The sequence below is a fragment of the Moschus berezovskii genome, chromosome 18 (assembly GCF_049115385.1).
Source record: "Moschus berezovskii isolate FMDL1 chromosome 18, NW_MosBer_1.0, whole genome shotgun sequence".
Classification (NCBI taxonomy): Eukaryota; Metazoa; Chordata; class Mammalia; order Artiodactyla; family Moschidae; genus Moschus; species Moschus berezovskii.
In genome coordinates, this window is record NC_142477.1 from 43,388,731 (window position 1) to 43,512,894 (window position 124,164).

Below are 124,164 nucleotides of genomic sequence, written 5' to 3' on the forward strand. Positions count from 1 at the left end.
ACACACTCAGCAACAGAATGGCGAACAGCAGCAAAAGCAGAACAGTCATATTACATCACACATATTGGGAGGAAACCCAGTAGGCTGTGGCTCCTGTAGAAGCAAGCTGAGACCTGAAAGAGTTAGGAGCTAAGGAAAAAAGCAAGTGAGCAATTAACTAATCTTGGAATGCATTCTAGGGCACCTTTTAAAGGTAAGGTTGCGGAGGCAGTGATGATCATGAAAACTCCTTTAAGGTCAGATTAAAGTTGCTAAATTCTTAATAAAATGGAAGCTACAAGTTGGGACAGCACACCTTGGCCACATTGCTATTTTATGCTAGTTACTCCAACACTTGTGCTGTTTAATTAATGTTCTGTTCTCTCACCAGTCCAACAAAGTTGGGATTGTCTTCACTTCAAGAAACTGTCTGGCAGAAACACCAGAAAGCAAGGCAGAAGACTTCAGAGCCCTGAAAAGTCAATGATCACCTAGGTGGGGATTAGAAACATTCTACTACCCTACAAGTGAGTTTACACTTGGCCTTCCTTTACAGTCTACTCAATCCCCTGCACTTGCACTTGGCCCTACAAACGTTCTTGTTGACTCAGACCTAGCTGTTCACTTAGCTGAGCACCTTAAAAAGCACACACAGCCTATGAGCTGGGCACCAAGAGTTAATATCACCTGAGAATCTGAAAAAGAAAAATGTATAGCTGAATCACTTTGCTGTAAAAAACTAACGCAACATTGTAAATCAAAAAACAAAAAACCACCTTTCCAAAATAGAATTCATTCAACTCGTGTCCTTTATGTTCTCACCAGTAATCCAAAGCCTATCATACAGGACGAACCACTCCACAAAGACCGTAGAGGTTAACATTGTTCTTATAGTAGCACAGATGGTACTTCTCAATGTCGTCTGCTTGAAGGAATCTTAGAATTCTGCTCGTAAAGGTCCGGTCCTATTAAGCAGTATCCCAACCCAGTTTAAAAGTGTTCCAAACCAGCCACTTCACAACAAGTAAACCTGACTTTCAGTTATCACATTCGCAAACCTATGTAAATCACTGATACAAGCCTATTAAAAATACCTTGGCACACCAGATATTTTTAAAAGCCAGAACATTTATTGTGTGACTAATCGTTGAAATCCTTAAGATGAACTGGATGCTGCAGCAGTCGCTCGCTTGGGTTTAGGTGTTGTTCCTTCACGGAATCCATGCCTGCATTGTGTTAAAAACAAGAATGGTTACTTCAGCAATGTCAACGTATACATTTCAATCTTTGTTAAAATATATTTTTATAGCTTATCTCAGTTAAATGATGAAATCAATATTGAATTCATAAGTTCAGACATTTATTTTTAGACCATCACTGATAAGCTGTGGTATTTTATTTACTTCCCTTTATTTTATTTACTTCCCTTTATTTACAACATATTTGGTTGTAGTGATCAGTATTTCCCCACCACTTATGATTCCTAAGGTTTCGGGAAAATGGGTTCTTAAATTATGGGTCAGATTTAGCTAAGGAAAAACGTGATCAATGATAGACATTTTCTCAACTGCTTAACTACAGTTTATGTCTTAACTCACTTAACATCTACTTGAAATGTATCTTGAGGAACACACAGGTTAAAACTGGCTTCAATTCATGCTCTTAACTCAGACTAGCAGACCACTGAACCCTAAGTCCATACTACTATATATTGGCCTTTAAGTGCAAAGGTCACTCCAACACACAAATACATCTAAGTGTGTTGTGTTTACACCCCCAAACTGTCTTGTGGTCTTTTAAACTGTGAAGATCTTGAATTAACAGGTCACAAATTCTGCTAAATATCCTACACAGCACAGGACAACCCCAGTCCCCAACACAGAAATCACCTCAATTGAGGTCTTACACCCCTCAACTGCTACCACTAAAATGCAGTTTCTCTGTAACACTACGTTGGGGCTGAAATTAAAACTCTAAAGCCTCTCTTTAAGTACAACAGTGTTCTACAGCAAGCAGACTTGCCCAAAGCCACAAAACTGAAGGCCTCAATTACATACTATCATCTTGACAAACTTTGGCAGGAAAACGAAATGTAGGTATGCAAATAAATGACATCATTTTCTGGAGTCTACCTCACAGTCCAGCCTATTCAGTGCGTACTTACTGTTCACAGATTCCTAAGTTCCAGACTGATCTGAAGGTTACGGTGGCAAAAGAAAAAGGATCCTAGCAACACCTCATCCCACAAACCAGGGTAGTTGAGGACCGTTATATAAGCTCATAGGCCCACCTATAACTGAAACGTAAAAACTGTACCTGAATCTGCGGTATACAATTTTTAGGTGCCTCATTCGACCAGTCCCGGTGGTATTTCGTCTTTTAGCTTTAGCACTCCAATTATCTTTAAAAAAAAAAAAAAAAAAAATTCAGGTTAAGATTCAAATTGTTGTCCCTACACACCCAGTACTCATTGTCTGTCAATATAATTAAAAATGCCTGCCTTGGCTTTAAACTCACTTTATGGATACACAGTCCATGGAATTCTCCAGGCCAGAATACTGGAATGGGTAGCCTTTCTTTTCTCCAGGGAATCTTCCCAACCCAAGGATCGAACCCAGGTCTGCACTGCAAGCTCAGCATACCAGCTGAGCCACAAGGTAAGCCCATACATGGAAGAGGAAATGGCAGCCCACTACAGTATTCTTGCCTGGGACAGCCATTGGATAGAGAAGCCTACTAAGCTAAAGATTATAGGGTTGGAAGAGTGAGACACAACTCAGCAACTAATCAACACAGTGGTATACAGATGTACAATTTTGCTAGGAACCAAATAACGTTCCAAGTCATGCCCCACGGAGGTACACAGGAAACAAGAGACTATTCTCAATCTCAAACAACGTTTATAAACATTAACTTACACTTTCTCTTTCGCTTGGCAGGGTAGCCACACTTGCCACAGGTCGACTTCTGAAGGTGGTAGGCCTTAGAGCCACAGCGGCGGCACAGCGTGTGCGTCTTATTCCGACGCTTTCCAAACGATGACGTTCCCTTCGTCTGCAAATTAAGGGGATAAATGTTTAAGTCTAGTCATTTCTATACACATGCTCAACATTTCCAGTTAAAGGAACTACTGATATAAATTAATGACAATCGCAAGAGCTGACTGCTAAATCGGTGACCACTATTAGAATTTCACATCATCTAAAGCCCCTGCAGGAGCTGCCCTGTTTTGAAACCTGCTACATTATTAAAAAGGAAAAAGAAAAATATAAAAGGCAAAAGAGGTAACACGGTTTTCCTACCTACTCTTACTACAAAATCTAAGAGCTTCTGCCCAGGGACCGTCGCCAACTATTCTTTTGTTTACAGAGTCAAATACCCCGAAACCATGCCCCTTCCATCAGTTCCCACTGGCCGGCAGGGCTGTGTGGGCTCCCCAAAAGTCAGACAGAAGAAAGGGGCCTGGAGCAGCTGCAGCTCCACGACGGCAGGCTCAGCATCCCCACATCAAAGTTATGAGCCATTCTCGCGCCTCTCGAAAGCTGCCTTCCCTGCCCACCGGCTCCTCTTATCCGAAAGCTTCCAGGGCCCCCACGGATTGCATGGGGCACAGTTCAGGGAGTGAGGATGAAAGCCGATGACGAGAGCCCCAAGAAACCACTCACCATCTTCCTTCTGCCGCCGATACCAAAGAGGCCGGAAGAGCAAGCACTTCCGCTATATTGCGCTCAGAAGCTTCCGCCCAGGGAAGCACTTCCGGCGGGGCGCGGTGCACTGCTCTCAAGTGTCCGTCACCGCAGTGTGGGTGGGTTCGAGAGGAGGATCGCGGAGCCAGTTAGGGCCAATAGAGAGTTCAGCAGAGCGGAACTCACAACTTTCTGGGGAAGCGATTGGGCGTATACCCTCCGGACCCGCCTTTCCCTGCAGCAAACTTTTAGACCGGAACTCGACTACCTACCCTCCTGTTGTTTCCCTTCGGTCTTTACGAGTCTTCTATCAGTGCTAAGGCTACATCGCGGATTCCGGTTTCCTGCTGCTGCTGCTAAGTCGCTTCAGTCGTGTCCGACTCTGTGCGACCCCAGAGATCGTCTCTGGGGTCGCACAGAGTCGGACACGGTGGGAAATGTGGGTAGAGAGGCTCCCCTGCTTGGGGTGCAGGCGCTAGCTCAGCCCTCCGGCGTCTGTGTAGGGTTGGGGGTTGGGCTGGTGTGCTTCTCCAGGTTCGTCTGTACTCCGGCCTGAAGCTTTTGACTGACTGAGCCTCACAGGCTCCGCGGTAAAGGAGACCCGGGTTCCGTCCCTGGGTGGTGAAATTCTCCTGGAGGATGAAGTGGCAACCCGCTCCCAGACCGAAGGACGGAGGAGCCTGGTGGGCTAGTCCATTGGATCGCAAAGAGTCTGTTGCGACTAAGCTATTGAGCACAATCCTCATTTGCTAGGAGGACATAGCTGGGCTCAGAATATGAAGAGAAAGGCAGAAAATGCTTTTTTAAACTGTAATAATAAGCATATGGTTTGATCTCCCATTTTACTAAGCCAAGGAATCAGACGTGGAACTTGTTAACAAGTTCCCTAAACTCTAACGTGAGGAAATACGCTTTGACAGCTTTGGGTAGGGCCTGGAGCATGTGTAGTCCAAAACACTTTAAAGTGTTAATATTGGTGCTTCCCAGACCTTTTTGATCCAAACGCTTAGTTCAATTGCAACCTTCTTCCGAGGAAAGCCCCCACCCTTGCAAAAGGGTAAAATACCCAATCATTTACGAGTTAGCAGGAAAAAACAATCCTAAACGCGTGCTGCCTAAGGGAAGCAATTAGTGACCTAACACTTGTGAAATATTGGCAAAAGTAATTAACTTCTAGGCTTCACTGATAGCTCAACTAGTAAACAATCCACCTGCAATGCAGGAGACCCTGGTTGGATCCCTGGGTTGGGAGGATCGCTGGAGAAGGGATAGACTACCCATTCAAGTATTCTTGGGCTTCCCTGGTGGCTCCGAGGGCAAAGAATCTGCCCCCCCCCCGCCCCCGCCCAATGCGGGAGACCTGGGTTCTTTCCCTGAGTTGGAAAGACCCGCTGGAGGAGGGACTCCAGTGTTCTTGCCTGGAGAATTCCCACGGACGGAGGAAGAAGCCTGGCGGGCTACAGTCTATGGAGTCGCAAAAAGTGGGACACGACTGAGCGTTTTTCACACAATTAAAAGAACAAAATGAGGTCTAGGAGTTAGGAGGTTAAATTTTGGACAGGTTAACAGTTGATACGTTCCTAGTAAGCACTAGACTTCTAGGAACTGGGAAGAGCAAGAGGACAGAGTTGCTATTCTTATGGAAATGGTAGATGGGGAATGGGGCGTTCAGGGGTTGATCCCTCCAGCAGAGAGAGAATGAGAAGACCAACATTTGAGTGTTTGAAACAAACTGCAGTTCAGGTTAGACTTAACTGGATTAGGTACTGTATTAGTTCCCCGTTGCCATTCTAACAATTTACCACAAACTTAATGGCTTAAGACAAAACATTTAACCAGCTAGTATAAAGTTTCAGTTATGCAACATGCAAGAGATCAGTACAATATTATATCTACAGTTGAAAATACTGTATTTACTTAAGGACAACAATCAAACCACGAATTAGTCTTTAACCTACAGCCAATCAAGTCATTTCCTTTCTTTGCTTCCACACTTTATAAATTCCCCTGGCTCCTAGAATGCTACTAACCACTTCCAGTTTGGTGCTGCCCTTCTTGGGTAGATTTTTGCTTAAACTTAAGTTTTGGATGCCTGTTTATCTTTTAATAATCGCTTGTGAGTGCTTTGGCTCCACCCAGATCATTCTCATCTCAAGGTCAGCTGATTAGCAACATTAGTTGTCCTTTGGTGTAAACTAGTATTTTCACAGGTTGTGGAGATTAGAACATAGTCATCTTTCGGGGAGAGCATTATTTTGCTTAGCACAGGTATTAAATGAGATCAGCGGAGACACACCATTGAGCCCAGGTTAGTGTGCCTGAGGCATAGTGAGGCCAAAGAAACTGAAACTGGAGTTTAGAGTAGACAAAGGTTTTGCAAACACCAACCAAGGAGGTCTGCATAGCTCCTGCTCAGAAAAGTGAACTGTCTGATGGTTTTCAGGGGAGAGGTTTTGTTATGTTTTAGTTTTTAATTAATTTTTTGGCTGTTCGATGGAGCTTGCAGGATCTTAGTTTTTGGACCAGGGATTGAATTGAACCTGGGCCTTCAGCAGTGCAAGGACAGAGTACCAGCCACTGGACCCTCAAGGAATTCCCTTAGGGAAGTCTTTAAAGACCAGGTAAGGGCTGCGGGGGCATGTGACTTCCTTCTAGTTGGTTGACGGTGAGGTAAGAGGGTGATGTTCCAAGAAACTTGTGCACAGCCATCCTCCACCTGAGTGGAGGTGGGAGTTGGGGGTGACAGGGAGGGAGCTTAGTTGCTATCAGTTCAGTACAATTCAGTCGCTCAGTCGTGTCCAACTCATTGCAACCCCATGAATTGCAGCATGCCAGGCCTCCCTGTCCATCACCAACTCCCAGAGTTGACCCAAACTCATGTGCATCGAGTCGGTGATGCCATCCAGCCATCTCATTCTCTGTCGTCCCCTTCTCCTCCTGCCCCCAATCCCTCCCAGCATAAGGGTCTTTTCCAAAGTCAACTCTTCGCATGAGGTGGCCAAAGTATTGGAGTTTCAGCCTCAGCATCAGTCCTTCCAATGAACACCCAGGACTGATCTCCTTTAGGATGGACTAGTTGGATCTCCTTGCAGTCCAAGGGACTCTCAAGAGTCTTCTCCAACAACACAGTTCAAAAGCATCAATTCTTCGGCGCTCAGCTTTTTTCACAGTCCAACTCTCACATCCATACATGACCACTGGAAAAACCATAGCCTTGACTAAACGGACCTTTGTTGGCAAAGTAATGTTTCTGCTCTTTAATATGCTATCTAGGTTGATCTAACTTTCCTTCCAAGGAGTAAGTGTCTTTTAATTTCATGGCTGCAGTCAGCATCTGCAGTGATTTTGAAGCCCAAGAAAATAAAGTCTGACACTGTTTCCACTGTTTCCCCATCGATTTCCCAGGAAGTGATGGGACCAGATGCCATGATCTTAGTTTTCTGAATGTTGGGTTTTAAGCCAACTTTTTCACTCCTCTTTCACTTTCATCAAGAAATTTTTTAGTTCCTCTTCACTTTCTGCCATAAGGGTGGTGTCATCTGCATATCTAAGGTGATTGATATTTCTCCCGGCAATCTTGATTCCAGCTTGTGGAATTGCAGCACAGTGTTTCTCATGATGTACTCTGCATATAAGTTAAATAAGCAGGGTGACAAGATACAGCCTTGACGTACTCCTTTTCCTATTTGGAACTAGTCTGTTGTTCCGTGTCCAGTTCTAACTGTTGCTTCCTGACCTGCATACAGGTTTCTGAAGAGGCGGGTCAGGTGGTCTGGTATTCCCATCTCTTTCAGAATGTTCCACAGTTTCTTGTGATCCACACAGTCAAAGGCTTTGGCATAGTGAATGAAGCAGAAATAGATGTTTTTCTGGAACTCTCTTGCTTTTTTGATAGCAGAACTCAAAGATTTGTATCGGATTATTATGTATACCCATTGGGGAGTAACTGGGGCTCTCCTTTATTGCTGTACTGTTGTTTCTTAACTGCTTTTCTTTTAAAATAATTTTTTAAAATTATTTTTGGCTATGCTGGGTCTTCGTTCCTGTGTGGGCTTTTCTCCAGTTTTGGCTCGCAGAGACTACTCACTTGCTGTGTTCAGTCTTCTTATTGCAGTGGCTTCTCTTGTTGCAGAGCATGGCACACAGACTTCAGTAGTTGCGGCTGCTGGGCTCTAGAGAACAGGCTCAATATTTGTGGAGCATGTGCTTAGTTGCCCCTTGGCATGTGGGATCTTCCAGGACCAGGGGAGATCTGTGTCTTCTGCACTGGCAGGCGGATTCTTTACCACTGAGCCACCAGGGAAGTCCCTTTACTACCTTTCTTTTGTTTATGCAGTCCCTCACTTCCTTAACAAGTAACTGAACAGTTAACTGTTTCAACTGTCTGCCCTTTGGAACACAAGAAAGATCTTGAAGGCTGAAACCTTTTTCTTAAAAACAAGAGAGATGTGGAAAGGCTTGTGTACCCAGGAGGCTCCTACAGGGTCCTACTCAGTTTCGGAAAGAATAGGACAGGTGACAACCACTGAGGAGTCGAACTGTGAAGCAGGCACTGGGTGACAGTCTCTTTTACCCCAAATGGTCAGGGTGAAAAATTTCCGCTTTCCCTTCTTGGTGTGCTTGAAACCACACCATTCTAACCCTGGTCAGGCAGGCCCTTGGCTCTGTAGAGGTCTATCAAGCCAGTTTAGTACCCCCGGATTTTTATCCAGATGCCAAGTTTAGGTCAGGAGTAGACTGACTTCTGAAACAGATGACCTCTGCTGTTACCTGGGTATTTGCCCTATGGCATTTTGCCTTTTGGTAGACAGTGATGGAGACAGCAGAAGTCTTGCATCTGTTGTTCTGATCCAATTCAGTTCTTTTAATTTGACCTGTCTTTTCCCTCTACAATAGGTGAAATTACTGTTGACTTTTATCTTTAAGAGTTCCTTGGTGGCTCAGAAGGTAAAGAATCTGCCTGCAAAGCAGGAGACCTAGGTTGGATCCCTGGATTGGGAAGATCCCCTGGAGAAGGAAATTGCAACCCACTCTAGTATTCTTGCCTGGAGAATTCCATGGACAGAGGAACCAGGTGGGCTACAGTCCACAGGGTTGCAAAGAGGCGGACACCACTGAGCGACTAACTAACTTCATCTTCAAAAAATCACATAACTTAAACTCCTAGCTGCAAACAAAAATTTTACTCCTGTTTCATTGTATTTAATTTGAGGGATGTATTTTCAAATACATCAAATACATACCCTTCCCCCACCTCACTTCTATTTGCATTCTGAGCTTGTGCAATGCACATTTCCTGTTACCAAGGAACTGAATTTAAACTGCCTTCGTTAAATTTAAATTTTACTGTGAAATATCCAACTTCAAAGAAAAACTTTTTTCCCCATCATCTTTGAAAGCTGGAGCAGGTTATTGTGGGAGAGGACGGTATTTGGGGGACCAGTGGAGAGGACATCCAGTTTGAGAAACTGGTTATTAGAATACCTTACCAACCAACTTGAATATATAAGAAAAGTTAGCAAATTTACTAAAATGGACAATCAGATTGTTAATATTAAGTAGGGTACATCTCTTGAAACCCATACCTTTGTGACACATTGTAAAACTCTTAACCTAAAGTTAATTTTTAATGTCATATAAGGCTTTTCTTATTCTTTTTCAACCTTCAGTTAAATTCAGTTCAGTTCAGTCACTCAGTCGTGTCTGACTCTCTGCGACCCCATGAGTCACAGCACGCCAGGCATCCTTGTCCATCACCAACTCCCAGAGTTTACCCAAACTCATGTCCATCAAGCCAGTGTTGCCATCCAGCCATCTCATCCTCTCTCGTCCCCTTCTCCTCCTGCTCCCAATCCCTCCCAGCATCAGGGTCTTTTCTAATGAGTCAACTCTTCACATGAGGTGGCCAAAGTATTAGAGTTTCAGCTTCAGCATCAGTCCTTTCAACCTTAGGGTCCCTAAAATGTAATGAATCATAATCCTTGGTTTCTAATACTTTAACCAAGTGGAGCCCTGTGGGACTTCCAAGCATGGGGTCTTTCTATCCCCCATTTCTTGTAGGCAAGACTCCAGCCATTATTTTCCCTGAGTTCCAAAGGGCATATTTGAACAATTCTAATCAAGAGTGTCTCTGGTGTCTCAGTTGGTAAAGAATCTGCCTACAATGCAGGAGACCTGGGTTCAATCCCTGGGTTGGAAAGATCCCCTGGAGAATGAAGTGGCAACCCATTCCCACTTGCTTGTCTGGAAGATCAGAAGGACAGAGGAGCCTGGCGGGCTACAGTCCATGGGTTCAAAAAGAGTGGGACACAGCTTAGCTACTAAACCTCCACAATCAAGGGAGAGGCAGCCAGGAAACCACCGGAAGCAAGACTAAAGGGACCGGAGAAGCTCATCAGGATTAGGAAACTGACCACCTGAGATGAAATTAAGGTGGTGCAAACTCTGCTTACACCCTACTCTTGTCAGAGACCCCACCTTTGAAACCCCCTCTTATAAAAAACCCCTCATCAAGTTCTCTTGGGTAGAGACACTCAGTTTTTTGATGCAGAAGTCCTCCTTTGCCTGGCAAAGTAATTCACCCAAAACTTTGTCTTTGGGATTTGAGGGATTTGATTTGGCACTGGTGTCCAGAGAGGTGGCACTTTCAATAAAACTACATGCTCAGCATTAGTCCAAGTGTTTGGAAGGAAGAGCCAGTTCTGACTCCATGATAGATCTGTTTCTTTGATTTTAACCTTTGTTTTTTAGTTGCTTTTGTTACTATTGTTCAGTCACTCAGTTGTGTCCATTCTTTGTGACCCCATGGACTACAGCACACCAGGCTTTCCTGTCCAACCATCTCATCCTCTGTCATCCCCTTCTCCTTGTGCCTTCAATCTTTCCCAGCATCAGGATCTTTTCCAATGAGTCAGCTCTTTGCATTAGGTGACCAAATTATTGGAGCTTCAGCTTCAGCATCAGTTCTTACAATAAATATTCAGGGTTGATTTCCTTTTGGATTGACTGACTTGTTATTATAATTATATATAATGGTCTGCCTCAGGGAACCCTGCCCCTTGTTCAGCTAACAGGGAGATAATCTGACCCTGCTCACCTGTGAATGGCTGCGAGAATGAAGAGATGAACAGATCCCCTCCCTGAGGTTGACCATTCAAGAGTATTTCAAGATAAAGGATTTTTTACTTCCTCAACTCCTAACCCTTCTATAAGAGAACCTGGCATCCAGACTCCAACAAGATTTTTATTTTGAGATATTATTCTGCCATCTTCTCTGTCAGCTGGCTTTCCAAATAAAGTTGTATTCCTTGCCTCAATACTTCGTCTCTCAGAGTCATTGGCCTGTCATATGGTGAGCAGAGCAGGCTTGGATTCAGTAACACAAATATGGTATACTTTCAGTTATATGTTTAACTGTTTACCTTTAATAATATAATAAACACCTATAAACTCATCCCCAGATGATACCATATGTCTAACTCCATAATTTCCCTGTCCCCCAATCCCATCCCATCCCCAGCCTCCCCCAACTAAGGTAGCCATCCTTCTGAATTTCATTTCCTTCTCATTTCTTGTAATTATATCAATTCCATTTCAGTTCGGTTGCTCAGTCATGTCCAACTCTTTGTGACCCCATGGACTGCAGCATCCCAGGCTTCCCTGTCCATCACCAACTCCCAGAACTTACTCAAACTCATGTCCATTGAGTTGGTGATGTCATCCAGCCATCTTATCTTCTGTCATTCCCTTCTCCTCATGCCTTCAATCTTGCCCAACATCAGGGTCTTTTCCAATGAGTCAGTTCTTTGCATAAGGTGGCCAAAGCATTGGAGTTTCAGCTTTAGCATCAGTCCTTCGAATGAATATTCAAGACTGATTTTCTTTAGGATTGACTGGTTTGATCTCCTTGCAGTCCAAGGGACTCTCAAGAGTCTTTTCCAACACCATGTTTTCAAAAGCATCAATACTTTGATGCTCCGCCTTCTTTATGGTCCAACTCTCACATCCACACATGACTACTGGAAAAACCATAGCTTTGCCTAGACGGACCTTTGTTGGCAGAATGATGTCTCTGCTTTTTAATATGCTGTCTAGGTTTGTCATAGTTTTTATTCCAAGGAGCTGTTCAGTTCAGTCGCTGAGTCGTGTCTGACTCTGCAACCCCTTGGACTGCAGCACGCCAGGCTTCCCTGTCCATCACCAATTCCTGGAGCTTACTCAAACTCACATCCATTGAGTCGGTGATGCCATCCAACCATCTCATCCTCTGTCGTCCCCTTCTCCTCCCATCTTCAATCTTTCCCAGCATCAGGGTCTTCTCAAATGAGTCAGTTCTTTGCATCAGATGGCCAAAGTATAGGAGTTTCAACTTCAGCATCAGTCCTTCTAATGAATATTCAGGACTGATTTCCTTTAGGATGGACTGGTTGGATCTCCTTGCAGTCCAAGGGACTCTCAAGAGTCTTCTCCAATACCACAGTTCAAAAGCATCAATTCTTCTGCGCTCAGCTTTCTTTATAGTCCAACTCTCACATCCATACATGACTACTGGAGAAACCATAGCTTTCACTAGACAGATTGTTGGCAAACTAATGACTCTGCTTTTTAGTATGCTGCCTAGGTTGTTCAGAGCTTTTCTTCCAAGGAACAAGTGTCTTAATTTCATGGCTGCAGTCACCATCTGCAGTGATTTTGGAGACCCCCAAAATAAAGTCTGTCACTGTTTCCCCATCTATTTGCCGTGAAGTGATGGGACCGAATGCCATGATCTTAGTTTTCTGAATGTTGAGTTTTAAGCCAACTTTTTCACTCTCCTCTCACTTTCATCAAGAGGCTTTTTAGTTCTTCATTTTCTGCCATAAGGGTGGTGTCATCTGCATATCTGAGGTTATTGATATTTCTCCCACTGATCTTGATCTCCAAGGAGCAAGTGTCTTTTAATTTCAAGGCTGCAATCAACATCTGCAGTGATTTTGTAGCCCAAGAAAATAAAGTCTCTCACTGTTTCCATTGATTCCATGTGTATTCCTAAAATCTCTATGTGTCTGTATTTCCATTATTTTGAGCCTTTTAGGAGGGTGCTATGCTGCATATAATATTTGGGAACTTAAAATCTCCCCTTAATGCTATTATGATTTATCTATACTGTGGGTCACTGAAATTCATTCTTTTTGAATGCTGTCTTTCACATTACATGAAATACTACAGTTTGCTCATCCAGTATTCTGTTGATATTTATATTGTTTTCAGGTTCTTGTGAACTATAACTGAAAATAAAAACCAATCAGATAACTTTTTAGAAAATTAAATTCTGTTGATAACAAAAAAGTATTAAATAGAAATGTTTAAAGTAGAAAGTTTGAATACTGCTGTTATTATATCACCGTGAGGCAGGAGACAGATAGGCCCCAGGCTAGGCATTTACAACTGGCCTCCTGTTTACATATCTCTGGTCAGGAAAAAAGAGGGCTTCAGACCAGACACTTGCAACTAGCCTCCTGTTTGCATTTCCTGAAACAGGACAGGTGGGTTCCAGGTTAGTTACTTAGCCATCCTCCTGTGTGCCCTCCAGAAATGGAAGTAACAACAGATGCAAGGTGAGCAGTCAGGCTTTGTCTCCAGGGACAGAGAAGGGTTAAACCTTGCTTAAGCAAAGAATCAGGAAGTCATATATTTCCCATCCTTGGGGGAAGGGAGACATTTCATGTGGGCAGAAAGGCTCCTTGGGGGTCAAAAAGGAGGGGATGCCACCGCAAAATATGTGATGTCTGATGCACATTCCTGGGAAATAGATGGAAAAACAGTGGAAACAGTGTCAGACTTTATTTTTTTGGGCTCCAAAATCACTGCGGATGCTGATTGCAGCCATGAAATTAAAAGACGCTTACTCCTTGGAAGGAAAGTTATGACCAACCTTGATAGTATATTAAAAAGCAGAGACATTACTTTCTCAACAAAGGTCCATCTAGTCAAGGCTATGGTTTTTCCCGTGGTCATGTATGGATGTGAGAGTTGGACTGTGAAGAAAGCTGATCGCCGAAGAATTGATGCTTTGAACTGTGGTGTTAGAGAAGACTCTTGAGAGTCCCTTGGACTGCAAGGAGATCCAACCAGTCCATTCTAAAGGAGATCAATCCTGGGTGTTCATTGGAAGGACTGATGCTGAAGCTGAAACTGCAATACTTTGGCCACCTCATGCGACGAGTTGACTCACTGGGAAAGACTCTGATGCTGGGAAAGGTTGGGGGCGGGAGGAGAAGGGGACGACCGAGAATGAGATGGCTGGATGGCATCACCGACTCTGTGGACATGAGTTTGAGTGAGCTCCGGGAGTTGGTGATGGACAGGGAGGCCTGGCGTGCTGTGGTTCATGGGGTCGCGGAGAGTCAGACACGACTGAGCGACTGAACTGAACTGAACTGGTGCACATTCCTGAGTTGTTTTACAGATACTGTAACTGCTACCAGTGGGGAAAAGCCAACTGCATGATGAACAGACTGTAGCCATAACATAAACTGTTCCATCTTGAGCAATACTGAATCTATGGCCAGTGCAATTCCAAGAACTGGCCTTAAGAGAATGGGGTTAACTCTGTGGCTCATAATGAGGTAGAAATTGTTAGGCAGTCAGTGTAGAGTCAGAGCCTTGGTTCTTTTTTAAATTTCTATTTTAATTCTCTCACATAAGCATTTTGCTGTTAGCCCAAAGCTATATTTACTGCTCCAGTTTCTAGGCATTCGGAGGAATGCCTCCCTCGTCTGGAGGGTCACAAAACATTCTGACCCAGGACAAGACAATCGTTAACTGCTGTCCAGTTTATCAAGGAGAAAAACTGCAGGTGGACCATTAGCTCCTAAACATACATTTGGTATCTAAGTAATGGCCTGGGGTCTTGAAAAAGGGTCAAGGGATGGTGTCACAATGTCTAGAGAAACTGAGGAACTGGAAACCAAAAAAAAAGCCATAAAAATGGCAAATTGGACATTGCCACATTTAATCTGATTGGTCAGAAATGACATGCTTCTGGCCCAGAGCCTACCAAAAACGAACAGATCAATTCTAATAAAGATGTAAAAACTGCTGTTATACCTGTCTTTGGGGTCTCTTCACCCCTTCTCGCTGTCTATGCTGAGGGCTTTGTATCTCTGTCCTTTAAACTTTGCCTGCATGAGTGTTTGCCAGTTTGTGAATTCCATTCTTTGGCTCTGTGAACAGAATTCGATTCCCTGTTTCAATAATAATCTATATCTTGGTGGACATCAAATAATTGCAGGATGAAGTAAATCTACACATATTGACAAGTAGTGATATCCATGATATATTATTATGGAAAACAGCAAGTTACAGATCCCAATTTTGTTTAAAATGTTAATATGTATAGTGTATGTATATAATTTGTATATGTAGATATACATTATATATAAAAGAAAAATAATTGTAGCTTGTTCTGTCTGCATATGTAAGTTTGAAACTAAAACTGTAGGCAAAGAGATGCTGCAAACCCATCTGACATCTTCCACTCTGAGAATACAGCACCCTCTGTCAGTATGAAGAAGTTACAAAAGACAGCCTTTGGCCCATAATCCCATAGAAATAGAATTGATAGGGACAGAGTTAATCCCACTAGAGGACTGTATGTAAAGAAAAAAGTATGGGAGACCCCCATAAGTTAATGATCACTTAAGAAAACTGGTCAGTTTAACCACAAACCCAAGTGGATTGCTTAGCAACAAAATCATGCAGCAGAAGCATGGGTCATGCCCTAAAACAATAAAACAACGCTGTTCTGCCCAGTGACGGCATGTTCTCTACATACATGAAGAACAATAATTTATGAAAATGTGACACTTCAAAGTAAAGACCCTCATTGTACTGAGACCCAAAATAATATTTCCATAGTGTCATGACAGTTCTGGTTTGACCATGTAGGGGACAAGAAAACTACCCAACCTGGAGGAGTTGATGATGGAAGCATGATGTTTACTCAAAAATGAGGAGGAAATTGGTCTGTTCCTCCTCCCCATTTTTCCTTTGATTATAAAACTATAGGACTTCCCTGGTGGAATAGTGGATAAGAATCCACCTACCAATGAAGGGGACATGGGTTCAATCCCTTGTCTGGAAAGATTCCACATTCCGTGGAGCAACTAAGCCCATATACCACAGCTGCTGAGTCCCTACTCCAGAGCCTGTGAACCGCAACTACTGAATCTGTGTGCTTAGAGCCTGTGCTCTGCAACAAGGGAAGCCACCACAATGAGAAGCCCATGCACAACAACTAGGGAGTTGCCCCTGTTTCCCACAACTAGAGAAAACCTGAATGCAGCGACAGAGACCCAAAAGTAAATAAATAAAACTATAGCACACTAAGTTCTCAGAGCGTGCCACCGCTTTCCTTTCCACTTGTAAGCCTCATAGGCATCCTTACCTAATAAATCACTGGTTACCTATCACTTTGGTTCTCTCTGAATTCTTTCTCTGCTGGGACACAAAGGACTCCAGTACTAGAGCTCGTTGGAGCCTTCCAAAATGGTACCAAACAGTTTCAGAATGATGTTCTGACAAGTGGAGATTTGTAAGCACCTTTTGGCAGGGAAAGGAACCTTTTCAGGAAAGAGCTCTCTGCAAGAGACCCCTTTTGCCTTGTCATTAGCCTTAAACCTGGCACCCCATGCTCTACATGTCTCTGGCCCTAGCATGCCTTTCAAATCTTGATCACTCCGTACCTTGCCTAATCTATCGGTTCTTTCCATACATCAAAGATGTTGAAATGAAGAATAAGTAATTAACAGATGACCAGATCTCTTCCCTAGCTTCCTCTTTAGTATAATCTTGCCAATACACTGTGTGAACAAAAAAGCATCTAAAGAAAAATCTAAGAAGTTGACTGGTCTGCCCATGAGTCTGCACATAGAGGGATATGGCAACAACTCTGACCCCCATTTGAATGGTTAACTGAGATTACTTCCGCTTTTCCTTGTAAAAATTTTGTGGCCAACCAGAATCCTCCGAGCTGTTTTTGGGAGGACACTCAGTCCACCATCTCCCCAGATTGCTGGCATTCTGATTAAAAACAACTTTCCTTTCTATCAATATTTGTCTCTCCAATGCTCCCCTGGTGGCTCACCTGGTAAAGAATCCTCCTTCAATGCTGGAGACCTGGGTTCAATCCCTGGGTTGAGAAGATAGCCTAGAGAAGGGAACAGCTACCCACTCCAGTGTTCTGGCCTGGAAAATTCCTTGGACTGTATAGTCCGTGGAGTCACAAAGAGTCGGACATGACTGAGCGACTTTCACTTACTGGTTTTTGAGTGATGAGCAGCCAGACCTTACTTGGTAACACCATTGCTGATGTATCAACATCTGTTCCATAAATCCCAATTTGTGGAATTTTGAGTTACTTTCATTTTTATACTATTATAAAAATGTGAAAGTGCAGATTCTTGCACATCCATCTTTGGTCATTTGTCTCATTATTTTTTAAGATAATTTCCTAGAAGTGGAATTGCTGCATTGAATAGTTTAATTTTTATTTTTATCTGTCACATTTATTTATTTATTGCTGCATATTGGCAGATTTCTCTCCAAAAGGGTTAATCAATTCATGATCTTGTTATCGCAGATAGAGTTCAGAGCAAGGAATCTGAAGTTCAAGAGGCGCTTCTCAGAGAAAGAGTTCTTGGAGGCTAACCCATATGAAACTGAGACAAGTCATCAAAAAAAAAAAAAAAGAAATAAAAGGTAAATAATCTATAGGGATCCAGGATCTGTGGGGGCTCATGGCTGGATTCCCCCCCACTGTTTGGCTTGTTTCTATCTGCTCTCTCCAACACTAAGGGTCACTGACATGGTTAATCTTGTCAAAAAGCATTACTCTGCCTTTAAAAAAAAAAAAAAAAAGCAAAACCGAACTTGTGTTTCTGCTTTGAAACAGTTTCATAGTTCATTTCCTGGTCTGCAGAAAACATGAACAATGGCGACAGGGAGTGTTCCCTCCCAGATCATAGAAAAAGAAAGAAAAAAGTTACTAGAAATACTACAGCATGATCTTGATTGTATCTTAGATACCTTAACCTCTCGGAAGCTGATTTCTGAGGAAGAGTATGAGATTCTGGAGAATATTACAGATCCACTGAAGAAAAGCCGGAAGCTGTTGATTTTGGTACAGAAAAAGGGAGAAGTGAGCTGTCAGCTTTTTCTTAACTGTTTATTTAATACTTTTTCCCAGTCAGCTACCATTTGCAACTTAAATTACGGTAGGTTAAATTTCTGCACTTTTTGGGCTGAGAGGGAGGAGGTGGTTTTCCTGAAAAAAAGAAAGTGACTACCCTTTATTTTCATTTGTCATTCTCCTGGAGATAATTTTCAGTGAAATAGGATAAAAGGGAAAAGTGTCCAAGATTTAAAAAGCAGGGAATGATGTATGTTATTGTTCTGGAGGATTTATAACTTTTTTGTTCAAACACAATCCAAAACCAGCAGTTGTTTTCTTGCTGGTATAAATGTCTTACTGTTCTGACTGTGACATCCCGAAATACTCATAGTTGGAAAGAGACTACTGTTAGTGATACATTGGGATTTCTTTATCAAGTAAGTGAATTCATAGGTATTAACAACCTCAAGACCAAAAGCTGCATCTTTCATTTAGTATGGCCATTTTGAAAATAGAGGGAAAATAATATTTGACACACATATGTGGTGGATTAGCAATTTCATTTTCTCTGTAAGAAGAATCCCAGCTGAATCCTCATTTTCTGGAGCAAATCAAATGCTAAGTTTTCAATGTTCAATGATAATTAGTGGCAAATAGGAAGCACTTAGGGCATCCCTGGTAACTCTGCTGGTAAAGAATCCACCTGCAATGCAGGAGACCCCAGTTGATTCCTGGGTTGGAAAGACCCCCTGGAGAAGGGATAGGCTACCCACTACAGTATTCTTGGGTTTCCCTGGTGACTCAGATGGTAAAGAATCTGCTTGCAAAGCAGGAGACCTGGGTTCTATCCCTGGGTTTAAAAGACCCCCTGGAGGAGGGCATGGCAACCCACTCCAGTATTCTTGCCTGGAGAACCTCCATGGACAGAGGAGCCTGGTGGGGTACAGTCCATGGGGTTGCAAAGAGTCAGACACAACTGAGCAATGAAGCACAGCACAGAGAGGCAGAGGCTAAGATAAAATATTAATGCTAATGGTGTCTCATGTAGTACAGGACCCATATGCTTAGAGATATAGGCCTTAGTATTTACAGGATTTATTCTAAATAAGAGCTATTCACTTCTTCATTAGAAATTATTAGGATTCAACTTCATTAGTAATGACCCTGGGAAGTCTGAGCTGCTGTTGAAAGTGTTAGTCACTCAGTGGTTTCTGACTTTGCAACCAAATAGACTGCAGCACGCCAGGCTCCTCTGTCCATGGGACTTTCCAGGCAAGAATACTGGAGTGGGTTGCTGTTTCCTTCTCTAAAGGAACCTGCTAAACCGGGGCTCGAGCTCAAATCTCCTGCATTGCAGGCAGATTCTTTACCATTTGAGCTACGAGGGAAGCCCAGTTTTGGGTTACAGTAAATCCACAAGTAAACAAAGGATTCAAGTTTTCTATTTCACCCACTTACCCTTTGAGTTTGCTGTGAAAGACTCAAACTTTTGAGCTGGGCAGGAGTGTGATCTGATATTTTTCAGTGGGAGAAAGAAAGCGCTGAGCTGACTTATTGCCATTTATGTAGGTATTCCTATCATCTAGTGAAACAGAGAGATGATGCTTTGAGGTCATGGAAACTCCCTAACATAACATCTGTTAATTTCGAGAGAGAAAATAAAAATCTCTCAAACTTTCTTTTTCTTTCCAGAAGTTTTGAAACATGAGTATATAGAGGCACCTCTACCGATAGGTGCAAGCAAGAAAGATGTTTTCCTTCCTGGAGAGAAACAGCCTGTGAACCCTGAGATCACCACGTCCTCAAAAGAGAAAGAATGCTTGGATTTAGAAACCTCTGAGCCTTTCACAGACAAGAAAACTAGTTATCAGGAAACTGCTTGGTCCTTAAAGGAAAATGAGAAGGAAGATAGCACATCAAAATTCACATTGCCACAATCAGTTGAGATCACTGAGTATGAATTTCCAGCAACTATTGAGTATTTACAGGATGGACAGAGATACGAGGAGCCAGATGATTCTTTATACTTAGGACAAGAGGACTATCTAGAATCTGTGGGGTACTCTGAAGATGCAAACATCACCTTGGAAGAAGAGGCTTACAGTGACCAAGAGGGCAGTATCTGTGATGGCAGAGAGGACTCTGTGTACCTTGAAACCACGGAGTTCTCTGATGAAGAACAGAATTATGAGGATCCAGAAACTGGCATGTCATTGGAGGAGGAAGAGGAGAAGAGTATGGAAGGTATGGGAATGATGTGTGTAGAGTTACTTAGGCAAAATCTTAAATCTTGATTGCGTATCATAACAGGGAGGGGACTGAGGAAGGGCCCCAGATGGAAGCAGAAAAGCAGCTCCTCAGAAATTCCTTGAACTTCTCTAACTTGGAGTTTCCTCAGAGGTGGGTGTTGACAGGGAGGAAAACCCAGGCCATAGTGGACAGTATTTGCATGTGTGTGAAGTTCCTTCAATCGTGTCCAACTCTTTGCGACCCTATGGACTGTAGCCCGCCAGGCTCCTCTGTCCATGGGGATTCTCCAGGTAAGAATACTGGAGTGGGTTGCCATGCCCTTCTCTAAGTGGACAGTATAAGACAAAATAAGTATTGACTATGAACTTTTAGGCTTCTGCAGTCACCTCTATCATACATATAACAAGTTCAGTTCAGTTCAGTTCAGTCGCTCAGTCGTGTCCGACTCTCCACGACCCCATGAATCATAGCACGCCAGGCCTCCCTGTCCATCACCAACTCCGGGAGTTCATTCAAACTCATGTCCACAGAGTCGGTGATGCCATCCAGCCATCTCATTCTCGGTCGTCCCCTTCTCCTCCCGCCCCCAACCCTTCCCATCATCAGAGTCTTTTCCAGTGAGTCAATTCGTCGCATGAGGTGGCCAAAGTTGCTAACCACTAATTTTAGCTGTTGCTGTCTATACCTCAGATTAAGTCTGTTAAATCATTTTAGAACCTTTGTGACCAATAGAATATGGGAATTATAGACTTAACTATTGAAGCAGAAACAGCAGAGGAATTTGTGGTAAATGGATAAGGTCCCAAAATAATGCTTGGCTTGAGCTATCCAAATATTGCCATTTCAATGAGGAAGATTATACTAGTGCCTTGAATTTGAATATTTCGTAATGAAAATTCAAAATATGAGAAATGCTTAGTTTGGAGAGGTATTGTCTGGGAAAATAAACACCACCAAGTTCTGAATATAGAAGGGGAAGGTAACTACCAACTCACATTCAGCCCAAATCCATAATCCAATTATGGGTCAGAAAAGAGTAATTTCCTCCTCTGCACACCTTGACCTGGTTACTAGTATGCTGTGACAGAGTGGTACCACAAACTTGGTAGCTTAAACAATCAGTTCAGTTCAGTCATTCAGTCATGTCTGACTCTTTGCAACCCCATGGACTGATTCCCATCAGGCTTCCCTGTCCATCACCAACTCCCAGACCTTGCTCAAACTCATGTCCATCAAGTCAGTGATGCCATCCAACCATCTCATCCTCTGGTGTCCCTTTCTCCTCCTGCCTTTAATCTTTCCCAGCATCAGAGTCTTTTCCAGTGAGTCAGTTCTTCGCTTCAGGTGGCCAAAGTATTGGAGCTTCAGCTTCAGCATCAGTCCTTCCAATGAATATTCAGGACTGATTTCCTTTTGGATTGAGGTTGGATTTCCTTGCAGTCCAAGCAACTCTCAAGAGTCTTCTCCAACACCACAATTCAAAAGCGTCAGTTCTTCAGCTCTCAGCTTTCTTTATGGTCCAACTCTCACATCCATCCATGACCATGGGAAAAACCATAGCCTTGACTAGACGGACCTTTGTTGGCAAAGTAATGTCTCTGCTTTTTAATATGCTGTCTAGGTTGGTCATAACTTGTCTTACAAGGAGCAAGCATCTTTTAATTTCATGGCTGCAAGACAACAAACAATAGAAATATGTTGTCTCACAGTTTTCAGGCTGGAAGTCTGGAGGTGTATATAGGGTTGGCTCCTTCCGAAGGTTGTAGAAAGAATCTGTCCCCAGCTTCTGGTAGTTTGCTGGAAATCTTTAGAATTCTTTGGCTTGTGGAAGCACTCTGCCCCCCATCCCCTACAATCTGCCTTTATCTTCACATGGTTGTCTTCCTGGGTTCTTGTCTCTATGTTCACATTTCCCCTTTATCTTTTGTTTTTTGGACGCACCATGCAGTTTGCAGGATCTTATTAATAGTTCCCCTGTGCTGCAGTCCATGGAGTCACAAAGAGTTGGACATGACTGAGTGACTGAACTGAACTGAACTGACCAGGGATGGAACCCAAGCGCCCTGCAGGAGAAACTCAGAATCCCAACCGCTGGAACACCAAGGAATTCCCCAATTTTCTTTTTTTATAAGGATAACAGTCATAGGACCAGGGCTCACTGTAATGACCTCATCTTAACTAATTATACATCTACAATGACTCCATTTCTAAATACCATTACATTCTGAGATACTAGGTCTTAGAATTTCAATCTATGGATTTGAGGGGTACATAATTCAGCCTGTAACACAACTCTTGCCCCACCCCCATACCTTCCCAATTCATAGTTGCTTTTAGACCTCATTATTAATTTTTTTAATATATTACAGTGGTTGTATAGGGTTGAATTACTTTTTCATTGCATACCATCAGCATTATTCTGCACCCCCCCCCCTTTTTTAAATCTATTTGACTTTTTTTATTCACCTTCTTCCATAGGTAACATTCTAATATTATGTGTTTCTTGCATGATACTGTTTTGTTTTTTGTTTTGCATGTTTTTTTCTGTATTATTTGCCATAATAAATATAATAGGCACCTCAAAATTAGGGTCACTTTTAACAGTAAGAGTGTATAATTGTTTATGTGTCTATAGTTGGCAGGCATTCTTCTGGTCTTCTCTGGATTTACTTCTGTATCGGTGGTCAGCTAGCTATTGGCTCATTTCTCATCTTCTAGCAAGCTGTGCATGCATGGTCAGTTGATTCAGTTGACTCTCTGCAACCCCGTGGACTGTAGACCACCAGGCTTCTCTACCCATGGGATTCTCCAAGCAAGAATATTGGAGTGGATTGCCATGCCCTCTAACAAGCTAGTCTGGGCTAACTCTCAGACTATGTCAGGCATATTCCTAAAGTGAGAGCAGAAGAGTCAGAGAGACAGAGTCCTGAAGGCATTTTGAGGCTTAGACTCAGAACTATCACGCCATCTGCATATCGGTTTCCTAGGGCCACCACAGTGAGATACTACAAAAAGGTGGCTGAGAACAATGGGAAACATATTACTTTACAGATATGGAGGTGGAGACTGAAACCAAGGTGTGGGCAGGGTTATACTCTTTCTGAAGACATTAGGGAAGGACCTGGTCCAGTTCTCTCTCCCAGCTTCCAGTAGCCTCTGGAATTCTTTGCCTTGAAGACCATCTTCTCTCTTGTGTCTTCAAGTCATTTCCTTTGGTGCATGTGTCTGTTTTCAAATTTCTTCTTTTAATTAGGACACTGATCAAATCACATCAGTTCAGTCACTCAGTCATGTCCGACTCTCTGCGACCCCATGAATCCCAGCACGCCAGGCCTCCCTGTCCATCACCAATTCCTGGAGTTCACTCAAACTCATGTCCATCGAGTTGGTGATGCCATCTGGCCATCTCATCGCATTAGGGCCCACCCTAATAACCTCATTTTAAGTTGATGACCTCTGTAATGACCCTATTCACAAATAAAGCCACATTCTGAAGTACTGGGAGGATTAGCATCTTTTTGTAGGGGATACAATTCAATCCATAACACTATATGACTTCTGACACATTCTGTTGGCAAAAGCAAGTCACAAAGCTTTAAGGGTTGGGGAAGAATAGGCTGCATCTCTTGCAAAGTAATATTACAAAAGGTGTGGATACCAGAAAGACATTGTGTGTTAGTCGCTAAGTTGTGTCCAACTCTTTGCAATCCCATGGACTGTGTCCTGCCAGGCTCCTCCATCCGTAGAATTCTCCAGGCAAGAATACTGGACTGGATTACCAGGCCCTCCTCCAGGGGGTATTCCCTACCCAGGGATCAAATCTGGTTCTCCTGCTTTGCAGGCGGATTCTTTACTATCTGAGCCACCAGGGAAACCCAGGAAAACCATTACTTGGGGCTAGTTTTGCAACCGATCTAACACTTGTTGACTAAAAAAAGATGCACAATGTGAGAGTGAAGTGAAGTTTTATTTGAGTCAAAATGAGGACTGCAGCCAGGGAGACAGCACTTCAGATAGCTCTGAGAAACTGCTCCAAAGGAGTAGTGGGGGAAGGTCAATATATGTGATTTTCCATGAAGGAGGAGTTCACACAGTCAAGCATTTATTTTACAAAAGCTTTTCTGCTAGCCACCAGGAGCTGATGTCATCATGAAGGCACTGAGTGTTTTTCTGGATATGAGAAAGTGTAAGGATTGGGATCATGAAATCAGTTCCTGAAAATATCTAACCATTTAAAGGCCCGTTTCACCAGTTTTCCTGCGGCAACAAAGTGCCTCGTTCTCCACCCTGAACCGCCTTCAGGGCATGTTGCAGGTCAATAGCTGCAGCAGCACAGGACTCAATCTCCGAAGAGGCAGATGGAAAATGCCCTTGGCAAGTGCCAATTTGTATTTGACACAGCCTTAAGAAACAGTCAAGAAAAGTTTCAATAATAATGCAGTTATGACTGTATATAATTCTAATGGTTTCCAATCCACTCTAGTTGACTGGAGGATAAAAAACTTTTTTTACATAAAAATGTATAGTAATGCTCTGTCTCTTTCCTCTGTAATATTTGTCTATGCAGCTGAGAACTGGGGGTGGGGGTGGGGGGCGAGAATCAAATACATCTGATTCAAAGGAGAAGGATCGTAATGCTTTTTGTCAGGTTAAATTTTAGGCCACTTTCTTCCCGCCCCTCCCCCACCCCATCACTGCAACTCAAATTGAAGTCTCAGGAAGACTTAAGGCATTGCCTGTCTGCTCTGCAATGTATAGAGTCAATTCGTATACAGGTTATGTAATCAACTCTCTTTCTGGTAGGCTACAGGCCATAGGGTTGCAGAATCGGACACAACTGAGTGACTGCACTTTCACTTTCCCTTCTAGTTTATACTATTTGGGATCAGTCAGTGATCAAACTTGGGTCTCTTATGTCTCCTGCATTGGCAGGTAGGTGCTTTACCACTAGTGCCACCAGGGCAAGTCTATAAATTTATGGAATCCACCAGGAACTCATAAACTTATCATTTTCTCTGTTCTTTCTTCTTCCTGAAGATTCAAGTTTTTATTTGATGTTATTCCCTGTTGGCCTGAAGAATTTTATTTATTTTTTGTTTATTGAAACATGTTTTCATTTTGCCTTCAATCCAGAAGAATATTTTTCCAGTGAGGAATTTTAGACTGGTGCCTTTTTGCCTTCAGAAATGATAGATATCATTTCTGTCATTCGGCTTTCATTCTTTCTGATGCTCAGTTCCATTCAGTTCAGTCGCTCAGTCATGTGCGACTCTTTGTGACTCCATGAATCACAGCATGCCAGGCCTTCCTGTCCATCACCAACTCCCGGAGTTCACTCAAACTCATGTCCATCGAGTCGGTGATGCCATCCAGCCATCTCATCCGCTTTTGTCCCCTTCTCCTCCTGCCCTCAATCTTTCCCAGCATCAGGGTCTTTTCAAATGAGTCAGCTCTCCATATTAGGTGGCCAAAGTATTGGAGTTTCAGCTTCAACATCAGTCCTTCCAATGAACACCCAGGACTGATCTCCTTTAGGATGGACTGGTTGGATCTCTTTGCAGTCCAACGGACTCTCAAGAGTCTTCTCCAGCACCACAGTTCAAAAGCATCAATTCTTTGGCGCTCAGCTTTCTTCACAGTCCAACTCTCACATCCATCCATGCCCACTGGAAAAACCATAGCCTTGACTAGACGGACCTTTGTTGGCAAAGTAATGTCTCTGCTTTTTAATATCCTGTCTAGGTTGGTCATCTTTCCTTCCAAGGAGCAAGCGTCTTTTAATTTCATGGCTACAATCACCATCGGCAGTGATTTTGGAGCCCAGAAAAATAAAGTCAGCAGTTTCTACTGTTTACCCATCTATTTCCCATGAAGTGATGGGACCAGATGCCATGATCTTAGTTTTCTGAATGTTGAGCTTTAAGTCAACTTTTTCACTCTCTTCTTTCCCTTTCATCAAGAAGCTCTTTAGTTCTTCTTCACTTTCTGCCATAAGGGTGGTGTCATCTGCATATCTGAGGTGATTGATATTTCTCCCGGCAATCTTGATTCCAGCTTGTGCTTCTTCCAGCCCAGCGTTCCTCATGATGTACTCTGCATAGAAGTTAAATAAGCAGGGTGACAATATACTACAGCCTTGACGTACTCCTTTTCCTATTTGGAACCAGTCTGTTGTTCCATGTCCAGTTCTAGCTGTTGCTTCCTGACCTGCATACAGGTTTCTCAAGAGGTGGGTCAGGTGGTCTGGTATTCCCATCTCTTTCAGAATTTTCCACAGTTTCTTGTGATCCTCACAGTCAAAGTCTTTGGAATAGTCAATGAAGCAGAAATAGATATTTTTCTGGAACTCTCTTGCTTTTTCCATGATCCAGCAGATGTTGGCAATTTGATCTCTGCTTCCTCTGCCTTTTCTAAAACCAGCTTGAACATTTGGACGTTCACAGTTCATATATTGCTGAAGCCTGGCTTGGAGAATTTTGAGCATGACTTTACTAGTGTGTGAGATGAGTGCAATTCTTGTCATTTTATCATTGTTCCCTCTTGTGTTGTGCTAGTTTTCTTCTGGTTGATTTCAAGATGTTTTCCTTAAAATGTTTTCTGTGATTAACTCTGATGTGTCTAGGTGTGATTCTCTTTGTTTTCATCTCATGTTAGGTTTATGAATCTCTAAATTTGGAATTCCGCCCCCCCAAATTTGGAAAATTTTCAGCTATTATTTATCCAAATATTTTTTGTCCCACTTGCTCCCCTTTCTCTTTTTGGGACTCCAAGTACATGTATGTTAGTGTTTCTGGCATTTTTCCCAAGGTCCCTCAGGCTCTGTTCATTTTTTAAAAAGCATTTTTTATCCTTATTCTTTAGATTGGATCATTTCTATTACTATATCTCTAAGTACACTGAATTTGTCTTCTGTCATTTCCAGTCTTTTTTAAAGTCCATCTACTAATTTTTGAAAAAATTCAGATATTATGCTTTTTAGTTCAAGAATTTAAATTTTTAAATGCTTTCTTCTTTCTTCCTGATAATTTCTATTAACTTATTCATTATGGGTTTATATTATTGTACATTCTTGAAAATAGTTAAGACAGCTACTTTAAAATTCTTATTTTCAGTGTCCAACATCTGGGTCATCTTGGAGTGGGTCTCCATTGATCAACTGTGGGACTCAAATGAAAAAGTCTGTCTCCTTTCAGTGGGTGGCAGTTAAAATCTCCAATCATTGCTTTTTGCCTTACCTGGGCTATTTTCATGAATTTTTAACTTACAAAAATGGTACTGGGTTCTAGAAATTGTTGCTTCTTAATTTTTCATTCATCTCTGTGCTTGTTAGATATATCACTGTACTATTCCACAGTAGCCTGATATTACCTTGTCAACATTTGGCATCTGGCTTGAGCTGTGTGGGTACCAATTTCTGTGCTGAAGAAACAGAAGATGGTTGTCCTAAGGAAAAGCCGGGGGTAGGCAGGGGAGATGCAAGAGCAGAACTTATATGTTTCCTTCAATCCATCTTCTCACTTCCACACTTCTCACTTCCTCCTCTGGGGATCCTTCATGCTGGCCTCAACTCCTCCCTCACCTTCTTACCCATCAGATACACCAGTTCAAGCCACTTTCAGACTGTCGAAGGATTTCTTAGAATTCCTTCTGTTAATTCTTGAAACCTACACTTTCTCTTGTGTCTACTGTTTCTTTCTAGACTGTTTTTACAAGGGATCCTAGAAGCTTATGCTATGTTACTATCCATCGGGAGCAAAATATGCTCTCTGATTTTCTTTCTCTACTTAGCACTATCTCTGTCTTCTCAGTAAGTGGCTAGACAATAAATTAGAAAATGACGTCAAGAGAAATTATATACAACATGTAAATTCTGAGAAGACAACATCTTCCATTTCTCCAAACTTTAGCAAGAGTTAGCATTTAATAAATAAATCAGTATCTACCTAGAGAGTTCCTTATACATTTGTATAAAGAAGCATTAACAGCCTTTTTCATTACTGCGTATGAGTATAGCCAAAAAATTTGAAAACCTGAATGATCATCAGTAGACAATGGTTAAATAAATAGTGGTTCTTCCAAACCATTAAGGACAATGGATTAATAAAGTGAATTAAGTAGTTCTCTGTATATACTTACTTGGAAGAATTTGCAAGGAATACCACTGAGTGAAAAGAAGTTGAGAAATCATTTGGTATAATATCATTTATAGAATAAAATAGCATCCATTATACCAAACTGTGTACTTCTACATATGTATTGAAAAAGGAAGAGAAGGAAACGTACCATACCACACTGACATATCTCTTAGAAGGAAAGTAGACTTGGCAGAGTGATGAAACAGCACTTTCACTTTACTTGTTTCATCTTTTTAAAACTTTTTTTTTTAAGGTGGAGGATAATTGCTTTACCATTTTGTGTTGGTTTCTACCATCCATCTACATGAATGAGCCATACGTGTACATATGTCCCCTCCCTTTTGAACCACCCTCCCATCTCACACACCATTCCATCCCTCCTCCATCAACAGATTAATGAATAAAGAAGTTGCGGAACATATATACAATGGAATGTTACCCAACCACAAAAAGAACAGACAGATGGTGGATCATCTTTTCTTAAAGTCAGTGAAGGAAGCTTAGATGCTGAGCATGACATTTACTGACTATATCTTTTTTTCCTACAGAAAGAAAAAATGTGTTTAAAGATGTCCTGTCCTGTTTGAACCTGGACACAAGCAGAAAACTTCTGCCAGACTTCGTGAAACAATTCTCCTTAGACCGAGGGTGTACATGGGTGCCTGAGACTCCAAGTGACTTGGCTTGGAACTTCCTGATGAAAGTTCAAGCACTGGATGTGACAGCCAGAGATTCAGTCCTCAGACCCAAGGTTCTGGGTGAAGAGAGCAAAGGGGACTTGCTGACTGGAGTAGAGAACTTGGAAATTAGCGAAACAGAAACCATTAATCCCTTGGATGTCCTTTGTGCCTCTCTGCTGGCTTCAGACAGCTCTTTGCAACGTGAAGTCATGTCAAGCATGTATCATTGCCAGTTTGCTCTTCCTCTGCTACTGCCAGATGCAGAAAACAACAGAAGCATTTTAATGCTAGGGGCCATGAAGGACATTGTGAAGGAGCAGTCAACACAGTCTTCAGGAGGGCCTACAGAGGATACAGAAAAGTTTCTGACTCTCATGAAGATGCCTGTCATCTCTTTTGTGCGTCTAGGATACTGTAGCTTTTCCAAGTCCAGAATCCTCAATGCCCTGCTCAGCCCTGCCGATCTGAAATCACACAAAATCTTTCTTCATCAGGACTTGCCTGTTCAGGTGCTTCCCCGGCAGATCTCTGATGGCCTGGTTGAGATAACATGGTGTTTTCCTGATAGCAGCGGTTTAAGTGAAAACCCCAGTTTCCCCCAGAAGCCTGTTGCTGTGGCCAACCTTCGTGGAGATCTAGAAAGTTTTTGGACACAGTTTGGTTTCTTGATGGAGGTTTCCTCAGCTATGTTTTTCTTCACTGACTGCCTAGGTGAGAAGGAATGGGACTTGCTAATGTTTTTAGGAGAAGCTGCCATTGAAAGATGCTACTTTGTCCTCAGTCCCCAGGCCAGGGAGAGTGAAGAGGCTCAGGTTTTCCAGAGGGTCCTGAAATTGAAGCCGTCACAGCTACTGTTTTGGGAGGAGGAGGAAGTGGGGCAGAGAGGAAGGAACATGGAGGGTCTTCAAGCTGCCCTCCAAGAAGTGATGTCCTCTTCACTCAGATGTGTGTCTGTGGAAGACATGGCCCCCCTGGCCAGAGAGTTGGGGATACAGGTAGACCAAGACTTCAAGAACATTCAGGGGATTCAAGTTTCCCCTAGTGACAACATGACTGCAACAGCTGGAGATGAGCGATCACAAAGACACAGTCAGCCAAAAAACTCATCTGAAAGCCCCGCTGAGATGTCTGAGACTAGTTGTCAGACCAGCCAAAACCGTCAGAATTTCCATCTCACCCCAGTATTCATGCCTCCTCAGAGAAACTTCCGTCCTTTACCAGCCAGAATTGGAGGTAACTTTAACCATGTTTCATTGAAAGCCCCTTGGGCTGTGGGCTCCCGCTTTTGGTTACAGCAGAGGCCTAAGAGGTTCCATCCTTTGCCCTTTCAGAACACAAGGGCACATAGTCCAGGCAAACGTTTTGGAATTCAATATTTCCAGCCCCAGAGATTTTATTCAGGTGAAACGTTTGTGAGATTTTCAGGAACTCCTTGGAGACATCACATGGGTAGAACTTTGGGGAGACCACCAAGACCCATTTCTCAACATATACCGGCCTGGCCTCAGAGACCACAGACAATGGGAACCCTTGAAAGGTCTGGGAAAGAGGACTCCCAGGGAGGTCACTTCCATTCCCTGGGTGCACAGTCAGCAGGAGCAGCTGGGAAGCCTGGGCAAGTCAGTGCCTGGGGAACAAGGCCAATAGAGACAGTTGGAACATTCATGAGAACGAAACCCCACACTGAAAATCCTCACCATCAAGCCTTTCAAGCAGGAGCCACACAAAAACCAAGAAGGACTGCCTCTCAGCAAGAAGCTAAGCTGAAGACACAAGGTGGGTCTTCAAATCCATCTTTCCAATCAGGATTCCATCCTATGTCCTACAGTGTGTATTTGCCCAGCATGTATTTGCCCAGCTCTCAATTCAAATCTAATCAGCGCAAGTCACCCCAGGTCAAGCAGTCCCAGCACAAACCCTCCCAACCTGTGCCTTTTCAACCCAAACCCACTCAAACCAAACCCACTCAGCACCAGGCCCCCCGAGCTGAAAGTTCTCCATCCAAACCCACTCAGCCCAAGCCATGCCAGCCCCAGTCCTCCCGATCTAAACCTTCTCAGCCCAGACCCACTCAACCTAAATCATCTCATACTGGTCCTTCACAGGCTAAGGCATCTTACCCAAGAGCAGGGCCCAAGAAGGGAGGGAAGCATTAACATCTTTACTCTAGGAACCTATGAAATGTATCCTTTGCCCAGACCTTTCCTATCATGTATAGGGTAACCTGAGGAGTGGCAGTGATGGTAAAAATGTACTATCATTAGCATGACACAGGAAACAAGACATACACAGCATAGCTGGATATTATAAAAATATCTATGAGAATTATGTCCCTAAAGAAAAGTGAAAAATATGAAAATAATGTAAAATAGAATCAAGCAGTAAATAAATTGAATACAACCTTGAATATTTGGTAATACATAACTTGAACCCCTGGTAGCTTAGCTGGTAAAGAATTTAGACCCTGGTTCAATTTCTGGGTTGGGAAGAGCCCCTGTAGAAGGGCTAGGCTACCTACTCCAGTATTCTTGGGCTTCCCTGGTGGCTCAGATAGTAAAGGATCTGCCTGCAGTGCAGGAGACCTCTGTTCAATCTCTGGGTGGGAAGACCCCCTGGAGGACAGCATGTCAACCCACTCCAGTATTCCTGCCTGGAGACTCGGCATGGACAGAGGAGCCTGGCAGACTACAGTCCATGGGATTGCAAAGAGTCAGATATGACTAAGAGATTAAGCACGCACAGCTTGAACATAGGGGATAGAGGCTATAAAACTATTTCACTTGAAGAAAAGTAAGGATGAAACCTTTAATCTCAAGGTGACCATAAAATAGGACACAAATAGTCTCAGTGTTGCAAGAAAAACTGTCCTAGATGTTGGCTGCTCTAGGGATGTTTTGGTCAAAAATTTTATGTTTGATATCAGTCACTAAGCAGATAAGCCTGTTTGTTTGGAATTTTTAAATCAACTTGCTTGCAATAATAGCCCCAAATTCCTTGGATGATAAAGCTTATTTGCCCCTTACATATAGAAATAATGAACTAACAACCAATAAAGTTAATTATTTTGCCTAAACTTTTGGAGTGATTGTGTATGTTTCATATTTTAAATATTTAATATTTGTCATAGTTAAGATAGTTGACTAATTAGAGGATCTGATATATTAGCCTCATGACTCCAACTTAAAATGTAAAACTGAATGTTTAATTTTAGAGTTGTGATTTCATTAAAGTGAAAAGCTTAAGATAGGTTTACAAAGTTTGTAAAAAGCGCTGAAATGTATAAGAGAACTTAAGAGTTGCAGAATTTTCAATTTTAATTTATTAGATTCATCATTGTCTAAACATTAGGTTAAGTTCTACCAGTTAGAAGCATTAAGTAGAAGGAATATTAAATTTAAAATATTTAATTGCAGTGCCATGGATTGATCTAGAGATTGTCATACCGAGTGAAGTAAGTGAGGCATAAGAAGACCGATATATGATTCCTGTTATATGTGAAACCTAAAAAAAGAGGGCAAATGAACTTAGTGACAAAACAGTAAGAGTCAGAGATGTGGAAAACAAAGTTACAGTTATCAGGGGGTGAGGGGGGAATAAATTGGGAAATTGGGATTGACATATACATAATACTATGCATAAAATAAATAACTAACAAGAACCTGTTGTATAGTTCAAGGAACTCTCCTCAACACTCTGTAATAGCCTATATGGGAAAATAATCTAAAAAAAGAGTGAATAAATGTATATGTGTAACTGATTCACTTTGCTGCATGCCTGAAACTAACACAGCACTGTGGATTAACTATATCCTATATCCTAATTAAAAATAAAATCTAAGTGAAGTTTAATTAAGTTTATGAGTGACACTAAATATTAATAAAAAGCCACTTTAAAGGAAAATCTTAAAATTCAGTAGATTAATTTTAAATCTACTTAAATTTAAATTGAGTATTTTTAAATCTACTAATTAAACTTAGAAACAAAATAATGAGTTTTATAAGTTGAACTAAGAGCCCTGATTTTTGAATTTGTAACTTTTATAAAATTAATTTTAGTTGTAAGTATTAAAATAGCCTCTCATTGTCTTTTCTGGGGAAACCCCCCCCCCAAATTGTCTTCAAAGAAACCCTCCTAACAAACAGATGAGAAATGATCTTTTAGAAGAAATAATCTCTGAGAACATTGTCGTACTGCAATAGGTATCCTTCATTTGTTTGTGCATGTATTAAATAATCAACATGGAGTATTTAGAGTGTGTTCAACCTCTCTCAAGATTTCTGCAAAGGTGCAGAAAGAAATAGGGGACAGTGCATATGAATTTTTGTCTTTTGGCAGGCAAAAAAGCGTAACTAGTTCATAACTACAAAATATTTGGTGTAAAAGTGAAGTTTCTCACTGAAAATAAATTTTTTGTTGTTTAAACATCTAAAATGAGCAGTAAAGTACTGTTTTTAAAAATTTTCTCCATATCCTTCTTCAAGATTAGTTTCTGTAGGATAGAACTTATTGGGTAATTGTCACCAACAGACTGTGTATCTATTTGGGGTTAATGATACATATAGGGTACATTCAAACTGGACAATCTGAGGAGAGTTTAATAAAGGGACTATTTATAAAGGGTTAGGCCAGATGTAAAAACAGCACAAAGGACTGGATCTAGTAAAAGCAAGATACATCATTATTCCAAGGTCTGAAGGGAAATGGGAGGGTGTGCTTTCCCCAGCAGAAGAGCTGTGTGGGAAGGGTCTTGGGTCTGGGTGGTTGCAGTGATTCATGGGGAGGTATCTCAGGGGATGAATATCTATTCCTACTTCTGATGAGCCAGTGTTCTCCCCCTTGACCAGCCTAATCAGAAGACAGAACAAGGAGCTCACCTAGGCTATTCATATAGGTCAGTCTTTTAGGGTTCAGCGCAGGGTGGAGGATGGGTACAGAGGGGCAAATAGAAGGTACTCAAAAGGTACCTTTTCCCATTCCATTCTCCCTTTTTCCCTCTTGTTTACATTCTTCTCTTATATTTATTTATTATCTGTGAGTCATTGGACTCAGATCTGAGAAGACATGAAAACAGAATGAGAATTCTACTATAGTTGGGAAATCCTATAAATCTGTGTTTCCTCCCCATTGTGAAACTGTAAGCTCATTATACATGATTTTGAAACTTCAAAAACAGACAAAGAAGAAAGGAACATAAAAGTAGCCTGTAACCTCATGACTCAGAATTACTAGTAGAATTGTCCTCTAACTCACTAATAATATTTTCATGTACTTTTCCTATGTCTGTGTATTTATATGCAGCATTCTGTTTCATTTTTGTGTCTGCACCAGGGTTGAGGTGGCAAAGTCAAACACAGTGTTGGGGGCAGGCAGTATAAACAGCATGAAATACTGGTTTTCCAGATGTCTAAAGAAAGTTTACATTCAGGACATATAGTTGAAGGATATTATTGTATAATGCACAAGTCTGATTGTTTTCAGTCGAATGCGAAAATTCAGAACCATTTGTTAATATGTGTAAAGTCAAGGGCCGGCAGCCTTGTGTGGGGACCCGCTGTAGTGGTCCAGAAACCCCACTCTGGGCAGGCTGCTTGGAGCCAGGGACTCAGCGTGGTCAGGGTTCAGAGCTGGGCCAGCCCTTCCCAGGGGTGGGAGCCTCTGCCGGGCACTTGGCCTGGCTGAGACTTTCTCCCAGTTGCACTCTTGTCTGATGCTCTTCCTCCTCAGTCCCCCTTCTTTCTCTCTTTCATCTTTGCATCTGCTTCAGGAGGACCTGAACTGACACAAAAAAATATTTCCTTTTTTTTTTCAATGTTCAAGCTCTCCTGGACACCCCTGCTTCCCCCCTCTCCTTTTGTGACAGAGCAGACCCAGGGAAACTTCTCTACAGTGCTTGAGAGTCTGCTTCAAAAGGGAAAAATGTTTTGACTCTTTTATCTCCTTTAGGACTTTAGTGGACATTAATTTTGGATATGGAGAGATTTTTAAATTTTTTTTTTTGAGGGATATTTTAAAACAAGAACTTTGCATGCATATATGTTTCATCTGTTGCTAGCACTCTTCCTAGTTTGATGACAAAACAGAATGGTTCATAATTTACTATTCTCCTTTGTAATGAACAAGAAAGAAGAAAAAATATCATTAAAGATATGTTGCATGCTGAAATATTGCTTTAGTTTCCCAAGACCTCTTGCAGCATCGGTCAAAGATCAGTAAGGTAAGACCCGAGACGTTGCCCCTTGCATCATGTGTTTATTGTCAGTACAGCTTTAGGGAGAAAAAGACACAGAAACCAGGCTGGGGAGGGTCAGATGTGAATAGAAAGTGAGGAAGTGGACTCTTCAAGAAATCTGATTGAAAAGGAACGTGCTGTATCTACTAGGTCAAGAAAATGTTTCCTTCCTGTATTCTTCCTCCCCTCCGCCCTTTCTTCTCTTCTTCCTTCTTTTCCCTTCTCCTCCTCATTCTTCTTCTAATTCACTTTTTTTAAGTCCAAGGTAATATAATATTTGGGCCTCCCTGATGGCTCAGTGTTAAACCTGTCTGCCAATGCAGGAGACGTGGGTTTGATCCCTGGGTCAGGAAGATTCCCTGGAGAAGGAAGTGGCAGCCCACCCTAGTCTTCTTGCCTGAACAGAAGGAGCCTGGCAGGCTATACAGTCCATGGGGTTGCAAACGACTTAGTGACTAAACAACAGCAACGATGTAACTGCATCCAGTTGTTTATTCAACATTTCTATAACATGCCTGATAGAAATCTCAGACTTAGAGCTCTCCGAAATTTGCAGCCCCCACAGTCCCATCCCCCAGTTATAATAATGCCCAAACCTAGAACTTGTGGTACTTCATCTTCCCTCCACCCCAAATCACCCCTCCCCTCCCAAATCGTCACCATAGTATTCTGAGCCCATCCAGTTTTCTAAGATCTCCACTCCCACCAGGCCCGTCTGAGCCACCGTCACCTCTGTGTGGACTGCTGCAGTATCATGCATTCTTCCCACCCTCTCTGCTGCTTCTGCGGTTGCCCTGCAACCCAGTGTCTGCATTTCATCCAGAGTGAGGTGTGTGTGTATATACATGACAGTTTAAAATACACGCACAAATAGAATGGCATCACCCATCCCCTTAATCTTATAGCAGCTCCAAGAATTATCAATAACTTGTCAATTTTGCTTTCTCTATCTCTCTACCTCGGTTTTTCTTTTTTAAATGAAGCATTTAAAAGCAAACTTAAGATGCCACATTGTTTCAGGCATGCGTACTTCGGTAGATTTCTCTAACAAAGGAGGATTTTTAAAACTAAAACCAGGATGCTCATGATATTCTCAGGGCTGCACACATTTATACCTTTTATTTTATTTAATCTTCATAATAGTCTTGCAGGGAGGGCATTACTCATGATTTCATGTAGATTTAGAGTATACTGGCCCAAAGGGCTGAAATTTGAAGCAAGAGTCTTCAAATTCCCTGTCCATCCACCACGACTTCTCTTTCCTAAGTGTGACGGCTCCTCTACTGATTCCTTATTGCCTTACATCTCATGATCTTGCACCATTTTAAGAAAAAAGAAAAAAAAAAGTGAACAATCTGCAGTTTCAGATTTTACCCGCTTAAGTTTTTCTCTGGAATTTAAGAAAAACGTTATACTGCCATCTTCTGGATCTTTTGAATTCTAACACATCTATGACAATACAGATACTTAAAACCAGGTCTGTCCAACTCTGTATTCTAGGGCTGACGTATTAAACTTTGTATAATTAAAATTATTTCTTTAGCTAATTGGAAACTTTTTAAAACAACTTAATACATAGTAAATATAGAAGCTAAAAAGTAGTTGTAGTAGAGGTAAGTTATTTTTGCTTGTAGAGGATGGAGGCAAATGTACATAATTAAAATTTACAAGTTACTCAATGTCCACCTTTGGGCATTAATTTCAACCAATAACAGTTTTTAAAATTAACGTTAACAGAGGTATTGGATAGAAAAGCAATTCCGTTGCTGGTGACAGTATAAATTATTATAGTCTTTCAGGAAGGCAATTTGATTGCATATGTAAAAATGTCCATAACTTTAAAAATATTTATTCATTTACTTTGACTTTGATTTTATTTATTTTTTAATTGAAGGATAATTGCTTTACAGAATTTTGTCATTTTATGCCAAATATCAACATTAAATTTATTTAGTTTTAATTGAAAGATAATTGCTTTACAATATTGGTTGAGTTTCTACCAAACATCAACATCAATCAACCATAGGTTTACCCATGTCCCCTCCCACTTGAACATCTCTCCCACCGCCCTCTATCTGTAACTTTTGAACCAGTAAATTTACTTTGGGAATTCATCCTACGCATATTCTTGTTAATATATGCAAAGATGTATACATCAGATGTAGAAAATCTTGTTTATAAAGTACAAAAAAAAACTTATAGTCTTTAAATGATTCTACTACACCTAGGCAATGTGGTTCTATGAAAATGTTTAACAATAATGGGGTAGCAGGACTTTCCTGGTAGTTCAGTGATTAAGACTCCTCGTTTCCAATGCAGGGGATGGGAGTTTGATCCCTGATCAGGGAACTAAGTTCCCATGTGCTGAGTGGTGTGGCCAAAAAGTAAAAACTAAAGAATAAACAATGGTGTAGTTCTAAATACACCAGTTATAATAACTGATATTATAAGAGGTTTGTATAAAATATTTTGGCCTAGAACTGGAAGATTCAATGCAAATTAAGTACTCTTTTATATATTTTTTTAACTAACAGATGTTTATGTAACAAACCAAACCAAAAATTGCGTTTGGATTTCTGACCCTAGAAGAGTGATACACTCACCTTTTAAAAAATGGAACATGAAGCAATAAAGTCCTCAATATTAGTTTCATAATCTAGGGTACGATGAATAAGATAAAGATAATTTGAATGTAAGTTATATTTTGTGGTTTCTACTCAAAAATTTAAAGCAACAGAAAGGAAAACTTAGTGCTCTCTGAAATCCATACCGTGAAGCTAAGTTTAGAGGGAAATGTCTTTTTACTTATCTTTATTATTTAATAATAAAATATTGACTAAGCATAGTACTCATGACTGGGATTTATCAAGTCTTTTCTATGTGCTAAATGTCCTAAATGTTATCATGTGAGAAGTCAGGTTATTTTCTTCATGACTCTGGAAAGACAGTATACAGATAATATTTCTATTTAATGAAATCCAGAGTGAAGAAAGTTAAGTGAGTTGAGTTAAGCACTTGGCCAAATCAGAAATTGAGTCCAAATATTCTCAGTTGGGCTGCAGTGGGCTCTGGGAAACCTGATGAGTGTATGAAGAAGAGTGAAGTGGCTACAGCTGTTTCACCAGGGACCACTTTGCTAGCAAAATGCCTCTGGTACCGTGTGTACTTGTGTTCCTGCTAAGAAAATGCCTGCTTGCAGTTATCCTTTAGCAAGGTGAAGGGCTCAAGCATGGAAATATCTGTTGACACTTGTCATGCTCTCCTTGCAGAAGGAACGTATCTCCTGCTCTTTGAGAAGACAGAATATCCAATCCTCTCTGTCTTTGTACAAGGAATCAGCAGTAATCTGTCAGCTCATGTGTTGTAGCTTCATTTACTTGGTTGAACCACACTGCAGTCTTGAAGATCAGTGGTGATGCTGCAGTCAAGAAAGTCCTGGTTTGTTTGTTTTAAAATATTTATTCATTTATTTGGCTGTACCAGGTCTTAGTTAACGGCATGTGGGATCTTAGATCTTCGTTAGGGCATGTAGGATCTTTATTTTGGGAATGTGAGGTCTAGTTCCTTGACTAGGGATCCAACCTAGGCCCCCTGCATTGGGAGCATGGAGTCTTAATCTTTTTTTTTTTGGCCACACCACACATCATGCATGATCTTATTTCCCCAACCAGGGATTGAACCCACACCCCTGCAGTGGAAGCTTGAAGTCTTAACCACTGGACTGCCAGGGAAGTTCCAATTTTTAACCTTTTTTATTCTGACATAACTGATATAAGTTACTGTATAAATTTGAGGTGTAAAGCATAATTGTTTGACTTATACCCATTATGAAATGATTATCACAAAAAATATAGTGAACACTCATCATCTCCTACAGATACAAAAGAAAAAGAAAAAACGTTTTCTTCTTGTAACCAAAACTCTTAAAATTTACTCTTTTAACAGCCTTCATGTATAATATACAGCTGTGTTAATTATATTAGTCACATTGTATATCACATCTCTGACACGTATTTATCTTATAACTGGAAGTTTGTACCTTTTCACAGCCTTCATCCAATTCCTCCTCCCCCCACCCGCTAACTCTGGTAACTACAAATTTGATCTCTTTTTCTATGAGTTCTCTCGTTGTTTGTTCTTGAAGTATAGTTTACCTTTGTTAGTTCCTAGTGTACAGAGCATGATTTGATATTCTATACATTTCAAAATCAGTACCATGACAGGTTTCATTCCCATCTGTCCAACTGTCACTATATGAAGATAGTGACCTGTTTAATCATGGCATCAGGGTGGGATGGAGGAGGAGGTAAGGCCATAGTGAGACCCAGGATTGTTGGTATCACTGGCTCAATCCTGGCACAAACTGAAAGGCTAACATGCTGCTTCATTTCTTTTTCTTTCCCTTCTTTTCTCTTGCCTTTCACATAGTCAGTATTCTTTTCAAGTAGGACTTTTAAATTGCCCAGATTAGGGGTGGATGGTTTGAAGCAAAGAATAGATTGTTAAAGCCATAATTTCAGGTGTCATGAGAGATGAATATTGGGGTTAAGGGTATATGGAAAATATGCCTGAAAATTGACATAGGGGAATTTTTTTGGTTGAAAGAGAAGTGAAAAACAAAAAGGCAGATGACGTAAGCTGGGGCACATGGAAAAGTCTAGGCAGTGACCTGGTGTTGCCACTAATTCATGAAAAACACTGCTTTAATGCATTGAATCTATCTTTGAAGAATCAGGCTTAATAGCTCCTTTCAATACCTAGGAGCTTGCATCATCAGTAGCATTTTTTCCCGTATATTTTTGAAAGATGCTCTCATATGGAATATAAAATGGTTTAGAAATTCAGTTTTATTTATGGGCAGCGTTGTATTGTCTATACTCTTTCTGAAGAAACTTAGGGTAGATGGAGAGTCGAGTTCATCATCTTTTTTTTTTTTAACCAAAAGTGCACATCACTCAGCAGAGTGCTTAGTAGTTACGAGAGTGAAAAAACGTTCCTCCAGCGTGAGGTGTGGGGAACTTATCAGATTAGAAAGGATAATAAGCTTTCTTCTTGAAATAGGCCTTATCAGTCTACTTTATTGTACTTTATTGGGGTCATTCATCAATAATGAATCAAACACTAGGCAAATCTTTTCCTGAGTTAGAAACTCTCTGGTTGGAGCTAAACCCTGGGATCTGGGGTTGTGTCTATGAATGCTGTTTATTCTGCAGAATACTTTGAGCACCTTCCATGGGCCCAAATACAAAGCATTGCTGGGTCCTGAAAATGTCCCTGTTTGGGACCCATGTAAATATCTCTGCTGGAACAAGGGCCGCATAATCACTCCACTATGCAGCTTTATTGTAGAGGGAGTGGGGATGCACTCTCACAAAGTGCAGGATTGTTTCTAATCAGAGTTTTTAAGAATAATGAAGGCTGGCTCCAGGTTCTATCTGCGAGTGAACAAGTTGGAGTTTGGTTGACAGTTGGTGGAGTTGGCTCGGTTAGAAGCTTGCAGAGCTCACCTGTGATAACAAAGGGTAACAAGACTATTTGGGCATGGATGCTAGTGATTGCATGGATGCACAGTGGGAGTCTGCAGAAGTCCTTTTAAATGGATTGTTTTCAATGAAATAAGGAGGCCATCGATTAAGAATAAATGTGAGACAGTAGATGTTGAAAGCATGAGGGGGAAAGTAAGGATAAAATAGTTCTCCATAAGTCTTTCAGTGGAAGAATTCTTGGATTCTTTCAGTCTAAGTTATACTTATCAGTTTTCCCCTATCGTACCTCGTACCTGTCTTTAGCATCCCAATGATCAATATTCAATAGAAACCAGGAAAGAAAGAGTCAAGACAAGATGAACAAGAGACAAATGTCATAGGGGATAGATATGCAAAACAAACCCTGGTTAAGCTCAGTAATGATTCTCCTGAGCTCTATAATGCTAAGAGAGAGCTCTGTTTCTGTCACCTAAAATCTTGTTAGCATCAACTCACCAGTCTTTACATCCATCCCAGTGCCCCTAGTTTCAGGGCTGAGGGTTGAGATAGAGGCTCTGTTCTTGTCTAGAATGTCTGCCTGAGAGTATTCTGAACTAATTTACTGTGATAGGCATCCAGGGATTCTGGAGATCAAAAAGACTCAGTATGGGTCCAACATTATTTTCTTTCTCTTCAGGGCTTCTCGTAGAGAAATGTGAGGTAGAATTTCTAGGTACTGAATTAGAAGTGTAAAGAAGAAATATAGTAAAACCAGAGAGAAAGCAGAGCACTTTGGTTCAGTGAGGGTATGTGGAAGTTTCTCTTGTGGCTCAGTTGTCTCAGTGAGGTAGAGAAGAAAGTTATTACCAGACACTAAGTTTGTGAAAAAAAGTTTAGAAAAAGAAGTGTGAAATAGGGTGAATAGGACTAGGTAAAGTAGTGTGATTACCATTTAGCCCTGGAGGTTCATGGTCATCAATTTAAAGTAAGACCAATCAAGAGGGTACAGGAGGAAAATAAGCAGAGTGAATTTAACAAGGGTTGTGATTTTGACATATATTTTAGGGATAATTGATGGGGTGGAATGGAGGAGAATTGGCAAGGGTAGTTTTGATTGTAGGAATCCAAGAATTCTTACAGTGAAAGACGTGTGGATAACTGTTCCTTCCGTCCAATCATAAGAACATGTATTTATATTTCTTATATTTGCATAAAAGAAACATTGAAAGGACCGCCCAAGCAAATAGAAATTGTTCCATATACAAATGCTTACTAATAGGAGGGTAAGGAGACAGAGATGGAGTCTTTCCAATCCTTCACAAACTTTTCCCAAAAATAGAAGAGGAGGGAACATGTTCCTCTCTCTAGGAGGCCAATATTACTCTGATATGAAAAGCAGAGAAAGATATAACAAGAAAAGAAAGCTACAGAGCTGTGTCCCTTATTAGTATAGACACAAGTTTCCTCAAGAAAATACTAGTATACTGAATCTACCAAATATAAAAAGGATTATATACCATGGTCAAATGAGGGTTTATTCAGGAATGCAAGGTTAGTTCAACATATGAATATCAATCAAGGTAATAGATCATATTAAATGAATAAAGGATAGATAACCCACAATCTTCTCAATAGATGCAGAAAAAGCTTTTGAGGATGTAGAGAAATTAAAACTTTCATACATTGTTGGTGGGAATGTAAAATGATGCAGCTGTTTTTAAAAACAGTTTGGTAGTTCTTCAAAATGTTAAGCAGAGAGTTACCATATGACCCAGCAATTCTATACTTAGGAGTAGTCTCAAAGGACTTAGAGACATGTGTCCATATAAAAACTGCTATAAGAGTGTTCACAGCAGCATTATTTATAATAGCCTGAAAGTAAAACAACTCAAATGTCCATCAACTGATGAATGGATAAACAAAATACATCACAGCCATAGAATATTATTCATCCATAAAAAGGAATAAAGTCCTGATACATACCATAACATGGGTGAATATTAAAAACTTTATGCTAAGCGAAAAAGTGAGACACAAAAGCCACATATTGCATGATTATATTTATATCAAATATCAGAAAAGCAAATGCAGGGATGCAGAAAATATATAGTGATTTCCAGGAGCTAGAGGTTGTGGAAAATGGGAAGTGAATGCTAATGGTTACAAGACTGCTAAAACAGTGGTGATGGTTTCACACGCAAATTAATATTTTTTAAACTACTGAATTATACACTTTGAAAGGGTGAGTTGTAGTTCAGATGGTGAAGAATCTGCCTGCAATGCGGAGACTTGAGTTTGATCCTTGGGTCGGGAAGATCCCCTGGAGTAGGGAATGGCTATCCACTCCAGTATTTTTGCTTGGAGAATCCTATGTACAGAGGAGTCTGGAGGGCTACAGTCCATGGGGTCACAAAGAGTCAGACATGACTGAGTGATTAACGCTTTCAAGTAAGAATACCAGACAAGAATATGGAGTAAGAGAAATGGAGGGCTTAGCTATACATTAACAGTAGAAAAGAATGAAGGAATGTATAACTCAGAAGTACATTCTATAGAACTTGTTGACTAATTGGATGTGGGAGACAGTGAGAAAGAAGAAAAAGTCTAGAATGATTCAGGGGTGCCTTATCACCGTGCATTGCACTGATATACTTATGTCTTTCTCAAACCACTCTGGCACCCATTAAAATATGTGTTTCTCAAAATACTCTGGCCAAAAACACAAGGCCTATTCTGGGGAAGGAGAAGTAAGGGACACACTTTAGATAAAAATCAACTGTATGCCCATTTTCATGAGTCTGTTTTATACAGTTGAAGAGTGTTGCACAATTTCCCCAGTGAACTGATAGGTTACTTCCTGTGTTGGCACAGTGTTGAAAGACTACTTCTCAATTTGAGGTTTACCCACTTTAGTCTTTGGGCTTCCCTGGTGGCTCAGATGGTAAAGAATCTGCCTGAAATGCAGGAGACCTGGGTTTGATCCATGGGTTGGGAAGATCCTCTGGAGGAGGGAATGGCTACCCACTCCAGCATTCTTACCTGGAGAATCCCTTGTACAAAGGAGCAGGCTACAGTCCATGGGGTTGCAAAGAGTCAGACACGACTGAGTAACTAACACACACACACACACACACTTTATAGGCTTGATGGGAGAAGCCACTAAACTTTACTGACTTTATGTTAAGTGCTAAACGTTCTGCGGAGTTCTTCTTGATGTTTTCACAAATGAGGTGCCATCTTCATTTCAACCTGCATTGAGCCACAAGTTTTGAATATTCTTTTGGACAATAAAAGCACTTACTAAAGCACTTACGAACATAATTGGTTTCACTTTTTGCCTCATCAAAGTTATAATAATGCAACTGTCAACTGGACTTTCTCATTGGGTGAGCTGTACCATCGCTATCACAATGCTTGTTGCTTTAATTTCAATCTAAAGGAAAGGATCTCCATACTTGGTTAAGCCAGTACATTCTTATTTTAAATCATATCAACTTAGACATGTAAAATAGCACTAGGTTCCCCAATGACTGTTTTCACAGACCCATAAGAATCTAATGTCATCCTGGGAAATAACTATTTCCCAGATATCCTGAAAAATGATATTATGGGTGTGATTTCAGATTAGACGCTGTGACCTAATGTAGAACTTAATGCTCCTGTAATGCATTTTTGCTTCTGTACTTTGCTTGCTGCTCGTAAAACCAAAGTTACTCCATTTTAAGATAAGGTTGTTTTTAAGTAAAGAGTCCTAAAATTGTTTTTGAAAAAATAAAAAAAATTAAAAAAAAATTCATCTAAAAAAAAAAAAAAGAATCTAATGTCAGATAGCTGGTAATCTCCCTGGAAATTTTTAATCAGGTTCCTCTTGAACTGAGTGTTTCTAAGTTGATTTGATTGTTCTCAGGAAGTTTGGCACCCAAACTTGATATTATTGGAGAAATATCTTTGTGTCAACTGTTTTGCTAAAATTTATTTGTCTCACATCTGCTTATTCATATATTTAAGAAAAGAAAGTGTTAGTCCTGCAGTTGTGTCCAACTCTTTGTGACCCCATCAACTGCAGTCCACCAGGCTCCTCTGTCCATGGAATTCTCCAGGCAAGAATTCTGGAGTAGGTTGCCATTTCCTTCTCCACGGGATCTTCCCTACCTAGGGCTCAAACCCAGGCCTCCTGCACTGCAGGCAGATTCGTTCCTATCTGAGCCACAAGGGAAGCCCCGCATATATTTTAAAAAACTAACTTATTGCCCATTGCCTATGTATATTCAAGATGCTGCAGTGTGTATTTTATACGTCCTGAATTTTATCGACCCTGTAAAGAAGTTTTCACCCTGCTTTAAGTAAGAAAATTGAGGCTTAACAGAATAACACAGATAGCAAAGATAAAGCCTACATTTGAGACAAAATTTGTCTGATACTCTTTCTGGCAGGCCACATTTTCTCCCAAGAAGCAAGCCCATACCAGTAGAAACTGAAAAACGAGCATGAAGAGAGTGCAACTGATTTCTATGAATATGAGTTCAGTTCAGTTCAGTTGCTCAGTCGTGTCTGACTCTCTGTGACCCCATGAACCACAGCACGCCAGACCTCCCTGTCCATCACCAACTCCCGGAGTTCACTCAAACTCATGTCCATTGAGTCGGTGATGCCATCCAGCCATCTCATTCTCTGTCGTCCCCTTCTCCTCCCGCCCCCAATCCCTCCCAGCATCAGAGTCTTTTCAAGTGAGTCAACTCTTCACATGAGGTGGCCAAAGTATTGGAGCTTCAGTTTTAGCATCAGTCCTTCCAATGAACACCCAGGACTGATCTCCTTTAGAATGGACTGGTTGGATCTCCTTGCAGTCCAAGGGACTCTCAAGAGTCTTCTCCAACACCACAGTTCAAAAACATCAATTCTTTGGTGATCAGCCTTCTTCACAGTCCAACTCTAACTTATTATATATATATGTGTGTGTGTGTGTGTGTGTGGGTGTGGGTGTGTAAGTGTATTTGTTTATTTGGCTGTGTTGGGTTTTAGTTGTGACCTGCAAACTCTTGGTTGTGCCTCTAGTTCTCAGAGCAAGGGTTGAATCTGGGACCCCTGCATTGCGAGCTCAGAGTCTTAGCCATTGACTCACCAGGAGAGTCCCTATATGTATATTTAAATACACACAATCATTGCCCTTCATGCATGCACTCCCTGTTAAAGAGAATACACTGGAAACATGGTCACGTAAATATCAAGGAAATATACCAGCAGTACACTAAAGTGAAGATCTAGAAATCACTAGATCTGCCTTGGATCCAGATCATCCTTTTGGCCCTGGTGCCCGTGAACCATTTCAGTAAGATTCCTGTTTCTATCATGGCTGTGTGTATCCCTACCACATACCCCAGTTCCTTCAGCCAAATGAATGAACCAACAAGCGTGGCACTGGTGGTAAAGAACTTGCCTACCAATGCAGGAGACTTAAGAAACACGGCTTCAGTCCCTGGGTCAGAAAGATCCCCTGAATGAGGGCATGGCAACCCACTTCAGTATTCTTGCCTGAAGAATCCCATGGACAAAGGAACTGGTGGGCTACAGTCCACGGGGTTGCAAAGAGTTGGACACAACTGAAGTGACTTAGCATGCACGCATGAATGAAAAAGTAATAGAAGCTAACAAAATAAAATTAAATAATTTAAAATTTCTTTTGTGAATAGGTAATGCATTCATCAACATATTAAAAATATATACTAATGTAAGGTATAAAGCCTTAGTCCCATCTCTTTTTCGGTCTAACCCGTTTCCATCTTTTCACTTTGTGGATGAAAAATATTGCCTGCCATATCAGTAAAACAGGATTCTGCAGCTAGAAGCCAGCAGCCCCTGCAGTCACCCCCAGCTGTGCATCCTGAGGGATTCAGGATGGAGAAAAGCAAGATACTGGCTCTAGATAGCTAGGTATATATCAAAGGAATGATTTTAATGAGCCCAGACTCTTGAATCTTCCCATACACAGAACAGTGCTAAATTCAATAACTTGAGATGTCTGGTTTTCTTTAACAGTAATCTTTTGATGTTCTAGCTACTGGTTTGTGTTGCAGAACTCCTGTATATCCTCCCTTACCTTGTTGGAATGGTTCCTCAGAGCCATCTGAGAGGCTGCCTTCCAGGCTTAAGTCCTTAGAAAATCCTGAATAGAACATAATTCTCAAATTTTAGGTTTTGTACTTTTTTTTCAGTCAGCAACTCAGCCCCTGTTTCTATGCATCCCTGGTCAGATCATAATTTTTATTAGTTTCTTGTGTATCCTTTCAGAGTTTCTTCATGCAAATACAAACATGTATGTAAATAGTTTTTTTTAAGAAAATATATTCTTTTAAAATTAATTAGTTGTTTAGAATGTCTTTATTCTTCTGTTTTATTAAGATATAATTGATATAAAGCACTCTATAAATTTAAGGCTTCCTGTGTGGTAAAGATTGCTCAGTGGTGAAGAATCCACCAGCCAATGTAAGAAGACACAGGTTCCATCTCTGGGTGGAGAAGATCCCCAGGAGGAGGAAATGGAAATCCACTCCAGTATTCTTGCCTGGAGAACGCCATGGACAGAGGAGCCTGGTGGGCTACAGTCCGTAGGGTTGCAAAGAGTTGGACATGACTAAAGCAACTGAGCACACACACACTGTACAGGTTTAAGGACTATAGCACATGATTTGATTTACATACATCATGAAATGATTATCACAATAAATTTAGTGAACATCCCTCATCTCATACAGATAAAAAGTAAAGAAGCAGAAAATATATTTTTTTCCTAGTGATGAGAAATCTTAGGATTTACTCTCTTAACAACTTTCATATATATATAGCAAGCATCAGTGTTGATGATCGGAGAGGGTAACCACCCAAGGTGGATGAAAATCATCTGGGTACACAGACTAAACTGAAGCACAGTCCACTTCCACAGTGGTGCAGAGCTCTGCTCCTGACTCTCCCTGGGCATTCAGCCTCCCACGCCCAGAGAACAGCATTGTCCTGGGCATGTGCAGAGACCCCCCTTCCAATATATTCTTATTCTCCTTCCTCCTTTTAACCCCAAAGTAACTTATTGTTCTGTATTTTTCTTTTTCTTCTTGTGCGTTTTGTAGATTTTTCCGTATCATTGCATAGGAAACTTCTTTAATAGCTGCAAAATATTTCGTTTAATATGTATGCTATGAGTTATTTAACAAATCCACTGCCGATGAATATTTGGCTTGTTTCTAATCTTTTGTATACTAGCTTACGTTTATTTGGACTCAGTTTACTATATTCCAGATGCAATGCTGATTGCTTTACTTGGATTCATTTAATTTAGCAACACTTTGAGTTAGGTAATATTATTTCCACTTTATGGATGAGGAAGCAAGAGGATCAAGGAGGCTAAACAACTTGCTCAAGATTTGAACACAGACTGTCAGCCTTTAGAGCACATACTTGAACTTGTGAAACACAAATCAGTACCTTTTACTGCTTTCAGGAAAATTCCAACCTTTTGAGTCTCTAGTTATATGTTTATAACTGTTTTCCATTGGCTTCTAAGATTTTATTACAAACATTTGAAAAATTTGTACAATTCAGGATTTTATTCTTTTTCATCACTCATCCTTTTATTCTTTCTCAACCTGTGGAGTATGTAATGATGACTCTGATATAAAATTATATCTTTTTAAAGACTGTTTAAAGACCGTTTAAAGGACTTCCCTGATGGTCCAGTGGTTAAAGACTCCATGATCCTGATGTTTGATCCCTGGTCAGGGAACTAGATCCCGCATCCAGCAGGCCACAACTAAGACTCATTCTATCCAGATAAATGAATAAATATTAAGAAAATAAAGACAGTTTAAGGAAGTAATGTTTAAAATCATGGGATAGACTGACATTTTCTGAAAGTGATTGACTTTCACTTTAGGGCATATGAACTCGGTCTGGAAAAAAAAAATCACTTTTTTTACTTGGGCACCACAAGTTTAAACTGAAGATCAAAAAATGACCTTCCCTTTGATATTCACCCTTCCTCTGCAGGATTTTACACAGTAGAACCACAGAAATCTTTTTCTTTTCTTTAAAAAAAAATTGTTTGAAATTACTTTTATTATTAAATGAAACGCATGTACAGAAAATCAACATATGATATAATACATTTTATATCATAAATAGTTGTTACCCTATAACCTCCATCCGGGCAAAAAAACTCAGTCATCCAGTAGCCACTCCATGTGTCCATCTCAGTCATACCTGCCTCATCCACCAATGCAACCTCTAACTGATTCCATAACAATCTCACCTGCATTTCTCTGTAGATTTATCACTTAAAGGGCATCCCTGGACATTATGATTTAGCCTCATTCTTCCTGCATTGTACAATTCACAATCTATTAAAGGTCCTGGGTGTTTTTTTTTAATTAATTTATTTTTTACTGAAGGATAATTGCTTTACAGAATTTTGCTGTTTTTTGTCAAACCTCAACATGATTGAAACTCCCTCCTATCTCACTTCTCTAGGTTGATACGGTTGCTGTATGGCTCAGGAAACTCAAACAGTCTCTGGGTCCTGGGTGTTTGACTTGTAGTTTCTCCTAGTCTGCGTGTTGCTGTTTGCATACTGTGGTGCTGTTTTGCCTGGTTCTCTGTCCTCAGAGCTTTCTGCAAACTCATTGAGAGGCTTGATCAGATTCAGGTTTGGTCTCTCCAGCAGGAACATGGATGGTGGTGGTATATTCCTTCATTAGGAGTCATCGGTGGCTCAGATGGTAAAGTGTCTGCCTGCAGTGCAGGAGACCCGGGTTTGATCCCTGGGTTGGGAAGATCTCCTGGAGAAGGGAATGGCAACCCACTGTAGTACCCTTGCCTGGAGAATCCCGTGGACGGAGGAGCCTGGTGGACCACAGTCCATGGGGTCGCAAAGAGTCGGACACGACTGAGCAACTTCACTTTCATGCCTAATTTGTCTTTTGTTATATTAGCAGCTGTTGATAAGCTGTTGATCACAGAGATCTTTGCATTTCATATCATCTTTCTTAGTGCTGCTTGATTTAATTCAAATTTAAACAGAATGAAATGTTTTTTAGACTTACAGGCTTCTGCCACGTACTTCAGAGAACTGAAAACCCCAGATGACTTACTAGAAGCCAGAGAAATATAGGTCCTCTTCTAAATTCAGCAAGCACTGAAAACCATCATGACAAAATGTCTTATCACCTCCTGACTGTTAATGTTGATCCCGGCCATTTGCAGTCACTGGGACCACCGGGGCAAAGATGTGTCCAGTGTTGTAGGGTCAGAACCTGTCTTCCAAAAGGGAGGTGTGAAGCCCTGTTCAAACTCTTAATCTACTTAAACCTGAACATCCTTATGAAGGACTTGATCCCAACAGAGGATATTATCTAGTGACCTCACTTTTATGAACAAATCACAGTATTTAGGTGTAATAATAAAGCATTTAACAGGAAATATTTTGCTGAAATCCTCCTCTAGCTAGGGCATTGACTAGCAATCATTTTCCATTCTCAAAGTATTCACATAGTGAAACTGTAATGGAAAAAGAGATTTTATTAGGCTTTATTAGATTTTATTAGGCTCCTATTAGGAGTACTTACTAGGCTTCACAAGCCTTTGATTTAGAGCCTAAGAAGATTCAGTTTCTCATTCCCTGTGAATGGTTTAACTCCAGAGCCTAATGTTATTGTTCAACTCCAGAGGCTGGAGCATGCTTGCCACTAGGGGGTGCTGTTGCTTCTTTATACCCACCTCCGGCAGTTTCCTTTCTGACCTCATCAGGCTTAACGGAAAAAAAGGCTTTATTCTTCCCCAGTGAGTTTGTTCCCCAGAGTAAGTGGAATCTGTTGGAACAATTCAGAACAAAACAAAATGGCTAGTAAATGAAACACGCTTGTTAAAATGTTTTCCGGTATCTCTCTGAGATGGAGCTGAACCGCTTCTTGATATCATCAGTGGTCTAATATTAATAGTTTCATGAGGGTTTGGGGATAGTAACAGATTTTAAAGTGCCACCTCAGAAACTGGGGGCTAGTGGGGAACAGAACACAAGCTAACTCTTGTGTCTAGCAGGAAAAGGGGAGAGAAGTCTGCAAGTGTGACTTGCAGTCTCTTCCACAGACTGGCAAAAATCTGCTTTCCCTTTTATCAATTCAGTGTTGGCTCAGACACAATTTTGCCAAAGCCTGTCACATTTACCAACTTCGAGTGTTGTTAGGAATACATGTTCTGTGGTCACATGAATTTGGGAAATTCTAGTTTGAAAACGTTTTACTTGGTGTCAGACTTTCAGAACACTTACTTGACATTGCCCTGTGCATGGTACTTTGTGAATCTAGGGCTGAGCATTCGCTAGGGGTAGACACTAACAGTGGTTCTCAGTGGAGGGTCGTGGTTTTGCCTCCTGGGGACATCTGACATTGTCTGGAGACATTTTTGATTGTCATGACTGGGGAAGGGTGTTATGGCCATTGAGTGGGAAAAGACCAGGTTAGCTGTTGTCTTCCAATGCACACGACAGATCCGTCATCTCTCTCTACCAACAAAGAAATGATCAAGCTCCAAAGGTCAGCATTTCAGAGATTGATACGCTGTGCTCTATAATAGACACATGAGTGACAAGTTGCTTTAATCGTCTGACTCTGCGTGACTCTATGGATTGCAGACTGCCAGGCTCCCCTGTCCATGGAATTCTCCAAGCAAGAATACCGGAGTGGGTTGCCATTCCCTACTCCAGGGGATCTTCCCCACCCAGGGATGGAACCCACGTCTCTTACATCTAACCTGCATTGGCTGGTGGTTTCTTTACCACTAGTGCCACCTGGGAAGCCCATGATATACACAGCTTGTTACATTCAGTTGCAAAATTATTTTTTCTGAATGTCTTTTGTAGCACTAGAGTGGAAAATGTGTGGGGAAACTCTGCCTTCAGTTTATCCACAATGTTTACATTATGTTTTAATTGCTGAGCTCTGTGGTCTTCTCTTAATATTCCTTCACTTTGACCTCCATATGGCACTTGTCTTCATTGGGTGGCCTGGCCTTGAAATCGCCCTCAGCTGGCTTGACAATGAATTGTTTGGTTGTCCTTCTGTAAATTCTCTCCCTCCGTTTTTGGCTTTTCTCCTTCCTGCTCCAGAATAGGGGCATTTCTTGTCGTTTCAGTCTTCATTGTGATGAGTTTTCTATGACTTTATTTATATACCCTCTGCCAAGATGTTTTTTTCCCAAAGACATCTACTTTTCCAGTTCTGTGTTGGATACTTTCTCCAAAATAAAAAATGTCCCTTTTCTAAAACCACTTTTTTCTCTTCAATTTCCTATTTCCCTCCTTTATTAATTTGTTCTTAAATTCTTCCAATTTTCTCAGTCAATCGGACACGAGATTCCTTTCAATCACTAAGCCCTCTGAAACCTCTGGTCTTTTGTCTTTCTCTTCTCAAAAGAGGCCTCGATTGCCCCTTGTCTGGATTACTGAAATAAATTCCAAATCACACTTTCTGCTTCCTCTCCTTATCCTTTCCGTGTAGCCTGCACACTACCAGTGTTTAAATCATCCTAAAACATCACTTTGATTCTTTCCTTAAAACTTCCAAAGGGTGAGTTCCCATTATCCTTTGAATAAACTCCACACAACTTTTGCTAGTAATCAAATTTCCCACAGTTTGGCTTCCACCTATACTTGAAACTTTTGTTCCAATGGCTCTCTATTGAAATTCTAGAAAGAAAAAACACTGTTCATATGACAGCAAAGCTGTGGAAATGGGTGAGTGCAAAGTCCTTGGTGAAAGGAAGTTTTTGTTAAGTTTTTAGATTTAATTTCTGCAATACGGTTTCTGGAAGCTGAACAATGCAAATTCTAAATTATTGCAGTTGCATTTGTATTTATGACTCATCCTCTGTACTAAGGATACTCTATGAAGATAAAGACGGAGAAGGCAATGGCAAGCCACTCCAGTACTATTGCCTAGAAAATCCCATGAATGGAGGAGCCTGGTAGGCTGCAGTCCGTGGGGTCGCTAAGGGTCAGACACGGCTGAGCGACTTCACTTTCACTTTTCACTTTCACACATTGGAGAAGGAAATGGCAACCCACTCCAGTGTTCTTGCCTGGAGAATCCCAGGGACGGGGGAGCCTGGTGGGCTGCCGTCTGTGGGGTCACACAGAGTCGGACACGACTGAAGTGACTTAGCAGCAGCAGCAGCATGAAGATAAAGAAGGATGTTACTCAAGTCTTCCATCTGTCGAAGCCCCTAGCCCATCATATTATGCACCCTTTGTAAATATTTGTTGAATTTAGAATAAACAAATGAATGAATACATGCACGAAGGAATGGAAAAACTACTTTAGCAGGTGCTGTTCATATTCTGCAAATACCTGAAAATACTGAAAATACCTGAAACTTTCTACTGGAAGTCTTTTTTTTTTTTTCCTGGCTATAGATGTATGTTCAACCTACACTTAGTTCAAACTGGAAGTGTCAGAGATTCAGTGAGTCCAGGAGCCACCCTTAAACATTGATGAACACAGTGTTGGTATATAAAGCCTAACCCCTTCGTTGGAATAACTGAAATGTGCTCTTCAGTGTTTCCTAGATTTCTTCACTGGGACTGAGCTATAATTGTCTCAGGATCTTGCATGCTGGGCTTCCCAGGTGGCACTAGTGATAAAAAAAACCCGCCTGCCAATGCAGGAGACAGAAGAGATGTGGATCCAATCCCTGGGTCGGGAAGATCCCCTGCATGGCAACCTACTCCAGTACACTTGCCTAGAGAATCCCATGGACAGAGGAATTTGGTGGCTTTAGTTCATAGGGTCACACAGAGTTGGACATGACTGAAGCAACTTAGCACACACATGCATCTTGCATGCTAAAATACCTTTTATTGACTTCCTTTTCTTCTCAGTTTCACTTTCTCATCTTTCCGCAGTGCTTTGTAGGATTGCTTAATTTCATAAAACAAAACAACCCCCCCAAACACAACAAAACCCCCAAAGCAGATAAACCCCCAAGCCCCTTGCAATTGAATTCTTGTCTCAGAATCTGATTCTGGGGAAACTCAAGCTAAGACAATCACTGAACTTGGAAATGCACATTGCGTGCTTAAGGAGAGTCCACAACATTTGGAATTCATGCACTTGGAGCTGAATTAAAAAAAGATCTTTCAGGAATCAGAATCTTGTTCTCTGTGGCAAAAATTTGTTTCCACACAAATCACTAATGGCTTGAACAAAAGATGGGAAAGTTTTGTCTCTGGAAGACCACCATTAATTTATGAAGGGAGAGTGTGTGTGGGGGGGCGTTCTTTAGACATTTTGGATATAAAAAGAAAAAAATATTAAAACTGGAAAATAGTCGCTAATGGAATGTTTAATTATAAAAATCACTGTAAATTCAAATTTCCTTTCCCACTTCATGCTTATGTCTCTCCTCCCCATAATGTCCTAACAGCAAGTATAGGAATATTTGGCCAAATCACGCAAATAAAACTGTAGCTCAACTTCAATAGAAAATCTGAAATCTCGCAAAAAATGCGGCTTTTCGTGAAATCTGTGAAAATGATGTTGGAGAACTGCTAGAATCAATGCAAAGCCATGGAAAGTGAGGATCTGGTACAATAAGACCACTGAAGAAGACAAAGTAGATATGAATGATGAAGAACTTCACATGACTGTGAAGAACTTTCCAAAGGAGTGATCTGAATACCACAGGGTTAAGGGAAATTCTTGGGAGTAATTCAGTTCAGTTCAGTTCAGTCGTTCACTCGTGTCCGACTCTTTGCGACCCCATGAATCACAGCACGCCGGCCCTGTGAAGAAAGCTGAGCACTGAAGAATTGATGCTTTTGAACTGTGGTGCTGGAGAAAGACTCTTGAGAGTCCCTTGGACTGCAAGGAAATCCAACCAGTCCATTCTAAAGGAGATCAGTCCTGGGTGTTCATTGGAAGGACTGACGCTAAAGCTGAAACTCCAATACTTTGGCCACCTCATGCGACGAGTTGACTCGGAGTAATTAGTGATGCCTTTCAATATGTTTGCAAAACACAATGCTCTTTTTGATCATTCTTCACATGAAGAAATGTATATTATATTGTGTTGGGCCACACACACACACACACGATTCCATTCCAGAATTTCCATTTCCATTTTGAGCGACAGAATGGCGTTTAAGTTTTTTCTTCCACAGTGTCTAATCTCAAAGTCTGTTGTATAACCCCCTTTTAAAGAATCATGAAAACATCTGCTTTGTGTGATAAATTAAAACAGGAAGGACGCTTATTCCTCGCCTTACACAGAGTCTCCTTTGGTTGAAAACCACTTAAACATTGAAGTGAATATTTTCTGCTTTTGTTGATTTACAGATGTTTCCTCAGAACTACGCTTCCAAACAGTCCCAACTGACTGTAGCTAAGGCCTGTGCAAATTGATAAGATGCATCTGGTTTCAAGACACAGACTAAGTACAGGGTAGGTTCTCAGTGTCCCCAGCCCGATTGGGGTCGGAGCAAAGTCTCGGAACTGCTTGCTCTATATATGGATGCCAAGTGAATCCCCAGTAGGGAGAGACAGGCGGGGAGTACGCTGCTGGCCTCTTCCCACTGTTGAAAATTCACTGGGCACTTAAGGAGGACATTTTCCTTCTCTCTGCTGCCCTGAATGTTTTCCCAAACATGAAGGTAAGATAATAACTTCATTACTTTTGTGAACAGAGCTAACTCTAAAGGGAGTAAGGTTTCACTTAAGTAACAAATAAATTAAAAGAAAAGACATGGGAAAATAGAAAAGAGAAAGTTCTGAGGGTGACTTTTAAGAAATCCTTAAATAAATATATTTAACAATTCAGCTGAAGTGAATTTCTTTTTCTTTTCTTGTAGTTTATTTTATTGGTTTAGAGGTCTGGGAATCAGAGATTGGAAGCTGTGTTTATGAAAGTCCCAAGAAAACCATTAAGAAATACAATAACACAACTGTTATTTCTTAGGGAAAAATTACCTCCAATGTATTTTGTTTGTTTGATTTGGAGTCATGCAATGAATCCCTGTGATTTGACTTATCTAACAGCTTTATAGAAGAGTGAATTTGGAAACTTGGAACTTTAGAATTTGGAATCTGGATGAAAGGATCAGGATTGTAAGAGCATAAGATACAGATAAATGGGATGAAGCTAAAGAGTTACCAAAAACACATATTGGCCTAATGCAAAAAGGCCGAATGTTAAGAAAAAAAATTTAGGACCAAAGATAGATGTAACTATCATAAACTGTATTTCTGGGATGTAAACATAAGTTGAACCTGCTACTGCAATTTTATTATTGCTAAGTTTTATATTTAAACTTTTAAAATTTACATTAGAATGCTGGAGCAGTAATTTCTCAGCCCTGTCAGCTGCTAGATTGCTTTTGCTGTCACTATGCTAGCTAACTACAATACTGAATCTGTGCTCACTTTCCAGGGGGATGGAGGAGGACTGAAACATGAGTCTTGAGTATTTTATGTGTGAAATTGCATTTAATTAAGTCATTGAAAATGAAACACAAATCACAAAGTTAATTTGTCTAATGTTATAATGCTAGAATGCCAAGTAACCATACAAAGTTAGAATTATGATATAATCTAATCTCCGTCTGTTTTGTTTTTTTATTTAAAATTTAGAACATTTGGTAACTTAGAATAGGATGCCTTTCCTAGAGTCATCAAGCTAGTATACTTTCTCCTAATATTTGTATTAACTATCAATCAATTTCCTTATTTATTTTATGATGAGACATCTTAATAATTGTTTTGTATTTAAAGATGGGTTCATAGTCATTGATTATTATGATTTTTTCTACCAGGGTAATATATTTATTTTTATCTTTCAGTTGGTTGATAAAATATCAACAAATTAATGATTTTTTTGTGGGCTGCATTAAGAGTTCTCACCTATATTTGAGAGTAGAGACTCATATTTTTACAGTAAATCTGAAGGGTATGCTTTTGTGATACACGATGGTTTCCAAGTCTGGCCTTTAAGAAGGACTATTCTTTTGTCTCTTCCCCCATTCATGCGAACTGAATTCAGAGAGGTGGTCCCAGAATTCCACTGGTACTCTTTGTATCCCTTGGATAAGATAGGTTCTGAAGTGTTTCAGGACTTTAGAGCAAAAAGGGTTTCACTCTGATCTAACTGTGGTCTAGAACTTCACTCTCTCGTCCCCGGACTGAGATTAACCTGGGGTTTGTAAACCTGAAGCATGATTCTCATGGGGCTGGGATGTGGTCAAGCACAATGATGTCTCAGATGATGGTCTCTCCTCCCTCACCACACCCAGAGCTGACCTGACATTATCACCCATCTTCTACCAGTTATACTGTGATGGTCTTTGTGTCTTTTGAAAATGTCCCTTTCCAGATTATAGCACTACCATCTTGGTAATTAAATTCAAAAAGAAAATAGTATCTATTATTTCTCCACTCAGAGATAGCCATTGTTAACATTTTAATCTATTTCTTTTCAGACTTTAAAATGAATATGTATAAGATATATTTTATGTCATTTTTATCAATCTAGATCTGAATCTTTTTACTCATTATATCATAAGCATGTTCTCATGTCATTGATCAAGCTATAACATGCTTCGAATGGCTACTCAGTACTCAATCATATTATTATGGCATTGTGAATTCATTGCTAGTGTTACAAATTGATGTTCATTTCTAATAAAGATGCAAGATTTATTTTAAAATCTACCTCCTTCTTCATCTGTACGGTGCCCTATGTTCTAAATTTACTGATCAAGATATTAATTAGGATATGTTAAGAAATTAGATTGGATTTTTCCATAGTTTTTTCCTCTGCAATTTGGACATTCGGAACTCAGTGTATGCTACAGAAATTAGTGTTTTATTTTTACCCTAGATGGGCTCATGGTTCAACAGACGAATGTAAAAGGCCAGATGTGGAGAAATTAGAAACATAGAGACAGTGGTTGTAGCTGGAAAATGTTAGAGGAAGGAGGCAGAGCTAATGCTTATTCAGTCATAAAGAAGAAGAGAAGAGAATTCTGGGAAATGTGGCCCCCGCTTAGCTACATTACACACTGCCAAGATACCATATCTTTTTTTTTTCTTAAATTTAATTTATTTATTTATGGCTGTGCTGGGTCTTCGTTGCTGTGTGAGGGCTTTTTCTAGTTGTGTTGCACTGGCCTAACTGCCTGTTAGCATGTGGGATCTTCCCAGCAGGGATCAAACTCATATCCCCTGCATTGGCAGGCAGATTCTCAACCACTGGACCACCAGGGAAGTCCTGTGTCTTTTCAACTAGGGAATTCTTTTATAGAGTTAGCTCAGATGTATGTCTATTTTTGTCGTTAATTTGTTTATTAATTTGTAATTGTTTTGTCAAGTCCATTTGATGAGATACTCTCTCTGAAGGCAAGGAATGATAACTGCTTCATTTTCAGGTACCCAGCTAGCCAATTTTCAAGAAGAGATTCAGCTTGTATAACTCATGAACTAGTGATAAGCAGATCTTCATGGGTTATCATATGTATATGAGGAAATGAGTTTCCCTGGTGGTTCAGTTGGTAAAGAATCTGCCTTCAATGTGGGAGACCTGGGTTTCATCCCTGGGCTGGGAAGATCCCCTGGAGGAGGGCATGGCAACCCACTCTAGTATTCTTGCCTGGAGAATCCCCATGGACAGAGGAGCATGGCAGGCTGCAGACCATGGGGTCACAAAGAGTCGGACATGCCAGAGCACATAGCACATGTGGAAAATAGTGGCAAAATTAGTTCTGGTGAAAGTGAATACTCTAAAACTTCATTGACATTAAAAAAGTATGTGGTAGAATGTTAAGATGGATTTTTTTTCATGATGCGTGTTTTGGCTGAAAGTCAAAGGCCAAAAATAAAAGGTGCTCAGTAGCCTCACATTTTAAAGTGAAATATTGCACATTCAATGCAATGTTACCAAAAAATAGCCCTAAATTTGCTTGGTGACCCTTTGGCCATCTCCATCCTCAAGAGTAGGCAAGTTTGTGTCCATTGGAGGATGGAGGCGTGCGTACATACTACTTGCATTTGACAAAATCTAAAAGAACAGACTGGTTGACTGCCCTGCGTTTAGCAAAGTCAACATCAGTATCAGTTACATCCTGACAGGACAAGAAGATATGCAGGTATCCCATGGATCGGATGTGGAGTTTTGGAGAAGGGCTTGGCTTGGGTTGTCAGGGACTCCCTGAGAGACACTTGCAGGATGAAGCAACCCCAATAGGTAGCACCAGTAAGCAGACAATGGTGAGAGCCAAGAGAGATATACAAAGGGATGAATCATTTGTGGCAGAGGACAGTGGCTGTAGGTGTCCAAAGGAGTGATATTCAAAGAGTGACGAAAACACTGTGAGGGACAGACAACTGGCTTTCAAACATCCAGCACAGTCTGATTTACCATCACCAGACTCCAGCTGCATCGATCCAGCAAGAGTTTTTTTGCTCTTGCCCTCTTACTCCTGCTGCTCTGATTCTGAAGAAGACAGAGGCATCCTGGGGAGGTGGGGAAGGGAAGTAGGAGAATAAAAGGGAGGAATTTTGAAGTGGACACCACCCCTCCCACAGGAACTGGGGAATAGGAGAGAAATTTAAAATTGGATGATAAATTGAAATTTTACTATTTGATTGTTTCAGAATTTTTATTTTCTGAAAATGTGATGATATTAAAGACTGAAAGTGTTAGTTACTTGGTTGTGTCTGACTCTTTGCTACCCCACCAAGCTCCTTTGTCCATGGAATTCTCCAGGCAAGAATGCTGGAGTGTGTAGCCATTCCCTTCTCCAGAGGACCTTCCTGACTCAGGGATCAAACCCGGTCTACTGCATTGCAGGCAGATTCTTTGCTGTCTGAACCACCAGGGAAGCCCCTATTAGGGACTGAGAGTGACTAATAAAGTTGTGAGATAGACTTGCCCAAGGGCAGGAAAAATGAGTTGACACAGCACAAGTAAAGATGTAGTGTTGAAAAAGAAAAAGGTATAGTTTAAAATTAAGAACAAAAAAACCTTTTAAAGTTGTTGCTTTACATTATGTGCTTCACATATTTGTTGAAAAATCAGAAAAGTATCTATAGCCTCTCCCACCGTTGTTAATATTTCTGGGGTGCTCAGGGCTATATTACTTCTCAGCCCTTATGGTTATGCTAATCAGAATATAAGCTAAAAGGTTTGTAGAACTATAAAAGGCAGAAGTAGGCAACCAGGATTTTATAACTGAAAGGAAGATACCTAATAAGCAGATGAGTGATTTAAGCAGGTGAGTGGAAGGGTTTGGAACTACTGAGAGAAAAGAGGTTTGGAGAGGTCAAGAGAAGAAAAAGAATACTGGCCTGTTAAAATGTGGGGTGATATGGTTTCAGGACTTATATCCCAGGATATGGACCTCCCCAGTGGCTCAAGGGTAAAGAATCTGCCTGCAGTGCAGGAGACTTGGGTTTGATTCTTGGGTTGGGAAGATTCCCTGGAGGAGGGCATGGCAACCCACTCCAGTATTATTGCCTGAAGAATTCCATGGACAGAGGAGCCTGGGCTGAGTACAGTCCATTGAGTCGCAAAGAGTTGGACACATCAGAAGCAACTGAGCACAGCACAGCACATATTAGGTTTTGAACTGAATACATTTAATATTCTTAGAGTCTCTAGTACAAATTTGAATTGTATTCCCTTACACTTTCAGTTGTCGAAGTAGGAAAATACATAAAAGTAAAAATGAGATAATGAAAGTCACCTATAATTTCACAACCAGAAGTAAACTATTTTCCTTTATTATGTTTCTTTCTAGATTTGTTTTTAAGACACATCTGATTTTTCAAATGAAATATAATTACATTTTGCATACAATTTTGTAGCGTGTCAGATGCTCAGTATTTAGGCTGCCCTAGCATCTGGTCCCATCACTTCATGGGAAATAGATGGAAAAACAGTGGAAACAGTGTCAGACTTTATTTTTTTGGGCTCCAAAATCACTGCAGATGCTGATTGCAGCCATGAAATTAAAAGACGCTTGCTCCTTGGAAGGAAAGTTATGACCAACCTTGATAGTATATTAAAAAGCAGAGACATTACTTTGCCAACCAAGGTCCGTCTAGTCAAGACAATGGTTTTTCCCGTGGTCATGTATGGATGTGAGAGTTGGACTGTGAAGAAAGCTGATCGCCGAAGAATCGATGTTTTTGAACTGTGGTGTTGGAGAAGACTCTTGAGAGTCCCTTATACTGCAAGGAGATCCAACCAGTCCATTCTAAAGGAGATCAATCCTGGATGTTCATTGGAGGGACTGATGCTAAAGCTGAAACTGCAATACTTTGGCCACCTCATGCGACGAAAAGACTCTGATGCTGGGAAAGGTTGGGGACAGGAGGAGAAGGGGACGACGGAGAATGAGATGGCTGGATGGCATCACCGACTCTGTGGACATGAGTTTAAGTGAACTCCGGGAGTTGGTGATGGACAGGGAGGCCTGGCGTGCTGTGATTCATGGGGTCGCGGAGAGTCGGACATGACTGAGCGACTGAACTGAACTGAACTGATCACATAAAGATGATTATAAAAAGCTTCTGTCGTGTTTGGGTGCCACCTATAGAACTAGGGATTGTGATGAGTATCTTGGTTCCTCTGGCCAGCGATGTACCTCTACTTTTGATTTTTCCATTTAGTAAACTGGTTCCTTTTTACCTCCTCAACCCTTGGAACTGCTCTTTCTAGGCTTTCTCTACTCCAGCATTCTCATGGTACCAAAGTTAGAGAAGTGTTGGTCCTTTAATGAACCGGAACCTGGTGGTCCGGAGTCGACCAATAAGAAGGTAAAGGAGAGAGAAAGAGGCTGATATTCCTTGGTTTAGCAGAAAGCCAATAAAGCCCCTGCACAGGGCTTGCTCTGTTCACGAAGGCCTCAGGCGCCCTCTCGATGGGGTGAAGGCACAGACCACCTTCTCCAGAGGGTCTTTGAAGCCCGGGCAGGAAAATGAATACAGAGAGCCTCTGCGCTCCAAGAATTAGCCTGAAAAAGAGAGAGAGGGAGAGAGAGAAAGCAAGACACGGGGACCAAAGCTCTGATGGAGCAAAGGCGTTTTATTCAACACTGTGTAGGTATTTATACTGTTTTACAAGATAGCTACTTTCAGCAGAGTAAAATCAAAACTTACAAGTTATCAAGGAAACATGAGGTCATCCAAATGAAAGAGAGAGAGAGTTGTGAATAGTCACTTTTACCATATAGTTCATAAAAAGGAAGAGGGTACTTATCACCGTATAGAAAAACTAACGAAGGAAATGCCTGGATTCCTCAGCCCCCGGGAGAGGCTTGCCTCTCCTCTTAGTTCCTGAATATTCAGGAATTAATAAGGAACAGAGAATTCCTGACAGATCCAAAACAGCACCCAGGAGGCCTCCTGTTAGATGTTTCCTGACAGAGAAGAGTGTGGATTAAGGAATAAAAGATGATGGGACCCTGGAAAAATGTTTGTGAATATTTAACTTTTAGGGAGTTTTTTCAGTTTATTTGTCTATGATATCATCTAGTGCCTCGTAGTCTTTACAGAAATGAACAGTGGGAAGTGAGCTTAAGGTAACTGTATTAAACTTTTAATTAAAATTAAAAATTGTAAGATGAGCAGAATCATTGACCTTCTCCATTTTTCTTTCACTCTTTTTATTCCCAACTCACAAATCTTGATTTGTACAAATGTATTCACTTTTGACTCATTAAAGCAATGCAAGCTCAAATATTGCTTTATTGTTTTTTTTTTTTTCCCTCCTAGGCAATAACTTTATTCTTCTTGGTGGGATTTATAGGAGAGTTTCAAGTTTTTTCAAGGTGAGAATTTTTTTGGATTGTGTGTGGAAATCATTAACAGTTATTTCTTTTATTTTGAGGAAACTATGGTCTGATTTTTACACTGCAGTGTGAGCACGTTTTCCCCTCACACGCTTTGTTTCTTTCCACATTTTCAGAAAAGACAATGATAGAATAAGCATGTTTTATTCTTATTCTTAACTTTATTTTATTCCCTGTGAGGAAGAAACCTGAAGATTAAAAACACCTCAAGATTTTCCACGTTGCAAGCATTGTGAAAGAGTCAGCTCACCATTTTCCACGTGTATTTTATCTGAGTGGAATTATTTGAGCTCAGCTTGCCCCTGTTGTACTTGGGTGTGTGCTTGAGAAAGTGGTCTCAGTAAACAGGGGGAGCGTGTAGAACTAAGTTCTCATCCATTTAGCCTTTGCCAGATTTTGGTTTCCTACCTCTCATGTCATTTTACAGCTTATTGTCTCTCAGTTAAATTTCTGTATAACTCTTCATCATCCAGAATAACTTAAAGGCCATAACATCTTCCTTCCGTATGTTCTTACTTATACCCCTCCTCTGGACACTCTCTTATCTGTATTTCCACAACACATCATAATGTACACAATTCTGTTAGTAAATTTATCTAATTAGCTATATTGTATTCTGATCATGGGGCTTCCCTGGTGGCTCTGTGGTAAAGAATCCATCTGTCAAGGCAGAAGACCCGGGTTCGATCCCTGAGTTGGGGAGATTCCCTGGAGAAGGAAATGGCAACCCACTCGAGTATTCCTGATTGAGAAATCCCATGGACAGAGAAGCCTAGCAGGCTGTAGTCCATGAAGTCGCAAAGAGTGGGACATGACTTAGCGACAGAGAATGTGCTGGTCACAGTCACATTGTGATCATATTATTGTGTTATAATTATTTGTTTATATATCTATTTCTTCTTCCTTTCCTCTATCAATGGTCAGTATCCTATCTCATTTTAAAACATTATTTATTTATTTTGTTTTTGTCTGCTCTGGGTCTCCGTTGATGCACACAGGCTTTCTCTAGTGGAGCAGGAGCTACTCTTTGTTGGCATGTTTAGGCTTCTCATTTTGGTGGCTTCTCTTGTTTCAGAGCACAGGCTCTAGGCGCTCGGGCTTCAGTAGTTGCAACACTTGGGCTCAGTCAGCTGTGGCTTGTGGGCTCAGTAGTTTCCTCTTGCAGGCTTATTTGCTCAGAGGCAAATGGAATCTTCCTGGACCAGTGGTGGAAGCTGCTTCCCCTGCATGGGCAGGTGGGTTCTTATCCACTGTACCATCAGGGATGTCCTATCCTATCTCTTTTATGTCTATAGCTCTAGGGTCTAAATAGTGCCTGGAACATTCTAGATATCTTATAAATGATATTTAATAAATCTCTGAAAAAGTGAGCCCTTCCTATGTATATTTTTAATGTATTTTGAGGTGCTTTTGGTGAAGCAAAAGTTGCTTCACAATTTTTGACTGCTTTTGACTATTCTTGACTATCGTCTGTGTCTTCTCTCTTACCTTTCTGTCGACTTTGTAATGGACAATTCACCACGGTGACAGTGCCTCCTCGCCAGTCAACTGCCAGTGGGGTTCCTACGCTCCTTGGTCAGAATGCAATGGTTGCACCAAGACTCAGGTAGGACCATGTGAAAACTCTGTATTTTTTATTCATATGCCAAAATAGCTTAGGCATGAGCAAAATGACATTAACTTCTGAATGTTACTTTTTATGGTTTTTAAAAATGTGATTAGTAATTCTGAAGGGGAAAAGTATGATTTATTTAATAATTAATTTGTAGTAAAATTTTTTTGCATTCTCATTTTTCTTGTAGGACTTTTCTAAGTCTTACCTTTGAGCCTAGAAAGATACATGGAAGAGAAGCTAAAAGCTACTCACTTATTCTTTCATTATTAGAGAAATAGAATAGCTTGAAATGAAGTCAGTAAATAATTCGAATTTTCATATTTCCTGGATTCAGCTTTTCATTTGAAACAAACACTAAGAGTAGCAAAATCGTTCCTTCATTTTACCTAACAAATAGTGAATGACCAGGGAAAGTCAAACATTTCTCAATGTTTTAAAGCTTAATACAAAAGTAATATAAATAAAAAACCCAACTTGACTTGGTGCTTATAGAGCACCCCTAAAATGTCTACTTTTCCCTTATTATAAATTATTCATTGGAGAGAACATAGAAAAGTATAAAGAAAATGCTACTCATAATTCTACCATTTAGAAGAAATCAATATAGTAGCATTTTAGTATTTATTCTTTCTGCGTGCTAACGATTTTTAAAAAGGATCATTTGTTCATGATTTTGTATTCTACTACTTTAACTTAATATTATGCTATCAGCATGCATTTTAACAGCTGTATTATATTCCATTATATGAATATAGCAGTCTTCTTTCTCCATTTTCTTATTGTTTGAGATTTAGTTTACTTACATATTTTATAATTATGAATGAAACTTTTATGAACATTTTTGTATATAGATATGTCTTTTTTCTGATAATCATCTTAAGATAATTTAAAAAATATAATGCTGTTTCAAAAGTTCTTAACATTTGAATGGCTAAATTCTTTTTTATTGAGATACAGTGACATATAACATTAATTTCAGGTATACAACATGATTTGATATTCGTAAAGCATTTTTTATTTATTTATTTACTGGAAATGATTTTTAATCATAATTAAATACACTGATTCAGTCATAATTCAGATCAGGCTTCCAGTCTTCCCCCAAGCTTCCTGGGGCTCAGCTGCCCAGAGCGCCTCCCGGGGTACAGTTCCAACCCGGGCCAGGCCCAGCAGTACCAAGGGCACCAAGGGCTGCTGTCGTAAAGCATTTTAAAAGTGGTTCAGTTTAGATTAAAATGTGTGTTTAAAAATCATTTAGAACCATATTATAGAAGATAATTTATGTTTGGAAACATCATCATTATCACAATTTTCAAGCATTTATTTAGTATCTACATGAGGGGTATTTACAAAATAAATTACACAAGTGTAGAATTTGGCTTCTGGCAAATACAATAGATGACAACTCTGATTACAGGCAAACAGGTACATGAATAATAAGACAAAATTCAAACAAACACCAACCTCAGAAAACACTTTTAGAAATTAAAAACAAGTTAAGAAAGAACATTAAATAGAGGTAGATAGAAGGTACTTCTCATATGAGTAATTTTTCTGAGGGAAGGTCATCATGCTCAGATTATGAAAACAGAATTTTCATCCAGAAGGAGACAAGTGAAAATGAAAATGAGGTAACGAGATCAGAATTTGACAGGCGAGAATGAGATGCCGAGAGTAGGCAGCCGTCAAGGTCATGCCGGTGTCTGCGGTGAAGGAAAACATTACTTATACACCGACACAGTCTGCGCTCTGGAACTTCAGAAAAGCACACATGTCTAAGCCACGTATAAGAGATGTCTTCAACTAAATTCAGAAACTGAAAGCTTAACTGAGAAACTGTACTGAACTCCATTCCTCACTCATTCCTCCATGACTTCTCCTCTTAGACGCAATGAAATTCGCCAGAACCAGGCCCAGGCTGATGCAAACCTGCGCAAAGTTCAAATTACATGTCGTCTCAATTTAGGATGAATGAATAGATGCAACCTTGGTTTATATATATATATATATATAGTCTCCCCTGTTGGTCTTTGCTCAAGGTTTAAGCTTTCTGGAATCTTAGATTTTGCCCATTTTTATTAATGGGTAAGATTAATAAATGAATAAGAAGCTTAAAAGATGCACCTTTGATTGCCTTTGGAGAGGAAAAGGATTTTGTAGATCTTTCTTTTTGTTTAAACACTAGATACATGTCTTCATATTGAGTAAATGAAGTTTAGGATGAATTAGTTTTCACATTTGGCTTAGTGATTTCCCCTAATTTTTTTTACCCCCACCCCCAGCATCTGCATTTGATATATTTCTAATTTCACAGATCAGTGATTTTGGATTTCCAGTGAAGTTTCATTGTAGATGTACCTTACTCTGTGGACCACTTAGGCTTCTGTTTTGTAAATGTGACTTTCATGGTAGCCTGTAGCTATCTCTCTCTGGACTGCTTTGCCTTCCTGAAGAAGGTTTAAGGTTCGGCTCAAATCAATTTCCACCACTTTTCTGAAGGTTTCCCTAACTTCACTTCATCTAACTCCCCTTTCCAGTACCCTTACTTTTCCTCCAGCAAAATTCGCTTCACCTTTTCTAGTTAACCCTTGGTACATTGCTTTGGCGAAAAATGAATGATTCTGTATTGTGATCTATTTGCTTATAGTTCTATCCAAAATTCTTTCTTAAAGATTCACTGTTTTTTTTTTTTTTCACTCAACCCTAAGCATAAATATAAACTGGGAGTGCTCTAGAAATAATAACCCAAGTGTCACCAGACTCAAAGACAAGTGGGTTTCTGGATTCATTGACTTTGGACGTTTTACTTCTGTAGTACATCAGAGAAATTTTATGAATGTCATTTCTCCAAATGTATTAATTTATCTCAGATTTTATTTCTCAGATAAAGGAACCTGGAGATACTGGAAATCTGTGTGTTTTGTATTTAGACTCGCAGGCGGTCAATTGCTGTTTATGGACAGTATGGTGGCCATTCCTGTGTGGGAAGTGCTTTTGAAACACAATCATGTAAACCTACTCGAGGATGTCCAACAGAAGAGGGATGTGGAGAACGTTTCAGGTGTTTCTCAGGTATTTGCTTCTCATAGGCTCAGCATGCAGAGGGTAAATTCAAATGCTATTTGTTTAACTTGCTCAGTATATACTTGTTAAGTTGTACTGCATTTATATTAGCCTATGCCAGTTTTCCCTCAAATCAGTTGGATTTTTATTGGCATATTATTTGCATACTCAACTATCATTCTTTCAAGTGCATGGGTGGCAACCGGTAATAAAGATGGGGATCCTCTTTGAAAAGAAACATGGCTATTGACAGACCCAAACAGTTCTTGACATTGCATTTTTGGTTAAGATATAGAAGGAGACTGGAATAAAGACTGAAATCAGCCAAAAACAATATTACTGCCCAAATTATTTTTATATTTACTAGAAAAACAACTCTAATTAGTTAATTAAGGAGTGATGCAGGTCATCCCTATGCATAGGGGACTGAAACATAGTTTTGGATTGGATATTATTTGACCTCTTGTCTGGGCTTCCCGGGTGACACTAGTGGTAAAGAACCCTCCTGCATCTCCTGCAGGACATGTAGGAGACATGGGTTCTACCCCTGATTTGGAAAGATTCCCTAGAGGAGAGGGCACGGCAATCCACTCCAGTATTCTTGCCTGGAGAATCCTGTGGACAGAGGAGCCTGGTGGACTATGGTCCATAGAGTCACAGAGAGTTGGACACAACTGAAGCAACTTAGCAGGCATGCACTATGTTGCATTTGTGCAGATAGGTTAATCCAACAAATTTTAGCAAGCGTTTATTATTCTTGTTATGTTCAGATACAGAAATGAGGGTTATGGATGTAGAATGAAGCAGCTTCTTCCCTCAAAATTCTTAGTTTTATGGGCAGAAAAGTACATAAAAAATTCCTGTGTGAGAAATGTTTCTCAACAATACCTCTCAAACTCCTATTTTAATTTCAAAACCCAAGTCAGATGATGCCTCCTTAGGGAAACCTTCCCTAAATACCCAACTAATAGAGCTACTTAACAAACTACTTTCCATGTGTTCCATGTGCATTGTATCATTTGTAATCTGAAGTATATATTGCCCTGGGTGTCTCTTGGTAGACTGTGAATTCCTTGAAGATGTGGATTCTATTTATTTTATATTTTTCATCTGGAGTGTGTAGTATGCACATAGTAGACTCTCAACAAACATTTGTTGCATTGGATCAAATGACAGCATAGTGGGATGGGCTAGCAGGACAGTTTTGTGCCATGCTTGCTATAAGGACACAGATGAAGGACATACATCATAGTTTGTGGGGGAGGGGTGGTTTTTGAGAGAAGATAATATATAATCTGATGTTTGAAGGACAAGTAGGCCAGAGATAGAGAAACCCCTTTGAGACTGAGCAAGCTATCTGCAAAGTCAGTGGAGATGGCAAAAAAGACTGACCTTTGATTTATGTAAGTGATCCAGTATGACTAGGGCATAAGCAGCTGGTAAGAGAATGGCTTGGAGACAGGGGCTAGATCATCTGGTACGTCTATTGTTTCCTCTCGTGCTCTGGTACCCTCAGCTTGTATCTATTAGGACAGTTATACTGCTGAATTGCAATGATCTATCTTCAGACTCTTTCTTATTAGATTGTAAAGTGGTGAATCCCTTTTTACTTGCATCCCAAAACCCAGGAGTGTCTAGAACAAAGAAGGTGCTAAATAAATGTTGAATTTCATTCTTCTAATCCAGTCCCCATGCTCTCAAAGCATATATATTTAAGATACCAAGAAAGGCAGGACTTTGGCATCTTCATCAGTGATTTCAGAAAAGAAATCAAAAGTTGAAGAGCAGGAAGTCAATCTGTCTTCCCAATGGTTGACCTTGTATGCTTTAGGAGAATTCAGACCAAAGTGCTTGATGGTTATGGATAAAAGCCTGGAATTTGAATTTGGGTTCTGTTTTCAATTTTATTGCTCACGCAAGGTCAGAATCAATTTTGCAGGTTGCAAAATGAGGACCAAAATAATCAGCATTCCTTCCTTGGGCAGTGAGGATTTATCTTAAATTCACACTAGAGTATCAGTACTATTTTGGGAGCCCAGGCTGAAACCGTTTGATCCCAGGTAGCGTTTTCCTTTTTTCCTCTTTTATTTTTGTGTGGTGGATGGTCTTGTGTTCAGGTCAATGCATCAGCACATCTTTGGTTTGCAATGGGGATTCTGACTGTGAAGAGGACGGTGCTGATGAAGACAGATGTGAGGATGCAGAAAACAGACCTGCCTGTGACTGTGATAAACCTCCTCCCAACATAGAGCTTACTGGACGTGGGTAAGGTGTTGGGTGGCTTCCTGTACACATCTATGAGCTGCAGTTTTCATTTTGTTGTGCTTTATTCTGTGGTTTGGTAAATCTAATAGCCAATCAACTAATAGTCAACCTTTGCTTAGAACTCTTTGCCATATCCTGAAACATTTAAAAAATTCCTACATATACACCTGTAAGTATATGCAGTAAAGCATAGAAGGGCCAGTTGTCCCTGGAGTGTCCTGGGTTTAGCACTGAGAATCCTGCACCCAAGGAAACCCTTCAGACCTGGGAAAACCTGGCCAGTCAGTCACCCTATGGGAGAGGGAGGTGGGGAGGAGAAGGAATTCTCTAATGTGGGGCTATTTAAGGGAACTGGGAGACCACAGAATGAGAGCAGTGGAAGAAAAGAGAAAGTGTGTTGGGACCTTCGTGATGAAAAGTAATTGTCTCAGCTAGCTGGGAACTTTCAAGTGAAGTTAGAGTGATCCTGTTTGCCTTTTCAAAAAGAATCCTGAAAAACTTTTAAAAGTCAGGCTCAAGTTAAGATTTCCAGGTTTTAAGATAATCTCTGAGACTGATAGATGTGAAATTTGTTAACAGAAAAGTGGTAAAATTACTCCAAAGAGTATACCAGTTAGCATGCTAAGAGGCCAATTAGTTGAAATTCATTTGTAGAGAGTTCTATCTCCTCAAGAGTAATCTTAATTGTATTGGTTTTATCTACAGATGCAATTCAAAACCAGCTGTTGCCATAGATACATAAGAGCTGTGTGTTTCCTAAATCTGTTCTTAGGCTAAAAAGATCTTGGGTTTCCCCATCTATTAGTGTTAGCCATTATACTTGTCAGGGGGAGCTGGTAATGTATGGTGTGCTTTAGGAGGCTTTTATTTGAGATCGCCCAGAGACGCTTAACTGCAATGTGTTTCAAGAATATCCACAGTTCACTAATGATGCCTGTTTCAGCAACTGCTATTTCTGGTTTTTAACAGCTTTTTCTTCTTTCATTTTTTTTTTTAACAGTTACAATGCGCTAACGGGCCAGTTTAGAAACCAAGTCCTCAATACCAAAAGTTTTGGTGGTCAGTGCAGAAAAGTGTATAGTGGGGATGGGAGAACTTTCTACAGACTGAGTGGAAATATCCTCTCCTACACATTCCAGGTAATTAATTATGGATTTAATTTCTTTCTAGTCTGTAAATTGTTGCCAGAGATCATTATTTATGATATTGAGCTTTTTGATATTTTGTTGAAAGTTTACTTGTAGCCTCATATGCCTCTCTGTTCTTATAAATGTCTTGCTGCTGCTGCTGCTGCTAAGTCACTTCAGTCGTGTCCGACTCTGTGTGACCCCATAGACGGCAGCCCACCAGGCTCCCCCGTCCCTGGGATTCTCCAGGCAAGAACACTGAAGTGGGTTGCCATTTCCTTCTCCAATGTGTGAAAGTGAAAAGTAAAAGTGAAGTCGCTCAGTCACATTCGACTCATAGTGACCCCATGGACTGCAGCCTACCAGGATCTTCCATCAATGGGATTTTCCAGGCAAGAGTACTGGAGTGGCTTGCCATTGTGCTTAAAAAGAATACATTTTCATTTAAAAAATGTTTTATTTATTCATAAACATTAAAAAAATTTTATACAGTTTTTAAAGGTTACTTTCCATTTACAGTTGTTAAAAAAAATTACTGGCTATATTCCCTGTGTTTACAATACATCCTTGAGGGTATCTTACACCTCCTACTAGTTTGTACCTCCTACTCTCCCCCTCCGATTTTGCCTGCTCTCCCCTACCCTCTCCACTGGTAACCCTCAGTTTGTTTTCCTTATCTGCGAGTCTACTTCTTTTATGTTATATTCTCTAGTTTGTTAAGAACACATATTCTTTAACTCTGGGTTACAGGGCAATAATACCTTTACTTTGTGTCATGCTGAAATATCTATTGTCTCATTTTCAATTCCATGCTCCCAGAACCTGATGGTCTGTCCCTGTGTGGGTGTTAAGACTCTGGTCATAACTGATTGTGATAATTTCCTAACCACTGCCATGGTTAAAAATGCATTTATTTTTTACTTTTTTTTTACACAGATGTTCATAGCAACTTTATTTGTGATAGCTAAAAACTGACAACAATCCAGTTATAGATCAAAAGTGAATAGATATTACATCCATACAATACAATACTACCCAGCAATACAAAGGAATGAGCTACTCATACACACGACACCATGGATGAATGGCAAGTTATGCTGAGTTAAAGTAGCCCACAAGGACATACTGTATGATACCACTCATATAACATTACTTAAAAATGCAAAATAAGGAATTCTCTGGTGGGCCAGTGGTTGGGACTCTATTCTTTCACTGTGGATGTTGGGGGGAGATCAATCATTGATGGGGAAATTATCTTTAGGTGCAGGGAACTATCTTTAGCTCTGATACAGCAAATCCCAAATTACTTCTGTATCTGCAGCCTCCATTTGGCCACCAGGGTAATGATCTCACCCAGTGGATTCTCTTCCACTGTTCAGAGTGCCAGGAGCACGTTCCCTGTAATATTCAGGATATCCCCTCCAAAACAGAGCACACGCTCCAGGATGTCACTAATGTAATAACTCCTGAAGACCAGCAGGTCAGGAAGCAGCACTGCCAACGGGGCCTCTGCTGGCCACAGAGTCTTCCTCTGGTGGCAGCAATTATGAAATATTTCATATGTACAGAAGAGTGTGAATAACATATACTTGCAGTTTGGAGAAAACTAGTAAGATCAAACCAGTCAATACTAAAGGAAATCAATCTTGAATATTCATGGGAAGGACTGATGCGGAAGCTCCAATACTTTGGCCATCTGATGCGAGGAGCTGACTCATTGGAAAAGAACCTGATGCTGGGAAAGATTGAGAGCAGGAGGAGAAGGGGACAACAGAGGATGAGATGGTTGGATCACCGACTCAACAGACATGAGTTTGCGCAAACTCCAGGAGACAGTGAAGGATAGGGAAGCTTGATGTGCTGCAGTCCATGGGGTTCCAAGGAGTTGGACATGATTTAGCAACTGGATAGCAAAACAATTATACAAATAGGACTCATGTATGCCCAGCACCCACCTTAAGAAATAGAATTTTGCGAGTGACTTAAAGGCTCCCATCTACCCTTCTCTGTCGCATCCTCTCCACATGTACAGCCCGTGTAACCACTATCTTACATTTCGTGTTGATAGTAATCACTTCCTTGTTTTCCTGTATATGCTTATCCCGTATGTCTTTGTCCTAAAGAAAAATTTGTGATTTAGTTTTGCTTATTCTTTGCCACTTACACAGATAAATCATATAGTATGTTTTCTTCTGTGAATCGTTCTTTCACTCAAGATTAGTTTTGAAATTTATTCATGCTGACGTAGATGGCATTTTTACTACTGTTTCCTTTTATTTTTTTTTCTTATGAAAATGTCTTGAATGTTCTTGTGCATGAGTTGTTCCATGTCAATGAGCTAGAGTTTCTCTAGGGCAAACACCTGGAACTTGAATGGCTGCTTTGTAGGTTCTGTATAGGTTATATTTTACTAAAGTTTCCAAAATGGATATATGTATATATGGTCCATCTATACCCCACCAGAAGTGTGGAAGAGTGACCTGTGCTCCACATCATTGCCAGCATCTGTATTCCAGGCTTTTAAACTTCATTTATGGTCTGGAGGTCTCCTCTGCTTCTTGCAGGCTGTTTCTGTCATACACTCTACCTAAACTCATCCTGTTCCTTGATTTCCACACAAAATCTACTCAGACAAAAGTGTAATGGCTTTAGGGGAAATTCATGAAGATTTAAAGGGAACATAGAGATTGTCTGCTGTAGCGATGCCAACTCATTCAACAAAAACAGTTGCGATCTACCATCTTAAATTGTCTGTCCTTCCACAACCTCAACAAAAAGAAGTTTCTGGTCTCATCCTGTTTTAGCCTGTTTCTTGCTCTTCTCTTCCAAGGTTTCTTCTCTCATGCCTTGCCTTTCATCTTCCAAGAACTCAAAATTTTCCAGTTCAACCCTCCTTACTGATTACTCCCAAATTTGTAAAGCAAAACTATTAGAATGTTCAGAGGGAAGGGCCTTTCGTTTATCAAAATTAACCATCTTCAGAAAGCAGTTCTGATTATAAGAAGCAAACCCACCAACCTCCAACTTATAATGGAATTAAGTTACATTTAAAAATTATTGAATCATAAAAATGGAAAGTGGAACAGATCTGAAAAATGATCATGGCTACCAAGTTTTGAATATCTTTGGTGGCAACTGCACCATTTTAATAAATTTGTATAATTTTAGTCACAATATCTTCACAATATCTATGAAAGGTAAGTAATATTTTACTGTTTTATATAAGTAGAAATCAAGGCTCAGAGGACTTCAACTGACTTGCTCTAAGTCACTAAATTAAAAAGTAGTATGGCTTAGGGCTCGGTTCCAGCATGTCCCAGGTGGTGCTAGTGGTAAAGAATCTGCCTGCTAATGCAGGAGATCTAAGAGACATGGGTTTGATCCCTGGGTTGGGAAGATCCCCTGGAGGAGGGTATGGCAACTCACTCTAGTATTCTTGCCTGGAGAATCCCTTGGACAGAGGAGCCTGTCAGGCTCCAGTCCATAGGGTCGTGCAGAGTTGGACATGGCTGAAGTGATTTAGCACACACGCCAGTATGTCACACTTCACAGCCCTTCATTTTTCTAGTATATTTTACTCTCCCTGTGCTGTGCTTAGTTGCTCTTTGTGACTTCATGGACTGAAGCCCACGAGGCTCCTCTGTCCATGGGGATTCTCCAGCAAGAATACTGGAGTGGGGTGCCATGCCCTCCTCCAGGGTATCTTTCCAACTCAGGGATCAAACCCAGGTCTCCCACACTGCAGATTCTTTACCACCTGAGCCACCAGGGAAGCCCAAGAATATTGGCGTGGGTAGCCTATTCATTCTCCAGAGGATCTTCCTGACCCAGGAATCGAACTGGGGTCTCCTGCATTGCAGGTATATTCTTTACCAGCTGATCTACCAGGGGACCCCATTTTACTCTCCCAATGTATTATATTAAATGCTTTTTCAACTCTAGATTCTAACATGGTGGAAAACATGTATCGTAATTATCCTTTGGCCTAAAGGGAGAATATGAGGTAGGTATATGCAGAGAGATTTTTCTCCTCTTATTCCTAGGGTAATGTGTTGATAATTCTTTCATTATTATAAGGGGAGAAGTTTGTGTATGTGAGTGTGTGTGTGTGTATACATACACATAGAACAGAGGAAATAATAAGGGAGAGGACTTTTGACATGGTTGGAAGGAAGACATGTTGGAAGCCTGCCACTTCTGAAGAAGAAAAATAATTCAATAATAGCATAATCCTGCCATTCATTTTTCACAGCGTGGCTTGGTTTTTGGATTGACATCTGAAATGCCTTTCCAGTCACTGAATTTGAAGGAATGTTTGTCAGAGGTAGAGGGAAATTATAGCCTGTTATTGAGTGAAGTGTAGAGATGTTTTGAGAATCCAGCCAGAGGGAAGTGAGGTGGAAGTAGCAGGCAGTGAGTCAGTCAGGCAAGCGTGAAACCCAGGTGCCAATATGGAGGTGGCCGACGTTCTCCTCAGTTCAGACAGACTGGTGGCCACTGCAGATTCAGTCCTCTTCAGGTAGATCATAACTTTTGGCTTGTCGGAACATAAACATTAGTAAGTAAACAGAAAACAGAATCGGTCAATCTCTCTTCTAATCTCTGTTTTGGAAATCAGCTTGATAGCTTATCCAGGACAAACCCCGTTTCTTGCTGAGTAGGCCACTTACTTTGAAGCTATGCATGTTCTCTGTTTGCTCATGTTTTTCATACGGCAAGGAAGCCTTTGAAATTCAAGCACATTCCTGCTCCATGGTCACTTTGGGAAGGTGCCACCCTGCTTAGTTCAGCTTGGGAGATGCTGAAAGACAGTCCTGTTTATTCTCAGCATGTAATGAGTTGCAGATGGGAGTGAGCAAAGATCAGGGTGGAGAAAATAACTTTCTGGATCCTCCTGTTTTGGTCTTGGATGTACTTTATAATATTAAAATTTTTATTGAAATATAACTGATTTGCAACGTTGTGTTAGTTTTTGGTGTATAGCAAAGTGAGTCTTTAAATATATATATGTGTATATATATTCTTTTCAGATTCTTTTCCATTATAGTTTATTACAAAATATTGAATATAGTTCTCTGTGCTATACAGTTGGACTTTGATGTTTATCTATTTTAATATTTAGTAGCTGATATCTGCTAATCCACAATTAATTTATCATCCCTCTCCTTACCCTTTGGTAGCCATAAATTTGTTTTCTATGTCTGTGAGTCTATTTCTGTCTTGTAAACAAGTTCATTTGTGTCATTTATTTAGATTCCACATATAAGTGATCTGTGATATTTGTCTTTGATTTACTTCTCTTTGTTATTTAGAGATCAGATATGTCTGTCAAATTAATAGCAAAAACATATTCTAAAGGAAATTTTAACTAATGCTTAGTTATCTGATCCTCTGCATTCTCTGAAGGTAGGACAACAATCCTAGTTGTCCGAGATTTCTAAATCTACTTTGTTAACAAAAAAAAATTTGAATAATGATAAAAATAGCTCACATATATTAAGAGCCCTCTGTATACTAAGCACTGTTTCAAGTGCTTTAAATGGACCTTATTTTTTCTTTATAATAACCTAAGTATGTAGGTAGTATTATCTACTATTTTTGCAGATGACAGCTATAGAGTGTGAAGGCCAGAAGTGTGACTTTGGAGTCCTTGTAGTGCCCTCTGGCAGGATTAGAGTGTGTGTGTGTGTGTGTGTGTGTGCGTGCGCTAAGTCACTTCAGTCGTGTCCAATTCTTTGTGACCCCACAGACTGTAGTCTGCTAGGCTCCTCTGTTCATGGGATTCTCCAGGCAAGAATACCGCAGTGGGTTGCCATGCTTTCCTCCAGGGGATCTTCCCAACCCAGGGATCTAACCCATGTCTCTTACACCTCCTGTACTGGCAGGCAAGTTCTTTACCACTAGCATCACCTGGGAAGCCCCAGAATATGTATAAGTGTTAACAGAAATGAGCCAGTAGAGAAAGAAAACTTGAAGCTGTAAAACAGGGAGTAATCAATTTAATTGGTCCTTTGGAGAGGTGGGAAGAAATGCAGTACAGAGAGAAGTCAGAGAAATTAGCCTTAGATAGGAAGAGGAACATGTGTGCAGAAAGGAAGCGAAGGTGTTTATAAGTTTGTAGATTTGTTAGCCAGAAGTACGAGAAGTCTCTTGTCAGAGGAAATATTTGTAAAGAAAGAGATTAAGGTTATCTTCTAAGAGTGAAAGAAATGGCTGTAAGAGTGAGGGACTGAGATGCATGCAGAACTTTTGAGACTAATACTGTAGGGAATGGGAGAAAGAATCGGCTAGAGATTTAGGATTGCTGGCATGTACTGAGGGTTCCACTGAAATCAGAAATCATGAATGAACTTATCATAACACCAACTGATAGTTGTGTGATTTTTCTGTATTAGTGCTAAGCTGCTTGGCTGTGAGGATTGAACTAGGGTTGAGTTTTTGCCTGGCAAATATGATGGCAGGACATACCTCAGTTCAGTTCAGTTCAGTTCAGTCGCTCAGTCGTGTCCGACTCTCCGCGACCCCATGAATCACAGCACGCCAGTCCTCCCTGTCCATGACCAACTCCTGGAGTACACTCAAACTCCTGGAGTACACTCAAACTCCTGGAGTACACTCAAACTCATGTCCACAGAGTCGGTGATCCAGCCATCTCATTCTCTGTCGTCCCCTTCTCCTCCCGCCCCCAACCTTTCCCAGCATCAGAGTCTTTTCCAGTGAGTCAACTCGTCGCATGAGGTGGCCAAAGTATTGCAGCTTCAGCTTTAGCATCAGTCCCTCCAATGAACACCCAGGATTGATCTCCTTCAGAATGGACTGGTTGGATCTCCTTGCAGTATAAGGGACTCTCAAGAGTCTTCTCCAACACCACAGTTCAAAAGCATCGATTCTTCAGCGATCAGCTTTCTTCACAGTCCAACTCTCACATCCATACATGACCACGGGAAAAACCATTGCCTTGACTAGACGGACCTTGGTTGGCAAAGTAATGTCTCTGCTTTTTAATATACTATCAAGGTTGGTCATAACTTTCCTTCCAAGGAGTAAGCGTCTTTTAATTTCATGGCTGCAATCACCATCTGCAGTGATTTTGGAGCCCCCAAAAATAAAGTCTGACACTGTTTCCACTGTTTTTCCATCTATTTCCCATGAAGTGATGGGACCAGATGCCATGATCTTTGTTTTCCTAGATAAGGCTTATTGGCAAGAGTTAAGTTCATTGGCATGAGAATGGTTGAAGTCATGAACCATGAAGCTTACCTACAACAGGAAGGAAGTGAAAAAATGAAGGTGCTGATAGGGAAAGAGAAGGGAAAGTAACTTGCAGAGCTTCCCTCTATGAAGTTGAATAATAAGCTGTGGCAATAGTAGAATGAGAGTCAAAAGAGTAAAAAAGTCAGAGTGTAGGATGTTTGAATTGTGATTTCAGAGGAAGACTTAATCTGGGGGAATTCAGGATCTTAGCCAGAATGAAGAGGGTATTAATTGAAGCAAATTTAAGATCACACTACCTTGAGAAAAGATTCCTGTGGCAATGTGGAGAGTTTACAGGAGTGAGGAGATGCTGAATTCATGTTCTGAAGAGGCTTATGTGCACAAATCATGAATCAGGTATTTGAATTGTGCATTTGAAGATAAGAAAAAATAGACTATTTTTTTTCTGCTTTGACAGGAAGGTACATAACTTTTCTTTCTTAAGAAACGAAAAACTAATTTCTGTGTCTATCCAAGACCAGATATGATTGAGACACTATCTAATGACTCTAGAAATCTCTAATACATTTTTAATAATGTCCTTTTTGAGACTTGCCTGGCAGTCCAATTGTTAAGACTCTGAGTGCTTCCACTGCAGGGGGCTCAGGTTCTATCCCTGGCCAGGGAACTAAGATCTCACATGCCAATGGTGCAGCCAAAAAAAATAATGTCCTCTTTGTAGTCAATAATAAAAATAATAATATCCTCTTTGTAGTCAAGAATAATAGTGTATTCTTCATTTTGACTTGAGCTGAATTTTTGCACTGAATTTTAAGCAAGTCAATTGCATAATATATTGAAAATAATGCTGAAATAAAAGGTATAGTTAAATCCATTTTTTCTTCTCTTCTGGCATGTTTTTAGAAGCCATGCCTAATTTTTAACATGGGTAGTGACAAAAGTATTATAACATTCCCTGGCATTCTGCTGTTGAATTTCTTTCTAGTCTTTTTTTTTTTTGACTGGGCATATACTTGCATATTTGTAGTTAATAGGATTTCTAAATATCACATTTATACTTGCTGTTTCATTTAACATGAATAGTTTGTCCTCACAAGCATCATTTACAATGGCTGCATAATATTGTATTTTATTTTTAGCTTTGTTTAAAAAATGTATCATGAAAAGTGAAAGTGAAAGTGACATAGCTCAGTTGTGTCTGACTCTTTGAGACCCCATGGACTGTAGCCTGCCAGACTCCTCCATCCATGGGATTTTCCAGGCAGGAATACTGGAGTGGGTTGCCATTTCCTTCTCCAAAAAATGTATCATATTCATCATTTAAGTTTTCTTTGCATTTTTTTATACCTTGATTTTAAATACAGATGCATATAAACATATAATAAAAGACAAATACTTATGAAAGGAGAGTTACTGATTTGAATATTCATACAGAACAGACTGAGAGTCATATTGCATGTTTTGTTTTATTCTCCTGGTGACACACATTTTTAGCAAGTTAGTTGCCTATGATTTAAAAAATTAAAGTTTTTTTCATGAAGATTTAGATATATATATATCTTTTCCTGAAACATCAGATATCTGTCAATGCTAGAACTTGTAGTAACATACAAGACTGTCTGATGGGTTTGAATATTTAGACCCTCTTAGATGGGATGTATGCTCACTTCTTCATTACCCTAACTTCCACTGGATGCTTTCAACATTTATATTACTTGACAGCCCTCGTTTTGACACTGATCTAGGACAAAATAAAGGATAAAGAAATGATAGTCTTCTCCATGAATGCTGGAGCTGTCACTTCTCAGCCACATGTGACTATCCTGTTGTCTGTTTTAAAATTCTTCTGGGATGGCTTTTTCTTCTACCATCTAGCAAAGGAAAAACAATTCCAATCTTAGCATTTATTTAAGTCTAACAGAATTAGAAATTTAAATCCACTATGGATCATATTCAGTTCAGTTCAGTTCAATTCAGTCGCTCAGTCATTTCCGACTCTTTGCGACCCCATGAATCACAGCACACCAGGCCTCCCTGTCCATCACCAACTCCCGGAGTTCACTCAAACTCATGTCCATTGAGTCGGTGATGCCATTCAGCCATCTCATTCTCTGTCGTCCCCGTCTCCTCCCACCCCCAATCCCTCCTAGCATCAGAGTCTTTTTCAGTGAGTCAACTCGTCGCATGAGGTGGCCAAAGTATTGGAGTTTCAGCTTTAGCACCAGTCCTTCCAATGAACATCCAGGATTGATCTCCTTTAGAATGGACTGGTTGGGTCTCCTTGCAGTCCAAGGGACTCTCAAGAGTCTTCTCCAGCATATAGAACATTTCAAAAACAAAGCCCCAAAGATCTAACTAGTTCATATCACCTGTTTGCATCTCTGTGTCCCTCTATTGGATGAAAAGTCAAGAGCCAGCTGCTTTGTAGGTCTCTGTTAGTGTAATTCTGGTAATTTGCTCACTTCTGGGCTAAATGCTGGCATTAAAGGAAAATGCAAGATGTTTGTACACAAACATACTTTGTGAATCACATGGGATTGCTGTTATTAGTACTGTGTCTCCTGCTTGACAAGGAGTAATTCTAATAATGCACTAATTGTTATAATAATGGACTAAGTAATTATTATAATGAACTCTATTCTTTATAGTCATATAGGCCTGGTCTTAGTGAGAATCACTGTTGTTTTACATTAATAAAGAGCTTTGTCTTTTGGAGAAGATCACGTGAAGAAAGTATCCACGTTAAGGGATCCATGATGAAAGATTCTTGGTTCCATCTAAGGCCTTAATTTGATCATAGCAAAAATTTTTCATTTTCTCTGTGGTACATATTTAAGGTGTGGTGGTTGTAGTTTAGTCACTAAGTCATGTCTAACTTTTACAACCCCAGGAATTGTGGCCTGCCAGTTTCCTCTGTTCATGAAATTTCCTAGGCAAGAGTACTAGAGTGGATGGTCATTTCCTTCTCCAGGGGATCTTCCCAATCCAGGGATCAAACCCAGGTCTCCTGCATTGCAGGAAAATTCTTTACCCTCTGCGCCACCAGGGAAGCCATGACAAATTATTATTGGTTACATCTAAGACCTTAATTTTCTCATAGCAAAAATTTTCATTTTCTTTATAGGTGAAAATCAATAATGATTTTAACAGTGAATTTTACAATAGTACCTGGGCTTATGTAAAAGACACATCAACAGAACATTCATCATCTAGTCGAGGACGTGGCTTCTTCTCTCGCTCTTCATCTTCTTCACACAGCTACTCTTCACATATGAATACACTCGTTAAGAAAAAGGTTAGTGTGAAATAGTCATTAACTTTTCCATATTTTGCTGGTTTAAGTGTTTCTAACATTAACAAAAGTGTATTTACCAAAAAGAATCAGCAATCATTTTTTAATTAGGGCATAGTATCTTCTTCAAAGAGATAATCCAATATACTTCTTCAAAAGGTATAGCTTTTGTCTTGTTAATTCTCTTTCATATTGTATATATTTACACTTTTTATTTTCTCATTATTTGTTCTTACTTAAAAATCTAAAAAAAAAAACTTATAACTTTAAAATCTTCTAGTTAAAGCTAGCCTAAATTTCTAATTCATGATTACTGATGGCACTCTAGGTGTTATACACAGTTTAAAAAATCCAATGAAGATGTGCTTCTGAAACACTAATGCTAGAGTTTTTCAAAGAAGGTGTATTACAATAAAAGATGTTAAGATACCTTATTACTTTGAAGAGACCAACATTTTCATCTGAGGAGTTAAAAGACTTTAAATATTCTGTTGTTTTGAGATACTAAGACTTTCATCACGGGCAACCTGAACAGTTGAGATGAATTATACTAATTGATACATAGTGCTGAAGGATTTTTCAGGCTGATTATCATTCATAATATGCACACTTCATCTCATTCTTAAAGTCAGTAACTTGATAAATAAATCACATAAGCAAGGTATAAAAGAATATAGATATTGTTCGTTTTATGACTAAGTGAAAATATGAGTGTAAAACTGTGGAAATATGAGTGTAATCATATCCATATTATATTATTCATATAAGTGAGAATTTGGTGTAAGTTAACTCTGACTTGGATATCATGAAAAGATGATTAGGAAGGGTTTAAAAGATCTCATTATAAAGTGGCTTACCCTGTAAATACCCCAGTATGAAGGATAAATTAGATGGTCACCCTACTGATAAGTCATTGTCAAGATGTGGACTCTAGGGACATTATATCCCTAAAGATGTGGACTCTACAGACATTATATCCCTATTTGTGAGATTATTTAGTAGTTAATGATGCTGATTCCTTTTTGCTAGTTGAGGAGGGCATACCAATTTTGTCTTGGGGTTTTAAAAGTTAGCTATAAAACAAGTTATGAAGTTATCACTCAGATGTTATTTCTGTTTGAGATTCCAAAAATTCCTTAGATTGCTTCAAGTGGGTGGGCTCAGAAGAGACCTCGTTATGCATCAAAAACAAAAATTCATAAAGTCTGCATTAATGTAGGTGACTGTTGATGGAGACATTGGACCAGAAACTATTTCTGTTGCCTTTTAATCTTCAACCTAAAATGCCTTTTACTCTTTCTTCTTCCTATAGAGTTATCAATTGTTGGTTCTTCAGAACACTGTTGAAGTGGCTCAGTTTATCAATAACAATCCGGAATTTTTACAACTGGCTGAGTCATTCTGGAAGGAACTCTCTTACCTTCCCTCTCTGTATGACTACAGCGCCTACCGAAGATTGATTGACCAGTATGGGACACATTATCTTCAGTCTGGGTCCTTAGGAGGAGAATACAAAGTTATCTTTCATATGGACTCAGAAAAAGTCAAAAAATTTGGTAGAGTATTAAAAACATTGCTATATATAAGCATTGCAAGGATTTTAATGGGGGAATAACCTGTAGTTAACTTAAACTTTTGAGCTTTAAAATATGACAAATAGTGGTTAAATTGCAAAGGAATCCAAAGTTGTATGAATCCATTATACGCTATCCAAAATCTTCCAGGCCTTAAGGAAAAGCTTGCGTACTCTTTTGGATAGTATCCTGAAATGAGAGTTAAGTCATTATCATTGCTGATATCTCTAGAGGGTGTTGATTGGATTTTTATAATACTTTTTGATCTCCCCATTTCTTAGATTAAGTAATATTCCTTGAGGAAAACTATGAGGATTTTACTAATATTGCAGAAATCAAAATGTTTCAATGAGGTTTTTTTTTTTTTTATTTGCCTCTGTTCTTTACCACTCTCATGCCTTTAAAAACAAATCGCTCTGAATATCACAAGTTTGCTTACTACCTAAGACTTGTAGTAATAGCTTAAGTTTATTGATTCCTTCTCAACAGGTGAGTTGTGTATGTCAGCAATGATCCTCACTGCTACCCAGTGAGGCATCCCCTATGGCTCCTGCCCCACAGACTGAGAGATGGAGACTCAGTGCTGTGAGGAGACTCATCTCAAGGCATATAGATTGTAAGGAGGTCTAACTGGCTCCAGCATCAGCTTAGCTTTATCCTTATGTTATGTTGCTGCTGGAATTGGCTGATTCTTGTTAGAAACTGGGCACACTACTGAGTTCATGTTTGGTTGATTCCACAGTGAGAAGATGTTCCTCAACAGCTACTGCCATGTTGGAGGAGCGTGTGAGTCTTAGGATCCATTCCTCCTCTCCAAAGACCTTTTGGCCCTGGCTTATTTATGGGCCAAGTCCAAACTTTTTCCTAGTTTTGTCCTGAAGTTCATGGCCACACTTCTCTATCCCAATTCACCTCTTCAGTGCCTTATTCTTCAGTCAAGACTTTCTTACCACTTTGGAGGAGAGTAAGACTTTTCAGATGAGATTCAGAGGAGGAATATAGCCTTCTCTTGTGGGTAAACCACAATATTTTCTGTTTCCATTGACTATTTTCCCCCCTTGGGCTTAATTTTTTTTTTTTTTTTTTTACCAATTATGGTTCAATTAGAATGTGAACTTCTCCAACCTCAACAGGTTGGAAATGAATGCACAAGTACAGGTTTTTGGAGCAACAACAGAGGCAATATTTCTTTGGGGAATTAATCCAGAAAACGGCTTGATCTAAACTCAGTTTCATGATCATTTTTTTTTTTTCCGTAACACTTAAAAGAAAAGAAGTTTTTAAAAAGCCTTCTGAGTTGGTAAAAATTTTTGAGTAAAAATTTTACTTGAGCAGTTTCTGTTCTTCCCAAAAGTTTTAATTGAAATTAATCAAGGCTCCTGGGATATGATACATACATGTGTTCTTTAAGAAATATTGAGTTTATTATAATACTGTTAGTAAAATTATATTGAAAATGTATGTCTACTCTTTATTATTTTCTATCCTCTTTTTTAAAGTTACATCTGCAAAATTCCAATTGATGAGTAGAAATAACCATCTAAGATGTCATTGGAAGAAAATGTAGAAACCAGAGATGTTAAAGATGGAGAGATTGAAGCACTAGAACTAGGGTTTTAGGAATTAATTACTATAGAACCAGAACCCAGTTTTTGGTGTCTCCAGTAGGTGGGCTGGAGGCCATTGCATATTGATTTTTACCTCTTTGCCTTGTGCCTGAGAAGTTGACTGTGGTTGGGTGAAAGATATCAAACTTTGAGGTGTTCAATTTTATTTCCCTCCACTATTTCATATAGAAATCATCCATGTAACCCCACCCTCTGGTCAAAGATATTAGAAGCCAATATCAGCTAAATCATTTGAAAGTGAAACAGATACTTGATGCCTTATCCCTAAATATATGCGTGTTTCTTATTTTGTTTATCACAAAGATCAAATATTGCTTTTTCTGACCCTTGATCCTTCTAGAGCACTTGAAAATATACACATCATATCATTTTTGATTATATGGCCACAGTGTTAGGAAATAACTTCTTCTCCCACTCTCACACCTGGCATCTCAAAGGAGATTTTCAACAAATGTGGAAACTAAGCATGTTTAAAAATTTTCCCCCCAGATTTCCATTCAGAGGATAAGAGGAAATGTGCTTCCTCACATTTCCGGTTTTTGTTTACATCATCAAAACAAAAATGCACAACGATGGAAGAGGCCTTAAAATCAGTTTCAGGTAAATGAGAAAGGGGTAATTTTCATTACAACTTGATCTCCATCCCTCTTGTTGTTAATTCCTGGTCTCCAAGGGACTTTGACATTTCAGCAGGCGTTCTATTTTGCGTTTTTCAAATACTTGGCTAATTTACCTGTGATCTCTCTGTTGGATGTCATGGCAGTGATCCATCATGCAGAACAGAAGGCTCACTGAGCATGTCTTGTGCACTCTAACTATGTTCTCCGTGTACACCACCACTGTCTCCTGTGAGGACGGCTGGCAAACCAGTCTAGAAAAATGACACCAAGAGGGGAAGCTTCAGTTTCACTCTCTAACATGGATGCTCAGTGCAGACCAAGATTTTGGTGCATGGTGGTGGGTGATGGTGGTGGCAGAGTAGGGGAGGTGGTGTGTTAGTCTTTGAGTGATTGAGAAAGGAACTGGAAGGGTAAGCTGATTTAGACTGTCTAGACACTGTGTCAGGGAGTTTGGGTTTCATCTTGATGGCGAGGGATGCTGTTAAAGGATTCACTACAGGGAGCGAATAAATGAAAGATGACAAATATAAAGTTGTAGTGAAACAAGAGGGATCGAAAGGGAATAATCTGATAGGATAAAAACCAGAAGAGATGAGTAAAATGAAAGGTAGAGGAGAAGAAGCTGATAGCGAGAAGTGCTAGAGTGAAGTTAAGTAAGAAAAAGTCTGAAGAGTCTTTATTGGATTTGGTGATTAAGACTTAATTGCCAAACACGAAGAGATTTTTAGTGTGTACAAGGTCCGTCTAGTCAAGGCTATGGTTTTTCCCGTGGTCATGTATGGATGTGAGAGTTGGACTGTGAAGAAAGCTGATCGCCGAAGAATTCATGCTTTTGAACTGTGGTGCTGGAGAAGACTCTTGAGAGTCCCTTGGACTGCAAGGAGATCCAACCAGTCCATTCTAAAGGAGATCAATCCTGGGTGTTCATTGGAAGGACTGATGCTAAAGCTGAAACTGCAATACTTTGGCCACCTCATGCGACGAGTTGACTCACTGCAAAAGACTCTGATGCTGGGAGGGATTGGGGGCGGGAGGAGACGGGGACGACAGAGAATGAGATGGCTGGATGGCATCACCAACTCGATGGACATGAGTTTGAGTGAACTCCGGGAGTTGGTGATGGACAGGGAGGCCTGGCGTGCTGTGATTCATGGGGTTGCAAAGAGTCGGACACGACTGAGCGACTAAACTGAACTGACCTGAGGGATGGAAATGAGACTGTGCTGTGAAATGTGTAAGGCCATGGAGTGATATTGCGGCTCAAGTTCTCTTGGGATGGTGGCAGAAATTGGGATGAAGGAGAAGACTGATGCAGGTGCTAAGGTCCTCATCAAGGAAGTGAGGATACTTTAGCAGATAAATAAATGCAAGGAGGAGGGAGACGCTATTAAGCCAGGCTTTAATTCGTCATTTACTTACTGTATTCATCAACTGTTTATGGAACCTATAGTGTCTGAAGAAATTGGTCGAGGCACTGGTGAGGCAGCAGTGAACGTGCTAGAAAAATAGTCTGTCTTCTTAGACCTGACAGGACAAAGAAGGACACGTAGTTGAACAACGTGGAAATACAATGACCTGGAAATAGAAATGAAAACGGGAGCTTTGAAAAGGTGTTGACATCAGCTGTCAGTTGGGTTGGTGATTAGAAGTGGCTCATCAATTTTATTTTGTGTTATTTTTTTCTTTCGGGCTTAACAAACAGGTAGCACTTACGATGTGCCCAGCACCATTTTAAGTGATTTATAAGAATTAACCAATATACTCCCACCTAAGAGTTGGATATTATTCCATATTTCCACTTTACCAACAGGGCACTGAGCCACAGAGAGGTTACCTAAGGCTACAGTTGGTGTCAGGTTTGAGATTCCAATGTCTGGCTTCATAGTCTGGATCCTTCGCTGTTGTCTTGGGCTGACTGTCTAGGGGAAGAGGGCCAGTTAAGCAGAGAGCTTACTGAGGTGTAAAGAGAGAGGCTACAGGCTTAAAAATAAATATGAAAGCTGATTTCTTAGACTTATTTTGTAAACAAGCTTATCAGTTAAGGTGGTAATTCTCACACTTTGGTGTGCATGAGGATTACCTGGTTAGCCTGTTCAGCTGCTCAGTCCATGGCTTTTCTCCCAGCTACTTCCTTCTAGATATCCATCTAATATCAGAAATCTGCGGTCGTTCCAGGTGATTCGGTAGTTCAGGGACTGAACTTAGCAATACCCTGCTTTAAAAGTGGTTCTATTTGCATATTAAAGATGTAACTAACAAGATGAGGACGCACTCAGGTATTTTTATTAAAAATATGAGACTTAATATTTCTTAATATTCTGATTATAAAACTGTAATTTTTAAATTTGTAAAATTGGATGAAATTATAAAATTTTATTTAAAAAAGGAAATGAAAATCAAGCTCTGATCAGTAAGTTAGGTATTTCCAGTCATGATCAGCATAGAATCAGCTACACATGGAGATGAAAATATTTCTGAAATTATATATAATATTTCTGAATTATAAATTATATGAAAAAAAGGGATTTGATTAGTATTTGAGTTTTTTAAAACACTTTTTATGTGTTAATGTATGTCTGTTAATTAAAAGCATTTTGCTTACTATAGTATTCCAGATACAATGAACTTTCCCTCCTGACATTTTCTTATGAAAAATTTCTAACATACAGAAATGTTGAAAGAACATAGTAATAAACACCCATGTACACTTCTCCCTTATTTGTAGTAATTATTATTTTGATACATTTATATATATATGTATAGCATTTATAATGTTGACTGTTTAGCAATACAAAAATATGTATTTAAAATATTTGCAATATTTGCCGAACCACTTGGAAGTTTCAAACAACATGATGTTTCATCCCTAATGTATTTTCTAAGAAGCGAGACGGTCACTTGTATAACAAACATTCTTATTACACTAAGAACATTAAGAATATGAATAATAATCTCTTAATCATTTACTGTTAGGTAATGATTGTGTCTGTTTTCTTTTCTCTCTTAATAGATATTGTTTTTAGAGTAATTTTAAGTTCACTAAGTGATTGAGCAAAAAGTACAGAGAATCCCCATATCCCCAACCACGGGCACAGCCTCCTCCACTATCAACATCCAGGCCACAGTGGTCCATTTGTTACAATTAATGAACCCATTCTGACACAGAATAATCACTCAGAGTCCGTAGTTTACATGAGGGTTCTGTATATTCAGTGGGTTCGGACAAATATATAGTGACATGTAAACATTATAGTGGGCTTCCCTGGTGACTCAGTGGTAAACAATCTGCCTGCCGATGCAGGAGATAATAGGTTCTATCCCTGGATCGGGAAGATCCCTTGGAGTAGGAAATGCAACCCACTTCAGTATATTTGCCTGGGAAATCCCATGAACAGAGGGCTGAAGTCCGTGGGATCGAAAAAGAGTCAGACACGACTTAGCAACTCAACAACAACCCATTATTGTTTCATATACAGCAATTTCACTGCTCTAGAAGTCCTTTAAAGATCTTAAAAATCCACTAAAAATCCCTCCTACTTGGCAACCACAGGTATTTTTACTGTCTCCATAGTTTTTCCTTTCCCAGAATGTCATACAATTGAATGGGTTGTGTTAAAATACTTGATAGACTTTCATTTTCATTTTCTCATTCTCATTTCATTTGTACATCTGAACTTATTTGATTTTTCCTTGAGTAGAAAATGAGGGCAATGTGTTGCGAGGAGTCCCATTTATCAGAGGAGGACGTTCTGGCTTAGTGGCTGGCCTTAGTTACCTGGAGCTGAACAATCCTGCTGGAAACAAACAGCGATATTCTCGCTGGGCAGGATCTGTACCTGATCTTCCTGAAGTCATAAAACAAAAGGTATGTGATGTTCGGGGCTGTGTGGTGGCCTGGATGGGAGGGGAGTTTGGGGGAGAATGGAAACATGTTTATGTATGGCTGAGTCCCTTTGCTGTGCATCTGAAACTGTTACAACATTGTTAATCAGCTGTACTCCAATAAAAAACTAAAAAAAAAAAGAAGAAAGCACCAGAAAGAAGTCATGTTTATTTGCACTGGGAAAGTGAGATTAAATCCAGGTGGTTAAACAGAGAAGGCTGTAATTAGCGTTTTCTGTATCCCAATTATGGTTTGTATAGTGAAATGAATGCATACATAATAGGAAACAGAAGGCTCATTATCTTGTATGTCCATATTTCAGTTGTAAAGGTTAAATGTCTTGTAAATCCCAAGAGAAATTAATGCTAAAATTTGCATTTCTAGCATTTGACCTAAATTTGGTTATGCTTTCCTGGTCCCTGATTCAGAGGAGTTATAGATTCTTTCAATAGTAAGGTACTTAGGCTTGTCTAGTATTACATTTGTCACATCATCTTTCTTCCTGTGCCCATGGTTTATTGGTTCCTGGAGTCATGCAGGTTAGTTCTAAAAAGATAGAATCAATTTGGCTGGCAGAATTTTAGGATGTTTTATTGGTACAGTCAGTTCTTGTATAACACAGCGTATGTGTTCCTAAAAATCAGAGAGTTAGGCAAAACTGCGCAATAAAGACCACAGGGCTTATGGGGAAAATGGTGTTAGGAACACAACACACAAAAACTTGATCTGTGACACTCATTAAAAAAAAAGACAGGCATCAGTAAAAACAGCTTCAGATTTATACATGTTAAATTGTTAAGAAATGCATAGTCTGACAACAAATGTGGCACATCACCTTGAAGAGAACCTGAATCTTGCAAGGGTGGAAATGTGTGGTCTTCAAAATAATCTTTTAATAACTAGAAAAATGAAGGTCCTATTGGTTTTAAAAAAAATTTATGCATTCACACAAAATGCAAAAAATATTCCTTCCTTATCTGGTTCTAGTTTTCCCTAGGTTTGTCTTGTAAAGAAAGTGGGTTGCTTTCTTTTTTTATTTGAAAAAGAAATAGTTGGAATGAAGATGAGTGACTTTTGATTTTGTTTTAATGGGGTTGAGCCAAAATGCTGAAAGGAAAATATTCTTACTAAAACTCTGATTACTGACCATGTGATATCTTTATCTGCGTAGCTAACACCTTTGTATGAACTGGTCAAGGAAGTACCCTGTGCCTCTGTGAAAAAGCTATACCTGAAACGGGCCATTGAGGAGTATCTGGATGAATTTGACCCCTGCCATTGCCGGCCTTGTCAAAATGGTGGCATGGCCACTGTTCAGGAAACGCGGTGTCAGTGCTACTGCAAACCAAACACGTTTGGTGTGGCGTGTGAGCAAGGAGTCCTCTTAGGGGATCAAGCAGGTCAGTGTGCTGCTTTTATGGTGGCCATTTTCCCTCTGGCCTCTGAGATTGTGCTTCTTCATGTATGGATAGGGGGAAGTCTCATCAAGCTTTGAATCTGACTCTCCCTCTCTGTTCCATCTCCAGATTGTAGCTACTGGGGTCAGGGCCCTTTGCTGTCTCACTGATTTCCCCATCTGAACGAACAGAAAGTCTTAGCTGCTTCAGTTGTGTCCGATTCTTTGTGATCCCATGGACTGTAGACTGCTGGGCTCCTCTGTCCATGGGAGTCTCCAGGCAAGAATACTGGAGTGGGTTGCCAGTTCCCTTCTCCAGGGGATCTTCCTGACCCAGGGAATGAACCCGGGTTTTCTGCATTGTAGGCAGATTCTTTACCATCTGAGACACCAAGGAAGCCCCTGAACTAACAGACCTGCCTTCAATCCTCCACTCTCCATTAGAATAGATTTATTGCCTGAAACATGTTCCATCCTTCCATGGTCATCTCAGTAAAGGTTTGTCTTAGGTCTACAGAGCTTTCGTCTGCACTGACCAACTTTCTGGTGGCAAGCCTTTGGAAACACCACTGTTTCTATTTTCCATTCCGTTCCGTTCCATTCAGTTGCTCAGTCGTGTCCAACTCTTTGTGACCCCGTGGACTGTAGCCTACCAGGCTTCTCCGTCCATGGGATTCTCCAGGCAAGAATACTGGAGTGGGTTACCATTTCCTTCTCCAGGGGATCTTCCCGACCCAGGGATTGAACCGGGGTCTCCTGCATTGGAGGCAGACGCTTTAACCTCTGAGCCACCATTATGTCCCACCAATTAATCATTCATTCACAAATACGTTGAACAACAGCTGTGGGCTCAACAGAACATTTGGTGCTTTAAGTATTTAGCATATGAAGTTGACTTTATGAGTAGGCAAAATATGAGACAATTTGTGTATATTTGTTTTTATATTTATTTATGTGGCTCTTTCATCTCGAAAGCTCATTTTTTAAGGTCAAAACTGTTTGCTTCCTTTATTCCTGGAGCCTGACATAGGGCTTGATTCATAAAGTCACTTAATAAATAAAGGTTTGATAAATGAATGACTAGATGACTAAACCATGGTTGCTTATAGACAAGCATCAGGAAAGCATCTTTGCCTCCTAATATCTTCCCAAGTGACCTGATGAATTAAAATACCACCTCTGTGATTCATTCCTTTGACCGGTTGATTTACAGCTATTTGCTAAACCGGAAGCTCCTCCTGCTGGTGAGGAATGGAGTAGCACTCATAAAACATCAAGCTCTTAGTTTAGTTCAGTTCAGTCGCTCAGTTGTGTCGACTCTCTGTGACCCCATGAATCACAGCACGCCAGGCCTCCCTGTCCATTACCAACTCCCGGAGTTCACTCAAACTCATGTCCATCGAGTCGGTGATGCCATCCAGCCATCTCATTCTCTGTCGTCCCCTTCTCCTCCTGCTCCCAATCCCTCCCAGCATCAGAGACTTTTCCAGTGAGTCAACTCTTCCCATGAGGTGGCCAAAGTATTGGAGTTTCAGCTTTAGCATCAGTCCTTCCAATGAACACCCAGGATTGATCTCCTTTAGAATGGACTGGTTGGATCTCCTTGCAGTATAAGGGACTCTCAAGAGTCTTCTCCAACACCACAGTTCAAAAGCATCAATTCTTCGGCGATCAGCTTTCTTCACAGTCCAACTCTCACAGCCATACATGACCACTGGAAAAACCATAGCCTTGACTAGACAGACCTTGGTTGGCAGACTAATGTCTCTGCTTTTTAATATGCTATCTCGGTTGGTCATAACTTTCCTTCCAAGGAGTAAGCATTTTTTAATTTCATGGCTGCAGTCAGCATCCGCAGTGATTCTGGAGCCCCCAAAAATAAAGTCTGACACTGTTTCCACTGTTTCCCCATCTATTTCCCATGAAGTGATGGGACCAGATGCCATGATCTTTGTTTTCTGAATGTTGAGCTTCAACTGATGGCTCAGATGGTAAAAAATCTGCCTGCAATGAGGGAGACTGGGCTCCATCCCTGGGTTGGGAAGATCCCCTGGATGAGGGCATGGCAACCCACTCCAGTATTCTTGCTTGGAGAATCCCCATGGAGTGAGGAGATTGGCAGGCTACATTCCATGGGGTCACAAAGAGTTGGACATGACTGAGCGACTAAGCACACACATACACACAACTCAATTTCTAATTGTGGAAGAAAGAGTAAGGAAGATTGGGGAAAATTATTACACAAATTATTTTACTTTCGGTGTGTACAGTACTGAGGAGTGAGGGTTGGGGGCAAGAGGGTAAGAGGGCTGTAGGTCACGCAGTAGAAATAGCTAAGGAGCCGTAAACATCCCCTTCTATTAGCAGAAAACAATGCTTTGAGGGAGTGGTTCCTGAGATTAGTTTCTAACTAGGAAAGCAAAGTTCTTAGTATATGCTTCAAATTCTGTGTTATCTCCCCCAAGGAACATGATGGGGAAAATACTGAAAACTGTGAGACAGGAACCAGCCCTGAGGTGGAAGGTGGCCAGGGTGAGTGAGGAGGTACCTGCAGGTGAAGAAAGATGCTGACAGGAGGAAGACACGTTTCTCCTACTTGCATATTTCCTCATGTTATACAGCTCCAACCCTAGGGCTGGCAACCTGGATACACAATCACTGCTTTAACAATAAGACCTTATGTGCCTTTATTGAGAGACTGTGAGGTGATAAAAAAAAGAGCCTGGATTCAGCTGTAAGACTGAATTACAGTCAGGATGTGGCACTCGGCTGCCCGTAAAGCACTGGACATAGCATTTAACCACTTGGTTTTGGATTCCATGCCTATCAAATGAAAATGTTAACAGACCTCTTGGCCACCTCCATTCATTCTTGTGAGAAGTAAATGAATGAAGAAATGCATGTGGAAGTGCTTTGAAAATAGTTGTAAAATAATACACTAATTTAAGATATCGTGGCAAGAAATTTGTTAATGCAGTCTTAATATGGACAGTTCTAGTCAGTGTGCAGAGGCAGTCTGGCCATTGTGGAAGACCTCAGTGACCAGGGTGAAGGGAGTACACTCCGGATTGTCCCCTCCCTCAAAAACCACTTAGCAGAAAGCTTACTATTAAGCTCAGAAATCTTTCTCTCCAAAAAAATCTCTCTCTTATTTGCAGGAGGGGTAGATGGAGGGTGGAACTGCTGGTCCTCTTGGGGTCCCTGTGTTCAAGGGAAGAAAACAAGGAGCCGAGAATGCAATAACCCTCCTCCCAGTGGAGGTGGGAAATCCTGCATTGGAGAAACCTCAGAAACCAGGCAATGTGAAGACGAGGAGCTGGAGCATTTGCGGTAATGGAGTCCAGACCTCCTGGCAATTACATAAAGCTCAATGCCCTCTGCAGAAGCATGGAATACATGACGGCTGCTATTGAAAAACTTAAACCCTACATGATGATTTTATCAGGGAGTGCTTGGTGTTTAACACTGGGGTCAGCTGAACGGGAGAGGCGTGTGGGAAGTAAGAATCACTGAGGGTGCCTTGACCTCTAGATGCCATTCCTCTGTTCTTTTGTCTAGATGTGCTCAAGTCGCTCAGTTGTGTCTGACTCTTGGCAGCCTTATGGACTGTAGCCCTCTGTCCATGGGGATTCTCCAGGCAAGAATCCTGGAGTGGGTTGTATTTCCTACTCCAGGGGATCTCCCAGACCCAGGGATTGAACCTGTATCTCTTGCATCTCCTGCATTGGCAATTGGGCTCTTTACCACTAGCCTCACCTGGGAAGCCCTCATGTGTGTGCTTCAAGTTTTCCTGAAGCAGCTGTTACAAAAGGCTGGGGAACTGGGAGGTGGTCTGGCTCAGTCGATGCGAGCAGCAGCTTTGGCATCAAGCAGATCTGCTACCTGCCTGCTCTGAGACCTTGAGCAAGTTACTTGCACACCCCTAAAATCAGGATAAAAATAGTAGATACAGTGATAACAGAAAGTTGTCAGAATTAAATGAGGTTAAGAACACAAAGTAATTAGTACAGTGCCAGGCACATAGTAGGCAGTCAATAATAGTTGTATTATTTTCAGATTTACCACTCCCTCTTATTTATTTTCTTTGGATGAAGCATCAAGCACATATTTGAGATGGTTAACATCTTCACTGATTAACCCAGTTGTCTGATACCGACTTCCTATTGATCAGGATCTCACAAAAGTTATCTTTGAAAATGCTTCATTGCTGAATTGTTCCCCTGGGTTGGAATTCTTTATGGCACACCCCATTCTTTAACATTGTCCTTATTAACCTTTTCTAATCAGGGGTTGCTGCTGCTGCTAAGTCACTTCAGTTGTGACCGACTCTGTGTGACCCCATAGACGGAAGCCCACCAGGCTCCCCTGTCCCTGGGATTCTCCAGGCAAGAACACTGGAGTGGGTTGCCATTTCCTTCTCCAATGTGTGAAAGTGAAAAGTGAAAGTGAAGTTGCTCAGTCGTGTCCGACCCTTAGCGACCTCACGGACTGCAGCCTACCAGGCTCCTCCATCCATGGGATTTTCTAGGCAAGAGTACTGGAGTGGCTTGCCATTGCCTTCTCCGAATCAGGGGTTAGCATTCTACAAAGATAATTTGAAGGTCATGTGAGTTGATGAAAATGTAAGGTGCTTGGGTGTGTGCTATTACCATAGGGAGATGGGATGCCTTATTCCTAGGTCTTGGGTGCCTCCAGCAAGAATACTGGGGTGTGTTGACACACCCTCCTCCAGGGGATCTTCCTGACCTAGGGATTGAACCTGTGCCTCTTACATCTCCTGCATTGGCAGGCAGGTTCTTTACCACTAGTGCCACCTGGGAAGTCCCATCTCTTGGCTGTGGCAGCTGGCAAACATATGAAGTCTGGAAGGAGGAGAAAGCTGCATTCAGGGCACAGACTTCTGGGAAGGCGAGGGTCTCTGAGGGAGCCTTGGCCCCAGCGGGTGTATTTCCTTGCCCGCAGACGTAAAGCTGGATGGACAGGAGCCTCCTAAGGAAGCTCTGAGAGAACTCTCACTCTTCTTGGTGCTCAGAAGAGAGAAAATATCCTCTTCCTCCTTAGTACAAAAAGGAAAACTGTGCTTACACATTTCTGAGTTTCCCCAGAATATAAGGAACTTAGCTCAGAAGGAGGTGACATTCAGAGGCCATTTGTAAGGCTTCCCTTCAGATTTCATGTTCCTGGAGTGGAGTTAATATTGGTGAAAGAGTGACCTCAGAGGCACCACTGATAATCATTGCCTAATGATGGATGTCACTGTTACCATGACTATGATGCCAAAGGCTCGGCCTCTCTGTTCCAGTGCTGAATTAAATCTTGGAGACAGTGTTTTGGGTGAAGTAGAAAAGGATAGCTTTATTACTGTGCCAGGCAAAGGAGGACACAGCAGGCTCCTGCCTCAAGAAACTATGTATTCCAAGCCCAGAGGGTCTGCTGAGGGAGTTTTATAACAAACGTCCAAGGGCAGGGTCTCTGACAAGATCAGGATGTGGACCCGGCTTGTACTCTCTTCATCTCTTCTCAAATGATGGATCTCTTTAGTCTTGCCTCAGCTGTTTTCTTGGTTGCTTCTCCCCTGATTAGCAACTATTTAAATCTGCCCTCAGGGAAGGACATGGAGGCTGGAGTCTTGCCTATAAGAAACAGGGGACAAAAATAGGCCTCCCTGCCCGGGAGCCTCACAGGGATCTGCTTTAATTCAATGATTTTGAGCCCTACTAGAGATTGCCTGGAGAAGGCAATGGCACCCCACTCCGGTACTTTTGCCTGGGAAATCCCATGGACAGAGGAACCTGGTAGGCTGTCGTCAATGGGGTTGCAAAGAGTTGGACACGACTAAGTGACTTCACTTTCACGCATTGGAGAAGGAAATGGCACCCGACTCCAGTGTTCTTGCCTGGAGAATCCCAGGGACAGAGGAGCCTCGTGGGCTGCCGTCTATGGGGTCGCACAGAGTCGGACACGACTGAAGTGACTTAGCAGTAGCAGCAGAGATTGCCTTGTGAGAGGTATAAAGAGCATAAGTTTAAGGAGCCTACAGAGGCTGAGGTGGTTGGATGGCATCAATGGGCATGAGTTTGAGCAAACCTCGGGAGATGGTGAAGGACAGGGAAGCCTGGCGTGCTGCAGTCCGTGGGGTTGCAGAGTCGGACATGACTGGGCGATTGAACGATGATGACTGACTCGATGTGCATCTAGTTCTGGTATATTTACTCTATAACCTTGGACAAGTTACTCAGACTTTCTGAGACTTTTCCCACCTATCCTAGGGGGTTACTCTGCATGTGATTTGAGCTGAGACACATTTTTAGAACATCTGCCACGGTGCTTAGCACATAGTGAGCGCTCAGTCAAAAGTGGTTATTTTGTGTTATCTCTCCTCCAGGATCACGAACTTGAATCCCCTTATTTTCAATAGAGAATTAATTCTGTGTTTAAAGTATTTAAGAGACAGACAGCAGGAGAAAAAGAAGTGTTAGATGGATGTCCTCTAGAAGTCATATAAGGATGTGTGTTGTCCAGTCACTTTTATTTCTCTCTCTTTTCTTTATGCTTATTTTCTGCACTACTGACCTGGTTGTTATCTTTTGGAAGCTCAAGTTTGTGTTTGTGTTTTTCTGTCATGGATGTGATCAGATGTTTGGTTCTGAGAATGGCAAAATATCACATCACATCACATGATGGAGTCCCTTCAGATGCAAATGAAAAATTCACTGTAGTGTAAAATATTTATTGACAGTAGAAAAATCCATCACATTAATTATGTTTTATTTCCTTTTCCTTTCAGATTGCTCGAACCACATTGTTTTCCCTTGTCTTTGGTTCCAACAAAATTCTGTTCATCACCTCCTGCCTTGAAAGACGGATTTGTTCAAGTTGGTTATGAAAGAGATTTTATTCTTTATGTGTCCTCTTTGCTCCAAGTTCTGACTCTCTACTGATGTTCATAATCTATTTCCTCCTCCTGTGATGAAGCAGTGCTAAAAACACTTTATCTGTGCATTTTAGCTTTTAATCAGCGAGGGTTTTAGTTTGTGACTTTTCTTCTTTGGCCCCAGGTGATTAGAATTCTGCAGAAGGCAGTGTGTCTCCTATGGTAAGGGAAATCAATATCACCACCCAATGAATTAGAAATGTAATCATGCCAGAGGGTTGCTAAACTTTTCCATTCTGAACATGAAAGTAGGAATCTATAAGCAAGGTTTTCAATATAGAGAACTTTCCGTATTTTTCCCATTGAAAGGAGTCATTTAAAGTTTTTCATAACTCCCGGGGCTGGGGTGAAGCATTCTGTTTATTCCAGGAGCCAGTGAGACATTTAGACAGTGTCTGTTGAGATATGGGTCATTGTACTTTGAGCAATTTTCTTGTTCAGGAAGGAACACGAGTCATCTGCCACTGTCATTCTGGAGAACTTTCTTGCCTTTAGGGCCATATTAATTTGTGCTCTTCTCACTCCTTGTTATGATGAAACTTTGGCTCCAAACCCCAGTAAGTGTCTCTTTGTGCTCACATAGGAGTTACTATTTATCAGGATTTTCTCAGTGCCACCAGCCTTGCTTTCTCCGTGACTGTTTCTGTCTCTCAAATGCCAGGCCCTTGATCATATACTCACTGAGTGTTTGCTGAAATTTCCCCCAATGTAGGTTACTATTCAGAGGTGTGTGTGCTGTCTTCAGCTGCAGCGCATGTGGTGTCCTGTAAAGAACTGGAGGTTCTAAACACTGTCCTGTGGACTGGCTACCTCACAGGCACCCAGGGAACTGAACAATCGATTATTACTTGACCTTTGTTCTCCCCACCCCCTCATTTTGTAAGTTTAGGGTAGAGCCTGAGAATCTTTTTTCTTTGTTTTAAAATTGCTGCTAGTGATTCTGACAGAGATGGCCAGGTTTAAACACTGTTGATTTAGACTTTCTCATATAGAGGTCCCTTCTGCAAGAAAGAGGAAGGCTTAGGGACTAGAACCAAAGCAGATTAATTATCTTTCCCCATTTTCTGCAAATCTCAATGCCAATCTGGGTGCTGTGTTTCCTACCAACTCCCATAATGGAGGCAGAATGGATCAGGATGAGTAGGAAGAGAAGCACGACTGTGAGAAGCAAGACTCCATAGAATTTTGTTCTAATGCCAACAGTTGAGCTGTTCCAGCTGCAAGTCCTCTTCCAGGCCGATTTTCTTCACCATCCCCTTGAGTAGCAGAGAACTAAAAGGATAAGGAAAGGCATCAGTAGAGAAACCAAACAAGCATAATGATTCCCTCAAGGCTCAGACTTCAGATTTCTTGCTTGCTTCACCATGAAATCTCACCTCTTGGCATTATAAGCTAATGCTGCTGCTGCTAAGTCATGACAGTCATGTCCGACTCTGTGCAACTCCATAGACGGCAGCCCACCAGGCTCTCCCGTCCCTGGGATTCTCCAGGCAAGAACACTGGAGTGGGTTGCCATTTTCTTCTCCAGTGCATGAAAGTGAAAAGTGAAAGTGAAGTCACTCAGTCGTGTCCAACTCTTTGTGACCCCATGGACTGCAGCCTACCAGGCTCCTCCATCCATGGGATTTCCCAGGCAAGAGTACCAGAGTGGGGTGCCATTGCCTTCTCCTATAAGCTAATGACTTGTCCTCAAATCTGACTCAGCTCCAGCAATACTTCTCTTACACGATGGGGCAGGGGAGGGTGGTGGGTGAAGAGCAACATTATGCTTCTTTTAAAAGTCATCAGTGGGAAACTCAGACTTCCATGAACATGTTGATAAGATGTAAACATTTCTCCCTGTTCATAATGGCTTTTGTTGGGCGTGATTGCTAGTGGACAGCCCATAACACCTCACTAGGAAGAGTTGACTGACAAAGACATTTCTAAAATCTGAAAACAGACTTTCTGAAGGTATAAGAGAAGTTACTTGGGCAGTATCCACTAAAATAATTTTGATAAACTGTTTCGTACAATGTTTCATTTGGGGAGAAATCAATAAATTATACTATAGTGGCATTAATATGTTTATTTCAATTAATGATGGTATCAGTGTTGTTAATTAGGACTGTACAGGAAAAAATGATTTTATGGACAGTTTTCAAAGTGAGCTATTTGAATGTAAGTTGCCTAATGATTACAGAAGTCATGGTTTATAGGTTGAATATATCTAAAGAAACAATTTATTAATGCAAAAGAGATGTATTCTTCCTCTCTCCATCTTTTATTTCTATTTAGGATGAAGGTGCCACATTTCCTGTTGGGAAAAACATAGTGTATTCTTGCAATGAAGGATACTCTCTGGTTGGAGACCCTGTTGCCAGATGTGGAGAAGATTTGCAGTGGCTTGTTGGGAAAATGCATTGTCAAAGTAAGTGGCCTTGGTTGTGGTATTTCATTTAAGATGAGTGGAAGGGAATAAATCAGAATAAATAGCTACTCATCATATGCTCCTGTCTTGATCTCTTTTTTTCTGAAAGGCTCATATGATCCCAGTCAGGTTTCAGGAGTACCTTGAAAAAATCCTCAGCTTTCTGTAGTAGCTAGTGGTCCTGTTAGATGAGGCACATTTTGCTACATTTTTATTCCTTTTTTTTTTTTACTCTTTTTTGGCTGCACCACATGGCATGTGGGATCTCATCCACTATCACTTGCATTGGCAGCATGTGACTACTGGAATTTTAACTACTGGACCACCAGGGAAATCCTAATTGCAATTTTAAAGTTTCTGGGGTAAATCAGAATAGGTTAGGGAGCTCAGTTCTAGCCAGTGCTCAATTCTAGTCAAGACATGCTTCAGAGTTCAGTTAGCAGGGATTTCCTACAGTCTACTTCCTCAGTGCTTTGGATCCTAGTCTGTTTAGATGTAGGTATCTGAGTAAGTGCTTCTGCATGTTGTATCACAACACTGTTCTCTGGTTTCCATCTCAACTGTATACAATGTAAGGTTTTGCAGCAGATGGATAGACAGCAGTACTGGGATGTATTTTCCCTATATTGATTGTTCTGTGCTGTGTGAGGAAAGTCTGAGTGCACGCACATACTTTTTATTCTCTTGAGTACATACCTATTAGTGAAATATCAGAGTGATCAGGTGCACACACGTTTAGATTTGGTATGCTACCAGTTTTGGTGAAGAATCCACTTGCAGGGCAGGAGACCACCTGAAATGCAGGCAATGTGAATTCAATCCCAGTGTCAGAAAGATCCCCTGGAGAAGGAAACGGCAACCCACTCCAGTATTCTTGCCTGGGAAATCCCGTGAATACAGGATCCTGGCAGACTACAGTCCATGGGGTTGCAAGAGTCAGACATTACTTAGGGACTAAACCAACACACCAGTTTTCCAAGTGACTGTACCAATTTACATCTTGGACAGAATCCAAGAAGTCAAGACTGCTCTGTATCTCACCTACACTTGATAACATCTATCTTAAAATTTTTTTTTTAGCCATAGTGGTGAGTGTGTAGCAGTATCTTGTTTTATAATTTGTATTTTAAAATTTGTATTTCTTCTGATGACTAATGTCGTTAAGCCTGTTTTCATATATTTATTGCCATTTGGATACTTTTTTACGATGAAATGGCTGTCTAATCTTTTGGGCATTTTTTTCTGGTGGTTTGTTAGTTTTTTTCTTAATGACTTGGAAATTCTCCTGTTTTTTTTTGGTCTCTGTCTCTCCACCCTAGAGTCTTTCAGAAGGAATAGGATATCAGTACTACTGAATAGAAAGTATTAATAAATATTCCCTAGCTAGGAGTAATAAAGCTAAAAGTCAGTTCTTTGAAAAGATTACTTTGCTTTAAGAGCTTCTTTTTCTTTATTGTGTATTTACTGGTGAGGAATTGTCCCACTCTTTGTTCATCTGAAACATTCTGATTTTATCTTTACTTTTGAAGGATATTTTTACTGGGTAAGGAATTCTAGGTTAGCGGTTATTGTCTTTAAATCCTTTAAAGACTTTTTTTACATTGCCTTCTGACTTCATTATTTTCTAGTGAGAAGTCACCTTTAAGGTTTATTGTTTCTCCTTTGGAAATCATATACTGTTTTGGTCTAGATGTTTCTAAGAATTATTATTTTTTTTTTTTAGAAGCAACTCTACTCTGATGTGTCTAAGTGTGATTTTCTTTGTCCTGGTTGATCTTCAAAACAGTTTTTAACCTATCCTTTAATGTCTCTTGTCAATTTTAGAAAATTATTCACCTTTTTCCTTAAATATTGCTGTCTAATTCTTGCCCACCTCTGCTCATGAGACATAGATGAGACATTTTTTACAATGTTTACACATATACATTCATGTGTATATATATGTGTATGTGTGCGCGCTACATTTCTTTCTTTTTTTGCTTATTTTGGGATCTTAGTTACTTGAAAGTGAAAATGTTAGTCACTCAGTTGTGTCCAACTTTTTGTGACCCCATGGACTATAGCCTGCTAGGCTCCTCTGTCCATGGGATTCTCCAGGCAAGAATACTGGAGTGGGTAGCCATTCCCTTCTCCAGGGGATCTTCCTGACCCATGGAGCAAACCTGGATCTCCTGCATTGCAGGCAGATTCTTTTCCATCTGAGCTACCAGGGAAGCCGAAGCCCCTTAGTTCCCTGACCAGGGATCAAATCCAGGCCTATAGCAATGGAAGCACTAAGTCTCAACCACTGGACCATGAGGGAATGCCCTATATTTCTTTGCTTTACATCAATTTTTCCCTTTCTATTTCATTCTAAGTATGTTCTGTTGATCTATACTCTAGTTTATTAATTCTCAGTACTCTTGTTATAATCTGCTTTCAAGAACTCTATTGAATTCTTAATTTCATTTTCCAATTCCAGATAAACCATTTGTCCACTTTTCTATACTTTCTAATTCTCTGTTGAAACCCTCCCTCTTTTATTTAATTTTTTCCAACATACTAATCATAGTTATTTCATGGTTCGTGTCTGTTAGCCCCATCATCTGGATCTGTTGTAGATCTGTTTCTATTGTATTTTTGAATATTAGATTAGTTTTAATTGAATGCCAGACTTTATTTGTAAAAAAATAAATAATTTGAGACTTGCATGATGTTATCCTTCTCTAGAAAAAAATTAGGTTTGTTTCTGGCCAGAACAAGGCTGATTTATGTCCAGTTTACCTTTATCCTAGGTTATAACCATTAAGGGATCATAAGGGAAAGTATTGGATTTCTACTGAGGCTCCTCTTTTGTAACAGGACTGGACTTTAATTTTTGATCTCTTAGCCCTGTGAGACTGCTAAAAACTCTCTGCAGCTATTCAGCCTCTGAGCTGCAGCTTTCTCCTTAGTTTAGCAGCCCTTCAGCACATTAACAAAAAAAAATTTTTTTTTCAAATGTACAGATACCTTCAAGGACAAAAGCATTATCAAATGTTGTAATCACTGCTTTAGACTTTCATTTTTTCTAGAGTCTTATACCTTGGGATTTCCACTGCTCTGATTGTTCTCTGATGCTCTCAGAAATAGTTTTTCTTATAACTTTTACAGCCTTCTATATGTCTTAGTGGGAGAATTATTGTGAAACTGGCAGATATATTATGGCCAGAAATAAACAGTTCTGATGCTAGATTATTAACTTTTTGAAGGCGGAGTATGTGACCAATATTTTGTGTCCCTAGCAACATTCAACATACTTGGCCAAATATTGGCCCTCAATAAATGCTGATTTTGAATGAATGAATGGATGTTCTGATAAAAATGGTGCAGAAATAGAGCAGGACTTTGTAGGATATTGTCCAAAATCCCACTAGAAAGATTTTATTTTTTAAGTCATGAATTCTGACTTGCTTTCTACCGTTATGCATGTTTTTCATTTTTTTCCTTGTTTTTTTTTTTTTTTTTAAGTAGAAGATAGGAACTAATGACTGTAATGGAATAAGGAAAGATAGAAATGGGAAACCAAGAAAGATTTAACACTTTTATGTTTGCAAGGTGCAAGGTGGTTCTTTAAAAATTTCAGATAGCAAAATATCTAATTGGATATACGCTGCTGCTGCTGCTGCTGAGTCACTTCAGTCGTATCCGACTCTGTGTGACCCCCCTGATATGCAAATGAACACAGCTCTTGGGAAAATTTTGCTGAGACTTCACCAGATGAGAGAGAGAAGTGGCAGCTGTGAAAAGCCTGGTTTTGACAGCAGGCTGGGCTTGGGGACCTTATAATGCTTATGCGTTTTAAGTTGTCATATGACTTTGACGGCAGGGGCGAGGGGGTGGGAACTGTTTTGGTTTTCAGTTGTTACATCACTACATGACAGGCATGGTGGGACATGTCTTTCAGGGCCTCCTGAGCGAGAACACAGCTCTTCTACCTTGTCTTCTAATTTGAAAAAGCAGAACAAGTGTATCAGCACCATTCAGGGCTGTCGTTTTTAAAAAGATGGTCCAGAAAAGCAAGGAACCTTGTATTCTGCTCTCTTTTCTCTTTAGAAATTGCCTGCGTTCTGCCCGCACTGATGGGTGGCATACAGAGTCATCCCCACAAACCTTTCTACACCATTGGCGAGAAGGTGACCATGTCCTGTTCGGGCAGCAGATCCTTGGAAGGTCCTTCAACATTTCTCTGTAGTTCCAGCCTTAAGTGGAGCCCTGAGGTAAAGAATGTCCAGTGTGTGCAGAAAGGTGAGTGGCTCCTGGGTCTGTCCAAGGACAAGTGGACTCAGGGAGTGAGAGTCCCTGTGGCCATTCTTTAAGGCACTGAACTGCTGTAATGGAATCATTCCCTCCATCCAGACCCCACTATGAGAATGAGGTCTAGACTGGATAACTAGACTTTTTTGCACATAGCACATAGACTCACAGAATTCAAGGAAAGGCAAGAATAGCCCAGGTGATTCTCAAATTTTAGCTTAAATCCTTCATATCCAAGATTAGCTTCATATTTGTAGGATACCAAGAAAACAAAGAATTTCTAAAAGCGGATTTCTGGCTTCCTCCTGACTTTTAAAAAAAATGTACGTTTTGAAATACAGAGTTGAGATCACAATTTATATAAAATTATGCCTATTTCATTTTTGGCCTCTTAGAGTTTATTAGTGTTATTGAAATTGAATATTTAAAAGCATTTACATTTAAGCCTACAAAGCAGAAGTTATGAAAGGAAAAGTATTGTGGTTTGTGAAATTAATCTTAATAGTAGAAATCCAAATATCCAGTATTTTGAACACATGGCAAATTTAAATGGCCTTTTAAAATGTTTTTTTTATTGGAATATAGTTGATTTTCAATGTTGTGTTAGTTTTAGGTGTACAACAAAGTGAATCAGTTATACATATACATGTATTCACTCTTTTTTAGATTCTTTGCCCATTGTAGGCCTTTATAGAGCATTGAGTGGAGTTTCTGTACCATACAGTAAGTCCTTATTAGTACCTGTTTTATATGTCATAAGGTGTATATGTCCGTCCCAGCCTCCCAATTTAACTCTTCCCCTCTTCCCTTCTGGAAACCATAAGTTTGTTTTCTACATCTGTGACTCCATTTCTGTTTTGTGAATAAGTCCACTTGTATAAAATGGTGCCAACTATCTCTTTTCAGAGATACTTAAGACGGATTGGATTTGTTTTCAAAATAAACTCCTCTTTCTTTGTTGTTTACATTTTTAAATAAATGGACTTCCCTGATAGCTCAGCTGGTAAAGAATCCGCTTGCAATGCGGGTGACCCGGGTTTGATCTCTGGGTTGGGAAAATCCCCAAAGAAGGAAACGGCTACCCATTCCAGTATTCTGGCCTGGAGAATTCTATGGACTGTATAGTCCATGGGGTCGCAAAGAGTCGGACATGACTGAGCGACTTTCACTTTAATAAATGGAAAATATTATGCTTGCAACAGTTAAAAACAAGGAAGAAGTCGTACTTGCATTCTATTTTATACGATATTATTATTTCTTGAGTATATGATTTAAAAATATTTTTTAATTGGAGGATAATTGTTTTATAATGTTGTATTGGTTTTTGCTGTACATGAGTATATGATTTTTAATTCGATGTTGAAGTGTGTCTTCTATGGCAAAGATGAAACAGTTGATTCCATAAGTAATAATAATATTCCCTGGTGACTCAGATGATAAAGAATCTGCCTGGCAATGCAGAAGTCTCTGTTCAGTCCCTGGATTGGGAAAATCCTCTGGAGAAGGGAATGACAACTCATTCCAGTATTCTTGCTTGGAGAATCCCATGGACAGAGGAGCCTGGACAGTCCATGGGGTTGCAAAGAGTCGACAAGACTGAGCAACTTTCACTTTGAAGTTTGTCATCTATGGTGAAGATGGAGTAATGAAGTTGATTCCATGAGTAATAATATTGGGTAGATTAGATGTGCACCACTGAAAAGAGAGTAGGTTGCCTGGAGGGTTCTGTGACTGATGGGAGACCTGGGCTGTGGTATTGAATAGACCATAGAGGCTAATAGGAGGGCAACATGTTCACTGGAATGGCCTCCATGCCCATCCCAATGCTCTGTGGCTGTCAGAGGACCACAGCAGGGATGACAGCTTTGTTTTCCACATGCACTGAAGCATAAATGTGAGTTTATTTGGGATAAAGTAAGGAACCTGTTCCAATATTGCTAAAATTAAAGAGAACAACGTACAGTTGATGAGGCTTCTCTTTTCCTCTAAATGAGATTATATACTTTCTTTTTTTTCTGAAATGTTTTTTTCAGTCACTTTTTAGCACAATTTGGTATGAATTTTCTCCCCCTCAGCAAATTCTATTCAGTTCAGTTCAGTTCAGTTCGGTCGCTCAGTCGTGTCCTACTCTTTGCAACCCCATGAATCACAGCACGCCAGGCCTCCCTGTCCATCACCAACTCCTGGAGTTCACTCAAACTCATGTCCATCGAGTCGGTGATGCCATCCAGCCATCTCATCCTCTGTCGTCCCTGTCTCCTCCCGCCCCCGATCCCTCCCAGCATCAGAATCTTTTCCATGAGTCAACTTGTTGCATGAGGTGGCCAAAGTATTGGAGTTTCAGCTTTAGCATCAGTCCTTCCAATGAACACCCAGGATTGATCTCCTTTAGAATGGACTGGTTGGATCTCCTTGCAGTCCAAGGGACTCTCAACAGTCTTCTCCAGCGCCACAGTTCAAAAGCATCAATTCTTTGGCGCTCAGCTTTCTTCACAGTCCAACTCTCACATCCATACATGACCACGGGAAAAACCAGAGCCTTGACTAGACGGACCTTGGTTGGCAAAGTAATTTCGTTGCTTTTTAATATGCTATCTTGGTTGGTCATAACTTTCCTTCCAAGGAGTAAGGGTCTTCTAATTTCCTGGCTGCAGTCAGCATCTGCAGTGATTTTGGAGCCCCCCAAAATAAAGTCTGACACTGTTTCCACTGTTTCCCCATCTATTTCCCATGAAGTGATGGGACCAGATGCCATGATCTTTGTTTTCTGAATGTTGAGCTTCAAGCCAACCTTTTCCCTCTCCTCTTTCACTTTCATCAAGAGGCCTTTGAGTTCCTCTTCACTTTCTGCCATAAGGGTAGTGTCATCTGCATATCTGAGGTTATTGATATTTCTCCCAGCAATCTTGATTCCAGCTTGTGCTTCTTCCAGCCCAGCGTTCCTCATGATGTACTCTGCATGTAAGTTAAATAAGCAGGGTGACAGTATACAACCTTGACGTACTCCTTTTCCTATTTGGAACCAGTCTGTTGTTCCATGTCCAGTTCTAACTGTTGCTTCCTGACCTGCATACAGGTTTCTCAAGAGGCAGGTCAGGTGGTATGGTATTCCCATCTCTTTCAGAATGTTCCACAGTTTATTGTGATCCACACAGTCAAAGTCTTTGGCATAGGCAATTCTATTAAGGCTCTAATTAAGGGTGTTTTCCAAACTTGTGTATTTTTTGAAAGACGTGGATAACAATAGTAACTACCCTTAAAATAAGCCTATACCAAACAAAAAAGGCCAGGTTTGTTAGCCTCCAGAGTTTTAAAATACCTGCTGTTTAAGTAGTCTTTTTTTTTAAATTGTAGTAAAATACAACATTTACCATTTTAACCATTTATAAATGTGCAATTCAGTAGCATTAAATGCATTCTTATTATTGTTCAGCCATCACTGTCATCCAACATTCCATCTTCCCAAACTGAAACTCTACCCAGTAAACACTTGTCTCTCATTTATCTCCACTCCCAGTGATATTTAGCCTTGATGTGAAGATATTTGATTTTAAAATAGTGAAGGTACATTCTGTAGGTGGGTCCTAAGAGTAGGTTTACTTGGTTAATTAAGCTATGAAGATGACAAAGTCATGTTCTTTCTACACGCAAGTCTCTTGTCTAGGTAATTCCACAAGCGATTTTTCACAAAGCAATTATGAGAACTTTTAGAAAATATGTAAAATCTAAAATTCCATCCTTAAGGATGATTAGCAAAAAAGCTGCTAATAATAATGCAGAATTCATTTACACAGGTTAATCATTGAACTTCAGCTTGGGTACATTTAGATCAGACTTTCTCAACCCTGACACTATTGGAATTTTGGGACCTGATAATTCTTTGTTGTGGGAGCCTGTCCTATGTATTGTAACATGTTTGGCAGAATCCCTGGTCTCTGCTATCTCACAGAGGTGACAACCAAAAATGTCCCTTGACATTTCCCAATGTCCCCTGGGAAGCAAAACTGTCCCTGGTTGAGAAGCATTGATCTAAATAATACCATAAAAGTATTTTATTTTGGAATCATTTAAGATTTCAGAAAAGTTGCAAGTATAGTTTCCACATACATTTTACCCATCTTCCCATACTATTAACGCCTCACATATCTTGACTAATTTAGTTGGTCAAAACCAAGGCATTAATATTAATTAGTACAACACTGTCAACTAAACTACAGACTCTTCATTCATCACGTTTTTCCATGGATGTCATTTTCATGGTCTAGGATTCAATTCAGGATACTACATTGCATTTAAGATAATACCATCTTAAAGAAAAATGCTTAAAGAATAAATACTTGCTACAGACAATGCTGGACACGACAGAAATACTTCACCTTGCTACCATTTTTATAAGTTTATGCCTTCCTTGTTCATGAGATTTTCCTGTCATGTCTAAAGCTCTTAAGTTTTCCAAAAGTAAGGAAGCATTCTACAGTTTGTGCATCCATAAAAACATGACCTTCAGACAAATGTCCTACATAGGTATATCTAACAGGTAACTAGTTTGATGATGAAAAAGTATATGCCACAGAATTTCATTGTAATGAAGCTGCCAGGAAGTGGAAACGGCAAGACAAGTGGAAACGGAAAAATGAACACTCTTCACTTTGCTGTCAGGCCTAGCTGCGGCCATGGCAAATTAAGCTCTTGCAAGTCGGACCAAGGTGTTTCCCTGACAAAACTGGAATGGTAATTGGCTTTCTATCAGTTTGTAGAAAACATGAAGGAAAGGATTTTATCGATGTAAATACCTCCAGATATTTACTCACTGTTGAGAGGAGACCACTTGGACATTTACATGTAAGAGATTATTACAGTCATCCTTGAGATACTGAGAGTCCTTCTTGTATAGGTCAGGTTATGGTATGTTCTCTGTCTCGTGATAGGTACAGTGGGCAAAACGTACCCAAATAACACATGGTTTTTAAACCCCACCTTCTTTTTAAAAATTTTTAATTGGAAGATAATTGCTTTACAACGTGTTGCTTTCTGCTATACAAAAATGTGAAGCAGCCATAAGTCCCCTCCCCTTGAACCTCCCTCCCACTCCCCACACCATCCCGTACCTCTGGGTTGTAACAGAGCACCGGGCTGAACTCCCCGCATCATACGTCAAATTCCCACTAGCTATCTATTTTACGTGTGTAATGTTTATGTTTCAGTGCTGCTCTCTTAAGATGATATTGTAAACGCCACGTTTTTGAAGAAAGGGCGCCGACACCATGGGACTTCAATTCAGACAAACATGGACTTAAATCCTGGCTTGGCCAATTTGTTAACTAGCATGAATTTCTTGACTTTTCTGACTCTTAGTTTTCTCATCTCCTAAATGGCTATTTATTAAGGAGAATTAAATATCATGTAAAAAGGGCAGGACCAAGAGCCAATGCTCAAGAAATGGTGGCTATTATGACCATAGCCGTTATTTGCTGGGTCTGTGATGCTGTATCTCTTGTAAAATGCTTTATAGCTTTATTAATTTATTGATTATAAAAATTTGTTGCCTGGTTCAACAATTGAAATAATCCTTGTTTACTACAAAGAAGCTCTTCTCCTAATGGTCTCATCTCCATTATTCTTTTCTTTTAGAAGCACCTTTGGCCCCGAAAGTGCCTGAATGTCAGCCCTGGGAGAAACTTCAGAATTCAAGATGTGTTTGTAAAATGCCCTATGAATGTGGGTAAGCTCTCTTTTCTTCTCTGTTTTGTTTTATTCAAAATAGATTGAATGATTTCTTAGATGCCAGTCTCTGTTGGATCAAAGGTGTTACTGACCAAGGATCAAGGCCCTTTGCATTTCAATCCAGTCCATCTGCTGCCTGTTTTTGCCTGAATCACCAGGGCTGACCATTGGTGGTGTCAGGCAGTGTTCTAGTCAGGCTGGTGAGAAAGACTGAAGGATTGCTTGAGGCTGCTTGTTTTCTGTATAAAATGGAACCAAATGACAAAACCTGAGGATTTAGAGCTTGAGGAGATTAGAGCTGAAATTCTCTTGAGACATAAACTTTTTTTTTTTAAATAGTTTTATTTATTTATTTTTGGCTGTGCTGGGTCTTCATTGCTGCAAGAAGAGGCTACTCTCTAGTTGCGGTGTATGTGTTTCTCTTTGCCATGGCTTCTCTTGTTGCAGACCATGACCTTTAGGGGACACAGGCTCGGTAGTTTTGGCTCCCAGGCTCTAGAGCACAAGCTCAGTAATTGTGGTGCATGGGCTTAGTTATGTGTAGCATGTGGGATCTTCCAGGACTGGAGATTGAACCCATCTCTCCCATGCTGGCAGGCTGATTCTTTACCACTGAGCTACCAGGGAAGCCCCAGAGACATAAACTCTTAAAGCAATACCAACAGAGGAAAAAGCAGCTGCTTTTCTAATTCTTGAAATATGTTTCTAGATTTGCATTCCAAGAACACCATCCCACTTGAAATCACTCCTTTGTAGAAATATAGCTGAAGTAATTACTACATGTTGGATACAGACGGCATGATTAAATTAGGACCAGAGGAGGTTTATTGGTGGGACTATTTACAGAAATGTGGGTCTTTTAAAGAAAACTGCACACCACAGAGCAGTATTCCTGAACTGGTAGAAGCTGAACTGAACTGGTTTACATTTTTTTCCATGCCTAAGTCAGAAGTTGTGAGAGAGGAACTTTTATGAAAATCTGTTGACAGAGGGTTAGTTGAGGAGGAGTTGAGTCTCTCATTTTAGGGGCTTCAGAGACGCCCTAGGAGTGAGCCAGGGGAATAAATACCCCAACTGTACTCTCTTTCCTCCCTCCTCTTCTGCCGGAACCCCACAATGATCAAACGCCCCTGAAGCTTGAGGACAAGGAAGTCCATTGATGTGGTCCATACACTTCAGCTTCCCAGGCAGGGTGAAGAAGAGAGGAGGGTGAATCTGGAGAGGCAACTAGGGAACATCCAGTCCCTAGGACTTACTGACCACCTCTAAGGTTAACAATCAAAACACAAATTTATTGGCCAATTACTTGGCTTTCAGTTAGTATGGTCATCAAAACACATATCCAAGTCCTTGAATACCTACATTGGGTAGTGATGACCAAGGGGTATCCCATAAGAAGTAACTTCTTGTGTGAAGGAGAATATATAGCTGAATAACATAAATGGAAATTGTAAAAAAAAAAAAAAGAAAAGAAAAAAGAGAAAAAGGAAACAAACATACAACAAAGTTCAGCCCAGAATCTTCTGGCTGTGCTATTATTCTCTATTAATCATTGCTTATTTTGATTCACCTTCACCTTCTTTTCACCCTCTTTGCTTCCCTGAGTTTATCTGCAGCCTGTTGTTTATACACATAGGAAGAGTTTTAATGTCTGATATGGACTTCCCAGATGGCCCAAGTGGTAAAGAGTCCACCTGCCAATGCAGGAGACGCAAGAGACATGGGTTTGACCCTGGGTAGGGAAGATCCCCTGCAGTAGGAAATGGCAATCTGCTCAAGTATTCTTGCCCGGAAAATTTCATGGACAGACGAGCCTGTCCTCTGGGCTCCTCCATGGAGCCACAGTCCATGGGGTTGCGAAGACTCAGACACAACTGAGCGGCTGAATGTGTACTGATACCACGGGAGGTGGCTTGTAAGGTCTTTGCCGTTTAAGCTGTTCTAAGTACTTCTATTTAAAGTTTAAATAAACAGATTAAAAAAAAATACAAGGATTTGTTTCCATTATGTATTTCTGTATTTCTTTGTCCAAACAAATTTAGCTCTTGGTTAGAGAAGAAAACATGAGAGCTAAATATATGTAAGTAAACATAGATTCTGTCTGTTATTCAAAAATGCCTTTTGTTGTCTAAGGTTTCACTACAGTAATGGCATCCTTACCCATCAGTATTCAGATAAGTGGTTGTTTTTATTGGTGACATTTCAAATACTGGCACTATTTTAGCACCAATGCATAAGGGAAAAAAGTAACATATTTCATGGAAATATTTCTAAACTATTTTGTAAACATAGATACTCTAAAAATAGCATTGAAAAATAGAGTTCATCTTCCCTTGAGAATTCAGTCATCAGCTGTGGATAATACTATCATGTGGACGTGAACTCTCAGGGCTGCTGGGCTGGAAAGAGCTGCTTTCTTCTACAGTTCAGTTCAGTTCAGTTCAGTCGCTCAGTCGTGTCCGACTCTCCGCGACCCCATGAATCACAGCATGCCAGGCCTCCCTGTCCATCACCAACTCCCGGAGTTCACTCAAACTCATGTCCATCGAGTCGGTGATGCCATTCAGCCATCTCATTCTCTGTCGTCCTCTTCTCCTCCTGCCCCCAACCTTTCCCAGCATCAGAGTCTTTTCCAGTGAGTCAACTCGTCGCATGAGGTGGCCAAAGTATTGCAGTTTCAGCTTTAGCATCAGTCCTTCCAATGAACACCCAGGATTGATCTCCTTTAGAATGGACTGGTTGGATCTCCTTGCAGTCCAAGGGACTCTCGAGAGTCTTCTCCAGCACCACAGTTCAAAAGCATCAATTCTTCGGTGATCAGCTTTCTTCACAGTCCAACTCTCACATCCATACATTAGTGGTCCCATTTTTTCAAAATTTATTTTTTAATTGAAGGATAATTGCTTACAGAATTTAGTTGTTTTCTGTCAAACCTCAACATGAATCAGCCGGAGGTATACATGGCCGCATTTGACTTCGGTCCCTCTGAGTGCGTGCATGTGTGCTAAGTTGCTTCAGTTGTGTCTGACTCTTTGTGACCCTATGGACTGTAGCCTGCCAGGTTCCTCTGCCTATAGAATTCTCCAGGCAAGAATACTGGAGTGGGTTGCCATGCCCTCCTCCAGTGATCTTTGCTAAAGTTCTGTCTCCTCCTTAGCCATAAATCTGCCAGCTGTTGCTAACAGACCATTGCTTTCTCTTTTAATTTGCTGTATCTGATGTGTTCTAAATGAAACTAGATCTACACCAGATATCTAAGATTATAAAACTTGTGAGCAAATAAAGAGCAAAATATGTTCATTTTGAAGACTGGAGGGGATCGGGCCCTAGCAATGTGGGGGATTTGAGTTTCTGTCCCCTCATTTGGCCGTGGGAGACAACATCTGAGGCACTGAGCCCAGAGCCTCACCTTTCACTTCTCATTCTCAGCTTTGAGGAAAGAAGTAATTTAAGATGTTTGTTTCAGGTCCTCCTTGGATGTATGTGCTCGAGATGAGAGAAGCAAAAGGATACTGCCTCTGACCGTTTGCAAGATGCATGTTCTCCAGTGCCAGGGTAGAAATTACACTGTGGCTGGTAGGGAGAGCTGCATTCTGCCTGCCTCAGCTTTAAAAGCTTGCGGTGTGTGTCCACTATGGGAAAAATGTGACGGTAAGGGACATTTCATATTTGTGACTATAAAAATACTTCAGTAGTAGGAGTGAAGTTTTAAAAAATGTAGTTTGCTATTTTAGCAACAGATGAACACGCATCCCTAAGTATGTCAAAGACTTCTGAGTTTGAAGCCTGGCATCAGGCTCAGAACCTGCTTACTCTGGAGCGAAATGCCTCCCTTGCCCAGTCCTGCATACTGGAGCAGGTAGCCGTTCCCTTCTCCAGGGGATCTTCCTGACCCAGGGATAGAACCCCAGTCTCCTGCTATCCCCGCTATCCTCCCCTGCTGCTTTCCCTGGGGAGGGGGAGTGGTGGATGAAGAACCCTCCCTGGTAGTCTGAACTTGTTGGGTCACTCAGTCATGTCCATCTCTTTGAGACCCCGTGGATGGTAGCCTGCCAGGTTCCTCTATCCATGGAATTCTCCAGGCAAGAATGCTGTAGTGGGTTGCCATTTCCTTCTCCAGGGGATCTTCCTGACCCAGGGATCGAACCCAGGTTGACTGCATTGCAGGCGGATTTGTTACTGTCTGAGCCACCAGGGAAGCCCTGATGGTCTGAATGTCCTCCCAAATATCACATTCCACCTTCATGATTTTTGCTCTGTCTTTGTATTATCCATATTATGTACTCATTAAAAAAAGAAACAGACTCACATAAAAATAATAATTTTTAAAAGAGGAAACTTTATAGCACATCTTTAATAGGAAATATCCCTTACCATAAATATTCAGTTTAGTTCAGTTCAGTTCAGTCGCTCAGTCATGTCCGACTCTCCATGACCCCATGAATCACAGCACGCCAGACCTCCCTGTCCATCACCAACTCCATAAAAATGTCTTCCCAGGTGGCTCAGTAGTAAAGAATCTGCCTGCTAAGCAGGAGACAAGGGTTCGATCCTTGGGTCGGGAAGATCCCCTGGAGGAGGGCATGGCAACCCACTTCAGTATTCTTGCCTGGAGAATTCCATGGACAGAGGACCCTGGTGGGCTACGGTCCATGGGGTCGCAAAGAGTCAGACACGACTGAGTGACTAAGCAACAACAAAGGGGCATGTTGGAAGCATACCAGTGCCAGGCTGACACTTTCTCCTAGAAGCAATCAGAAGGATGTGATGGAAAAAGAGGTACCACTTGCTGGTCTCCTGTCCTGGTGTCCTGGTAGCACTTAACAGTGATCTTGACAACCACCACCAGGGATCCCACCTCTGAGGGGGAAGAGCTGAATTGCCCAAGCCAGGTCACAGTCCTCAGTTTCCCCATCTATAAAGCTGGGACCCTGATGGTGCTTTCTGGATTGGTAAGGTCTCTACCAGCTCCTCAGGGCCTCCCGCTCCTGCGTGGTACCCCCTGGGCATCTTTCCCCTCACTCCTGTCCTGTTTGCAGCAGAGACGGTGACACATACAACTGTCTGGCCATGTCTGGGTCACTTTCAGTTTGGCAGTCATCACAGTCTGCTGGCTGACCTGGTTACCCTCCTTTGGGGGATGCCTGGCCGGTGTATTCCAGCATCACCCCTTCAGTGCCCACACCACTTTCCTTCCCACTCGTTTCTGTTTGGTCTTTACGGGGTATGAGGCCTTTTGGGTTTCATGTCATCTCTCTCAAAGCAAGTTAATTCTCCTTTTCTTTGTCTCCCTCTGAGGCTTGCCGCCCGGTTCTTTGCTGAGGTCTCCGCCTTCGGACCAGCCTCAGAACCTGCTTCCTCTGGAGCAAAATGCCTCCCTTGCAGGACCACTGCATACTGGAGCAGGTTGCCGTTTCCTGAGCCAGGGGATCTTCCTGACCCAAGGATTGAACCCGGGTCTCCTGCATTACAGGCAGATTATTTATGGCCTGAGCCACTAGGGAAGCCCACACTCGGGGCGGGGCAGGTAGTGGGTGACAGGAACACCCGTAGCTCTCCAGTCACCACTTGCATAACTTCGGATGGGATGCGCCTGACATCCCCCACCTCCACCAGGTGCCATCAAGCCTCTCTCGCTTCTTTTTCCAGCTGAGGGTAGCAAATGTGTCTGCAGAGCCGCCTCGGAGTGCGAGGAAGCAGGATTTAGCGTCTGCGTAGAGGTGAACGGCAGGGAGCTGATGATGACGGAGTGTGAGGCCGGCGTCCTGAGATGCAGAGGACTGAGCATCTCCGTCACGAGCATCCGGACCTGCGCCGCCGAGGCCGCGTAGTTGCCCACGCTCGAGGGCCGGCTCGCCGTCCCGCAAGCGCTGTGGCTGAACGAAAGCTTTGCACAGCCAGCCCTGTAAATGGCTTCCCAGCACGCAGGCCCATGCTTTCTCCTTCCCCTCCGTGTCCCCTTCGCCCAACTCGTCCCCATGCAAAATCCCACAGCCCTTTGTCCTCCCAAACCCGAATTCAGATCTTTCTCTTCTCTTTCTAAAAAATGTCAGTCTGAAGGATAGTCTAGTCAAGGCTATGGTTTTTCCAGTGGTCATGTATGGATGTGAGAGTTGGACTGTGAAGAAAGCTGAGCGCCGAAGAATTGATGCTTTTGAACTGTGGTGCTGGAGAAGACTCTTGAAAGTCCTTTGGACTGCAAGGAGATCCAACCAGTCCATTCTAAAGAAGATCAATCCTGGGTGTTCATTGGAAGGACTGATGCTAAAGCTGAAACTCCAATACTCTGGCCACCTCATGCGACGAGTTGACTCACTGGAAAAGACTCTGATGCTGGGAAGGATTGGGGGCGGGAGGAGAAGGGGATGACAGAGAATGAGGTGGCTGGATGGTGTCACCGACTCTATGGACATGAGTTTGAGTGAACTCCAGGAGTTGGTGATGGTCAGGGAGGCCTGGTGTGCTGTGATTCATGGGGTCGCAAAGAGGTGGACACGACTGAGCGACTGAACTGAACTGAACTGAAGGATATTGATGAACCTTTGCAGATGTTTTGTACTTCTCTGGACCTTGCCTTTTTTTTAAATCTGAAAATTAGAGGGTTAGACTAGAAAAGTTTCAATGCTCTATGATTCTTTTAAGTGTGATTGATTCCACTCATGAGCCAGAATACATTCTACAAATTGATTAGGAAAACAGAAAGATTAGAAAGGCTGGCTTCACTCAGTGAAACCGAATACGAAGGTGACCTGGAATGGAGGAAGACAGATACAATTATTCCATCCCAAATAGTAATCCCAGGCTTCACCCTGTTGACCCAGGCAGGACACCTAGAGATCCCTAATCTTATCAGGAGGTTGAATCACCCATCATCAAAGTGGAATCCATTATGTGATGGCCACAGGGGTGCCTTCTACCTTCTTGTCTGAGAACAAATACGATTCAGGCTTCTCTCTGGAGCTTTTCTTTAGTATGTGCCAAATTCAAGGTCTGCAATTTGCCTTCCTCCTCTCTCTCTCTCTTTTTTTGGTAGAAAGCATCATTTATGCTTGAGCTATTGAGTGATTGCATATTTGGGTGAAGAGTGTTCTTTAATATGATATATACCTAGATTTTTCCGGGGACTCTACATGTAGATCTGTTTGAAGCATTAGCTTTCTATTTATCCCCTATTCATCTTTCATCGAAACAAAATAGCAGCTGTAGGAGGTTAAATGAGTGGGCTTCAATGGGATTTAAAATATGCTTTTGTATACAAATAACATTGTATTTTCTGATACATTTTAATAAAACTTTAAATGACAGTGATTTAAAAACTCATAAAGATACCGTTCTTTGAAATTAAAAGAAATCTGTTATGTTTAATTTTAAAGTATCTTGCCATGAAGGAAGTCTAATTTGCTCTTTTTTACATTTAAAACATTTAAATTACTTTGTTGAGGTATGATTGACATGTGAAGAGCTGCACATGAGTTTGGGGATAAGTATACATCTGTGAGAAACTTCCCAGGTGGCGCTGGTGGTAAAGAACCCACCTGCCAATGCAGGGGACATAAGAGATGTGGGTTCGATCCCTGGGTAGGGAAGATCCCTGGGAGGAGGGCATGGCAACCCACTCCAGTATTCTTGCCTGGAGAATCCCATGGACAGAGCAGCCTGGTGGGCTACAGTCCAAAGAGTCAGACATGACTGAAGCAACCTAGCATGCATGCATACATGCATACATGTGTGAGAACATTACCACCATCAAGACCATAAACATATCTATCACCTCCCAAAGTTCCCTCCCACCCCCATTGTAATCATTATTGTTATCATGATAAGAACAGAAAGAACACTTAACATAAGATCTTTCCTCTTAGAAAATTTTAAATATACATTACAGCATTGTTAGCTATACACACTATGTTGTATAGGAGATCTCTAGAACTCCTTTATCTTGTATAACTGAAACTTGATATACCTTGACCATCACCTCCTCATTTTCCCTGCCCCTAGCCCTAAGTAACCACCGTTCTACTCTCAGCTTCCGTGAGTTTGACTGTTTTAGATACCTTGTATAAGTGAGATCATGCTGTATTTATCTTTTTGTGTCTGGCTTATTTCATTTAGCATAATATCCTCTAGGTCTATCCTGGATGAGTGAATAATTGGTGGCTAAACAGGGACCAGTGAATGAGATTGGACAGAGATGCTGTCTTGAAATACTAAATTTCATGCTTTTCTTTTTTCTTTCTTTTCTGAACGTCCTTATCCTTGGCTTTTTCTCTAGTTGGACAGAGACATTCACAGTTCTCTATGAGAGAATTAGGATCATGGCAGCAGGGCTGCAGGAAAAAAGTAACTTACAACATTAAACATCTTTTGAGATTTCCAAAATGAGTTCCTGAACATCTAAGGAGAAGGTTTTAGGAAAGCTGGAAGGACTGTTTATATCATGAAAACTGACCCAACAAGAACAGAGGCAGTGGGAGAATGCCCTTATCTGCGCCCGCCTCTGCCTCAGACCAGGTGAGGGGCACCTGGCTGGGATCTAGCATTGGAGGAGAAGGTAGAAAATGCTGAAGTGAAAGTTGTCTGGACCTACTGGGGGACAGAGGGAGAGGAGGGAATTGGCTCAGGCATTAACTAGCTGCGGGGAGCTCCATGGGAGTCCAGTCACATCCTACCGGCCATCACTCACAACTTCAGTGGACCCTGTGAGTCACCTGGGCAGAGAAGCTGCTTTGGAAGTTCTCCTAATTGCACTGGACTGTGTCTTCTTGTGACACTCCACACATTGCCTAACAATTGACCAACAGAAGTGCTGTTTATCAATGCCCTGAGATTTAATGAGCCCCATCCTAACTGCTCTGTTTGGAAATTGCCTCCCAGCAGCAACAGTCCAGGATGGTTGTAATCACCCTGAAACAGAGGGAAGGTTCTTGGTATTCAGGTGGGGTATGGTGGGGATGCAGAATAGCAAGGGGGATGTCTGACAAGCGTCCCCTGGAACTCTGAGTTTCCTAACAACAAGCCAGGTGACTGGCTCATTTGATTGAGGGCTGCCCCTCTCAGCTGGGCAGGTCATGGCTATTCTCAGCTTCACATGGGACTTGTAAGCTCATCCTGTTTGTGAGTAGCTGTTCAGAGCTGCAGGTGCCGATCAGTTGGTTTTCTCAGTGTTCCCTGAAACAGCTGCACCATAGGCTGTTAATTACTTTTGCTTTTGGTTAAGGTATGTATATTTATCAATATTTTTGGACCGACTCCATAGTTTATCATTTGCTCTATATTTTTTTTCTACTACCAATATTTCTTACACCCTGATACCCGCACACATACTGACCTACCACAGGCATTTGGATTATTTGTAAGATGGGCATAATAGTTAGTGAAGGTGGTCATCATAAACTTGAAGATAAATGAAGATCATACATACTTAGGGCATTCAAGTGTATGTATGACTCTTTCTTTGTCTGAGGTAGGATAGGAGGAGGAGACACAAGAGGACAGGAGAGAAATGAAAAGAAGAGAGGGATAGAGAGAGGCGGGGAGAGAGAGAGAGAAAAAAAAAAAGATTGGAGCATCCTTAGTACTGGAGTAGCAGAACTGAGGTGCCACATTAACCCTGCTACCTACCAGTGTACCAGGACTTTTCTTCTTTGATGGACTAGTTAAAGTGGATTCAATACTTTAGCTAGAAACGGAATGACCTGTTCTCTTTCAGAACGCTGAGCCAGAAAGCAACCGCAGTAGGAGGCAATTTCCTCCTGATATCTGAGAAACCCGAGGTATATGCATGCTTTCCAATTACCTTGGTCTTTCAGGCAGTTCACACATTTGGGGACAAGAAAGCTGATGGCATGATAGGAGTCCCTGCTGTGACAACCTAAGCACTTGCAATTTGTCTTTTTATTTATTTCTGTCATGCAAAGCTCCAGATTGATTCTTAAAACATCAATCACGTAAAAAATTTTTTTTACTTTTTTAGCCAAGGGTTAACAAGACCAGATGAGAAGACTGTTGTTTCAGACAGGGTGGGCTGAAGGTGAAAAGGTGGGCAGAAGGAAGAACAATAAAGTGCTTTTTGATTTACAGGCTGAGGACAATTTCCTGAGAGAGGACAAACATTAAGTACTTCTCTGTTATCACAATTATTTCTGTGCATCCCTACAAGAGGGGGCTGGTACTGCATCCCAGGGGAGGGGCCTCAGGTACACCACAGATCAATGATGCTCATGAGAGAGAAGCGCTGACAGAATAAATCAGATGTGCTGCTGAATAGCTGTCTGTTATGCAAGAATCTGCTGACCAAGTGGACTGGGAATACAGACAGGTCAAAGGACTTTTCTATAATAGTGGAGTGGAATTTTCTCATCAAGGGAAAGTTTTACCAGACATTCTCAGGAGAAAGTGATTAACATGAAGGTTCCAGGACTGATGTATTACTAGACCATATGCAACCCAACTGTGTACCATGATGGTAGTTCATAAAGGGCTCCCACTGAATGCTAAGTCCAGAAACTCTTCTCTGTACAGACGCTGGGCACCATGGGGTGGAGGGGCATGAATCTTGAAGTCAGATGTGGTGTAAACCTGGACATGCTCACCAGTGGAATCACTGTGGCCCCATAGGATTAAATACTTCCGTAGGAAGATGAGAAGCTTTCCAAAGTATCTCGAGCCTCTTACAAATGCAGTGATTGGCTGTTCACCAAGGATGTGGTGCACAGATTCATTAGATGTGAGGGGAAGTCACATCTGAAGAGATCTTGTCTCCAGGTCTCCTCTGGACTGGTGAGAGCAGGGACTTGACGATATGGTTCTGTGCCCCATGTGGCTCAGGACACTGGCTGTATATGCTCAACAACACTGCCATTTTACTGTTACTTTCCATTGACATATAGCTGGTTGGCAGACCTAGTCTGGAAATGGCTCTTATGCTTCTCAGATTGGTACTCATCCATTTCTATATAGTGCTGGTGCCTTGACTGTCCTGTGAACCCGTGCTGTTGTGTTTGAGTTGGGTCTTGCCAGGCAGGGGCAGGTTCATGTGCTATGTGAGAGTGTTCTCTTATGATACCCACAGGGCAGGTATTCTGAAATACTTGGATTTAAGTAGATACGCTTTGTCTTTTTGTGCTGTGAAAGTGTGGGTCTTCTAATTCTCTCCCTTCTTTTTTTGGAATATTGTTAGGAAATTTTGAATCATGTCCCCTGTTGGAGGATTGACTGAGGGTGAGGATGTTTGCACTTGAGAACAGCGGTACAGAATGAGGCAGAGGACTTAAGGAGGCAGCAGAAAGTCCTGAGATCTAAATGACATTGATAGGACCTCTTTGGTGGTCCAGTGGTTAAGAGTCCACCGTGCAATGCAGGGGACACTGGTTTGATCTCTGGTTGGGGAACTAAAGATGCCATGTGCCTCTTGCACCATGACTGAGCCAGTGTGTGGCCAGGAAAGATACCGCATGACAAAATGAAGATCCTGCATGCTGCAAGAAAGACCTGACACAGTCAAATAAATAAATGAATATTAAAAAAAAGTTATTGACAAAAAGCCTAAGTTCTGGAAAAGTTGATCTTGGGATGCTGGCTTATTAGGAGACTGTTGTTCCTGCTTCTGAGAGTGGAAGTGGCTGTAGCTGACAGTTCCCTGGGATGCAGACTGGGAATTCTGATCTGTGATGAACAGTCGTTTTCCCCAATTTTAGTGGGTAAAAGAGCAAGATGTCTTAGTTCTGGCTGCTATAACATACTACCGTAGACTGGAAGGTTTAAACAGTCCTGGAGGCTGGACAGTCCAAGATCAAGGTCCCAGCAGATTGGGCCTCTGGTGAGGGCCCTCCTCCTGGTTTGCAGACAACTGCTTTCTTATGGTGTCCTCACATGGTGGAGGGGGAGCTCTGGCCTCCTCTTCTTATAAAAGCACCAATCCTCTCATGGGGGTCTGCCCTTATGACTTCTGACCTCATTTAAACCTAATTACCTCCCAAAGGTTCCATCTCCAAATACCATCACCTTGGGGATTAAGGCTTACATATGGATTTTGATGAGACATATTTAGTCCACAGAAGAGACCATAAACTGCTGTGATTTATTGGTCAAACCTGTTGCTTCTTCCATGGGTTGGTGAGGAATCTTATCTTACGAGCTTGCCCTTTGGCAATCTTGGCAAATAATGTAAATAGAGCAGAGCAGATTTATGGAAACTGACACATCCTCTCTGCATATTCTTGGAGACATTTTTCTCTCACATTATAAAGACAGTGATTTGAATGTCTAATACAGGTCCCAGGGAACTCAGTCTGAGATATACCATCTCTTCTGAGAAGCAACATTGGAACTCAGTCTTGGAGTTCAGGAACTCCTTTCCTGAATGCAGGAAAGGAGCAACATTAATATTAAAATCTAAACCTGCTGGAAGCACTTTACATATATATTAAAGACATATATTAAATATCTTAAATATTTCAAGTATGCAAACACGTATTCAAGATGAAAGCAAATGAAACTGTGTATTGGTTTGAAGTCACAGCTGCATTTTTGGAGGAGGGGTGGACAGGAGGCCCTTGTAAGAACATGGAACTAATAAGCAACCACCAACTGAAAGATTTGGGAAAGGTCAAAAGGAGACACCACATGTCTGACCACCTCCCAGAATCCTTCTTGTTGGTATCCATCTTGGCTGAACAAGGCATGGTAAAGAGTAGTTATTGCAATAGGTAGCAATAGCATGACAATAGCATTTCTTGTTGATTCAAGGGCTTCCCTGGTGGCTCAGTGGTAAAGAATCCACCTGCCAATGCAGAAGACATGGGTTCAATCCCTGTGTTGGGAAGATCCCCTGGAGAAGGAAATGGCAACCCTCTCCTGTATTCTTGCCTGGGAAAGTCTATGAACAGAGGAGCCTGGTAGGCTACAGTCTATGGGGTTGCAAAGAGTCAGACATGACTTGGCGACTAAACAACAACTGGTTCTAAAATTTTTGTTAAACTTCATCTTATTAAAAAATAAACCAATATTCAAGATAAGATTTGGTTACTGGAATGAAAACACAGTAATTTCCATAGCTCTTTTAAAAAGATTCAGCTGTGTAAATATGATGCCTTCCTCAAGCTGAGTTTTTAAAATGGATTGAAATAAATGTTTTTCTAATGCTCCATGAATCTACTATGAGTGTTTGAATGTGTCTATGGTTATACCTGGCTTCCCAGGTGGTACAGTGGTAAAGAATATGCCTTCCAATGCAGGAGATGGATGAGACAGATTCTATTCCTGGGTTGGGAAGATCTCCTGAAACAGGGAACAGGAACCCACTCCAGTATTCTTTCTTGGAAAATTCCATAGACAGAGGAGCCTGGTTGGCTATAGTCCATGGGGTTGTTTCAGGAAGGAGGACTCCTTCCAGGGCCCAAAACTGGGCATTTGTCTAACACTCAGAAGTGAAATGTCCAAGGAGACACATGTGCTGACAAAGCAAAAGATTTTATGGGGAAAGGGTACCTGGGTGGAGAGCAGTAGGGTAAGGAAACCCAGGAGAACATCTCTGCCACATGGCTCATGGTCTCGGGTTTTATGGTGATGAAATTAGTTTCTGGGTTGTCTTTAGCCAATCATTCTGACTCAGAGTCCTTCCTGGCGGTGCACGCCTTGTTCAGCCAAGATGATGCCAACAAGAAGGATTCTGGGGGTGGTCAGACATGTGGTGTCTCCTTTTGACCTTTTCCAATCTCTTTCAGTTGGTGGTGGCTTATTAGTTCTGTCTTCCTTACCAGGACCTCCTGTTCCCCCCTCTCCCCCAAAATGCAGCTGTGACTTCAAACTAATACACAGTTCCATCTGATTTCATCTGGAATATGTGTTTGCATACCTGAAATATTTAAGAGTCCAGTTTTGATTAATGAAAATTTGATATTTTTGAATGTTTTAGATGAATAGCAATAAAAAATATTGTATATAGCATGCCAAGAAAAAAAAAAAAGATAAGAACATTCATTCAGCCTCCTTGACCTTCCCTGAGTCCCAAAGACCAGGTTCAAACAGTTACTAATTAGGGAAAAGAGGGGATACAGAAATAGGGGAGGAACAATCAAATGGTGGTACAGCCTTGAGACAGGGTCCTGGTTCCTACTCAAGAAATATGCATAACAATCTCTTTGAGTTCTTCTGCAGAACTGGGGTCCCATCCAGGTGGAGGATGGTAACTTCAGGCTGAACACAAGATTCTTGGAGCACCACTCTGTTGCCTCACCACCAACCAATCAGAAAAAAGTCACACACCCTGCAGCCCTCATCCCAGATGTTGCCTTCTGTTTCTGGGGACCAGTAATGACCTTTCTGTTAGGTCATCTGTTTGGCCCATGTCTATTTCATCTCTTAGAGGAGCCAATAGTTTCAAGCTAAATTGCTGTTATTACAAGGGTGAATGCTGGTTTCAGGCAAAGAATACCTTGACTTAGATCAGGTAGAGAGAGACTTCTGCTCTGCTAGGCAGGCCTACACCCATGCACAGCAGGAAGAAGTTACAGAAGAAAGATACCTCCACCCCAATTCCCAAGAAGTATCTTGAGTATGAAGTCTCTCAGCGGAGAGTTGTTAGGGAAAGCACACTGACTGAAACCACCCACCCTGGCCAGGCACCATAGTAACCATTTACATGAGTTGTTTTAAGACAGGAAGTCCCGGTAAGGAACATGAAA

The 124,164-nt window shown here is 40.8% G+C and overlaps 3 protein-coding genes and 1 non-coding gene across 5 annotated transcripts; 2 read left to right on the top strand and 2 right to left on the bottom strand.

Annotated features, from left to right (window-relative positions):
- Positions 1-1,087: 1,087 nt before the first annotated feature.
- Positions 1,088-4,607, bottom strand: RPL37 (ribosomal protein L37). The gene is made up of 5 exons (XM_088827583.1): positions 4,530-4,607; positions 3,526-3,654; positions 2,898-3,033; positions 2,296-2,380; positions 1,088-1,205 (listed from the first exon to the last, which is right to left on the bottom strand). Exons 1-5 carry the CDS (start codon positions 4,605-4,607, stop codon positions 1,136-1,138), a joined length of 498 nt encoding a protein of 165 aa, XP_088683709.1. The 3' UTR covers positions 1,088-1,135.
- On the bottom strand, positions 1,287-1,366 carry LOC129553426 (small nucleolar RNA SNORD72). Its single transcript, XR_008685456.2, has one exon. It is a non-coding gene; the product is annotated as a small nucleolar RNA SNORD72 (small nucleolar RNA).
- Positions 4,608-17,619: 13,012 nt separating the features above from the next.
- CARD6 (caspase recruitment domain family member 6) lies at positions 17,620-31,955 on the top strand. Of its 2 annotated transcripts, none has more exons than XM_088827665.1 (3): positions 17,620-17,920; positions 19,510-20,061; positions 28,751-31,955. In XM_088827665.1, the coding sequence occupies exons 1-3, from the start codon at positions 17,638-17,640 to the stop codon at positions 31,036-31,038; spliced, it is 3,123 nt and encodes a 1,040-aa protein (XP_088683791.1). In that variant the 5' UTR covers positions 17,620-17,637; the 3' UTR covers positions 31,039-31,955. The 2 variants fall into 2 exon arrangements, with proteins under 2 accessions (XP_088683791.1, XP_088683792.1); XM_088827666.1 differs by having other exon boundaries at positions 19,513-20,061.
- Positions 31,956-55,073: 23,118 nt separating this feature from the next.
- C7 (complement C7) lies at positions 55,074-116,817 on the top strand. The gene is made up of 18 exons (XM_088827667.1): positions 55,074-55,265; positions 62,383-62,438; positions 63,990-64,065; positions 67,005-67,146; positions 69,255-69,402; positions 70,403-70,541; positions 80,869-81,039; positions 82,349-82,592; positions 84,728-84,838; positions 88,557-88,723; positions 89,913-90,141; positions 93,296-93,467; positions 96,925-97,012; positions 99,349-99,481; positions 103,556-103,747; positions 109,388-109,478; positions 112,947-113,131; positions 115,130-116,817. The coding sequence occupies exons 1-18, from the start codon at positions 55,260-55,262 to the stop codon at positions 115,309-115,311; spliced, it is 2,532 nt and encodes an 843-aa protein (XP_088683793.1). The 5' UTR covers positions 55,074-55,259; the 3' UTR covers positions 115,312-116,817.
- The last annotated feature ends 7,347 nt before the right edge of the window (positions 116,818-124,164 follow it).

What these genes read in the sequence shown, in the direction of transcription:
- RPL37 (XM_088827583.1), bottom strand. Translation starts at nt 4,607, where the DNA reads ATGCTCCAGGCCCTACCCAAAGCTGTCAAAGCGTATTTCCTCACGTTA. An exon ending in GGAGCCGGTGGGCAGGGAAG is followed by an intron (nt 3,034 to 3,525) that starts GCAGCTTTCGAG and finishes CTTAATTTGCAG; the next exon opens with ACGAAGGGAACGTCATCGTT. An exon ending in ATTGTATACCGCAGATTCAG is followed by an intron (nt 1,206 to 2,295) that starts GTACAGTTTTTA and finishes AACACAATGCAG; the next exon opens with GCATGGATTCCGTGAAGGAA.
- CARD6 (XM_088827665.1), top strand. Translation starts at nt 17,638, where the DNA reads ATGGCGACAGGGAGTGTTCCCTCCCAGATCATAGAAAAAGAAAGAAAA. An exon ending in CATTTGCAACTTAAATTACG is followed by an intron (nt 17,921 to 19,509) that starts GTAGGTTAAATT and finishes TTTTCTTTCCAG; the next exon opens with AAGTTTTGAAACATGAGTAT. An exon ending in AGAGGAGAAGAGTATGGAAG is followed by an intron (nt 20,062 to 28,750) that starts GTATGGGAATGA and finishes TTTTTCCTACAG; the next exon opens with AAAGAAAAAATGTGTTTAAA.
- C7 (XM_088827667.1), top strand. An exon ending in AAAATGCCCTATGAATGTGG is followed by an intron (nt 109,479 to 112,946) that starts GTAAGCTCTCTT and finishes TGTTTGTTTCAG; the next exon opens with GTCCTCCTTGGATGTATGTG. An exon ending in ACTATGGGAAAAATGTGACG is followed by an intron (nt 113,132 to 115,129) that starts GTAAGGGACATT and finishes TTCTTTTTCCAG; the next exon opens with CTGAGGGTAGCAAATGTGTC.